Raw genomic sequence first — 144,179 nt, 5'->3', positions numbered from 1 at the left:
AATTTCTAATTCAGATAATAATGAAGTACTAATCATTAATAAACCCAATACTTCATCGAATCAGACTGATTCTGAGTTGAGGACTGTTAAAGATCATCCAACCACACAAATTCTTGGAAACCCTCTCACCGGTGTTCGCACCCGTAGACAACTTGAGGATATATGTAATTATGTATGTTTTACATCCCAAATTGAACCATCTAATGTAAAAGAAGCTCTTGCTGATGAGAACTAGATTGTTGCGATGCAAGATGAACTCAACCAATTCGTAAGAAATGATGTTTGGTATCTCGTACCAAGACCTAAAGATAAACACATCATTGGAACAAAATGGATTTTCAAAAATAAGTCTGATGAGTGTGAAAATATAATTAGAAACAAGGCTAGACTAGTGGTACAAGGTTATACTCAAATTGAAGGGATTGATTTTGATGAAACCTTTGCACCAGTAGCACGCCTTGAATCTATCAGACTATTTATATCCATTGCATGTTTTAAAAAGATAAAGATCTATCAGATGGATGTGAAAAGTGCTTTTCTAAATGGCGATTTACATGAAGAAGTCTATGTTGAATAGCCAATGGGTTTTGAAGATTCCAAAAATACTGACCATGTATATCGGCTTAAAAAGGCACTTTATGGATTAAAACAAGCACCTAGGGCATGGTATGAGAAACTAACGAAATTTCTTTTAAGTCATAATTTTCAAATGGGATCTGTCGATAAAACTCTATTTGTTAAAAAACATAATGATCATATCTTAATGGTACAGATTTATGTTGATGATATCATTTATGGATCAACTTGTACTGACTTGACTACTGAGTTTGCAGATTTGATGAAATCACAGTTCGAAATGAGCATGGTTGGGGAATTGACTTATTTCCTTGGATTGCAAGTAAAGCAACAATCTGAAGGAATATTCATTTCTCAATCTAAGTATGCTTTGAATCTAATCAAGAGATTTGGATTTAAGAATGGCAAGAATTTCGATACTCCTATGAGTACTACCCTGAAACTCTCAAAAGACTCTAATGGTAAAAATGTTGACTCAAAACTTTATCGGAGTATGATTGGTAGTTTGTTATATTTAAGTACGAAGACCCGATATTTCTCTAAGTGTTGGTATTTGCGCAAGATATCAATCGATCCAAAAGAATCTCACTTGATTCCTGTGTCAAGCTGATTATTAGATATGTCGCAAATATTGTAAATCTCGGTGTCTGGTATCCTCATGAGACTAGTGTCCAATTAGTTGGGTACTCTGGATTGGTAATTTAGATGATAGAAAATCAACCAGTGGTGGTTGTTTTTACATTGAAAATTGTCTAGTTTCCTGATTTAGTATGAAACAAAATTCTATATCACTTTCAAAAGCTGAAGCTGAGTATATCGCAGCTGGTAATGCATGTACACGGCTTGTTTGGATGCAACGAATGCTAAGTGATTATGGAATTAAACAGGATTCTATGTTATTACATTGTGATAATTCCAGTGCGATAAATATTTCAAAAAATTCTATTCAGCATTCTCGTACTAAGCACATTGACATTAGATTTCATTATATAAGGGAATTAGTAGAAGAAAAAGTTATATCTCTAGAATATATTCCTACTGAAGATCAACGAGCTGACATTTTCACAAAACCTCTCGATAAAAGCAGGTTCAAAAAGATGAAATTTTATCTTGGCATGTGCATTTTAAATTGATTATTTATGCCTACTTGTATTATAGTGTATATATTTGCTAGATTGAATTCCAATTTTTGTAGAATTTGCAAGAAATTTGAATTTTTGGGGTTTCTTCGACCAGTCGTGAGTATACACGACCAGTCGTCCTACGACCGGTCGTAGATACCCACGACCAGTCGTAGAACACGAGTTTCACTTAAAATTGGGAATTTTTGCTTTCTTCCTCATTTCATCTTTCTTCTCCTTGGAGCCGAGCTTCGACTTGTCGAACCCATCTTTCTTGTTCTTCAAGGTTAGTGTTCCAAATCACTTTTTCTTGAAGATTTGTGTCTAGTTTGCTTCCTTTTCAAGCATTAAGATTTCTATTTTGAATTTCATTGAGATTTAGGGTTTGGATTTTGAAAAATCTGTTTTGTATAAACCCACTTCTTAATCCTTTGCAACTTCTTTATTCCTTGAAATCCTTGTTGCAAATGGCTTCTAGAGGTAGAAAAACTACTTCTTGTAGTCCTTCTTCCTCCAGATCGACCACTATCTCTAAACGTCATCTTCTTGTTCCCAATGATGATCCATCATATGTTAGGGACATTAGATCACGTAATGTTATTGTTGAACATCCTGTTGATGTTAATCATATTGCACCTTTTGACATCCTTCCTATGCTTGAAGCTGTAGGTTGGGTTAACTTATTACATTAGGGTGGGCCTGCATACCGGTCCATTGCCCAATCCATGTTTACATGTATTAGTGCTTTTTCACAGGATGATTTAACTTTTCAAATTTCTACTAGAGAAGGGCCTTTTGACGTTGATCGTCATTTAATTTCAGCCCTTATGGACATTCCTGTGAATGATGAGGGTATTCCTATCCATAACTTAACTGATAAACCCTCAATGTCTGAAAAACGCATGCTCACTAGAGACTTGTGCAACATGGATGTTCAATGGACTCAAAAAGGGAATGCGCTTCCCGCAAGGTATTTGTTACCCAAATACAGAATTCTGCACAGTATCTTTGTGTCTAATCTGTATCCTCGTTCGGGTAATAAATCTGACTTGACTTCGTTTATGGTTCGTGTTATCCATGCTATTTCCAATGGTACTTAGATTTGTTTACCATCCTTAATCTGTCATTTCATTCCTCAGTTTCGACTCCATCCTGGTCATAGTGACATTCTTTTTGCCTATTTTATGACTGTATTGGCTACTCATATGTTAGTCAATATGCTGGTTGATGAGGCACCTATCCATCATCTGATTTTCAATAATACTAATATCAATAAGATGAAGCTGGATCTACTTCCTGAACAAGGTGGTGGTGGTGGTGGTGGTCATGAAGAAGCTAGTGATGACATTAATATAGATGACATTTTTGAGGAAATGGATTCTGACTCAGCAAATGATCTAGATTTTGTACCATCTGATGTTGATGCACGTCTGAGTGCATTAGAGGGTAAAGTTGAGAATATAAATGTAAAGTTGGAAAACATGTCTGTTGCTCATGATTTGCAATTCAAGTACATGCGCAAATATCTTAGGCACTTGAACAAAGGCATGCACCAACTTGATCCCTCTATTCCTGCTCCATCATCTGGTTCTGGTTCTGACTAGTTTTTATAAGACTTCTGGTCTGTAATAACTTTATAACTTAGCACTTGATTGACTTTGAGTTGGATACTATTTATGTTTTATGCTGGATATTTATTCTATGTGATGCTGAGTATCTCTATCACTCTTTTGCTATAATCTCTTATCTCCTCATGTTTACTCTCATATATTCCTTTATTTAGTTCTCCTTTGTCATATTGTGACAAAAAGGGGGAGAATGGTTTGTTCTTAATGTGATTGTGAGAGGAGTAGCATTGATTATGTTACTCAGGGGGAGTCAGAGGGAGTATGTTTGAGCTGGTTGAATGAAACTGGTTGAATGTTGAATGTTGAATATTGAATATTGATTTGCAGGTAAGCCAGTTTATATGACCTGGTTCATAACTCTTTTACCAGTTGTTTTACTTTTTGTTTATCTTGGTTATGTGTTTTGTCACTAATTTGACAAAGGGGGAGATTGTAAGTGCTATAGTTTATATCCCTGTCTGTTGTCAAATTTGTGGTGCCAAAATCACTGTTATGTTATATATAACTTGCATAAGTGAAGCTCTCTCAAGGATCAACATTCATGAACAAGCTAAGCTCACATCAAGCAAAGCTCACAAGTACAAGGGTCAATCTTGAATGCAAGAATTGCTCACAAGACAAGACTCAAGCTGCAAGACTTCAAGAAGAGTATAAGGCAATTTGTAAAGAACTCAAGACTCTTTCAAGGTTGAGCTTCATCAAGAGTTCAACTACATCAAGACTTCAAGGCTCATACTTCAAGGTCACTTGTTCCTAATGTTTCAATGTCCATACTTCATAGTTGAGGTTTGACTGACCATAGGTTGACCTTAGAAGTAGGTCATTCTGGATACATAAGTCGAATGTTATTTTACGTGAGTTTGGTCTGTTCTTCGACTAGTCCTAGGCCTTCTTCGACTAGTCCTAGACTTGCTTCGACCAGTCTAAGAAATTCCTCGATCAGTCGTGAGTTTGTTACAAATTCCGGATAAAATCTGTTAGGCTTCGACTAGTCCAGGAATTTGTTCGACCAGTCGTAGGAACAGTGTCGACTGCATCTTCGACCAGTCGTAAATCTTCGACTCGAAATACAGCGATATGTTATAGGTTCTTCGACCAGTCGAAGGAAACCTACGACCAGTCGAAGGAGACCTTCGACCAGTCGTAGAACGGTTAGAGCTTATCCCGCCGGATCTTTCAAATATCTGTTATTGCTTCGACTAGTCGAAGAGCTCCCTAGACCAGTCGAAGACGCGATCTGCTCACTCATAAATAGTGCACGAATCTCAGAAGAAATCATCGAATTAATTAATCTATTCAAGCCAATCTTCGTCGAACTTCTGAGAGATAATTATGTGCTCCATCTAAGCTAAGTGTGCTTATTTAATATTCTCTTTCCTTAGCTTTATTTTAATTGATTTTGTTTCTGCTATTCCAATCTGATTTGATAAGAGGAATTATTATTCCCTTTCTTTGGAATCAAAATCAATTAAGGCAAGCCCTATTCGGTTTAATTTAAAATCTATTAGAATTAGAACCATTGTAATTGAGTACTGGACATTGAACTTGGACATTCAATCATCTACTCTGACTTGGTTCTACCGGGCTGCTACAACGAAGGAGATAATCAGGTATTTTATATTTAATTGTAAATTCCTTTTTGTTTTGGTTTCTTTCAAGATTTGCCAGAAAAATCTTGTTGTATTGGTTATCTGAGGAGAGCCAGGAAAACTCAGAAGTGGGATTTTTTTAATTGTGTAAGCCCACATACAAAGACACAATTGTAAAGGTTTTGGGTGAACCTGGGAAAACCTATTTTTAGTGAACGCTAATATCCCCTTTGTGAGGATATTAGGAGTGGAGTAGCATTTTGTGTGGCTGTTGTTTAACAGTTGGTGAACACACAGGCGAACCACTATAATCCCTTGTGTTGTGGTTGAATGATTTATTCTTCTGATTTTTAATTATTCTTTTGTGGGATGTATGTATGGTGGTGAATGTTGTAATTATTTAATTCAAGCTTTGTGAGAATGTTGTAATAGTTTAGAATTTATTTTCTGCTATTTCTTTATCAGCTTGATTTTCTATTTCTTTTAAAAGTTGTTCCAGCAAGGTTGCCCTGCCATTTTTATGGTGTATGGCTGTCCCTAGAACAATACATTTGTAATTACAATTTATTTTAATTCAGTTTGTATTTATTTCTGTATTCCTCTTCGGTTTGAGATTTGATATAAAGATCTTTCTAGAAATAAGGTTGTCCTACCATAAACTCTGGTTTTTGGTGTAAGGTTGTCCTTAGAACAACATTTGTATCAACCTCTCAAGATCTGAATTTTGAGGCTGTTTTACTTTCCTGCATTGTAATTTACTTTGGCTATCATATTCTATTTAATTCCGCTGTTATAAGTTTTATTTGGCATTGTCCTATTCACCCCCCCTCTAGGACATATAGCTTGGCCTTTTCAGAAAACCTACCCTACTGCTAGCCTAGGTAGTAGGCTACCTTATCTAAAAAGCTATCGTGGGCCTTAGGTTCCAACACCCCCCCCCCCCCCCCCCCCCATGTGTTATCATTGCATTACTCTTCCCGAGTCAAAAACTCATGATTACATTGATATACCTCCCTCTCTCCCTTCTCTCTCCTTCCCATTCTCTCATTTCTCTCTTCTAGTGCTAGAGACGTCCCAACCTCTCCCTCATTCTAGCAACTCTTCTCCCTATCTCCCCCTCAATCCAACCTTCTAACCTCCATCTCCACCATCTAAACATCTTCCCTTGAAGCCTAGGTGATAGTCTTGGAGCTTTGAAGCTTTCCTTGGAGGTGGGTGCTCCATCAAGATCCTTCTCTCCTCCTTCTTCTTTCCTTCTCTTTCTCACATGAATGGAAGCATGTAGGACCCACCAATCCATGGTGGAGGTCCTACATGACTCATAGGATCAAGGCCATGGGCCTAGATGTATGCATTTCATCTTTCATGGTGGGTCATTCTCCATGGACCCACCATGAGGCATTTCTCTTAGATCTAACCTATCATAGGTCATTTAGACCTTTGCATGCAATAGTAGGGATGGTATCCCTACCTCATCACCTCTTTTCAATTGAACATAGCTTGCATGTATGCTATAAATGTATTGCATAGTGTGGATTGAAGGTGGAAGGTTTATTAGTGGCGGAACCTTCTACCAATTGTCGGATCTCTCTTCCTTTCTCTCCCTTTCTCTCTATTTTCTTTCCATTGTTGCTAGAGATATTGTGGCCCACTAATATGGTCAACAACATCTCAAATCCATCAAGGAGATTGGACGTCCAAGCCCACCATGACATGCATGGCTTGGGTGGCCTCCAAAAATGGTTTTTCTTGAGGCTTTTGGTGTACTAATGGATTTGAAATGTTAATGAACCATCTAGGTGGACGCCACTTGATGGATTAGGGTGTAAAACCCTTTGGATAATTTATATGGACCGAAATATAGACAGCATATGTTATTGTCCAGATTTCAGGCCCATCTTGAACATGATTTTGAGCTAATGTTTGAGACAGTTTATATGCCTCTTTTTCCCAAATTTCTTTGGAGATTTTCTAGAGTGTGGACCCCACTTTGATGTGGAATGAGGCCCACATCATTTCCCCCATGATTGAGGCCCATCGGATGGGCCAAAGTAGGCTAACTGTCCAAAAAAAATTGGACAGTTCTGCAACATTGCGTGTTAAAAATAAGCACTTTCACCTTTATTTTTGGAGTAAGTGGGCCACCCCAGTGGATCCCACTTGTTGTCCATATGTGGGACTAACCTTCCCACCTATTTTTTAGAAGTACGCAGTTTTGAGTCGCCTCTGTTCATCTTGTCCTGTTTTGTTTGGTGAGATGTTCTTGCCTGTTGACTTGTTTGTGTTGCTGTTTCGAACAAGAAACAAATGCATTTGATTTGGGGGAATTATCTTATTAGAACATAACAAAGAAAGAATATTAAAAACAATCATTATATTAATAGTGTTGAATTCATTTACATCCTCTAATATCCCTTGATTCTAAGATAGATCATTTGAAATGCATGAATTGAAATTGATAAAGTTCGAATGTCGAATCTTGAATTCGGTAGCATTTCGACTTGTTCTACGGTCATCTCCTTAGGAGGAATGTTGTGCTGATTTAATCATTATATTTTTTCTCCTTTTGAGCTTGTCCCTTGTGCAAAAAGAGAGTTTGGAGTGACAAAGATCGAACTGGACGATTTTGGCAATACTTTGGCCCTTTTTGTAACTGACCATATAATGACCTAGTTGCGCGACCCGCGCAACAAGTTGTTGGTTACCCGGCCCGCACAACCAATTTGTTGGTTGCACGGCCTGCGTAACCAATAACTGCTTCCCTTGCTCACCATCAGTCTTCCTTCAGAGCTCTGCTCCTCTTTCAAAATTCTTCTCTCCCAAATGAGAGGGGGAATGGGGTATTTATAAGCCTCCACATGTGCGAACCCTCGATCTTTGTGCCATGGGGCCAACTTTGCATCAGATCTGACCATCCATAACAATCTACCTCTAACCTTGGTTGCGTGATCCGTGCAACGGGGAAGTCAACTATGCGGTCAGCCCAACGAAGAAAATCCATTGCGCGGCCCGTTTAATGAATGACGTTGTTTACGCTGTCCACGCAACCAATTATTGGTTGTGCGACTCGCGCAACTACTATACATGATACTTAATTTGCTTCTTTCTTCCTCATTCCTTCAACTCCCTTTTGATCTTCTCATTTTCAATCTTTCTTCATTATTTACATGCCTCAACAGATGCCCCCTTGATCCTTTTCTTTGTTTGTAAAAAAATAAAAGAATTAGGATCAAAAAAATTCTTTTTTCTGAACATGTTGCACAGCCAGTGCAACGGCTGCCCGAGTACTGTACTCGGCCCATTTTTCTATAAATAGTCGACTGTATTTCATTTCTTCACTTTTTATTTTTGCGACGAAACTCTACTTCTCTTTTTCTTCCCCGCGCAATGTCTTCATGTTCATGTAAGAGTTTTTTGCATTGCGCTGCCCGCACAATAAAGGACCAGTTGCGTAACAAGAGTTTTTGTTTTGTTTCAAGAAGAAAATAAAATGGTTTGATTTGGGCGATTTATTCAATGATAACAAAGAATTCGATGAGAGAACAATGATCACAAGATATCTTATTCTGAGTTCATTTACATCCTCGAATTTCCTTGATTCTGAAAATAAAGTACAATCAATGCAACGCAATGAGTGAAGAAGAAGATAGCCCGATGACAATTTTGGCAGCATTTTGACGCTTTTGATGTTCATCACAAAGGCAGATTGGTTGTGCGGACTTGAAGCCCTTGACTCGGTCATATGAAATGTTCTAATCATCCTTCCGTTCATCTTTTCAGTCATACGGACAGATTCTTCTTTCTTCTGGAATTCTCTTTCTGTACTTCACATTTCCTTCATTTTCCTTGAAATGTGGAGTGCAACCCTTGAAATGTGGAGTGCACTTCCTTAAAATGTGGAGCGCAAACCCTTGAAATGTGGAGCGCAAGCCATCCCTTGAAATGTGGAGCGTGCACCATCCCTTAAAATGTGGAGCGCACTTCCCTTGAAATGTGGAGCGCACTTCACTTGAAATGTGCAGCGCGAACCCTCATAATTCTTGAGAATCAGTCCTCGTGATCGAGGGTGTCATAAATTTTGACAACCCTTATGTAAGGCCCGTATCCTAGCCCGTACCGTTCCGTAGTCTTCCGCGGTCCTCCTGGTCGAATTCTGGCAACCCGGGATCTATAATTGACATTTGCGCATAACCCTAAGTTATATCTTGTAGATCTGAGTCAGCTTAATCCGAGACTTGTACCATTGCAACCACGTCGTCGCCACGGTTCCAACGCCGCATCTCACTCACCAAGGCGAAACCCAGGCCAGAAGATATGGGCCCGCGTTTATTTTGGGGAAAACATCGCGCGTTGTAAATCCCAAGAGAATCTCTACGTCATATCCCAGCAATCAATTAATCAATCAATCACCTCATGTCAAGTATAAGAGTAACCCCAAAGTCAACTCTCTCCCTCTCTCTCTCTTACACACCCATACATGTCAAGTTCAACTATCACCTCATATCCATCACTCACACCCATCACCTCTCTTACAACCACCCCTTCTCTCTCTCTTTCTCAGCACATTTTCCAAGCAAGCAAAGGAGTGCACGTCCAAGCACTTCCAAGAGAGAAAAGAGTGAGTTATGTGGCCCACTTCCCATCCTAAGATGCATCATCTTGCCCTTCATTTCTCATCATCTTCCATTAAAGTGAGACACAAGAAGATTGGCGTTCCATCGGACCAAGAAGATCGAACGGTGAGTGTTTCTATAGGCCTAGATTTCATTATTTTGATGATGGGTCAAGTGAGGCCTACCGATTGATGGTATGGATCTCACTTTGGACCCAAGATGTGGCCGATGACCCATCTTAATTCTCATGATCATTTCATGATGGGGCCATTCTCCATGGACCCCATCATGATGTTTACTTTCTAGTTTAAAAGGGGTCATCTAGACCTTCCATTTTGGTGGAGAGGGAATCTCCACCATTAATTTTTGTTTTGATGGGCCCACATGTATTGGGACCCACTTGATGTATGATTGAATGCATGGAAAGGGAGGGCCCATAGTGGCGAAGCCCTCCATCATCACATCTCTCTCTCTCTCTCTCTCTCTCTCTCTCTCTCTCTCTCTCTCTCTCTCTCTCTCCTTCCTTTATTTTGTGGCCCATTTAATGAGTGTATGTGGTGTCCAAACCATCCATCAAATGGACCCCATAGCTGTCCAAATATGGGGACCAACCCACTTTGCTACCCCTCTTGGAGGGTCTGGATGATGGGAAAAGACACATTTCAAGTTGATCTAATCAAGTGGGCCACGTCCATGTGGGACCCACCTTGATGAAACATGTTCAGTCGTCCGTCCAGCGTCCCTGGACACTGGACGATGTCAGTGAAGTGTGAACAGCCGTGGGAGGTCCAGCACATCTGGACGTGCTCTGTGAAAAACAAAAATATCACCTTGTTTCTAAACTTTTTAGGTGGGCAGCTCATACAGGCCCCACCTTGATGCATTGATCTAATCCATGCCATTCATCTCATTCCCCTAGTCATTTTAGGTGTTAAACCAAAAAATGAGACCAATCCAATTATCTGGCGGGCCATTTCATAGAAAACAGTTGTTTTTACTGTTAAAATTCCCTTTGATGTTTCTATATGCCAAAACATATCGAATACTGGGCTTGATGGGTCTATCTTTAGCCATAGAATCCAGTGGATGGAGTGGATTCTCCTGACGCGGGCCCCACTTACGAAACACCGCAAAAAATCCATTTTTAAAAAAAACAACAAGCAGTAGGCGCTGCTGCTGACGTCCAGAGGACATGCAGCAGCGTCCTGTTGCGCTGGGACGTGAAGAACAACAGGGACGTGGGTCCCATGCGTAGGCCCCACCGTGAAGTGTGTTGGACATCAACACCGTGCATTTGGTAGGCCCTTTAGGGCAGTGGGCCCCCTCCAAAAATCAGCCATACGAGGAACTTAGGTGGCCCACATCACAGGAAACAGTGAGCGATTAAACGTCTACCATTGGAACCCTTTCTGGGTCCAGGAGCTTTGGATCATTATGAAATTTGTCTTTCCTCTTCATCCCGGTCTGTGTGACCTTCTCAACAGATTGGGTGGAAAATAAACATTATGGTGGGCCTCACGTAGGACCCACTGATGTTGTGAGTGGGAGGCTGGTGTACCTTACTCCAATTAGTTCAGTGGGTCCCACCCATTTCACCCATGCCGTCCATGAGACCCACCCTGATGCATGTGTTGCATCTAAACTGTCCAACCATTTGGCAAGCTTGTCTTATAGGCTTAAGACTAAAAATAAGTCAAATCTAAGGTTCAAGTAGACCCCACCATTTAAATAGTGGACAATGATGTCCACCATTCAAACTTCTAAGGGCCACCATAGTTTTCAATAAAGCTGATATTTGTTTTCACTTCATCTATTACTATGTTAACTTATGAATAGGTTGGATCTCAAATACATCACGACGAGCCACTCCGTGATGGTCCAGCCATCAATCAAGTGGACCACACCGTGAAAATAATGGGTTTAAACGTCCACCATTAAAACCCTTGGGCTACAGGGTTTGGACCTATATGATATTTGTTTTCCCCTCTTAATCCAGGTCTTTATGACCTTATGATTAGATTAGTTGGGAAATAAACTTTATAGTGGGCCCTATGATTTATTTAACCATGAAAATTATTATCTCGATTGCTATTTGTGGTATGGTCCAAATGATCCTTCAATATGATTCATTTTTGAGAATTTATAAGGCCCATTGTTGAGGCCCACCTTGATGTGTACAAGGCCCATTGTTGAGGCCCACCTTGATATGTATAAGGCCCGTCCGTTGAGGGCCACCTTGATATATATAAGGCCCATGTGATGCGGCCCATTTGATGTATTTGAGGCCCATGGGTCGAGGCCCAATGGGATGTATATAAGGTCCATTGCGATGTGTAATTCCACCATGGTTTATGTAATGATATTTATGGCAGGTCGTGCCTTGGGAGCAATAATGGTTTGACGTCCACATTGTAAGAATAAAGTTGGTTAAATATTCGCATTATAACTCTCACTAGGGCCCATTGATAGGCCCATACTTGCTGTGTCACTACTAAAAAAATGGACAAAGGCTATGGATAAAAGTCGTAGTCATAGACCTATGGCTACGGTTTTAGACCGTAGCATGACTGTAGTCATAGGTTCGGTAACAATAGGTCTTGAACCTATGGCTAGGGATTTAATCCATAGCTATTGATCCCAATAGCTACAGATATAATCCGTAGCAATTATACCTGTAGCGAAACCACAAACAGCTACGGATATTATTTGTAGCTAAAAATCCGTAGCGAAAACCACATGTGTAGGCCATCTAGGCCCATCTTCGTAGTAAGGATAGTTCATCACCTTATAACATGTTTAGTGTAACTCCATGATTCATGCCCATATGCATCATATGTATGCTTAATATGAGTAGTGACTGATCATAGCATATGCCATTAGGCAGACTAATCATGGGACTCACTGATAGGAGTTACCTACATGAGAGTGGGATATGCGCAGGATTGCTGCATGACTGGACAGTGTGACTCAAGCATTTCGCATATGTATGACATGATTATTATAGGCCCTAGCGACATCGTGGATGGCCAGATGGGAAACCAGAAATACTTAGTTCTAGCATTGTGGGCACTTAGGATGTCCTTGGGTGAAAGTTTCAGCACCTCTGAGGCCAGGAGACGCCCCAACGTCTAAACTGAGTGGATACATGAGTGCTCGAGTGCCGAATACCAGTAGGCCGCGTCTCCCACTGTGTCATGGTCAGTTAGGAGGGGGTGTGGCCTTATCCGTCCGAGTGAGGGGGCTGTAAGCTAGGTTGAGTTTGACCAGCTCGCAAATGAGTCTGCTATCGACGAGCCGGGTAGGTATTGGTGGACTACTGGTCAGGTAGATAGTGTGGTCTCTTCCACTCGCTGGGCTGTGCGACTAGGGAGGTGGCAGTCAGTGTCGAGTGTAATATACCCCGATGATTTTTCAAAGAGGAACAATACTAATATGTGGACTTAATATGAGGACTGACATGATATTATGACACCCCGTCACTGTTGCACATGTGGGTGGGGCTGACACCTGGGTGAGCTACCACACTGGGCGAGCTACCAGTGGTTGGTAGGCTACTGTGCTGGCAAGTTACTGAGCAGGATTTGCATACTTATTCATTCATCCATTCACTATCCACTCGGGCTAGTGGTGCGTAACTATTTGTTACGTGTACCTTCGCAATGGTCAAGATTTCGGTTGGGGCGCGCGACTAACCTGAGATCAGGAGTTTACAACATTATGCTTGACTATCCAAATTTAGGTATGGGACTGGTTTGGATAGAATTCCCTTGTGATAGACCCCATAGCCTGCGATACTAGTACTATCATCCCGACTTCAGTCCAACTTGGTCATTTCATTCGTATCGCATGTTGCATGTCATCTACGGCATATGGCATTTTGAATTGCTTCGTTTCTGCACTTATATGGCTTAGACGGACTTGTCAGAATTTATATATTGCATCGCATCCATAGTATATGATATTTGGCTCATTATGATCTGCATTGCATACCCTGATATTATATGACTCATGAACTTACTAGTATATTTCCACTTACTCTGATATTATATGATTCATGATCTTGTTAGTATTTCCGCTTATTCCGATGATGTATGATTTATGGGCTTTATTGTATACTTGACACTTACCTTACACACACTTTCACCACCCTCTAAGCATTCTATAAGCTTATGCACGATAGATGCGTGCAGGTGACGTTAGGTCATAGCAGCGTTAAACTTGGAGCATGCAGTAGACTTCTAGAGCTTTGATTTTGATACATATGTATTTCCCTTTCAACATTGTATTCAAATGTTTATATTAGTGGATATGTGATGATGATGTTGCCTTTGTGATTTGGGTAAACTTGTAGTCATGCTTATTACAAGATAAAAGTACGATGAAAAATCCTCCTTATAGGATCCCAGATCGGAATCTGGTGTATGAATGCTGCGAGCCGAGAATGGGATACTACGGAGGCTGTCGGCACCGGATTCAGTGATCGGGATTCCTGTGAGTCTGATCTCTGGGTTTTAGGCGTGACACCTTACAAGCAAGGTATTGTGGTGATTCCAGTCAGCATCCATCGTCACCATTCCATGTTGAATTGCGAGCCTAGGGATCATCTGGATGGAGAAAGACTAGCCTATACAGAGTCTTGGACATTCAAATAACCAAGATTACTAGAAGGCATTCTACATCCAAAAAAATTGAGACAGAAAATTGGTGACATTCACTCTATGATCTTCCTCACCCTATCCTACGATCCTTATAGCTTATATCCGACCTATTTTTACGAGACGCTCTAGCAGCGTTTCAGCGACCGTCGCCTCATTTGGAGTACTAAAGAGTTCAGAACAAGGGGTCTCTTGACTCCCTATAATTATTACTCTGAATGGGCCACAGTAATTCTTAAGAAGCATGTGGGGAGTTTGTCTAAGATCGACATCTACACCGCGGTCGAAGCAACATCATATCCTTTTTATAAGGAATCCTCTATTTTGAAGGCTTTTCTCAACTATTGGTGCCCTTCCACCAACTCTTTCCACCTTCCCGAAGGCGAAATGAGCATTACACTCTGGGATATTCATAGAATCACCGGTCTACCGATAACCAAAAAATTCTTTGATGAATTTATCCCCACCAACAATGAACTAGCCTTTGTCTCTTTGCCTGACCGCATCGCCTCCATCTCATAAACAACCACTGAACTCTTTAAGGAGATGTCTAAGTTTCTAAATATTCACAAGATTCACCTTATGCAATGGTTAGCCCATTTTAGCAGAGCTCTTCAGTAATCTTCCTTCTTTTCTAATTAACATTTTTATTGAGTCTTGATACATATTCTCGATTTCACTTGCTTCCCCTTTTCTTCCAGGTTTAACGGTAACCACTCGCGAGAGTTGGAACGTCTTCGTAGGAGCATAAAGGATCTCGCTGGGTATTCTGTTTATAGGGAGCTCCAGCGTTTATCGCTTACTGGCTGAGCATAGTGGTTTTTCCCAGCTCTAACTCAATAGATGCCATCTGCTCTTCACTATTTGTAGTAGCCGGTGATATGGCCAAAGGGGTCAAATACTCCCTTGCTCCTCCTACTCTATGCTCAATTTATAGTGGTTTCAGTGAGATCGCCTCTCACATAAAAAGTCCCTCTGTCGGCTCTGCTTCTACCTATATGCCATGGCATTACTTCCTCGGCTAGCTTAGCATCTATTTCCCTTGGACCTTCGAAGTGCCAGAGAAAGCTTATGTTCATCCTTCTCAGATTCCTCTCTAGTTCTTTCAAAAGAGAGCCATGGCGAAGAGGTCCTATGACTGGGTAAAAGATGCCATCTCCTCCGATGCTAAGATTAATTATTTTCGTTTGTCTGCCTCACTACACAACAGACATAGACAAGTCAGACACAGAATCACTCACTACGGGAGAAAGGGCATTCTTTCAATCGATTAGATCATGCAGTCTCCCGTTGAGGGAGGGAACACAATTCTGGAGAGAACCGTACTATCCCAGTCATTTTTCTCATCAATTCGGCATCAATCAGACAGTTCCCGAAGACTGCAGACTTATAACTCGAAGAATGCGGAGTTATGGCACTGGCCCATTTAATTGGGCAATGGTCTGGAAGCAATTGTTAGGCTGAGCTAATTCTTCTTTCATCACCCCGGGCTGCGACCATATTCCTTAGGCTTCATATAACCACATGAGATGGTGGGTTCACTAGTCATATCTGGTAAGGAAAGGTCTGCCAGTAGCTAAGCCCATCTGGCTTCCACCACCAAGACTTAGGGGTCGCACAATTGAAGAGGGAGTAGGCTTCATAGCGGAGACCAGTCATGCTCCTTTCATAGGTCATCATTGCGTCAAAATATCCGTAGATGAACCTATCTATGAGAAGAAGCCTGACAATACCCTTGAGGGGTGGATAGCTTACGGTGTCATTCGTGAATTTGAAAAAGTTCCTCTCCACCATCCAAGAAGAGAGGAAGCCACAGAGGCTGCTTCCCCCATGTCAAAGAATGTTGCCAATCTCCAAGACTAGCCAACCTCTTCTACTCATTTCAACATCAGTCAACCTCTTCTCCTGCCCTCAGGACTGTCCATCCTAGTCCTTCACTAAGGACATGATCTCGAACGCGTGCCTAAGCTTCTCCCCAAGAGGGGATCGTTACTTCTACTTCTCCGGTCTTAGCCAGCGCCAATCCTCAAGCGGAAAGCAACTAGTCTCTTCTTTCTAAAGGGAAACAGGTTGTTATTGAAGAATCCAGCGAAGGAGATTTGGAAAGTGAAGGTTCAGCTTCTTCATCTGGAAATACTGTTTCTGATGAATCTGAGGTGGAAGAAAAGAATCAGGACAATGATTATGAGGAGGGGGAAGTTGATATTAGCGGCGAAGAAGATGTCATTACAGAAGATATTCCTGCTAATGAAGGACATATCCTCCTGACCTCCGAAGCTATTCCTGCAAAGACTTCACCTATAGCGGGGGAAGAAGAAGACACCCTTAGACTACGGGGAATATGGTTATTCACCATGTAAGACAATCTCACTATATATATATATATATTTGCTTTCATTCTTTTCTCCTTTCTTCTCTTACATATTTTATTTCAGGTGATCATGTTATCAATACGGAGGTAGATAGTACTTCCCCCATAGATTTACCTCCCGTCATACCAGCGGCTTCACTGAGATTCTCGATGCCTCCATGGGCAGTGGCACGTGAAATTGCTTTTCCGGTGGAATCAACTGATCTGCCAACTCCCACCACCATTGATTCAAGTACTGAAGCTAGGGCTTCATCTTTTGCTGAGATGGTGGAACCTAATCCCTCTCTTATTAGAGAAACACAACCTCTCACTGTTCCGATACCAGCAGAAGGTATATCCTTTTCTTCATTCACACTTTCCATATTATCTGCACTTACAATTTTACTATAACTTTACATTTCTTATTTCTTAATAGGGAACTTACCTCAAAGCGGCACGATAAGCTCTAGTTCAATTGGGACTTCATCAAATGTGTTATCCCTTGAGAAGATTTCTGCATATAAATTGGCATTGATCAGGAATTCCATATTAGCTATTGTCGAGATGTTCAAAGATCATGATCAATGGTTAGATCTGGATGTTGCATTAGATGTTTTGGACAGTGCTGCACGGATGGCTAAAATCAATGTTTCTTCCGTACATGATGCTCTCTTAAGATTCCATAATTCAATAACTGTTTTATCATTAGCTGAAACTGCGATTGTCTCACCCAAAATTTTGGAGTATAGGAAGCAGCTTGCATACTCTAAGGAGAAGGTTTCTCAGATTACTCCCATTATCTGTCGTCATGACCAAGAACAACTATCTTTGTGAGAGCAATTGAAGACTTTTGCTGATAATAAGATGACTATTCAGAATCGTATTATTCTTTTGAAGCAAGAAATTGCTCAGTTGGAGAAGCAAGGTCTGGAGGAAGATCTGAACATTGAAAGAGTACAGGAAAAGATGCAATGTAGTCTTCATTCTGTGGACACTGAAAGATCTGAATTGGCTAAGAGTGAAGAACTAATTACTTCCTTGGAAGAAAAGCTAGCTAGTATCCCGGATCCTACCAGAATTATTTCAAATGTCAGACTGGAACATGCGGCTGCTCAAGTTAATCTTAAAGAAAATTTACAATAATACTTAGCAGCATTAGGCATTACAAGAAAACTATGAGATGTAAAACTTTGATATTTTCTCGTTTGTCACGACAAGTACTCTTTAGAATTGCAAATTAAACAAGTATTTCATGATATTCTTGATAATGGTGCTCTTGTCTTGTTTATGCGATGTCTGATTAATGTGTTATGCCTCTTCTTTCTTCTTTCTTCTTTTTTTTAAAATATTCTCTTATGACTTGTTAGTAAGGTATTTCCTATATGATTCCTCTCTTAATTGGCGGTGCTAAGTTTTAGTTTAGTTAGATAATCACACATAGTTTATCCTCTTGAGTAGTGGAGCCACGTAGTTTTTTTAGACTCTTGAGTAGTGGAGTCGGGTCTCACGTGATAATCTCTATAACTCTTAGAAGTTCATTGAACTTCTCGCAGCCTGGTGAGTTCACAAACCGCGATCCATCAGAGGGGCCCAATGAAACTACCGGGGCCGTGAACTCAGTTGGATTTATGCACAGGGTTGGCCATAGTAACTCTTTAGAGTTCACAGGGTGCACAAGGTGACCTTTGGGGTACCAAATCTAGGGTTGCCAGTCTATCAATGAGTAGGTTTAAGCCCTTCCTCATGAGTTAATACTGAAATCAAGCCAGAGATCTAGGGGGTGTTACGCATGATTGGCCTATCTATGGATATGGCCAAAGAGCTCGCACTGCAGCCCATGTTTTCTTCACCTGCAAGGTCGAACCCATTCACGGGAGGGTATTTTCATCTGTTCCCTGTGACGCTATCGAAAAGTTATACAGACGGCGTTGGTCTCACATGTGACTAACTGGGCGTTGAGGACTTTTTTGCCTTTTAGGGCTTTTAGTCGCTGGCTCCGTCCGCTGCTCGCATGGGTATGCATATGATGGCCTTCACGGGCTTTTTAGGGCCACTGGCTTCTCACTGCTGGCTGAATGGTGAAAATGATAAGTCTTATGCATAGTTGGCCATTTTTTAGGGGCTTGGCTAGGCTGCCTTAAAAGATAATAATAGATGGCCATTGTTATTGCAAGAATGATAGATATCTCTAATTGAGATTGATACATCACCACTTCTGTTAATATCTTCAGCAATATTCATATGTGTTGTTCACAATATATCAGTTTGGTGACGATACCAGTTTCAACAAAATTTTGTAGAGCTCGCTTGATGATGATAATGATGGTCACTTTCCTTTTGTAACACTTGTTGGTACATAGTCTTATGCGCTTGCAAATTTCTTCTTTATTCATTCATCTGACAGTACATAACCATGGCCTTGTTTATTCTTTCCCCCTTTTAATGTAGAAGCATTATTCTGATAATATTCTGGATTTAAAAAAAATCAATAGTATCTTCAGGGACAATATCTTTTGATGAAGCGAGCATTGACCGGTATACTGATACCGTGTCCATCTTGATCTACGACTCTGTATGCTCCATTGGAGTATACTTCTTTTATTATGTACGGCCCGTCCCATTTGGGCTCGAATTTTCCCCCTATTCTGTAGGTGACCACTATTGGTCTTTTCAACATCAGTACCATATCTCCTTTTTTAAAAGAGCGATACTTGACTCCTTTATCAAAGGCAGCCGAATTCCTTGCCTGATACGATTGCAATCGCTATTGTGCTTCCAGGCATTTCTCATCGAGCAAATCCAGCTCCTTTAGCCTTATTTTTGCATTTTCATTATCTGTAATTGACTGATGTACTGCCACTCTAAGTGATGCTACTTGTATTTCAATCGGGATCACCGCTTCTACACCATAAACCAGTGAATACGGTGTTGCTCTTGTTGTTGTCCGGCGGATAGTTCTATATGCCCACAATGCTTCTTGCAACCTTTCGTCCCACGCTTGTTTCCTGTCACCGTTTTCTTCACTATCTTAACTATCGTTTTATTAAACGCCACTGCTAATCCATTGGCCAGTGGATAGTAAGGTGTTGAAAATGAATGATGAATGCTGAATTTCTAACATAGCTTTTTCACGCTTCTGTTTTTGAAAGGAGTGTCATTATCTGTTACAATTTTCTTCGGAATGCCATGAACGTATATTATTACGTGTCAGTTGAAATTGACCACATCTTTCTCTTTGACACTGCGCAGTGCAATCACTTCTGTCCATTTGGAGAAATAATCTGTCACTGCCAAAATATACCATTTTCCTTTGGACGAAGGCGGATTTATATGACTAATAACGTCAAGTCCCCAAGTAGAGAAAGGCCATGAGGTGACCGACTAATGCAAGTCTTCTGGAGAAATGTGTATAACGTCTCCGTGAATCTGACATTCATGATACCGCTTCACATAATCTATAGCATCTTTAAACATGTTAAGCCAATAATACCCCATTCGATGTATCCGATGAAATAAATTTCAGCCAGCTTTGTGTGCCCCACATTCTCCAGAGTGCGCCTCTCGCAACGTCTGGCCTGCATCTCGTTCATTTAAGCAATGTAATAGCATCCCATTGTAAGATTTTCTATACAGTACTTCACTACCTATGATGAATCTGCTTGATCTTTGCTTGATTTGTTGTCTCTACGCTGAGTCTTCTGGCAAGATATCATATTTAAGATAATCTATGAAAGGCTGACACCAATCACCTATCGTTATCTCCAAACGATATAGGAAGTGCCTTAACAATTTCATCAATGACTTCTGAAGATGGTAAAAATCTCCTTTCTTTTATAGTCACCTAGAGAGGGCTTCGATTTGGGCAAGACAGAGCCACTGCCAGGCTGGCCAAAGTATCTACTTTTGCATTTTCAGACCACGGTATATGCTTGATTTCGACATGACAGAACTGCTCCAATAACTGCTGTGCTTTTCAACAGTATGGCAAGAGCTCTTGATTTCTTATCAAAAATTATGTCATCAATTGATTCATGATCAACTTAGAATCCCTAAAAAAATGCAGCGTCTTTATCTTCATTTCTTGAGTAATTTCCATTCCGATGATGAGAGCTTTATATTCAGCTTCATTGTTTGTACATGTGGTTCCTAATGTGATGGAGTAAGATAACAAGTCACCCTGAGGTGTGATGAAAATAACTCCTGCCCCCGCTCCTGACGATCGAGAAGCACCATCGAAATACATCTGCCATGGGCTTTGCGACTCGGCTAACATAACCTGTTCATTGGGAAAATCATCACTAATAGTCTCGCACTCTGCTACGGGGTATGCTGCAAGGAAGTCCACCACTGCTTACCCCTTTACCGATTTTTCTGGCTCATACATAATAGTATATTCTGAAAGTAACAGCATCCATTTAACCAATCTCCCAGATAACATCAGTCTTGTTATCAAAAACTTTATCAGGTCTGCTCTTGAGATCAAAGTTATGTCATGGGAGAGACAATAATGTCTCAATTTTTACACCACGAATATCAGCGCTAGACATTCTTTCTCAATTGGAGAATAGTTGCATCCCGCGCCTATCAGAGTTCTGCTTAAATAATAAAGAGCAGTCTCTTTCCCAGATTCATTCACCTATGCCAACAAAGCTCCTAAAGAATTCTCGGCTGCAGATGTGTACAAAATAAGTGGCTTCCCGTTTATTAGAGCTATCAATACCAGCAGCTGTTTCAACAATTCCTTTATCGAATCGAATGCATTCTAACAAGCTTAGTCCCATACACACTCTGTGTCTTTCTTCATCAAATGAGAAAATGGCTGACATCTCCCTGCCAGATTTGAAATGAAACGGCGAATGTACGCTAGCTTTCCTTGTAAACTTTTCAATTCTTTTAATGTCTTCGGTGGCAGCATATTTTGAATGGCTTTAACTTTCCCTGGATCGATTCAATGCCCCTGTGCCTGATAACAAAACCAAGGAATTTTCCTTAAGACACCCCAAATGCACATTTAGTTGGATTCATTTTCAACTGTTTCTTTCTAAGTCGACAAAAGACCAATGTCAAGTGTTCACAATGCTCCTGATGATTACTTGACCTAACCATCAAGTCATCAACATAACACTCAACATATTTATGCAACATGTCTTGGAAGATATTCTACATTGCCCTTTGATACATCGCCCCAACATTTTTTAGATCAAATGGCATAACTTTATGACAATAAATCCCCAGGGAAGTTCTAAACGTTGTTGCTTCTTCATCTTCAGGTGTCATTCTAATTTAATTATAACCCACATAGCCATCCATGAAGGACATGATAACATACTGAGTTGTACTGTCAATCAGTAATTCAGTTATCAGGAGAGGAAAATCATCTTTCGGACAGGCTTCATTCAAATCCCTGAAGTCAATGCATACTCTAACTTGTCCGTTTTTCTTTTTCACTGGGACAATGTTCAATATCCACTTGAGATATTTGACCTTCCTGATAAACCTAACTTTTATCAGCTTGTTCAGTTCTTCATCTATCAGGGAAACCAAGTCCGGGTGAAATCGCCTTTGCACCTGTTTAACCGACCTTTTCTCCTTAGAAAATATTCAACCGATGCATTGCTACTGATGGCTCCAACCCCAGCATCTCTGCATATGTCCAAGCGAAGACGTCTCTATTTTCCTTAAAAAATTGAACATATTTCTCGGCCTCTTGGTCAGAAAGACTGGTACTGATGAATGTGTTCCTTGGCTCTTCTTCTATACCTAAGTTTACTTCTCGCAAACTGTCTGTCGTTGGCTACCCCCCATCTTCTATTTGCTTTGGGGCCATTTCATGATACTCGACTGTTTTAGGAACTTCTTTTGATAACTGCTCAGTTGTGACAATGTTCACTGATGATTCAGCCCCTAATCCTTGAAATTTTCCTCATTTTTCTGACTAACCCCAATAGGAATCTGAATTCATTTCCCATGATTTAGACCGATGGGTTTGTCATAATCAAAACCCATGTTTTTCATGATTTTCTTACTTGTCGAGCTATATTTTGTAAGATCTTGCGATGTCAGCTTACAGCAATACACATTGTTCTTGGCCTCTTCCCCTATCTTTGTTTCTACAGGGGCGTAGAATTTTATTAGTTCCGGGTACTTTGCGTTGGCCCTAACCTAAAACCATCCTGGAATAGCCGAAAATGGCTTATTTCTTTCAACATATGGCAATGGTACTGTATAATTAGACTATAAAATTTTCAACTGTTCAAGTGATAACAGAGTTAACGACGGCTGCCCAAGCTGTCTCAGATGTTTTGGCACAAAATAGATTTTTTTTTCTTTATTTCTGTAGCTCTGGATGATTCTACCTTTTCTATTTCTTCTTTTATCACCTTTACTTGAATGTCTTCAGGACTTTATTTTCATCACTCTTTCTTTCTTCTTTAGCGAACCCCTTATAATAACTAGCGTTTGCAAAGAAGGCCTCATCTTCTGTATAGGGCATCGCATCAGCCATTACTTTATACTGTACTCCATCTTTATAGTATTTGAAGCATTGATGCATAATAGACCGTACAATGCCGTATTGATGTATCCATGGCCTTCCTAGGAGAAGATTATATGTCGTCACTGTGTTTATAATGTGACACATGACATCAGTAGTTAGCTCTCCTATCTCCAACGTCACTGTAATTTTACTAAGTGCACGTTGCCCATCTTGATTGAAGCCCTGTATCATCATTCCACTAGGGTGTAGATCGGAACGACAATAACCCAGTTTACTCAACATTGAGAGTGGTAAGAGGTTTACTGCAGACCCATTATCAAGCATTATCCGTTTAACCTTTTTGTCATAGATATGGCCTTCTATCATTAGCGGCCTGTTATGCCCTATATCGTAGATCAAATCATCATCGGAGAAGGAAATGACTGGCAGCTAGTCTTCTTGCTCTTTATATTCTTTGTGTTTCATCTCTGCCAGTAAGGTTTCTCTGACATCATGATTGGACAACGCTTGAACCAAGCTCTGTCGAAATTCCTCTAACAACTTAAGCGCATCGTAGATGCTTAATCGAGTCGGTATGCCCTTCAAATAACTTACCACATCGTAAGTCACTTTTGTTGTCTCGTTCTTCTCTTCTTTCTTGTCATTATCGTTCCGTCTTTCAACAACTTCCTTTCTTATATTTCCTGTTTTCTGCTTCATAGGGCTTGTTATCTTCTTTCCTAATTGTAGCGTAATCACCGCTACCTTTTTTGTCATCTTACGGTCTTCTTTTTCTTTCTTTTCTTCGGTCTTTTCCCGAATTATCAGCATATTCACTGTTACCATTGCATCCCTTTCTTTTTCTTTTCTGATCACTATTTCACCTCTGTCTATCATCCGTTGTATTATACATTTCAACGTATAACAATTTTCTATCGGATGTCCCACCAAGCGATAATAGCGGCAAAAATCTCTCTTGTTCTTGTCACATCTTCAGGGTGCTTGGGTGCTAGTAATTCTATCATACCAGCTTTTAGCAATTGGTTCATCATAGGGACAATGTAACGCCTTGAATTCCAAGGGTCGAGTAAAGCTCTACTCCCAAGATCCAACACATTACTTATGCAACATAAATAATGATGTTTAGATGTTCTCCATGTTAATGTATTAAACATAAGTGAGATTATACTAAAACAGCATATCATACTCCAGATATAATTAAATTTAGCAAGCGGAAGACTGAAACACATATATATCAGAACAGTGAATGTTTTACAACCTCCAAAGTATGATGATGTTACAGGGTTTAATATATACAAGTGTTGTTTCAAAATATACAAAATGTCAAAAAGTAAAGTGTTCGACTAATTCATATATCCCTGCAATCCCGTCGAATTAGCACGAGGTCTACATAGACCCGCCTGATAGCTGAACATAGGAGAACTCCTCTTCCTCGTCTATAAAGTCCATTTTAGCTGCATAGACTTCGTCCTCACCTGCAACTACAACAAACTCTAGTTGGTATTTTAAAACACCGTCCCAGAGTAGGAGTGAGTGATCAACTCAGTGGTACTATAAGGCAAAGGTTAACATGTTATTAATTTAATCAAGCAGTAATGATAAAGCAATACAACAATCACTTCCTAGCTACTCTTGTTAATGTAGGAATAGTGTGCAGTAATGATGCATGCCCTTGCACAAAGCTCCCTCAAAAGCGACTCCAACAACTAAGTTCGCTTATGACAAACTCCCTAAAGGTGCAACTTCCTCGCTAAAGCACATGCAATGCCATGTTGCTGTTAGCGGAGTACTTAATTAGGTTTATTCATACAGCAGATTTGGGAAGCTACGGTACCTCCCTTTACATCATTAACCCAAACAGAGATCCATCTAGGGTCGTCAATCCTAGGTAATCACATATAATAGGCAAGTTGTAGGGCATCACCCCTAATGAAAAGCAGTGGATAGGCAAATTCAAAAACAATTTATACTCACGGTCACCACAGGGAGACTCGTCACCTCAGCGTAAACCGACAGCTCGAATACGGTGTCCCATACCACCATATTCGGCTCACGAGTTTGGGTTGCTCACTGGTCACTATGGGGAGGCTCGTCACCCCAGCGTAGGCCGACAGCTCGACCATGGTGTCCCATACTACCATGCCTGGCTCATGAGTCTTAGAAGATCGTGGTACCATGGTTGAAACGGGCTTTTACATTGGTAAGTGGTACCTTAGATTCAAGCAGTGATGTCCATACATAGTAAACATACAATAGGCCAATCGGTTTGTTTAGCAAGTTCGATTGGTATGAGCACATGTAGGCTTGATCAACATGGAGCGCATACGTACCCCTTGTGACTTAACCCCTACCGACCATCGTCGTGCTACTCGAATTCATCGAACGTATTCAGTGTGGCGAGACTAGTTCAGCCACTTAAACGGGAATTGTTACCGACTGCCGGGACTATGTTGTAGTCCCAATCTTACTCAGATGTATCATATAAATACATGTGATAAACATATCAGCATTTAACAAATAATTCAAGGGAATTCCTTATTTAAGCATTTCATCAAACACATTGAACATGTTACCAAACACTTGCATTTTATCCATAAATTGCGTAGCGAAAAATATAGTTACATGAAGGAAACTATACATATGATTAAGAAAATTGAGAATCCTATCTTAATACCTTTAATAAATACAAATCATCAACATTTTCTCATTCAGACATTTTATCAAACACTTAGGTTACACTTCACCAAATACATAGACTAGGTTAGTTACACCATGTGTTTTAGTAAATCCTTATACAAAGAGGTCAGCATGCATATGATAACAATGAATCCTACATCAGTAGACGTGGCAAACACAAATCATATTTTCGTGTTCATTCAAACATTTCAACAAACACATGAGATGCATATTTTGTTCCACATAGTTCACGCATGTATATTGTATCGAAAACAGCATAACTAAGATAGTATGGCAGCAATCAAGTCAAACATAAATCATTGCTGACATTGAAAGCATTGAAAACCATAACCTAAACATTTATAGTCCGCACCTTTCATCGGATTACTTGATTCAGACTCGGTTCGAATCCTACATTCCTGAAAATGGAATAACAAGTACCTAAATCACGAAATCCATTAGCTAGTTTGACAAATGACTATTCTAAATCTTAACTATGGCGTTAAGGTTAACATTTCTTATCCAAATCATAGTTAGAATGGTTCATATAGTGATGGTGGAAAGGTGAAACAGCACGTGGAGTCGTGAGAAAGAATCCCAGCAATGATCTCCCTATTTCTCTCCTCTCCTTACTCTTCTCTCTTCTCTCTCCTAAGGTTAAATAAATTCGTATGGAATGGAAACGGGGTGGTTTAAGGGCTTAATATAGGCCCAGAACTGGTGTAAATGGCCCTAGGGCCATGGTATACTTAGGTTATAACCAAAAGGCGTCTGTTTCGGGTAGACGAGGTTCATATGGAGGTCCACTACTCACTTACATCGTAGGGTAAGTTCCCTGATGACGGCTCTATGCCAGGATGTGGTTTTAACGCGATTAGATAGGCCGATCGACCGTGAAGGACCTGTATCAGATCAATAGTCATTGTCACTCGATCTGGGCCATAAGTATACCGATATGTGCAGGAAAATTTTCCTGATCCATGGGTGAAGTGTGGTCAGAAATTAACAGTCTGAAATCCTCAATTTCGCCCACAAGCCAATGGCCCAATTTACTTAAGTTTCATTACATTTTCTAAAGTTATTTGCGTTTCTCACACACTTTGCTCAAGGCTCAAGTTGTACGTTTCTGGACACTATTTGGGCTCGATTCCCGCAATGGTTGTCAAGCCCAATAAGACGATCATAACCCTATAGTTTCACGGTCATCAAACTTTCATCATGTGGTCCAAGTCCGATACGGAGTTTCAATGTGCTCCGGAGAGCAACAAGCTTTTGGGATTTCTCCTAAGTTTTCAAGCAGTGTTGAGTTAGCGATTTGGATGGTTTTGGGTCTTGCCATTTGTATAAATAGTGGTTCGAGGTAAATCCACTGATTAATTTAGTTCAGTACTTAATTAATTTTTGCCTAAATTTCTACAGAATACGGTCCTGAGGTGGTACTCTGCCCTCTGTATGGATTTTTTTGAGACGTTAAAGACAACGTCTTCCCTATCGAACGCAAACCCTTCATGAGAATTGAGCGCTCTGGGCCTTTTTCCACTGTATCTATTCCTTAGCTCGTTCAATTCTTCTTTCCGTTCCGACCTTTTATCTCTCGAGTTTCTTGCATCTTGGCTTCTCTTTTCATGATCGACGGTATTTGCGGCCATCCTGCTGGGTCCTCTCCTGGTTATCTCATATTGAAACACTGACATCTTTCGAGTCATCAGCTTTAAAGCATGAGCCTTAGTGGCTAGGTCACGAAAAGTCCTGATATCAGCATTGGTGAGTCCCAACGTGATTCCCGTTTCCAAGGAGTTCAAACACATTTTGACCTGTTCCTTTTCTTCTGGTAGCTGCCTATACGAGGCTCCCAATGTCTTCCATCTATCTATAAACTTCTCTACCTGTTCCCCCTCTCTTTGTCGTAAAGAAGCTAATTCTGTAATACTGACATCACGCTCTGAAGAGAAGAAGTTTGACATGAAAGTGTCCTGCATTTGTTCCCAAGTGCATATCGACCCTGGGGCCAGGCTGGAATACCATCGGAATGCTTTGCTTGTCAGAGATTATCCAAACAATCGCAAACAATACTGCGGTATTGTAGAAAAATTCCCCATACTAGTAATAAAGTGCATTAAATGCTCCTTTGGCGACCCTTCTCCATTAAACTTTTAAAAATCTGGATGTTTGAAGTTGACTGGGAACGAGATGTCTTCTACCTCTCTTGGATACAGCGTTCGGTATCTGAAACGGCTAGTATTCTCATGCTCCCTCTCTACTCTGACAGCTTCCTCGACTACTTATCTCACCTCGTCTTGTGTCATGGTTCTCGCTACTAAGACAGACCCCAGTGATCCTGCCCCCAGTGGTTGAAAGCCTTCAGGTTGGTTTTCTTGCCCATTCATTGTGCCCATCATCATGGGAGCCGCTATCTGGGCTACATCGTGTGCGAGAGTTGTTAAGGCTTCTCTGAGATTTTTCACTCTTCCATTAATGCTCTATGCACTTCCACCATTTCATTCATACGAACCTCCATAGTTGACATATTCTCCTAGTTCATTCTGGCCATATGTACTGTAGCTTCTTCGCTCTTCAATGAAGTTATAGTCAGAGTGGGATGGAAAAATATCGACGTAATAGGACTTATGAAGAGAGAGGAAGATAGAGTTTCATTCGACTTCTCTATGCTCCCGTTGCCATTGATTGATTGGGGTGATACAGACACCGGTGAACTTACTAGTAATTTCTTACCTCTTTGCTCTTTTATCCATCTGACTCTTGGGGCAACCAAAGCCGAGAAGTCCCGTGACGTTAACCACGGAACTATTCACCTAGGATATATTGCGGAAGGGGCGAGTTCAGGATTCCTCCTAGTAGCATTACGTGTTATCGGTCCTTTAACTCTTCGTGAAGGCGGATTCATTCTGAGGCTTCTTGTATTCTGTACTCTCGTCATGCGAGACATCACAACAGTCCAATCTTTGTCACCTTCCAGTGATTGAGGCGAAGCAGATACAACTCCAGCTATTGCTCAGGTTGAGTTTTTTTTGCTTGTAGGAGGCTGAGCCCTGTGTTTTGGAGGTTGGTTTGGCACATACTCCACCATGAATCCAGTCGCAGTGAAATAGAAGTTCAGCAACCTTGCAGAAATTGCCATTGGTCGTAATTTGCAGTTTGGTCCCTTCAAATATAAAATATAAAATTAAATTATAGTTAGTACGTAAAGAATCAAATAATCTATCTTAGAGATGAAGGGGAGGATGTTCCCACTGAGAGTCGCCATTTTGGCATCGAAAGACACCAAACTACAATGAAAGTTCTATAATACTCTTAATGTTAATATCGAATAAGATAAACAAAGTTCCCCAGCAAAGTCGCCATTTTGTTTCGAACAAGAAACAAATGCATTCGATTTGGGGGGAATTATCTTATTAGAACATAACAAAGAATATATAAAAAAATCATTGTATTAATAGTGCTGAATTCATTTACATCCTTTAATATCCCTTGATTCTAAGATAGATCATTTGAAATGTATGAATTGAAATTGATAAAGTTCGAATGTTGAATCTCGAATTCGGCACCATTTTGACTTATGCTTCGGTCATCTCCTTAAGAGGAATATTGTGCTGATTTAATCATTTTATTTTTTCTCTTTTTGCGCTTGTCCCTTGTGCAAAAAGAGAGCTTGGAGCGACGAAGATCGAACTGGATGATTTCGGCAGCACTTTAGTACTTTTTGTAACTAACCATATAATGTCCTAGTTGCGTGACCCACACAACAAGTTGTTGGTTGCGCAGCCTGTGCAACCAATTTGTTGGTTGACGGCCTGCGCAACTAATAACTACTTCCCCTTCTCACCTTCAGTCTTCCTTAAGAGCTCAGCTCCTCTTCCGAAATTCTTCTCTCTCCCAAATGAGAGGGGGAGTGGGGTACTTATAGGCCTCCACATGTGCGAACCCTCGATCTTTGTGCCATGGAGCCCACCTTACATCAGATCTGACCGTCCATAACAATCTACCTCTGATCTTGGTTGCACGATCCGCGCAACGGGAAGTCAACTGCGCAGCCCGTTTAATGAATGAAGTTGTTTGCGTGGTCCGCACAACCAATTACTGGTTGCGTGACCCACGCAAATATTATACATGATACTTAATTTGCTTCTTTCTTCCTCATTCCTTCAACTCCCTTTTGATCTTTTCCTTTTCAATCTTTCTTCATTATTTTCATGCCTCAACAGTTGCCAATGGTCAAGTATGATGTCATCCTAGGTATGGACTATCTTGCCGAGTACCATGTTATCTTGGACTGTACAGCGAAGATAGTCACGTTTCATATTCTTGACTTGCCGATATTCCAGTTCGTTGTCGAGCCCAAAGGAGAGCCGCTGTCGAGCTTGTTAGCTTGTGTTGTTGAGGAGTCAATGGCAGGGTGTTTTGAGCAGCTGTCGATAGTTTGTGAGTTCCCGAATGTGTTTCAGGAGATCCTGGGTTTGCTGCTACATCAGCAGATAGAGTTTTAGATTTATCTAGTGCCCAATGTTTCACCTATTTCGAAGGCCCCTTACCAGATGGCACCAATGGAGTTGTAGGAACTGTAGGATTTGGTCATGTCTTTTGGGATGACCAATGCGCCCACCGTGTTCATGCAGCTGATGAACGAGGTCTTCTGGTCCTACCTCAACCAGTTTGTTGTGGTGTTCATTGATGATATTCTGGTGTATTCGAGGACCCGGGAGGACCATGAGATGCATTTGTAGATTGTACTTAAGACCCTCCGTGCCCACCAGCTGTATGCGAAGCTGGAGAAGTGTGAGTTCTAGCAAGAGGAGGTGAAGTTTCTCGGTCACATGGTGACGAGGGAGGGTGTCGCTATAGACCCCTCGAAGATTGATGTAGTGTGTCAGTGGGGCCAGCCCACGAACGTGTCCGAGGTCCGTAACTTCCTTGGTCTCACGGGTTATTATCGACGATTCAACGAGGGTTTTCCCGTATTGAAGCACCGCTGACCCGGTTGATGCGGAAGGGTGCCGAGTTCGTCTAGAGTCTATGAGGAGGCATTTATGGAGCTGAAGGACCGCTTCACGTCCACTCCTATCCTCACTTTTCCTTATGGGAGTGATGGTTTTGTTGTTTTCACTAATGCCTCCAGAGTTGGTTTAAGTACTATTTTGATGCAGCACAGGAAGCCTATGGCGTATTGCCTTGCGCTAGCTCAAGGTCCATAAGCTGAACTAACCCACTCATGATCTGGAGCTAGCAGCAATTGTCTTCGCACTAAAGGTGTGGAGGCATTATCTCTATGGGGTAAGGTTCGAGCTCTTCTCGGATCATAAGAGCTTGAAGTATCTGTTTTCACAGTCGAAGCTGAATATGCAATAAGGCGATGGATGGAGCTGTTGAAGAATTATGATTTTGACCTCCAGTACCACCCGAGCAAGGCGAACGTGGTGGCGAACGCGCTCAGCCATCAACCACGAGGCATGGTGGCACAGATGATGGTTCGTGAATGGAAGATGCTCGAGGATGTATTGGAGTTTGACTTTGAGTTCGGTCTGCATTCTTCTATTGTTCAGCTTTCAAGCTTATCGATTCAATCCTCTTTGGTGGCTAGGGTGATTGAGGCTTAGCAGCCGGAAGAGTCGTTACAGGGGTACCGAGCAGAGACAGTATCCATGGAGTAGTCAGACTGGCAAATTGGTTCCGATGGTAGACTTCGCTACAGAGGCCGACTGTGTGTTCCAAAGGTGCGAGGGTTGCGTAAAGATCTGATGACCGAGGCACACCGATCAAGACTTACGATCCACCTAGGTTCCACGAAGATGTACAAAGATTTGAGGAGGTAGTACTTATGGTCGGGGATGAAGCATCAGATTGCTAGTTTTGTGGCTGAGTGTGACACTTGCTAGTGTGTCAAGGCCGACCACCAGAGACCCCCTGGTCCTTTACAGCCGTTGATCGTTCTACTATGGAAGTGGGAGCACATGTCGACTGATTTCATCATGGGCTTGCTGAGGACTTAGCGTGGTCACGACGCCATCTTGGTTATCGTCAATCGTCTGACGAAGTCCGCACATTTATTCTGATGCATGCAACCTGGACATTGGATCAGCTTGTAAAGGTATTCATTGAAGAGATAGTGAGACTACATGACATTTCAGTTTCGATCATTTCTGACCAAGACCCCAGATTCACATCTCAGTTTTGAAGGAGCTTTCAGCAGGTGATGGGTCTACCTTGCAGCTCAGCACCACTTATCATCTGCAGATGGATGGACAGACTAAAAGGGTCAACCAGATCCTTAAGGATATGCTCAGAGCTTGCGTGATTGACTTCGCGGGCAGCTAAGATGAGCACTTGCACCTGGCCGAGTTCGCGTGCAATAATAGTTATCAAGCGACCATTGGTATGGCTGCTTTTAAGGCACTATATGACAGACCGTGCAGATCTCCTAGTTGTTGGATCGGAATCGGGCGTATGGGCGCTGGGAGCCGAGAATTGGGTGCTACGGAGGCTGTCGGCACCGGATTTGGCGATCGGGAATTTTGTGAGCCCGTTTTCCGAGTTTGGGGCGTGACAGAAGTTGGTATCAGAGCATAACTTGGGAATACCTAAGGATCACATCACATATCTGCTATGAACTTAGAATGAATAGGTTCCAAGTCGGAATAACTTCGCGATTTTTCGACTTAGACCCTTAACCTTCATGCCTTCGAGAATTCTCAAGGCTGATAGACCCTTGTTCCTTCCTGTAGGACATAATGGCTAGAAGATCGACCCGAGCGAATCCCGCTCCACCACCTGCGGCTCCCGCTCCTCCACCTGCGGCTCCCGCTCTACCACCGGCGACTCCCGTTCCGCCACCAGATATTCCTGATTTCCAGCCCGAGGATGCCACTCCCTTACCTGAGACCGGTGCGGATCCGACTGTATCTGTGAGTGCCCAGCAGATGCTACATGCGATGACCGCTATTCTTCAGGGGCAGATCGGGGCATCGCCTGTTACACCACCGTATTAGAGCAGGAGCGTGCGAGCGCCCTTCTCAAGGACTTCCGACAGCACGATCCTCCGCATTTCCGAGGCGAGCCTGACCCTACTGCAGCAGAGATATGGTGCTCTGAGGTGGAGAAGATATTCCACACCATGAGATGTACGACCGAGCAGCGTGTCCCATTAGCTGTATTCCTTCTCCAGGGTGAGGCTCAGCATTGGTGGGAATCTGTCGCCCGATCGATAACAGCTGATTTTGAGTGGACCTGGGAGGACTTTGTAGACCGGTTTGACCGGAAGTTCTTTCCCGAGCATGTGCTACAGCAGCGCGCATTAGAGTTTGAGACTCTGGTCCAGGGAGACATGACTGTGTCCCAGTATGAGGCTCGTTTCGTCGCACTATCGAGATTCGCGACGTATCTTGTTGATGATGAGGGGCGGAAGGCCCGCCGTTTTGAGAACAGTTTGCGTCCTGCCCTCAGGAGTCGTGTGATCGGACACATGCTTCCGACTTTTGAGCAAATTGTGGAGGGGGCCCTGATCTAAGAGTCAGATTGGGCCAGTTTGCAGAGAGCTCGTGACCTGAGGGGAGATCAGAAGAGGAAGGAGCCCTCCAGTAGCTCCCAGCCGCAGCAGCATCGTTTACAGCAGCGATGCACGACCCGCCCAGCATTCCGAGCCCCAGCAGTACCCCCAGCACCACCATCGGGATCATTTACCGGTACCTGCTTTGGATGCGGTAGGACAGGACATCGCGTGCACGAGTGTCCCCATCCGCAGCAGCCACCGCCGAGGGCACCACATCCACCTCCGCGACAGCCACCACAGCATGAGCAGCCGAGGGCACCGTATCAGCCTCCACGACAGCCCCCACAACAACAGCAACGACCGCAGCACCCGCTTCCGGGACCTCCCCCGCAGCAGCAGAGACCTCAGAGGGGACCTACACCTCCTCAGCAGGCTCAGGGCAGATTTTATGCCGCCCAGCAGGACCCTCAGTCATCAGGAGCAGTCGTCGACGATTCGCATGACTTGGCCCCTACACCGTCTTCCTAGATTGTTCATGAATGAGGTGTCCTGGGAGTTAGAGCTTGAGATTTGTGGGCGTTATCCCTATCCCTTAGAAGTTTGATTATGTTGGTATGTTGTGTTCTGATTATATATATATATAGCGGTGTGGTTTTCCTCTTTTGGTAAGCTCTGTATTGGTTATATTATGATTTAAATTTTGAGGACGAAATTTCTTATTAGGTGGGGAGAGCTATAAGACCCGTATCCTAGTCCGTTCTGTTCCATCGAATCCCGCGATCCTTCCTGTCGAATTTCGGCAACCTGTGACATATAATCGACGTTGCGATTGACCCTAAGTCGTATGTTGTAGATTTGAGTCGGCTTAATTGAGACTTGTACCTTTGCGACCGCACCGTCGTCGCGGTTCCAATGCCACGTCTCTTGTACCGATCCGATACCCTGGCAGGAAGATGTGAGCCGGCGTTTATTTCGACGATACGCTGCGCATTTGCAATCCCAAAAGAATCTCTACAATATGTCAAATCAATCCCATCAATCAATCCCATCCATCTCCTCATGTTAAGTACAAAGCAACCCATGCTTTCTCTCTCCAAAGTCAACCCTTTCTCACCCTCTCTCTTACACACCCATGCTAGTCAAGTACACATCACCTCACCCATCACTCACACCCATCACTCTCTCTCTTTACATCCCATCTCCCTCTCTCTCTCTCTCTCTCTCTCATTTCTCAACTCAATTCTAAGCAACCAAAGAGAGAGCTCACGTCCAAGCTTCTCCATGTGAGAGAGTGCATGTGTGTGGCCCACTTTCCCATCCCAAATCCTCCATCCTAGCCTTTCACTTCTCATCTTCAACCATCAAAGTGAAGCTTAAGGAGACCAGCATCCCAACGGACCGAGAAGATCGACCGGTGGGTGCTTATTAGACTAGATTTTTCATGTTTTATGATGGGCCAAGTGAGGCCTACCGAATCAATGGTATGGATCTCACTTTGGACCATTAGGTGTGGCCGATGGCCCACCTTGATGCTCATGATCATTCCATGATGGGGCCATTCTCCATGGACCCCATCATGATGTTTATCTTCCTTGCATGCATAGGGTCATCTAGACCATCTATTTTGGTGGAGAAAGGATCTCCACCATTGATTTTCAATTTAATGGGCCCACATGCAATGGGACCCACTTGATGTATGATTGATCTCATGGGAGGGCCCATAGTGTCGGGGTCCCTCCATCACATGTGTCCCACTCCTTTTCTTTTTCTCTCTCTCCATCTCTTTTTATTTATTTATCTTTGTGTGTGATGATATGACTGTATGGCCCACTTGGATGGACCCCACCATGAAGCATGTCTTGGATCCGAGTTATTTGTAGGTGAGGCCCACTTTCTATGTGTTGCTCCACACCACCTAGCCATGTGGTGGCCCACCAGGCAGGGCCCACCTTAAGACGTTTTATGCGCCAGAACGTCCAGCGTCCCCTGGACGCTGGACGTGAAACACAAATGTCACCTTTGTTCACAAGGCTTTTTGATGGCCCACTTGTTTAGGCCCCAACTTGATGAATGGATTCAATCCACGCCGTCCACCCTATTTACCAGCTCATTTTAGGCGTTGAGCCGACAAATGAGGTTAATCTGACTCTCAGGCGGGCCATAGTATAGCAAACAGTGTGTCTGCCATTGAAATCCACCCTGACATTTTGATGCACCAAAATATATGCAATAGCGGACTCGTTTGGCTTGTCTTGAGCCATGGGGGCCAATGGACGAGGTGGATTCCCCTGATGCAGGCCCTATCACAGAAAAACCTTAAGAAAACAATTTTTTTTTTTTAAAAAAAAAGAACACACCAACAGCAGCTGACGCTGCTGCTGATGCAAGGACGCCCAGCAACGTCCTGGGCGTTGGGCGCTGGGACGGTCCTAGCCGACCGTGGGTCCCCAAGGGTGGGCCCCACCGTGATGTATATCTGCCATCCAAGCTGTTCATATGGTGGGCCCTTAGGGCAGCAGGCCACCCTCCGAATTTCAGCCACATCCAAGACTCAGGTGGCCCACATTATAGGAAGCAGTGTGAATTGAATTCTACCATTGAAACCCTTTTTGGGTCCACGGAAGTTTTTGGATCAAGCTGAAATTTGTTTTTACTCTTCATCTAGGTCTGAGTGACCTTATGGACAGATTGGATGCCATATAAGCATTATGGTGGGCCCCACATGGGACCCACAGTGATGTATGTGTTTTAGGCACACCATCCACAGCAGTGGACGGTGGATTCCACCTAGATGTGTGTTTTACCACTGTCGTCCAGTAACTGGACGGCCAGTGAGCCCCACCATGATTTATGTGCTTATCCACACCGTCCACACTTGGGCGGTGGGACCCACCGTGATGCATGTGTTGCATCCAAACCGTCAATCCATTTTGCAAGCTCATTTTTTAGCATGAGCTAAAGAATGAATCAGATCCATGGTCCATGATGCATGTCTTACATTCAAGTCATCCAATCATTTTGAAAGCCCATTTTAAGGCTTGAGACTAAAAATAAGATAGATTTGTAGTTCAAATGGACCCCACACCTGGCATATGTTTGGGGCCCATCTTGATTTACTTATGGCCGTCCATTAAGGCTCACCTTGGTATATATCTAGGGCCCATATGATTAGGCCCATTTGGTATGCATAAGGCCCATATGATTAGGCCATTTGGGATGCATAAGGCCCATGTTACAAGGCCCATTGTGATGTTTTCAAAGGCCCATGGGACATGGCCCATTGCAATGTACATAAAGCCCATTGATGCGGCCCACTTGATTTATATAAGGCCCTTATGAGGCGGCCCATTTGACGTACTAAGGCCTATGGGTCGAGGCTCAATAAGACGTATATAGGCCCACTGCAATGAGTGATTCCCTATGGTTTGGGTAATAATATTTTATGGCCGGCCTTGCCTTGGGAGCAATGTTGGTTTGACGTCCACGTTGCAAGGATAATGTTGGTTAAATGTCCGCATTATAACTCTCCCTAGGGCCCATTGATAGGCCCATACTTGTTGATAGTTCATTACTTTATAACATGCTTAGTGCACTTTCATGATTCATGCCCATACGCATCATATGTATGCTTGAGATGAGGAATGTTTGATCATAGCATAAGCCGTTGGGCTGAGACATTTACGGGACTCTTTATGAGACGGAGTGCCCCACATGATCGCGTGGTACGCGCAGGATTGCTGCATGATTGTACGGTGTGACTCATGCATCTCGCATATGTGTGACTTGATCACTGCACGCCCTAGCAACATCAGGGCCGTGGCTCCACAAACACATCGTGAATGGCCGTATCGGATACCGGAAATGCTTGGTTCTAGCACTGTGGGCACTTAGGATGTCCTTGGGTGAAAGTCCCAGAACCTTTTTGGTACCAGGAGATGCTCCAACGTCTAGACCGAGTGGATACACGAGCGCCCGAGTGCCGAATACCAGCAGGCCGCGTCTCCCACTGTTTCGTGGTCGGTTGGAAGGGGGTGTGGCCTTATCCGCCCGAGTGAGGGGGCTATAAGCTAGGCTGAGTTTGACCAGCTCGCAAATGAGTCCGCTATCGACGAGCCGGGTAGATATTGGCAGACTACTGGTCAGGCGGATAGTGTGGTCTCTTCCACTTGCTTGACTGTGCAGCTAGGGAGGAGGCAGTCAGTGTGAGGTGTATTAGACCCCGGTGATATCCAGAGAGGAACTGTATTGATATGATGAGTACTGGCACGCTTGCTTTGCATCTCGCATATGACATTTGGCTACATAGGCCTCGCATCGCATGGCCTTGGTATGGCCGATAACATTCATGCCTTGCATCACATAGCTTTGATATAGCTGATAGCATTCATGGACTTACCGCATATTTCCGCATTACTCTGATATTATACACTTGGCACTCGCCTTACACACACTTTCACCACCCTCTAAGCTTTCTATAAGCTTATGCACGATAGATGCGTGCAGGTGGCGTTAGGTTGCAGCAGCGTTGAGCTTGGAGCGTGCAGCCGAGCTTCTGGAGTTTCTTTTACTTTCATTATATTGTATTTCCCTTTCATACGCATTGTACTTAAAGTTTTTGTTATAGTGGATATGTGGTGTTGTTGTTTTGTGACTTGGTTATGCTTGTGGTTATGCTTCATTACAAAAAAAAAATTCATATTGAAAATCCTCCTTGTAGGATCCCAGGATCGGAATCTGGTGTATCGGCGCTAGGAGCCGAGAATTGGGTGCTACGGAGGCTGTCGGCACCGGATTCGGCGATCGGGAATTTTGTGAGCCCTTTTTCCGAGTTTGGGGCGTGACACTTTAGGTCCCACTGTCCTACCGGTCGAATCCCGGTGACCCGCGACCTGTGGATTGCATTTGCAATCATCCTCAAGTCCGGTCACATAGACCCGACCCGGATCAACTTGAAACCTATGTCATTGCGACCGCATCGGCACCATGGTTGCAACGCCTCATCTCATGCATAATTCCAACATGTACATCTTGACTTATCATCCGAGCTTTTATTGCCCTTTCATCATGTGGTGGGACCCACTTAGCTAGCCTTGCACATTTTTTTTCTAGAATGGGCCCCACCTAGCTCCCTTTTCTAAAAAGCCTACCCTACCCCAAGCCTAGGTAGTAGGCTACCTTATCTAGAAAGCTATCATGGGCCTTGGGTTCTGCCCCCCCATGTGCTATCATTGCATTACTCTTCCCTAGCCAAAAACTCATGATTACATTGATATACCTCCCTCTCTCCCTTCTCTCTCCTTCTCATTCTCTCAGTTCTCTCTTCTAGTGCTAGAGACGTCCCAACCTCTCCCTCATTCCAGTAACTCTTCTCCCTATCTCCCCCTCAATCCAACCTTCTAACCTCCATCTCCACCATCTAAACATCTTCCCTTGAAGCCTAGGTGATAGTCTTGGAGTTTTGAAGCTTTCCTTGGGGTGGATGCTCCATCAAGATCCTTCTCTCCCCCTTCTTCTTTCCTTCTCTTTCTCACATGAATGGAAGCATGTAGGACCCACCAATCCATGGTGGAGGTCTTACATGACTCCTAGGATCAAGGCCATGGGCCTAGATGTATGCATTTCATCTTCCATGGTGGGTCATTCTCCATGGACCTACCATGAGGCATTTCTCATAGATCTAACCCATCATAGGTCATTTAGACCTTTCCATGCAATGGTAGGGATGGTATCCCTACCTCAACACCTCTTTTCAATTGAACATAGCTTGCATGTATGCTATAAATGTATTGCACAGTGTGGATTGAAGGTGGAAGGTTCATTAGTGGCGGAACCTTCCACCAATGGTCGGATCTCTCTTCCTTTCTCTGCCTTTCTCCCTATTTTCTTTTCATTGTTGCTGGAGATATTGTGGCCCATTGATATGGTCAGCAACATCTCAGATCCATTAGGGAGATGGGACGTCCAGGCCCACCTAGCTGGACGTCCACGCCTACCATGACATGCATGGCTTGGGTGGCCTCCAAACATGGTTTTTCTTGAGGCTTTTGGTGTACTAATGGTTCTAAAATGTTAATGACCCATCTAGGTGGACCCCACTTGATGGATCAAGGTAAAAAACCCTTTAGATAATTTATATGGACCGAAATATGGACAGCATATGTTGTTATCCAGATTTCAGGCCCATCTGGAACATGATTTTGAGCTAATGTTTGGGACAGTTTATATGTCTCTTTTTTCCAAATTTCTTTAGAGATTTTTCTAGAGTGTGGACCCCACTTTGATGTGTAATGGGGCCCACATCATTTCCCCCATGATTGAGGTGATTGGGATGGGCCAAAGTAGGCTAACTGTCCAGAAATTTCTAGACAGTTCAGTAACATTGCATGTTAGAAATGAGCACTTTCACCTTAATTTTTGGAATAAGTGGGCCACCCTAGTGGATCCCACTTGATATCCATATATGGGACCAACCTTCCCACCTATTTTCCAGAGGTTTGGACAAGCTTAGGCCCACCCCATGTAGTGCCAAACATGGGGACAACAATATTTTCTACAGCAGCAGATTTTTGGATGTATTGCTGCCCATATTCTTTTAAAATGCTTAACATGTGTTATAAATTTTGGAATTTATTCCTATGGTGGCCCACCCTTGCTGGGACCCACCTAGCTTGAATTTAGGCCAATTAGGCCATTGGAATTTTGGGGCAAGTGGCTGGACCTGCCACCTTGCTGGATGTCCCAGGTGGTTGACGTCCAGCAAGGCCAGCCGTCCCACACTTGTGAGGCCCACCATGATGTAGTACTTCATCCATGTGTCCATCCATCTAGTGGCCCACTTGGACGTGGCCCACCTTAGTGTGGCCCACTTTGAGCTTTGGAGTGGGTTGGGCGTCCAGGCCCATGGACCGCCCACCCCCTATGTGGGACGCCCAATGATGGGTTGCTACTGGACTTCCAGTCCAGCAGTATGGCCCACCTAATTTATGTGTTTTATATATGCTCCCTATGTGGTGGGACCCCTTGTACATAGTGCTGGACCATCTGGACATATGTCCCAACCAGAGTTTATTTTTACTGAGCTCCAGCAGGCCCAGATCGAATGGTTGGTGGACTAAAAATCTAGCAAGGTATCTATAAATATACATTGTTTTATGGCTGGAGTTTAAGGATGTAGGGCCTACCATATTGTGAGGATTTTGTAGGGATAATTCATGCCTTTACTCCCTTAATTTTGGGCTTAATTAATGCATCATTGAGGCCCACTTTGGTTGGGCTATATGGGCACTTATATGTAACCAGATTTTTGGACTCCTTATAGGCCCAAATGGGCTGGAACTTTCTAGATAGGCCTAGTGGATTCTTGGGATGTATTCTCCATGATATTGTCTTGGGCTAGTGGGCTGGAATGTATGAGTGGTTGGGCCCTTGGTTGCCCATCAAATCAACTAAATTCTTGGGTAGGTTGTAAGGCCCAACTTGCTTGTATTGAATATGATTCTTGCCCATGTGTTGGAGTAATGGGCTGCCCACTAGGCCCACCACAATGTATGGACTTGGTAGCCCTTATGTTTGGGCCCTAACCTTCCTTATGGGCCCATAATATTGCATGTGGATTGGGCTATATATTGCTCCTATTGGACACATGAATTGTATGTAGCCTTGGGCCACTTTATTGAGGCCCAACATGTTATATATCTATATGTACATAGCTGCCCATCTCTTTCTTATGGTGATGCTTGGGCCACGAGCCTTGATCTTTGATAGATTATTATTGGGCCACCTTCAGGGGACAATGGTTGTTGAATGCCCACATTGGTGTACCCCTCTAGGCCCTTGTTAGGCCCATTCTTGCCTCTATGGGTGTTTAAAGGTCCACCATAGACCATTGCTAGGCCCATTCTTATTATTTAGGCCCATGCCATTATCTATCTAGTCTCATGGGCTATCCTAAGCTATTGGGCCCTCACTAGAGGTTGTATTCCTTATGAAAATTTATCTAAGTACCTAGACCCTACTTGGTTAGGAGGAAGTACAACATCATCGCATGGCATACTTGTTTATCTTCATGACCCATTCCCACATGCATCATATGTGTGCTTGGTTGAGATTATGATTGGTTATGGTTATACCATTGGGTAGGATATTATGGTATTCCCTGAGGGATGGAGTTGCCCCTCTTGAGCACATTGGATGCTTAGGATTGATGCATGGCTGATTGTGTGATTCATGCATTTGGTATTACATAGTATATGGATATTTGCCCTTGCTTCATCAGGGTCGTAGCCTCCACAGGTATATCGTGGATGGTTGAATTTAGATGCCAGAAATGTTACTTGAGCATTTAGGGCACTTAGGATGTCCTTGGGTGAAAGCCCCTAAACCTTCATAGTACCAAGAGACGCCTCAACGCCGAGACCAAGTGAAAAACATGAGCACCTGAGTGTCTTATACCATTAGGCTGCGACTCCCACTATAGCGTGGTCGGTTGAGATGGGGTGTGGCCTTACCCGCCTGAGTGAGGGGGCAATAGCTAGGCTGAGTTTGACCAGCTCATGAATGGGTCCGCTACCATCAAGCCTTGCTGGTGATTGGCTGTCCACAGGCAGGTAGTGAGGTCTCTTCGCTCATCAGACTGTGTGGCTAGGAGAGCGACAGTCGGCTGGCAGTATATTTGACCCCGGTGGTTTCCCTAGAGTGGAACTGTATAGATATGTGGATTGGATATGAGGACCGGCATGATCGTATTTGCACTTTGCATATGGCATTGGCTATATAGGCCTCTTGTGCATCACCTTGGTATGACACCCAGTACTCATATGTTGCATTGCATAGCCTTGTGATGGCTTACTACATTCATGCTTGGTATAACATAACCTCGATATGGCTGGTGGCATTGATGATATTCATGGTTCATGCCGCATTTCGCATTTTATAATATTGTTTCCCGGCACTGGTATTACACACACTTACACTGCCCTCTAAGCTTTCTATAAGCTTATGCACGGTTGATGCATGCAGGTGATTCTAGGCCTGAGAGCCAAGTTGGAGCGTGCCGCTGATCCTTTTGGAGTTTCCTTTATATAAACCTTATATTTCCCCTTATGCCTTGTATCTTGTAAAAGTTTAAATTCTTAATGGATTTTGTAATGTTGTTCCTATAGTTATTATCTATGGTTACTATGTTATGATCTTAGGTATACTCTTATGGATTGGACTATGTTATAGAAATCCTTTTTGTAGGATCCTAGGATCGGAACCTGGTGAATGGGTGCTAGGAGCTGAGAATGGGGTACTACAGAGGTTGTCGGTGTCGGAATCGGCTATTGGGATTCTTGTGAGTTCCCATCACCGAATCTGGGGCGTGACTCCCAGTTCGTACAAAAGGTTGGTGAAGCTAGGATACCGCCGTTATATCACGAGTCATTATCTAGATTACAAGGCTCATTGCGGTACGTGGCGACTCCTCAATCCAAATTAAGGCATCAACACGATATGGGTCGTCACCCAATGCTAAGTATGAACAATTAATTCAAAGGTGCGGGCTTGTCACTCAAAACGAAATCAATACAAAGGAAATTGGCTTATCACCCAATTTCATTCATGCCCGGTCATTCGAACAATGCTCTAGCATGGAACTATCGCTAGGTAATTTGACGAAGGCCGTTTGAACAACATTCTATCACCTTTATAATGCTCAATGGTCACTATAGGGAGGCTCTTCACCCTAGCATAGGCTGATAGCTCGAGCACGGTGTCCCATACCACCATGCTTGGGTCATGAGTCTTTATAAGATCGTAATGCACTAATGGTTATGAGTAGACTAAATCAATGGTAATAGTGGTATCTCATAATCTATTGAATGTTATACAATCATTAATCACAAAAATGATCGAGCTTGCATTAAACTGATGCGATCGACTATGGAGGATCCCAGGCAAATCGACATTAGGTGTAAAGCATCCCATGTAGCTCCAACTATGTCGATCATTCGTGTTCAACTTCGGTTAGCCGTATAAGCCGGGGATAGCCTCCCTAAAGCGGGCTATCTGCATATTTAAATAATTTGTGAAGCTCGATCCACCACAGCAATACAATTCAATCATATTAACATTTTTAAGCATTCGACATCGAAGAATACTAATATTAAGATTTTCATATTATTTAAGCATTTTATCAAGTGTTTTATCAACCAAATAGCAAACAATACATTTAGTTATTCTAAAATGCTATGTAGAAGCTTGAGGGTAGATTTTCACCTTAGAATTAAAATCCTCGACTTGGATGCGGCCTTAGCGCCTGAAATTTGGAGAAAACGCTCCAAATCCTAATTCATCGTGAATTCTAGTCTAATTAGATTTTAATTAAGGGTTAAGGGTTCTACCTATTTTAGTTCGAGCAAACTCCATCATGATTTAACAAGTCGGGGCCCGAAATTGGCATACAACGAATTCACATGGGGTCATACCTAAATACGGCTTCTGCAATAATATGAACCGCTCCTAATTAATTGTCGGGACCCCAAATCTTAACCTGAACAAACCCTAGAGTTAGGGTTTTAGGGGAAAACACCGATTCCTAAATCAAATAGAAGAATCTATATAAGATACATGGAATTCATTACTAAGAAGCTTGAATGGGAAGGTGGGATGCAAATCTTACCTCTGATCGTGAGTGAAAGTGGATTTGGTGGAAGAAACACTAGCTCTAAGGGTTTTCGTCGAGAGAATTCCGATTAAAGTAACACCAAGAACTCATTTCTCTCTCTCACTCTCATTCTCCTCCTCTATCTCTCTTCCTCTCTTCCTCTCTTTCTCTCATTTGCTAGGGCAAATTCGTATGCGGAGAGGGGGAGTGAAATAAATGGGTATTTATAGTGTCAAATGTGGTGTAAATGGCCTTAATGCCTTTGTTTTCATTATACTAGCCCTATGGGAGGGTGTTTCTAACCTTTGGGGGCCACTATAGGGCATAAGGGTCGATACTCACCCTAGGATAGTTGACCCTAGTGATGATCTACGCATGGACACAATCGACCCACTATTTAGAAACGCCGATCGACGGGTATGATCATAAGTTAGTTCGATGGTCACCAACCATCGATCAGGCCCACAACTATATAGATTTACGTAGGACATTACTCTTAATTATTTCCCTAAATTTGGTAACGATCCAATGACTTGAAAGCAACAACTTGGGCAAAGACCGGACATAGACAATCAACTTAAGTTCTTGATTAATTTCAGGAATATTCGCACGTCTCATGCACTGACCTTTAGATTCCATGTTAAGTGATTCGAGAAACGATCTCGGTTCGATGTCTCACGATGGACGTCAAGCCCGCTGAGATGAACGTCTTTATATAGTCTCAGTTTTAGTAGCCCACTAACGAGCGGTCTATAGCTTGTTTGAAAAATCGGGGCATTTCTGAAATAAATTGGATAGCAAGATTTCTTGTGCATAGAAAATAGAATTTGGATTAGTTAAGTTCATATCGCAGCTTATTAGTAATTAGCGCAAACGATGATTCGGTTCTAATCACCCTAATCAAAAACTCTAATTTAATTATGCTACAAATTACCCAAATTAGTAAAATTTACTAAAAATAAAAAAAATCTAATTAAATCATATGGGGTGATTCCTAGCATAATTAGAAGAAATTCCTTAGAAGACAATGAATACAAAAACTCTAAGATGAAAAAGATATGTGCGGTCCATCGACAATATGAAGTTGCAGAAATTTTCAGTTTCAATAGGTCTATTGCCGGCACTGTTTTTGGTACTTTTATTTACTATATTATTTTTATAATTTTTATGGTAGTTCATCATGAAGTCTACTTTATCCCCACCAAATTTCATTCCATTTATAGTTTTAGAAAAAATTCTAAAAATTCTGGAAGTACCAGATGCTTGAAACTAATGATTTTTAGTACAGTTCAAAATCAACCTAAAATTAACTTCTTTTGATTTTAATTTTATTATTTACTTATTTTTTTATGAACCTAGACTCATCAATATTCAATTTGGATTTTGAATCACCTTAATCGGAGTTATATTGAAGGAGATACATATTTTTGAAGTCAACATATTGAAACTGTCAATTTTGTACATAGTTGTACATTGTTGTACAGGGCTACTCAGTTCAACTGAACCCTACTGTTTAGATTTACTCGGTGCAACTGAACCTAGTTGTCCAGATTTACTCGGTTGCTTGATGTTTACTTGGTGTAACTGAACATTGTTGTCCTAGTTTACTCGATGCAACCGAGTCCCTCTTGGTTCAACTAAACCTTGCTGTCTGCGTTCCCCCAAATTCTCAAATTAATTTGGTCAAGCGGTTTTTGTGGATCCAAGATCACTCTTTTTGGTCCCAAATATGTGTGAGTACACATACAGACATGCACTTCAGTCAGGAAATCAAAAGTAACACCCAAGGATGTCCAACTCCCAAGTTGTCAAAAATCTGAGACGTTACAGTAGTCTACCAACTGACCACTCCATACTCCCTCTGAAAATTTATAATTACTAGTCATAGAAGGGGATTGATTCACCAAGTAATAAGCCGTATTAATGGCCTCAGTTCACAATTCCTTATCCAACATAGCATTACTAATCATGCGTCGGGCCCTCTCAAGAGAGTCTGATTCATCTGCTCAGCTACACCGTTTTGCTCTAGTGTGTGATGCGTTGTATTGTGTCTTACGATTCCTTCATTCTTATAGTATTAATTAAATTCTATTGAAGTAAATTCTCCATCGTTATCTGTTCTTAGAACCTTCACCTTTCACCCTTACTATTTTTCAACCATTGCCTTCCATTACTTGAAGTTAATAAAAACATAGGATTTATTTTTCACAAAACAAACCCACACTTTCCTGGAGTAATCGTCAATGAATGTGATAGACCATAATGGCCCTCCAACGGAAACCATGGGTGTCGGCCCCCATACATTAGAATGCACATAATCAAGAACACCCTTACATACATGTTTACTAGATTTAAAAGATAACTTGGATTGTTTACTATATATACAATGCTCAAATATATCTAAATCAAAACTTTTAAAAACTGCAATTAAACAATGATCAAAGAGTACATTCATGCCCTGCTCGCTCATGTGGCCCAAACGTGTATGCCACATACGTGCCGACATGGAATCTACTACAGCCATTGTAGCTCCATCTGATAAAGTACTCCTGATCAACCTGTAAAGGTTCCCGCTTCTTTGTGCTTTCATAACAACGTGTGCCCCTTTTGAAACTTTAAGGACTCCATTGAAACCGGTGAATCTGCACCAAAGTGTCTCACTTGCACTAAGATATACAAATTATTTCTCATATCTGGAACGTGTCTCACCTCGGTCAAGGTATGCTCCATGCCATCAAACATCTTGATGCGGAACAATCCAACACCCACAACATTATAGGCATTATCATTTCCCATAAATACCTGGCCGCTATCGCACTCTCTATAACTGGTGAACTAACTCTGATGAGGAGTCATGTGATATGATGCCCTCGTATTCAAAATTTACTCGTCCCTACGATCATTATATAAGTGACCGACTATGGATGTAGACAACACATCACCTCCACTCCTACCTTTACTAGATTCGGTAGTGTTGGCTTCTCTAGAAGAAGCCTCTGAATTCTCTTTTTTTACCTTAGGATTTGTATAATCCTTCTTCATGTGCCCAAACATCCCACAGTTCCAACACTTCAACTTTCTTTTGCCATTGCCCTTGCCCTTGGATCTTAATCGAGAAGATTCACTGTATTGCTTAGAATTCTGCCCCCTCGTAACCAATGCATCAGTAAAGGCACCCATGTCACCGCTTTTCTTTCTCATCACCCTTCCTTGAAGGGATGAGATAATGGTATCGACACTAAGGCTCAATCTACCAGTGCATAGAAAGTCTTTGAATGACTCATACGAAGCCGGGAGAGAATTCGACAGGATACATGCCTGATTTTCATCCTTTATCATTTCCTCCACATCCTGCAATTTGCAAATCATTTTGTTAAAGTTGGTAATGAGGGCCTCAACATTACCTCCCTTGCCATTTTCATGTTGAACAACTGAAACTTCAAGTATAAGCGACTTTCAAGAGATTTCTTCGCATACATATCTTTTAACTTTGCCCATAAACTTGGTGCAATTTTCTCTCTCATAACATTGTAGATGACCTCATCCATTAGGCACAACTGGATATAGGTTCTCGCTTTCTTATTAGTTTTGTTCCATTCATCATTAGTCATAGATTCCAGCCACTTTTCAAGGAATGCATCATCCAATCATTGTTAAACTAAAAGGCTGATCATCTTGATCTTCCATAGTTTAAAGTTATTTTTCCCGAAATACTTTTCAACATTAAACTTAGGATTTACTGCCATTGATACTCTACTTTCATATTCAAATTACGTCCCAACGTTTTGCTCTGATACCACTTGTTGGGGGATCGCGGAAGCACATAAAGATGAATCAAGCAAAGTACTCCAATAGCAACAATCAAGCTCAATCACAAAGACTCTGAATTTAACATGGAAAAACACTTTCAGGAAAAAACCACGGCACATAGCAACATTAATCACTTTTAAATCATAAATTACAAGCGATAAAGAGAATACCTAATTCAAACAAGCCTTGAATCTCCCTTACAAGCCCTTAAAACCCTATGTATGAATTAGAAAGCTCTTGATGTATGTCATAATGGGATTACACCCATATTTATAGCCTCTATGAGAATCACAATTGGAATAGGAAAGAAATCCCACATTTACGCAATTCTACGTATTTTTTGTGCAATCGTTCGATGACACCTTTGATGGGACTTCGATGGCATCGAACTAAAGACCAAACGTTCTAGCTACTAAATATGAATTTTCTAGATTTTACCGATGGCAACGAGTAAGCCTTCAATATCATCAAACAGCCTTCGATGGCATCGAGAAAGACACCCAGTGTGTCCAATAACTAACATGAGAAAATTCAGATTTTTATGATGGCATTGAGCAGTACTTCAATGGCATTGAAGTCTGCTCGATGGCATCGAACCTATCATCGACATACCTATTGATTTACAAATTTAAGACATCAATTAACACGTTGCACACTATCTACACAGCGTGGCCCATCCTGTTGTGGGTCCTGCCTCAAGATCAGGGAGAGGGAGAGAGAGAGAGAGAGAGAGAGAGAGAGAGAGAGAGAGAGAGAGAGGGAAATGTGTAGGGGGATGTACTCACAGGTTCGAGGGTGAGGGGTGGTGTGTGAGGTGTGGCAGCATAATAGGGGTGCAATGAGACAGGTTGGATCCGGTCCTCCTCTCTCCTCTTTCTTTTCTCATTTCCATTTTTTTCTCCGTTTTCTCTTCTTTCTTTTTTCTTTTCCTTTTCTTTTCTCTTCTTTCTTTATTTCTTCTTTTACGTCTCTTTTCTTTATTCTCCTTTCCTTTTTCTTTCTCTTCTTTATTTCTTCTCTTCTCTCTCCCTTGCTGGAATTTTTAGTAACTAACCTAGGGTTTTTGGATTTTTTGGTTAGAGAACGAACTATGGTGAGGGGGTAGCTGACCAACCTAAGGGAGGGTGAGTGGGATGTGTTGTTCAACATACATTGGCTAGAAAGGAGGTGAGGGATAGGGTGTCACAAGGATAAAGTGTGTGGTATGCATGAGTATGTGAGGTGGCATGCACTGGGTGAGATGGAATAAGGAGAGAGAGGGAGTGGAAGTGTGAGGTAAAAGAGAGAATAAGTTGGGCTTGGGACTTGGGTTGGGCTCTAAACCCACTTATGGTAGGTGAGTAGAGGCCCGCCCCCACTCCTTTTTAAGGGTTCTTCATAAACATGGGATCTTAGGTTCTTCATGTGACACCGACGCGTTCAAGATGCATGAGGGTGGGGTTTGGCCCTACGTGATCAAGGGTCGCGCTCTCGTTCTCATGGGTATGCAGGGGGGTTGCACTCTCGCTCTCGAGGGTATGCCACATGTGTGAGGTTGGAGACGTGTGCATAAAGGCACGAGCACCTGCGCGCACACATTCAGGGGTTTTGGGGTCAATAGGATGCACACACTCACGCATGGAGGGGAGAAGGAGGATCGAGAGTACACACTTATGTTCCTAGGGGTTTATGAAAGAGTTGGGGGCACATGACACGCACACACACAGAAAGCTGGGACGCCTGCACAAGGTGTGGTCGCACACGTGAAGAAACTAGAGTGCTCGGGAAGGTGTCGGAAACGACTTGAGGTATTGCACGCGGTTCACTCATGATCTAGCTTAGTGGTAACACATGAGTTGGATGGCCATCACAAGTATAATGACACTTACATAGTCTTTATATGAGCCTCCGGCGGGAGTGTACATAGGTCTTTGTGTAGGACCATAATGGTTTGTGGTGAACCAATAGAAAATCATTGTAAAGGGTAATGGTGGACTAATAGAAAATTATTGAGATAGTGAAATCCGGAAAACTCACGTTTGAGTTCGTCATCTGGGAGTGGAGTAAGGATTTAGCCGAACCACTATACGACAAGAAACAGAGGTCCGCGAGCACATTAACAAAGGGAAGACCTAAAAATCGGAATCTCTTGAAGAATGTACCTATTAAGGAGTCAAAACCTGATTTGAGCAACAGTTGAGGTGTTATCAAATTCTTTCAACACCTCAGCTTGGCGTTTAACAACCTCACCTTACCGAACTGAGTTTGCTCCTCTCCACCCACCCCAGAAGGGTACTTCGATAAAACTGCCAAAGACGACCACAATTAAAAATGAATAAAAAGAAAGCAAACTAAGGTACAACAGTTCAGATATACAGACCTGGGAGGGGGGGGGGGGGTGAAGGAGGTCGAAACCTAAGAGCTCAACCTGGATAACCCTGGTGTCTCCCAGTCCCCGACGGCCAGAACCACTTCGCCTTCCAGTTCTTATTCGAGGTCGAGATGCTCATGACTATAACTCTGCTAATTTTCTTCCAGGTAGTAAAGTAATACCATCCATCATGGAAAGGGTTCGACTTCACTTGGTACAAAATGAACAAATTCATTCACCATCAGCTCGGGATGATCAAGCTCGGACCAGAGAATGAATGTCCCCACCAATGCTCTCTACGTGTTGGGGATTAGCTGCTTAGGAGCTAACCCCAAGTACATGAGGACTCGCCTCACTATCCTTTGAAGAGGGAGCCTCAACCCACATTGGAGGGTGACCTGGTAGATGGCCACCTCGCCCTCTGGAGGTATAGTTGGGAGCTTGCCTGGTGAGGGGGCTTAAAGTATCACGGAATCGGGAACGTGATACGTCGACCTGATCCGCACTAGGTCGGACTCCATCATCGAAGACCCTACCGACCCTTTCTCCTCTCTCTTTCTCTCTAACAAGGACCTGCTAACCTCTTTGTCCATTGGAGCAGCCCCCTCCGCGTCCTCCGATTTTTCAGCCGAGGATAGCTTCGTGATTCGCGACTCAAGGGATGCCCGGAAGTCCCTGTTGCTCATAATCATCAACGATGATGGTACATGGATTCAACATTGGGTAAAGGTTGTCTGCCCCACCATCACGACTAGGGGTCCCCTCCCGCAAAGTCGAAGTTTCCGGCATGGCCGTGGGCCCAAATCACGATAAAAAACTAGAAGAAGAAAAAAGAAAGGGGGGAGGGGGTAAGGGAGCAGAAGCGAGGCTCACCAAAGGAAGTGGCTCGCCTGAGAAGATGTCGAAAGGTCGCTTGCTAGGAATCACTTAACATTAAGGAAGAAGGAGCACGCGAGAGCAAAAAGGGCAAATAACCCTGCCGGACATTAGGGCACCCCCTTTTATAGTGGAGCCACCTATACGAGCGTTTATTACTCACAATCAATGCGTAGTCGAAACGGCTCATCGTCTCTCTCGTCTCGACACGTGACATGCTTCCACTTGCTGCATGATCCCACGACCGAGGACAGGCCAAACGTCACTGCTTCACTCGTAAAGCGGCGAAAAGGTGCCCTGACAGCCCACGTGACCTCTAGCTGTGGTACACCACCTCAAGGGTGTTGTGCTATGATTACTGATACGCCCTAATATTCGTTCTCACCGCCTTACTCAACATTAATGACAGGATAACTCAACACCCTGAGTAACACTAATCCGACCTAACCGGGTCCGACCCACTTCTCAAGCCTGTTTCGTAGACTTGGAAGTAGGGGGCTTACTATTATGGGGAAAAAGGGATCGACCCATAAAAGACGGTCAACTTGGAACCTTATATGCTAGACCAAACAAGCGACCATGAGAAGCCTTGTCGAGAGCCCGCTTCCTACTTAGAATCCATGACCAAGGAACATGCCCGAAAAAGCACCACCTCCGATGATTCCAAGATCTCCAGAGTTCGTCAGGAAAATTCCGTCCCTCCACTCAACTGATGAGACAGGTCGGTATAGTCTAGGTCGGTGTGACCCAGGTCGGCGTGACTTAGGTCCCCATGGCCCAGGTCGGCACACCCCAAGTCGGTGCGACCTAGGTCGGTGTGACCTAGGTCAGCATGACCTAGGTCGGCATGGTTTAAAGCGGCATGCCACTTCCAGGTCAGGTCGGCCAAGACCACTTCGACCTCTCATTGCACGTCTCCACTGGTTTTAAATAATTAGATCTTACCCAAGAGAGATCCGTCCGAGGTCTTCTCCAAAGATCTCAGAGAATATTTGCGACACGCTTGGACCCTCGAGATCTTTGCCAAGGATCTCGGAAGATCCTCCTACTAGTCTGGGATCCAAATTCCTCTATAATATGTACCTACTAAATAGAGAGATCTCCTCTACACCACCGCCTCTCTTAAAGATATAAATAAGGTGCATCTAATGGTCAAAGGTATGCACAATCTTTAGCTCTAAACCCTCAATACTTATCTGGACCCAGATCTCTTTCCTAACTTAGGCATTGGAGGGTCTCTAGCCAGGGTCTTTCTTGTCCATTCCTTGTGCAGGTAAGAAGGTCCTGAAGGGGCTAACCGGATTTCTGCATCAACAGAAATGATGGGCGTCAATGATGTCTCAGGCATCCTCTCACTGTGATCATCGCAAAGAATGAAGAGAGATAGGAGGTTAGATTTGTACGGTAGGGGATGCCTTTGTGCTCCCACGACGTGCTGTGGTGGAGACAGGTTCTGAAAATGTGAAAAGGGGGAATGGATTGGCTACTCCCCCTACTTTGTGGGCTCCACCATGATGTATGTGTTTCATCCATGCCATCCATCTATTTTTCCAAATCATTTTATGGTATGAGACAAAAAATGAGGTATATCCCAATCTCAAATGGACCACATTACATGAAACAGGGTTAAATGAGAATCGACCATTAAAAACCTTTTGGGGGCCATAAAAGTTTTGGATCAAGCTGATTTTTGTTTTTTCCCTTCAATTGGGCCTGTATGATCTAATCAACCAATTGGATTTCAAATAAACAGTACAGTGGGCCTTAGGAGGATTTTAATGGTGGATATCTAATCACTATTGTTTTCCTGTGGTGTGGTCCACCTGAGATTTATATCCCTCTCTTTTTTGGGATCAAGCCTAAAATGATATGTAAAAATGGATGAACCGAATGGATGAGACACATACATCATGGTGGGGCCCACATAGCACCAACCACCAGCCACCGGGCTGGTGGCAGGGGGAGTAGCCAATCCGTTTCCGTGAAAAAGGGTGTATATATTCGGACGGTTGAAATGCATACCAATGATGGTCCTACGGACCACCAGACCACCATTTCCATTTCAATCGCCACCAAGGGCATGCACCGTATGCCATCTTTCGCATGATGTGGAGCAGATTTCCCTTCAACAAATTGCTCTTCCGAAGTAAAATTATAATGACCGTGCAGACTATAAATACAGAGTCTGCGACGTAGAAATTACTCTCATAATTTCGCTGGATTTGTGAAACCAAACAGCCCTGATGGTCCACATTCAGCTGAAACTGAAGGATTTGTAATTAATCAATTGGTAAGATTACTGAAGCGTAACCCATCCACGGCAAGGGACCCAACATCACACTTGCCTGACAGGCCAATCGTGGGGCCCACTCGCCACAACTCAAAACACGTGTTCACTGTAGAAAGGTGCAGGGATACGTATCTCACACATATATATATATATATATATATATACACGGCTGATTTTTGGGATATCCCATAATTTAGAGGGGACCCATCAAATGCACGGTATTGATGGTCGACACGCATCACGGTGGGGCCTACACAGTTCAGTCTCACGGGAGCTTATTGTGAGGTCGAGCGCATAGTACCTTTTCCCACGTGTGTGTGTATATATCCTTATCAGATTGCTTCCGCGCTGAACATCGAGTAAGCAAGCCAGTCAGCAGAGGCGCGCTCTCACCGCACGCGCGTACTCCTCCCCTCCTCTCCCTCAACCCAGTTTTCTCTCTCTTCCTGTTAATTCATCTCTCCTGCTCTTCCCTCCTCACAAGCCAGCTCTCTATAAAAAATACAAAACGAATTTAAAAAGCCGAAAGACGGACAAGCCCATTTCACACCCACCGCATTTTGTCTCTCTTCCGTAAGCCCGCATGCGATCTTCTCATAAAAGAAATCCCAATAATTCCAAATAGCAATATATCGCACCAAACAGTACTCTCTATCTATATGGTTGGTACGAGGGAGTGTCATGCTGCTAAACAGCTCAGCTCTCCACCTTATAAAAAAACTCTAGCGCCCTCTCTCTCCCTCTCTTCTCCTCCCTTTCTCTGAAACCCCACCTACCCTTCTCTCCTACAAACCCTTATCGCATATCTCTTTCTCCTTCTTCCACTCCTCTCTCTCGCTTCTACTCCTGCTCTTGGTCCCCGGTCAAACGACTCAGACTCCGCACCTTCGTCCGATCTTCCGCTGCCGTTGTTGAGCGCTTTGAGCGCCGGATCGCCACCATGGGTATCTCAACACATCTCTACCGATTTTCGGAAGATCCGATCTCTTTACTTCTTCTGATTGTTCTTCTTTTCTCTGTGGATTTTAGCTACTCGTAATTCCTTCGAGAGTATCTTGATGCCGTTGTCGAAACCTGGTGGCGGTGAATTCGGGAAGTACTTCAGCTTGCCTGCTCTCAACGATCCAAGAATTGGTATTTTTTCTCGAGATTTTTTTTTTTTTTTGAGATTTTATGAATTCAGAACTTCTGATCTGTTTTTGGATGATTGTGCTATAGATAAACTTCCTTATTCCATTAAGATTCTTCTTGAATCTGCTATCCGTAACTGTGATGAGTTCCAAGTTACGGCAAAAGATGTCGAGAAGATCATCGATTGGGAGAGCACTTCTCCAAAGCAGGTTGAGATTCCGTTCAAGCCGGCCCGTGTTCTTCTGCAGGTGATGATTGAGAATGATTTGCGTACAGATTCTTCAATTGTTTTATTTTTAGTTCTTATTATTATTATTATTTTCGGATTATTGGGAGTGCCTTTATTTTCCATTATCAGGATTTTACTGGTGTTCCCGCTGTGGTCGATCTTGCGTGCATGCGTGACGCGATGAACAAACTTGGGAGCGATTCAAATAAGATTAACCCATTGGTAAGTGTTATTTCCAGCTTACTTTTGGTTCATTCATTTGCACGGTGCAGACTTTGATACGTGCATACAACATGCACTCAAACGCATGTATGTGCACATATATATACATCCCAATCCTGGGAATAAAGGAAAGCCATTAAAATTGTCAACTCTGTTTCAGCTCTCTCTCTACAAGTCTGCAGGGTAAAAATTTAATTTTCTGATTTATCATCCCAAGCGGTATATGGTTTCTTTTTCATTAGAATTGTGAATTTTTGAGAAACTGAATGTTTATTCTTTATGAATGGCATGGTACTCTGGTAATGGAGGAAACATGATTCAGCAAGTTATTATAATGATTTTCAGGATCTGATGTGAGCTTCAAAGGAAGCTTGGAGAGAAGTACAGTATATTGCTGTTGAATTTTAGGAGTCCATGTGACAAACTAAGCAATCTGTTATGCGATTGTTTTATTTTAATAAGATTTCTCATATATAAATTACTTGCATGTGATAAATGTGATGCCAATACTGTACATTCCTTGTATACTTTAGATTGAGTTACTACAAAGATCAAGAGGGTTATATATGAAATGATAGTAATACTGTACATAACAATGTGATATGAAATAATGTGACATTAATATGTGTGCCCCACCATGAGGATCACTTGTGCACAGATCTATCATATCGACTCATTGAGTAACCACATTTTTATTTTGCAAAAACAAGAAAAATAAGTTTTGGGTTTAGGGTCTAGGGTTTCATTAACAAAAGGGTTTGGGTCTAGGGTTTCATTAATAAAAGGGTTTAGGGTCTAGGGTTTCATTAAGAAAAGGGTTTAGGGTCTAGGGTTTCATTAATAAAAGGGTTTAGGGTTTCACCAAACACGAGTAGCCATTATGCTTATCTGAAGGTAAACCTAATGATCATCTTGTAGAAGGAGCTAATTGAAAACCAAATCGCTCTTTTCTTTGATCCAAACCAATGAATCCCTAACACCTAACGAGGGTAACTAAAAATAGACCCTTTTTTCCTTTAATCCAAACCAATAAATCCCTAACACTCGATGAAGGTCGAATACCTTGAAGATGCTCCAACAAACAAGTGGATTCTTCTTTTTCCTCTTATAATAGATTCCTCCCACAAGGAGGAAGCAACACCACTACACTACCTGAAATTGAGCAGTCAATTCTCGGTATGGCCTAGCTAGGCTTGGAAAATCGACACGAAGCAGACTCCATCTGTCCAAACATCTTCCCAGAAACAAATCGTTGAACCGTCTCCTATAGAGAATCCAATCCCCTCCTTGAATTGCATCCCCAAACTGATAATCGACTTCCACAATACTGAAGCCCTATAGAAAGACACCACCCTTCCTCCTTGACACCATACTTGCTTACTAGCACCTTCCTCCACAAGCTGTCATCTTCTACATTAAATTGTCAAAGCCATTTACCTAGAAAGGCTGAATTCATAGCCTCCAACCTCCTTAAACTTGCTCCCCCTCCTCGCAAGGCTTGCACACCTTCTCCCACTTCAGAAGATGAAATTTTTACTTTTCTTCTTCAACCTGTCTATCCTTAATAAGCAAAGTCTAAGAGTATAAACACTGATTTTTCAAGGCACAACCCCAACACCTACTGCCCTCTCCTTGTTGAGGGTAACTGGTTGTTGGTCCCGCTGTGCTTCATGTTTCTAGGTGTTAAGGTCCTTTGTTATACTATTGTAATTGGACAAAAAGTCCCCAACTTTTTGTAAAAACATCCCACGGAACCTCCTAGGTTTGTAAAGACATATACAAAAACAAATCCCCACCTTTGTTAAAAGCCTATCCCATTAGGTTTAGGTTCTTCCTTTCCAATTATAGACTTCTCAGTTTACATAACCTAAAACGAAAAAAACAATATTTAAGAATCGTGAATGGAGAGATAGGTTGTGAAGAAAGAGTGGATGGAAGTTCGATGGTGTAATCATGGGTATTTAACGTTATCAGAATTGCCGACAATCTTTGTTACGTGATTTTCAATGGGTTGGTTGCTAGTAAGTTTTTCTAGAGTTTTTGGAAGGGCTGGTGTGGTTTCGGAAGTGATTATTCCCAAAGATTGGAAAACAATAAAACCAAGGGGATTCACTTTTGTTCGCATGCAATCAGAGTACCAAGTGACGAAAGCAGGTGCTATGTTGAACGACAAAGGTTTTGGGGTAGAAAACTTCAGGTCCAGAGAGCGCGTTTTGGACCTGATGTGAAAAATAGGGAATGGCATAAGAAATCATCAGGATGGAATAGTAAGAGAAGGGAAATACATATTGGTCTGGTGCAGGATCAGTTAGATATTAGAGAGATGGAAGGCCATACAGGGAGAGAACCAATAGCTTCCTCAGGCAAGGATATGAAGAGTTAGATATCACTGGTGGGAGAGACGTATATTGTTCCTAATATTGGATCTGACTATGGAAAATGGAAAAAATGTTAGGGATAAAATGAGGATCTTTTAGTGACGTTTTAGTTGGTGCTCGTGGTGATTCAGAAGGATAGGTTGGCAAGACAACAACAACGGAAACAAAGTCTTCTCCGAGGTGGGTTTGGGGAAGAAGAGATAAAATGGATTTGGAGAGAATGTGTTGGAACTTCACAAGTTGTGCACATCCAAGAAGAGGTGGTTGAGAAATCTTTTACTTCTATTCAAAATTCGCTAGTCGTTGAAACTTCAGAAGAGGGAACTTTATCACAACTTATGATATGATTAAAGGTAGATTGCAAGATAGTAGTTGAAAATTTCATTATGATAACTTTTGGCTCTTCATTAGTATGGGTTTCATTTAAGTCAGAGATAAATATTGACTGTATCTTGCTGATAGGTGCCATTTTTTCTGATGGACTTGTTAAAAGAATTTTACGATGGTATGAATCAACCCCTTTTCGTATGGAGGAAGTTTGGTTTTTGGTATGTGGGATTCCTTTTGAATTATGCTCTCGTGAGGTTTTTATTGCAATTGGTTCATGCCTTGGAGAGATGGTGGCAATTGATGATGCTATGGAGAATGGTTTTGAAATTAGCGTTGCTCGACTGTAAGGAAGAGATAGTGTGTGCAGGATTTAGCTTTGTTGCAAATTGTTGTTGGAGATGCTTATTTAGCTCCCTCGATTCAAAGGGAGGATCAGTGGGGGAGACTCTTTCGATGGGGAGAAATATGGAGGAGAAGGGTGTCAAAAGTGGAGACTAAAGGCGATCACCATGACGGGAAAGATGCAACAACACAACTTTTATTCTGCAGCAAAGTACCAGACTCTAGGATGGACATGTGTCCTCGTAATGGTGGTAGAGATGTGGTTGGTGAATCACGATCAGCTGAGATGGGGACAAAAAATAAATACGTGGTAGTGGGAGCATTTTTTGTTCCATCCTCAGCTCTGAACCATACTTATGATTTAGGGTTGGATGCCGAAGCTTTGATCAAAGCAACATTTGTACCTAGAAGAAGGAAGGTATCGAAGGTTTTGAACTAGCTTTGGGACACATGGAAGGTTAATAACCTAGCATTTTTGACGCGGACATCACGCGCACACGCACACGCACGCCACCCCCCCTACGCACGTCGCAAGGAGGAGGACCCCATCGTCGATCTAGATTGATGGCGATGTCCAGGGAGGGCCTCCTAGCTAGAAGACGGAGTTTTGGTTCGTTGGAGTGGGCCCGGTAGTCAAGTTAAGCCCATCATGGGATCTCATGATCGTGGCCCACTAGTCTAATTAATTTCATATTTTAGGTTTTTCTTATTAATGTTATTTAGAGTATCATGGATGGTTTAAATTTCTTTGATTAGTTTTTATTTTTGTTTACTTCATCGCCAAGTAATAGGTTGCGCATATGGCGCGAGTTTTGAGGTATAGGGTTTTCCTATAAATAGGCACCCCTTGTAGGTTTTTTTCTCATTGAAGTTTAATAAAAATTCTGCGTTTTTCTACTCCTCTGAGTTCTCGAGTTGTGGAAATCCAATTGGGTGTGAAGCCCTCCCTTCATTGAAGGGCTAACTACCGTGGTGCGAAGCCACATCGATCCCGATTCGCCTCCATCTTCTATCATCTCTATTTCTCATCTCCTACCACCATCCGCACTTCAAATCTGTCTTTTATTGCAACAGTTTTCCTCTTTACAACAGAATTTCAGATTCTGGCCCTGTAAGAGGGTTGAAACTTCGGCGGAGCACCACGCATAGACTGCGCATCCGATCGATACGAAACTTGGGGGTTTTGAAGCCCTCTCCTAGCCGACCAGAGCCAATGAGCTGCTTTCCGCGTTCGGTGCCCCCTCGCACGTGCGGCTGGACCCTTGTGCACATGCGACAGGCTTGGCCCGTTGTCCGCGCACGGGGACTATCTCCAGGTTCAGATTTCTGCCTATTTTACTCATCTCATACCTATTCTCCCTAACCCTAACCCTAAATTGCATTACTTTCAATTTATTTGCCCCTTTTTCTTACCTTAGGGTTCTTTCAATTGGAATTGGTGAATCTCTTAGATTAGGGACTGATTGCTGTGCATGTGTGGCTGATTTTTACTCCCCTTTCAATATCGTTTGGTCCATAATTTTACTGATCCGGCCCTAACCTGTGTAGGCCTGGACCCGCACAGATTTCCCTTGCTTGAATGTTTGAACTTTTGTGTGGGATGTGGAATTTTATGTGATTGTTTCTGAATTAGTATAATCTAAAGCCTGAGATCTTGCATATCATATTTAATTTTCATGTCCTGCATCAAATTTGGTATCAAAGCCTAGGGTTCTTATAGGGGAATGCATTACATGTTTAGGGTAGTTTGTTTAAGTCCATGCATCCAATTTCATCATATATAGTTGTTTAGAAGTCCGTAGTTACTGATTATTAGTTGCTGAAATTTCTGTTATAGGGAAGCTAGTAATTCGCATTGCTGTAACTTTCTGTTATTCCCTTATTTTGACGACTATATTGATAGATTTTACTAGCACTGCGTAGTTTCCCTCATATAGAGTCTCATAGGATCATTTGGCCCCATTTAGTTGCATATAGTCGTAGTAGAAAGTCCTTAGGTGGAGTTAGCAGTTGTATGCCCACACGTATGGGTCGTGGTTTTGGTTTGCACCCTACACTAAACATGGAGCAACTACAAGAATCAGTGAACAAGTTAACCCAGCAGGTTGATTCTTTGAGTAAGCGCTTGGAACAACGCATAGATCAACGCCTTGACCAATTTAATGATCGCGTTACCCAACTAGAGGCCTCCCTCAGGGTAAACCCCACCATTGGGGAAGATGTCCAATCTGAGGCAAGTGGTCAGGAGGTTAGACCAAGGAATGGAGGCGCACCTGTGCACCCACCGCGCGAGGGACATCATGACCAATATGACCCAGACGCGCAACTCAAGGGAGTTAGAGTAGATGCCCCTACGTTTGATGGCCACTTGGACCCTAAAGCCTTTTTAGATTGGTTGGCGGATATGGACCACTATTTTGATTTGTATGACATGTTGAATGCTCGACGAGTCCAGTTCGCCAAGATGAAGCTTGTGGGCCAAGCAAAGAGGTTTTGGCGACGGTAGAGCGAAAGAAAGAAAGAGCGAGGGAACTCCCAATAGTTCATTGGGGAGAAATGAAAGAAACACTTAAAGAGAAGTACCTCCCTTTCTCTTATCACTTGCGGTTGATCGAGGAGTGACAGTCTCTTTGACAGGGTTCCATGAGTGTTGCTGACTACATTGAGAAGTTCGAAGAGTACTTGACCCACTGCGAGGTTGATGAGGACCTCGTACTCACCCTTGCTCGTTTTAAAACGGGCTTTCGTCTTGACATTAGGAGAGAATTGCTTGCCAAAGATATATAGACACTATTGAGCAATTGTATTAAGTAGTGTTAGACGTCGAGCAATACCTCAAGGCATCTGTGGGAAGGCAATTTGACTTTCGCGATTCTAGTGCTAAGGCCAACCCCTCTGGGGTTAAACATAACACTGGGTACCAGAATAAACCTTCCAACAGTTTTCAACTTAGGCCCAAGGGTAAAGAAATTGTCGGGTCTAGCTCACGTGGAAGTGGAGCAACTAGGTGTTTTAAGTGTTAGGGATTTGGTCACTTTGCCCACCAGTGCGGCACGAGAGAGGGCACCAAAGTATTCCTTATTGATGGGCAAGTAGAAGTAGTGCCCCCGGAGAGTGACGGTGAGGAGGAAGAATATGAGCCAGTAGAAACCCTAGTGATGATGAAGAGGGGGCGCAAGAGTCTGAAACCCTCGCAGTTGTGCGTTGCGCCTTTGCTCAAGCCAAGAATACTGACGATTGGCGTCGTAACACGATCTTCTATACTTACGCAAAGTTTGGAGAAAAGAGCTGTAAGATGATCGTGGATAGTGGTAGTTGTGCCAATGTGGCATTGACTAGCATTGTGAGCAGTTTGGGCTTAAAGCTGGAAGCCCATCCTCAACCCTATAGTCTCCTTGGTTGATGAAACTTCCATTCCAGTCTCACATCGTTGTCTTGTTCCGATCCAGTTTGGGTCATATAAAGACACTTTGGTGTGATGTTCCCATGGATGTCGACCATATCATTCTGGGTAGACCATGGCTCTATGACAGGGATGTTACCATGTTTGGTCGTTCAAATTTGTGTACATTCTGGTTCGAGGGCAAGAAGGTAAAGCTAAATCCACTGCCACCCAAGAACACTACTGTAAATGAGTCCACCACACGGAGTGGTGTGAACGGCTCAAAAGAATTGAAGGAGTCAAAGTCCAAGTCCAAACCTCTCCATATTCTGAATGCCAAAGACTTTTGAGCGAGAAACGGAGGCGGACTCGATGGTATATGCCCTTGTGGCTAGGGAGAGTGTACCAGAGGCTAGTGTAGAGTTACCCACCGAGGCCATTCAGGTAGTGCATGAGTTTCGTGATGTCTTTCCTGATGATCTACCGAATGAGCTTCCCCCTATAAGGGATATACAGTATGCCATTGATTTAATCCCTGGGGTGACTCTACCAAACCTCTCGCATTACAGAATGAACCCAAAGGAGCACGCTGAGTTGAAGAGGCAGATTGACGAGCTCCTAGAGAAGGGTTTCATTCGAGAGAGCATGAGCCCGTGTGCCGTGCCCGCCCTTCTTACACTTGAGAAGGATGACACATGGAGGATGTTTGTTGATAGTAGGCCATCAACAAAATCACAGTCAAGTATCGGTTTCCCATACCGCATCTTGATATGTTGGATATGATGGCCAATGCTACTATCTTCTCAAAAATTGACCTCAAAAGTGGTTATCACCGAATTCGTGTACGCCCTGGTGATGAGTGGAAAACGGCCTTCAAGACAAAGGATGGGCTATACGAGTGGCTAGTTATGCCTTTTTGGGTTAACTAACGCCCCAAGCACTTTCATGCGTGTGATGACCCAAGTCTTGAGGCCCTTCATGGGGAAGTTCCTTGTTGTATAATTTGATGATATCTTGATTTATAGCATGACCAAGGAGCAACACCTCAACTACTTGAGGCAAGTTTGTGGGATCCTTAGGGTCGAGAAGTTGTACGCCAACCTAAAGAAGTGTGCATTTTTGTCTAGTAGTGTGATCTTCTTAGGTTTTATTGTGTTAGCTGAGGGCGTATTGGCGGATCCCGATAAGGTCAAGGCCATCGTCAATTGGCCTAAACCCCACAATATTCATGAGGTGCGCAGTTTTCACGGCCTAACCACCTTCTATAGGCGGTTCATTCGAGGTTTCAGTTCTATTATGGCTCCCATCATGGATTGCATAAAAAAGGGAGAGTTTCAATGGACAAAGGCAGCCTCGAAGGCCTTAAAGGAGATAAAGGTCAAGATGACTGAAGCTCTAGTCACGCGACTTCTAGATTTTTCAAAAGCTTTTGAAGTCGCATGTGATGCATTAGGAGTCGGCATAGGAGTACTTAGTCAAGAAGGGCACCCTGTCGCCTTTTTTAGTGAGAAACTGAATAAGGCGAAACAAAGATATTCCACCTCTGACAAGGAATTCTATGTGGTAGTGTAATCACTGCGCCATTGGCGTCATTACCTATTGCCACAAGAATTCGTATTATTCTCAGATCATGAGGCCTTGAGATATTTGAACTCTCAGAAGAAATTAAACCCTAGGCATGCCAAGTGGGTTCAATTCCTTCAAGAGTATACTTTTGTGCTTAAGCACAAGGCCGACGTAGAGAATAAGCCTGCTGATGCGTTGAGTCGTCGAGTCGTCGAGTCGCATTACTCAACTCCATGAGCGTCAAAGTTACGGGCCTCGAGCGCATTAAAGAAGATTATTCTGAGTGTCCAGATTTTGGAATTGTGTACGCGTCGTTGTTAGAGAGTTCGTCAGGAGTTAGCAGTGAGTATTTGATTTTGGACGGATATTTGTTTAAGAGTGACCGCTTGTGTATTCCACGCACCTCCCTCCACGATTTTCTTGTTTGGGAGTTACATTCAGGAGGGGTCGCGGGTCATTTTGGTCAAGACAAGACCATTGCCCTAGTTGAGGATAGATTTCATTGGCCAAGCCTCAAGCGAGATGTGGCCAAAATTATAGGCCAATGTCGTACTTGTCAACTGGCAAAGTAAAAGAAACAAAATACAGGAATATACACACCTTTGTCAGTCCAATTCATCCCTTGGCAAGTCATCAGTATGGACTTCGTGCTTGGACTTCCCAAGACTTTAAAAACACAATTCCATATTTGTTGCCATGGACCGTTTTTCTAAAATGGCCCACTTCATTCTTTGTTCTAAGACCTCCGATGCATCTCATGTTGCCAAGCTGTTCTTTAGCGAGGTCGTCAAACTGTTCTTAAGTGAGGTCGCCAAGCCGTTCTTCCCAAGACTATTTGTTGTCGTGGACTGTTTTTCTAAAATGACCCACTTCATTCTTTGTTCTAAGATCTCCGATGCATCTCGTGTTGCTAAGTTGTTCTTTAGTGAGGTCGTCAAACTACATGGGTTACCAAAAACCATAGTGTCTAACCGTGACGTGTGATTCATGAGTTACTTTTAGAAGACATTATGACACATGATGAATACTAGGCTATAGTTTTCTTTTGCCTACTACCCTCAGACCGATGGTCAGACTGAGGTGGTTAATAGGAGCCTAGGGAGTTTGCTCAGATGTTTAGTGAGGGAGCATACCAGGACATGGGATGCCGTACTACCCATAACCGAGTTTGCATTCAATAGTTTTGTCAATAGGTCCACAGGTCTAAGTCCTTTTGAAGTCGTTACTGGTTATGAGCCTAGGAAACCTATTGATCTTGTCCCTATGTCATTGTCCCATAGGCCATCAGAGTTTGCAGAGTCTTTTGCGCGTCACATCCATTCATTGCATCAAGAAATCAGGCGAAAGATCACTACTAGTAATGAACATTATAAATTTTCTTCAGACCAATATAAACGTTTCAAGGAATTCAATGTAGGAGACTCTGTGATGGTCCGCATTAGGCCCGAGCGGTATCCTCAGAGGGCCGTTCGTAAATTACACGCGCGTAGCGCTGGACCCTTCAAATTTATAAAACGAAACGGTCTCAATGCATATGTGGTTGATCTTCCGCCTTCCATGGGAATTAGTTCCACATTTAATGTGGAGGATCTAGTTGTTTTCCATGGGACTCCTGATACTTTGTCTGGCCCTTCGCCCACCCATCCTGATTCCCCAGATCTGTTCCTTGATACATGGCCTCCTCCCGACTTTTCTTCCCAGCCTCTACCTTCCATACTTAACCTTTATACACCCAGAGAGGAAATAGAGGATATTCTGGACCATTAGATAGTTTCAACGTCGGACGACAGTTTTCAGAAGTACCTGGTTAAATGGAAGTCATGCCCCAGTTTCAGACAGCACGTGGCTCACTGAGGAGGAGCTTTAGAGACTTGATCCTGACATCTTGGAGATGTTCAGGAGTTTTGTTTCGCCAGTGACAAAATCTTCGTAGCCGGGGGAGAGTTGATGAGGACATCATGCGAACACACACGCACGCCGCCGCCCCTACACACGTACGTAAGGAAAAGGATCCCATCGTCGATCTGGATTGATGACGACATCCAGGGAGGGCCTCCTAGCTAGTAGACGGAGTTTTGGTTCGTTGGAGTGGGCCCGGTAGTCAAGTAAAGCCCATCATGGGATCTCATAATCGTGGCCCACTAGTATGATTAATCTCATATTTTAGGTTTTGCTTATTAATGTTATTTAGAGTATCATGGACGGTTTAGATTTCCTTGATTAGTTTTTATTTTTGTTTACTTCATCGCCAAGTAATAGGTTGTGCACATGGCGCGAGTTTTGGAGTACAGGGTTTTCCTATAAATAGTCACGCTTTGTAGGTTTTTTAAATCATTGAAGCTTAATAAAAATTCTGCGTTTTTCTACTCTGAGTTTTGGAGTTGTGGAATTTCAATTGGGTGCAAAGCCCTTCCTTCATCGAAGGGCAAACTACCGTAGTGCGAAGCCACATCGATCCCGATTCGCCCCCATCCTTTACCATCTCTATTTCTCATCTTCTACCACCATCTGCGCTTCAAATCTGTCCTTTATTACAATAGTTTTCTTCTTTACAGCAGAATTCCAGATTCTGGCTGTGCAAGAGAGCTGAAACTTTGGCGGAGCACCATGCATAGACTGCGCATCCAATTGATACCAAACTTGGGGGTTTTGAAGCCCTCCCCTGACTGACTAGAGTTAAAGAGGCGCTTTCCGCGTTCGGCGCCCCCTCGCATGTGCGGCCAGACCCCTGCGCACGTGCGACAGGCCTGACCCGTTGTCCGCGCGCGGGGACTATATTCAGGTTCAGATTTCCACCTATTTTACTCCTCATACCTATTTTCCCTAACCCTAACCCTAGATTGCATTACTTTCAATTTATTTGCCCCTTTTTTTTATCTTAGGGTTCTCTGAATTAGAATTGGTGAATCCCTTGGATTAGAGACTGATTGATGTGCATGTACGGATGATTTTTACTCCCCCTTGAGTATCGTTTGGTTCATAATTTTACTGATCCAGCCCTAGCCTGTGTAGGCCTGGACCTGCACAGATTCCCCTTGCTTGAATGTTTGAACTTTCGTGTGGGATGTGGAATTTTATGTGATTGTTTCCGAATTAGTATAATCTAAAGCTTGAGATCTTGCATATCATATTTAATTTTCATGTCCTGCATCACATTTACTAGTTTTAATGCTTTTTTGAAATCCGACGAATTTAATTCCATTTTAAATTCGAATTTGTTCGAAGCATTTCTTTCGGGTGTCAACATGTCCCTTTTATTTTATTAATTCAATGGGAATTAAGATTGCCGAGACATCTGGCATAGTAACTGTTCAGTTTCTTTACATACTCACATCCTTCATGTGTGAGAGATATGGTTCACTCCGTTCGTGTGTTTAAGGCTTTCACATGGAAGCCGTTTCGTAGGTATACATCTGACGACTTTTTGCCTTAACACCATTATCTCCTTGCAGGATCAAAACCTGGGAGCTATTTCTTAGGTCTATGTTTGGCGATTTTCTACCTTCACACCGTTATCTCCTTGTGGGAGCAGAATCGAAAAACTTCGTCATAGGCATGATATTAGTAGAAACTCAGAAGGAAGAAGATTCGAAGTATGTGGTTGAAGTTAATTGAGCTCTTTTGTTGTTACAAGAGGGGAATCTATTGGATGATGCGATTTCAATCGCTCCTCTTTACTCCTCTTCAATACTAGATTAAGTTTTCCGGACATGTCGTCTTCAAGGTACACAGTTTTGGAAAGAACAATTTACTTATATGGGTGATTGCTCTTTAACAATTGATCAATTGAGATGGTCGAAGGATGTGATGGAGGGGGTTGGAGGTCTTATAGGGCTTTCTTTTGGGGAAAATGATGAAGATGCGTATGCGCTTCTACAATTCGTCAAACACAGAGGCTCGTTCCATCAGCAAGATGACCAAGTAGTAAAAAACAAAAAGACCCCTAGAGGATGACGAGAACTACTAAGTTTAAAATGTTCTATTCAGTATGATATGTCAAATAAGGTGGGTGGTTGCAAGAGGGCTTGATGGGGTAGAATGGTTAACTAATGATTGTATTATCTTGGAATATTAGAGGTATAGGATGTTTGGCTAAAAGAGCTCAGATACGTAAACTTTGTAGAAAGAACAAGGTTGAGATTCTTACGATTCAAGAAACAAAATTACAGTTGATTGACATAAGTATTATAACTTCTATATGGGGGGCATCAAATAAAGGATGGGTGTCTCTTGACGCTATTGGCTTTGCTAGTGGTATTCTTTTGGCTTGGAATTTTGTGAAATGGAGAAAGGAAGATGAAAAGGTTGGGAATTTTTCAGTTTCGGTACTGTTACGTGATATTTCTTTAGGATTTCTTAGGTTTTTTTTTTTTTTTTTTTTCCAGTATATGGTCCTTGTTCTATTGGTGAGTGTGAATTTCTATGGAAGGAGCTTTCAGATGTTCATCACTAATGGCATGAGCCGTGGGTGGTCGGAGGTGATTTTAATGTCGTCAAATTTTTGCATGAGAAGTCAAGAGGGAGAAGGATTACTTGCAGTATGTAAGATTTTGCAGATTGGATGGATTCTCAATGTCTGGTGGATCTGGTGGATATGCCTTTGGGGGAGCCAAGTTCACCTGGTCAAATGGTTGACAAAACCCAGTAATGTCCCGGTTAGATAGATTTCTGGTGTCTGTAGATTGGATTGATAAATTCCCTCTTACTAGTCCGAAAGGGTTATTTTTATTTATTTCTGATCATCGTTCTATCTTATTGGATGGATTCTCAATGTCTGGTAGATATGCCTTTGGGGGGGATCGAAGTTCACCTGGTCAAATGGTTGACCAAACCCAGTAATGTCCCGATTAGATAGATTTATGGCGTCTGTAGATTGGATTGATAAATTCCCTCTTGCTAGTCCGAAAGGGTTACCGAAATCTGTTTCTGATCATCGTCCTATCTTATTGGAAGTAGCATCGGAGAATTGGCGACCTAAACCTTTTCGATTTGAAGCAGCCTGGTTATAGATTGAAGGTTTTTCACAACTGGTTGTGGATTGGACTTCTTTCAAGGTAGAAGGATATGCCAGTTTTTGATTAAGCAAAAAACTTGAGTTGTTGAAAGAGAAGATTAATACCCGGAAGAAAGATATTCTTGGAGCTCGCGATTCAAAGTTTAAACTTGTTTTGCAGGAGATTAATGATACTGATACACTTGAGGAGTTTGGTCAATTGACGGCATAAGCGAGTGCAAAGAGAGATGCTTTAAAAATGAATATTTTGAATCGTTAAAGGAAGAAGAAATCAAGTGGAGGCAGCGATCTCGGGCATTATGGATTAAAGAGGGTGAGAACACAAATTTTTTCACCATATGGCTAGTGTAAGAGGTTGGGTTAACAAAATTTGCAGCATAATAGTTAACAGTCAAAGAATTACGGGAAAAGAGGAGGTTTGCTCATCGATCGTTTCCTTCCATAAAACGCTATTATCGAAAGAGCAGTGGAATTGGCCGTGGTTAGATAAGTTGGTGTTCTCTTCTTTCTTGAAGAGGTGGCATGTCTCGAACATCCTTTCTCTAAAGAAGTGTCAGCGGCCATAGGTTCTATATGTGGTGAGAAGGCTCTTGGTCCCAACGGTTTTCCTATTTTGTCTTTCAAAAGTTTTGGCAAACGGTGAAAGGAGATGTTATGGATTTTTTTTTCATGAATTCTAATGTGCGAGGTATCATTTCTAAAAATTTGGGAGCCTCTTTTATCGCTCTTATACCAAAACTTGAAGGTGCGGAAGAAATGAAAGATTTTCCACCCATAAGTTTAATTGGAGGTCTGTACAAAATTTTAGCTAAGGTGCTTGCTATAAGATTTTGTGGGGTGTTATCAAAAGTGATATCGGAATATTACGGAGCTTTTGTGATGGGAAGATAGATTCTCGATAGTGTTCTCTTTGCAAATGAATGCATTCACTCAAGATATCGAGATGGGTGGAGTGGGTTGGTTTGTAAGTTGGACTTACAAAAGGCGTATGTATGATCATGTCGATCGGGATTTTCTTGACTACATGCTTGCTAAGGTTTGGATGCGGGGAAAAATGGAGGGGTTGGATGTGATCGTGTTCAATTTGCGTATTTCTTGGTATTAGTAAATGGTTTGCCCAAGGGATTCTTCAAATCTTCCAGGGGAGTTAGGAAGGGTGATCCTTTGTCTCCTCATCTCTTTATTGTAGTTGGGGAAGCCTTTAGCAAAATAATGCAGCAAGGAGAGGTGGTGGGTTTGATAAGTGGTTTCCAGGTTACAACATTGTTTAACCATTACTCATCTTCAATACGCCGATGACACCCTCGTTTTTTGCGATGCTGATGAAATGATTGTTGATAATCTTCGGAAAATTGTAGTATCTTTTGAAACAACTTCGGGACAACATTAATGAAAAAAAAGAGGGTGAAATGCTGGGTATCAGAATGGAGGAAGAGGAATCAGATAAGTTTGCTTTATTATTTGGGTGCAAAAAAGGTTCTTTTCCATTTACATACCTCAGAATGCCTCTTTGCGTCCGGAAGTCTCCAAAAATGTTATGGGACAAAGTTATTGAGAAAGTGGATAGAAGGTTATCTATTTGGAAGATCCATTATCTATCTTTGTGAGATCGACTCTTATTAAAGAGGCGTGGATATGAAACACATTCATCGAGATGGGCTCCACACTGTAAGGTTAACACCCACTAAGTTGTTATCCGTGTAACAACTAATCTGCTCCCTAACTCTACTCAAGAGATCAAGAGAGTTTCGAGAGTCTTTTGACTCACATCTTCGTTAAAGATGGCCGAGAGACCGCAATGACGCAATCCATCCCAAATTCTCGCTGGAAATCACAACATTCCCAAAAATCTCTTCTGAAAATCTTTCTTTTGGCAAATCCCAACCCAAATCCCTATCATCCATGGTGGAAATATGGTTTCCTTCCAAAATAATCATCTTCGAAGGGAAAAAAAGGTTTTAGGGATTTTCTTACATGATTTGGTGATGTCGACCGCAACCCACCAAATCTAGACAAAAGCGACTCCCTTAGGAAGATCACGAAGGTTAACAACTCCCAATAACTTTTAAACAAGACACCCACTCCCTTCAAAGCCCCTTGCCTTACAGATGACCTCCATGATTGGGAGGCTTACATCTTGAAAGCATCTACCCATTCGTTCCCTCCACAATGCCCATAAGATTGCCATTATGACCAACTTCGAGATAGCTTTCCTTCCTTTGCCGAGCCCCACATCGTGCCAAGCCAAATGAAGATCTCCAATCGAAGCTAGCATCACCCACGACATGTTAAACGCACCAAGGAAGCACCCCCACACCTCATAAGCAAAGGGGCAATGGATAAGGAAGTGATCAATCGATAACGCATTTGCTAAGCACATCAAACAAGCGTTTAGTATCACCATAGACCTTTTCTAGAGGTTATCTATGGTCAAAAATTTCTTTCTCCCCTTTAGCTAGACAAAAGCCGCAATTTTTAGGATCATATGAAAGACATTTGGTTGTATTGGGTGCCCTTCAAAGGAGATTGAAGCAGATCATAGGAGCGAGCGTCCTGATTTATTCTTAAGCCACACCATTGTCTAGCTCCCCCAATACAGGGAGACAATTTTGAAGATGGTACAGGAGCCTCACAAACTTTTGCTTGTAAGGGGCCACTGGTTTTCGGGTTCTGGCATATGTTAACTATGCCTTCTTGGGTAAATGGTTCGACGCTTTGGCCTAGAGGCTAGTAAATGTTGGAGAGAGATCATTACTTGCAAATATGGCACTGAAGTGGGACGATGGTTCTCTAAGCCCTCTTCCCTCTTTAGAGCCTCGACTATCTCCAAGGCCATTTTTGTCCTTAAGCCTCTAATGCTGGAAGGATTCTCTTTTGGTGTTGGAGATGGGAGGTAGATCATGTTCTGGTTGGGTCAGTGGATCTCTAATAGGCCTCTTTAATCTCTCTTCCCCAAACTAGCCAGTTATATCTAATCCATCCTTGTCAATTGCAAATTGTTTTTCTTACGAAGGTTTCGGGGTGTGGTGCCCTCCTCACAGGAGATCTTTGTCTGAGCTCAAGTTGGAATATTTTTTGGACATGTTGAGGCTCCTTGAAAGGATCCAACCTTCTTTGGGCATGGAAGACTCCTTATCTTGGTCGTTGTCTGTTGGAGCACAAAATAATGAAGGGAAGAATGAAAAATGATGAATTGATGATCCTGTTGTGCGATCGCATAACAGAACTGAGTTGCGTGACAACGCAATGAACATTAAGTGTCCAAAAGCCTGGTTTGTGAGATGGATGGTCCGGATATGTAGAATGCCTGTCTCTTCCTATAGCTAATGCCAAAGAGTCTGAAAGAAAGACTAAACTGATTTGACGATGTATGCCCACGTGGCAAGTGAGTTCTTCAACTTTTCATCATCTAACTTCAACCCCAACCGAAATCAACCATTGAGGACCAAAAAACCTTAGCCAACAACTCATGCGTGCGAGTTCCTAGGCTGACCGTATGGACAACCACTCAATCATTTGATTTTCCCGTGCTTCCCCCATCAAAACCCTTTGATTCTCCATCCATAACCCTATCCTAAACCCTATATCCCCAATTTTTTATTTTTATTTTCAAATTTCTAAAAACCTAATTCCAAAATCCCCAATTTCCATGAACCTTAATTTTCCAATTTTCAAAATTTCCCTTTTCTAACCCTAATCATAAAACCTACAAATCTAACCCTTGAGTGTGGAATGTGCTTATGCTAAATTGGAAGTTATATCCTTCCATCGGGCCTAGTTTTAATTGATTTATGTGATTTCTTAGTATGCAGGCATGTGATTTATGTTTTTTTTTTTTTTTTTTCATATTGTTTACTCTTAATTACTTGGTGGGTTAACATCTTTTATTAATTGAATTACTTTATGGACTCTTTCATAATCTCCACATTGCATGCTAGCATTAAATCATGTGTCATGCATCATAACCCAAGTAGTGAAATCTAACCAAGATAGAGGACCACACTTTCCAAGTGAAAGGACAATGACGGAAGGCCAGAGACTAAGCGGGGGTTGGGCCTCAAAGAAGCACAAAAAGCCACTGTGTAGAGAAGCAACCCAAGGAAGACAATGTTTCGACAAGAAATGAGGTATCACGATTGGTCAGAATATCGACATTCGATAATAATAAAGGAAAGACAAGAACAATCATCATCATTAATTTTATTAATTCTGAGTTCCAATTACATCTTCATATTTCCCTTGATAAAAAACAAAGTGTATTTAGGGAATACAGTGAAAGAAAATAAAATAGTTCGAATGATGATTCCGGCAGCACCTCCACTTGCGCAACATCTGTCGCAATGATAGAGTTATGCGGGTTCGAAGACCCCTTGCTCATCACCGATATGTTTAAGATGCAATCATGAAATATCATCTCGCGGGAAATTTCGGATCTTGCGGAAGAGTGTTGCCAAATCCTGAAATACATATGAAGTCTGCCTGTTGCGTCGCCGCGGAATGGGTGTAGTGCAACAGGCCCGGTCCGAAACTTGAAATTCCCTTCTTCTTCTGTTCTCCTCTTGTATTGCACTACGGGATACCTGAAAGATGCTTTAAAGAAATCTCGAAATGTCTCTAGCTTCTCTGCAGCTCCACACTTATGAATGCCCCAAATGAGAGGGGGAGGGGACTCAAGCTGAAGTTTCATCACATCTTCAGGATTACGTTTCTTGACGTACTCCTTTTTCGGGGTGCTTTTGGGCAGGAGAGGCTTCAAGAAAATCCTCTTGTCTTCCTACATAAACGAACACGTATTCAAGTGATTAAATAGTGTTGCGTCCCTGTCATACAATCAAGGTCTGCCCAAAATGATGTGACCTATATCCATAGGCCAAACATCACACCACGAACCAAACTGGACGGGAATGGGACCGCTGAGAAACCGGAATTGAAGACGCATCAACCCATGAGACTTGATAGGGCTAAGGGTGAGGAACGACTAGTATACCTAAGCGGTCCACGGTGCTAGCAAAGACCACATTAATGCAACCACTACTATGAATGCTCACCTTGCAATTTTTGGCACCACGCTTGGCATAAGTGTGAAAAATTGAATTCATGCACCAATCATCATTTTCATCACTTTCTACAATTTGGCTTAAGGTGTGGCTAACAATTGCAAATGGCACAGTTTAACTCCTTCAATTTGATCTCCGACTTGTGATTGGACATCTTCTCTAGTGTCAGGGTTCGCTTGAAGGGAGGCTTCAAGCTGATTGACACGCGTATTGGTCACGGTCAATTGACTTGTAGTGGTCCTATTGTGTGCTTTAATAGCCGTCAGACGGTTGTTGATAGCGTTAAGGGCCTCGACAATTTGTTCTAGATTCAGACTTGGATGTAGGCCAAAACCACTTCCAGAATGAGTGGGCATACACAAGATAACTCTTAGGGGAAAACCTAGATCCTAGGGTAATGTTATGACAAAAACAAAATGAACCTAGAGATCAAATTGGACACACTAGAGATTAATCTGAAAATTCAACAAGCTGTTAACTTGAAATACTACCCTGAAAATTCAGCAGAATGGCAATCCGAGAGTACCAAGCTGAAAATTCAGTAAGAGTGTAATATGAAAATTACAAACTGAAAATTCAGTAAGGTGACAACCTGGGATTATAACGCTGAAAATTCAGCAATGGTACAAGTGGAAAATGCTAGCTGAAAATTCAGCAATTGGACACTCCAAACTAGAAACAAAAATCTGCAATATGATCCTAAGATTCTATATGCAAGTATGCTCTAATAACCCTAGATGTAAGTTCTGTCCTATATGTGACTGTAACCTAAGTGCAACACAAAAATCCTATGCTAAACCTATGGCTTTGATACCAAATTTGATGTAGGACACATGATTTAATGCTATCATGCAACGTGGAGATTATGAAAGAGTCCATAAAATAATTTGATTAACAAAAGATGCTGACCCACCAAGTAATTAAGAGTAAACAATCGGAAATAAAATATGATTTAACCTAAATCACATACCCGCATGCTGAGAAATCATATAAATCAATTAAAACTAGGTCCAATGAAAGGATAAAACTTCCAATTTAGCATAGGCACGTTCCACACTTAAGGAACAAATTTGTAGGTTTTATGATTAGGGTTAGGAAGGGGAAAATATGAAAGTTGAAAAATTAGAGTTTATGGAAATTGGGGATTTTGGAATTGTGGTTTTTAGAAATTGGGAAAAATAGGAAATTGGGGATCTAGGGTTTAGGGTAGGCTTATGGATGAGGAATTAAGAGGTTTTGATGGGAGAAGCAAGGAAAAAACAAAGGATTGAGCGGTTGTCCATATTGTCAGCCTAGGAGCTCACACGTGTGGGTCGTTGGCTTAGGCTTTTTGGGTCCTCAATGGTTGATTTCGGTTGGGGTTGAAGTTGAATGCTGAGAAGTTGAAGAAAAAGATGATTTAGATGGTCTTGGATAGGAAGAGAAGAAGAGAGATGAAGTTTTTTTTTTTTTTTGGGTAAAATTCCTCTTTTGGATAGGAATGAAGAGAGGAGGAAGATGATAGATGAAAGCCTCACATCTTCTTTGAATGGGGAATGGAATCACACCACACCCAACTCCAAATCATATGGAGTATTCTTCAAATCACATGAAGAAGAGAAAACATAAAGCTTTTTTTTTTTTTTCAAAATTATGCCATTAGGGCTTCACACACCTATCTCTCTTTTATAGTCTCAGAAAAGACCTTTTACAAAAAGACGTTCTTAGATAAGATTCTCAACCTAAAGACGCTTAATAAATTAAAAGTTGTTCCTAACTCCATAATCTCAAAACAAATATAAGGTATACAAAAAATAACGAAGCATGTAAGCAATCTAAACAACTAAACTATTTCGTAGCCCATGGGCGTCCACGATCAAAATGTCCGATGATTATCCAATGGTCCGATCATCGTGTCCACCCAATGCAATGGTCTGATATATCCATCAGGTTCTTATATGTAGCCCATGTGCATCTTCTCAGTGTGAGGTCTTCAAAGATGCGTGAACATGCACGTGGGGTCTTTAACATGGTTAGGAATGTAAATTGGGCCAACTGGGCCCCATGTAATGGTTGTCTAGCCATAAGGAGACTGGCTTAGCCTTCCTCCTTTAGTTTGGTGCTCAGATGTCCTAATCGGGTTATGCATAGTTTAGCTGTTGGCTTGCTATTTGCTTGGCATGGAGGTCAGTTAGAAAAGACTTCAGAGTTGTTTGATGTTAGACTGTTTTGGTGACTCTCTGGGCTATTTGGAGAGAAAGGAAAATCCGCTGCTTATGTGGTCTTTATTTTTCTTCTTCTAGGTTAGTGGATTTAATCCTTCATGATGTGGTAGACTGATTGCTTTGTCAATTTTCTAAACGTAGTATTGTATATTCCCTTCTCGATTTGTAAAGGCGTGGCTCGTTATAGTTAGCCTTGGGTTTCTGTACTGTCTCAAGTTGTATAGTTGGTTAGGTTTTAGTTTTAGTTTCTTTTGTTTTTTTCCCCTTTGTCTCAAGTTATATAGTTGTCTTTTGTAGTTTTTGTTTTTCTTTGTTTTCTTCTGTTTAGTGGTTGCCTTTGGTTCCCTATTAATAAAGTTCAAGCTTGAAAAAAAAAAAGGTAGAAGAATGAAAAAATCAAGAAGAAAAGGAAAAAAAAAAAAAAGAGGAAAAAATCTGCTACCTCTTCGTCCTGAAGATTTTTACAGCAAGGAGGGGACCACGCGACTACGTCATCGCTAAAAGAATAGCAATGAGAGATCGAAATGTTGTTCTCCAAAGATAGGCATGCTAGCTTGGAAAAACTGCTTGTAGTGGAGACTTGCTGGCCTAGATATCTTCCTAAAAACGAACCTTATCTCCTTTTTTGATGGAGATGCCCATCCCCTTCAAGAATTTGCGCTTTATTCTAGATCCACCACCCACCTTGTTGGTAGTTTGGCACCAATATTTGTAAGCTATCAGATCTCTAAATGGATCCTTATTCCTCCCCAAACCTCCACAACCATTTACCCAATGGAGCAAGATTCAGCTTCTCCAAATCCTTAATCCTTGCTCCTCCCTCCGCACACGGTTTGCAAATCTTGCTCTAATTTAATAAATGTAATTTCATTTTATCTTGCATACCTTGCCACAAGAAATCATGTCTTATTCGATCCTGCCGTAGACTTTGGAAATTTGTAGAGGGATGTAGTACAACGACAAATTGGATAAGGCTGCTTTAATTAGAGTTATCTGACCCCCAAGGATAGGTGTCGACCCTTCCATTTCGCTAGCTTTTGAACACTCAAATGCATGGAATGCCATATTCGAGCCCTTAAGAAAAGATGAAGTGGCGGGAGAAAATAAATGGGAAGGAAGTGACGGAGAACACAGGAAATTGGACAACGGTTACCAAAGTCGGTAAATCGGGGTTAGGAAGAAAATGGGGAATACCATTATCTGAGTATCCAACCTTGTTCATGGAGAGCTTTTCGAAATGGTGGATGCCGATCAATTTCAAAAGGGTATGTGAAGATGTTGGTATGGTTATGGAGGTCATAATCCCACGAGAGAGCTTCAGACAACAATAAAGGCTTTGCCTTTGTACGTATAAGTTCAGAAGAGGTGGTAAGGAAGGTAGTTCAGAGCTTTGAATGGGGAAAGTTTTGGCAGAAGAAAAAGTGTAGAGGGCGAGATACGGGCCCAAAAGGAAAAACAAAGAAGAAAATTTTGGGGATCTTTCAGGGAAGCCACAACCCAATACAATGGAGAAGGCATTGTATCCAGAGAAAGGGGTATGGGAGGAGGGTCCTAAAGTACGCTATGAACCAATGGGATTAAACGGAAAATCCTTCAAGCAAGCAGTGCTGAATAATCTTGAAACAGAGGAGAAAGATATGGAGGAAAAATCAAACTTGGGAGAGAAGTGGATTTCGAGGGTGGCTACGGAAGAAGGCCTCGAAGTTAGAATTCACAAAAAGGGTGCTCGAGGATTCGTTGAAAACTTTTGAGTTTTGCTTCGTTATTACAGTAGAGGGGATAATGGAAATAGATCACGAATCTGCAAAGTAATAGAAGAGGAAGACATTGTTGCCAAGAGATTGAAAAAAGATGTAATGCTCATCTCCTTGGGAAGCCAAAAACATGCCCAAGAGATCTTTAAAGTCTAGAAGATAACTAAGGGAGTTATTGTCAAAGATATTTAGAGATGGGAGGAATGGTCAATCTTTGGTTGGGAAGAACATTGGTATCAATTTTGGAATATACCACTAGAGTTCTGTGTCAATGATATTTTTAAGGAAATCGGAGCTTGTGTTGGATTCTAATGGAGATCATAGCAGGATGGATAACAATGAAGAACTCAGATTTGCTAGATTGAAAATAACGAAGAAAAGGTACATCCTTCTCCTTAAGAAATCTTTCTGAGTGTGGAGAATGCAAAGATAGAGATCTCGGTACTCCAGGAACTCAATAACCAAATAGAAGAGAAGATTGAACAGGAACGACTGTCGGCAATGACGGTCAGGAGGAAAATTGAAGGAGCAAATTCGCCATGCTCCTGCGAAACATTGAAAGAGGATGAGAAGGGCCGTCAAGCTCCCATTGGTTGCGAAAAAAGTTGCCGTAGGCTCTCGAGAGGAGAGCGTGACATGTGGCGAAGAGTCGCATCCCTTTGCAACATGTGGCAAGAGATTTAATGGCAAGGTTAGTCGACCTTTTTTAAAAAGCAGTTTGAGTAGCAATAAAGAAACTCGAGCGCTCAACGCGTGCAACCCTTGTGAGCATGAAGCACGTGTCCAACTTGATTTAAGTCACGTGAACCCTACCATCTTACTTACTGATTCTCACCAACCTCTTGAAGCTTCAGTTGACAGAAATAGAGGTTCTCCTCAACGACAAAGGAAGGGCAACGACAAAGAAATGTCGATCCAGGTCTTCTAAGTCTGATGTCTATCCCTCCCTTGCCTCCTAACAGAACCTTTCCAGCACACGAACCTGCGACAAGTGGTGATGAGGAAGAAGATCGGAGAGGAGCGCTCATTGTAACGATGGACAGGGAGGAAGACTATGAATCCCAACCATGAATTCTGGAAGAACAACACAATCTTGAAGGTACCCAACTGGTTCCCTTTGTCGATAAAGACGAAGATTCTTCTACAACGGTCCACAACAGGTACAGTTTACATAGTTCACAGATTGAAAGAGTGGAATGGATAAACAGAGGCACGGGCAACCCACAATTTGGTTCGCTTCCAAAGGAAAAGGGCTGGACTATTCGAAAATCATGACTACATTGGCTATTGATTGGCACTCGGTCTTGGTGGAGATGGAGATGAGGGCCTCAGAAACAAGTATGGGCATTACTGAGGGTCTTGAGAAGCGACAACCCTAGAAGGGAGGGATTTCCATGGCTCAGGGTATGAAAAGGATAAAATTGGTGAAAATGGAGATTGCACATCTAGAGGGGGTGTAACTTTAGGAGACATACTAGAGGATTACATTGCCTTATTCCAATTTGTAGAGGAAAGGGGAAGATAGGTAGTTTAGAATGACATCTAAGATACCATTCGAGAAACAGTGACCTCAACAAGCAACAACCAGAATGTTGAAATCGCAGCGGAGAGAAGTAGAGACGAGGGCCACTAGGGAACAGTCGTTTGTAGATGAAGATTATCAGTTAGAACATCAGGGACCTGGGATGTTCATAGAAGCATGGACAAATGAAGGATATGTGCAAGAAATTCAAAGTTCAGATAACAACTTTTTAGGAAACCAATCTACAAGGGATAAATTTGGGGGTCATCAATTCATTATGATGGGGGCATCGGAAAGGATGGGAAGCTCTAGATGCAACGGGGGCAACGGGAGGCATCCTAGTGGCATGGAACTCTGCGATATGGAGCAAAGAAGACAGCTGGAAAGGAAAATATTCTGTTTCAATAGTGCTTAAAGACACTTCATCCAGTTTCAGGTGGATGTTCTCAGCTGTTTATGGGTCATGTAAACCAAAAGTACGAGATGAATTATGGAAAGAGCTAGATCTGGGAAGAAGCAAATGGGGACTACCATGGTGCGTGGGGGGTGATTTCAATGTGGTATGATTTTTGGATGAAAGATCGAATGGAGGACGAATTACTAGTAGTATGAAAAACTTTTCAAATTGGATCCTTAGGAATGAGCTGTTGGATCTTCCTATGGGAGTAGTTGAATTCACATGGTCGAATGTGATGCAGGACATGGAAATTAAATATGATATGCAAGATTTCAGACTTTAGATTATACTAATTTAGAAACATTCACAAAACTTCCACATCCCACATAAAGTCAAGCATTTAACAAGGGGGATCTACAAGGGTCCAAGCCTACACATGCTAGGGCTGGATCAATTAAAATTATAGACCAAACAATGATCAAAGGAGAGTAGATTCATCCACACATGCAAAGGATTATTTCCCCAATCCAAGGAATTCGCATGTTTCAATTCGGGAAGCCCTAGGGTTGTAAAAGGGGAATAGAACTTGGGATTTAGGACAATCTAGGGTTAGGGTTAAGGAAATAAGGTGATAGAGGAGTGAAAGAGAGGAGAGAGAGAGAGAACCTGTAATCAGTCCACACGTGTGTATAGCAGGCTGGCCTGACGCATGTGCGTGGATTGCTGCCCACGTGTGTGGGGCCCACGAACCCAAAAAGGGCCAACTGGGGGTTGGTCGGCCAAGGATGGGCCAGCCATACACCAAGTTTTAGGGCAATCGGATGACTGGTTTGAGCACGGTACTTCGCCGAAGCTTCGGCCTTCCTGCAGGGCTTGATTCTGGAAGTTTGCTGTAGAGAAAGGTTGACTGCAAAATAAAGGTAGATTTGAAGAGTGGATGGCAGTGAGAGATGATGAATATAAAGGGTAGGAGGTGGGGGCGAATCAGGTTGGGTGTGGCTTCGCACCACGGTAGTTAGCCCTTCGAAGAAGGGAGAGATTCACACCCAATTAGATTTTCACAACTTAAAGAATTAGATAAGCAGGAAAACGCAGAATTTTATTAATCATTTTCATTGAAAAAAAAAAACCTACAAGGGGTTGCCTATTTATAAGAAAAACCTATACTCCAAAAGCCGTGCCATGTGCGCACCATATTACTTAGAGACGAAGTAACAAAAATAACAACTAATCAAAGCAATCTACACTGTCTATGATATTCCTAATAACAATAATAAGCAAAACTCAAATTACTAAATCATCTAGAGTAGTGGACCACAATCATGAGATTCAATGGTGGGATTCACATGACGATCGGGTCCACTCCAAGGAACCAAAACATAGTCCTCTAATTAGGAGGCCCTCCCTAGACGTCATCATCGATCCAGATCGATGGTGGGGCCCTCGTGTACATGCGTAGGGGGGCGTGCGTGTGCGCGAGATGTCCCCATCAACTCTCTCCGGCTTCGAAGATTTCGCCACTGGCGAAACAAAACTCTTCAACCACTCCAAAATGTCAGGATCAACTCGTTGAAGCTCCTTAGTAAGCCACAAACTATCTGAAGCTGGGTGTGACTTCCACTTAACCAGGTACTTTTGAAACACGCCGTCCGATGTTGATATTATCTGATGGTCCAGAATATCATCTATCTCTTCTCTTGGTGAGGGAAGAGTAGGTATGGGAGGTAGAGGCTGGGAAGAAGGGTCGGGGAGAGGTCATGGATTAAAGGGTCTAGGGAATCAGGATGGTTAGGTAAAAGGCTGGACAATGTATCAGGGGTCCCCTGAAGAGCAACTAGATCCTCCACATTGAATGCGGAACTAATTCCCATGGAAGGTAGAAAATCTACTACATACGCATTGAGACCGTTTCATTGTGTAATTTTGAATGGTCCAACGCTACGCGCGTGTAATTTACGAACGACTCCCTGAGGGTACTGCTCTGGCCTGATGCGAACCCTCAGAGTCCCCTTCGTTGAATTCCTTGAAACGTTTATGCTGGTCTGCAGAAAGTTTGTAATGTTCATTACTAGTAGTGATCTTTCGCCTGATTTCTTGATACAATGAATGAATGTGATGCGCAAAAGACTTTGCAAACTCTAATGGCTTATGGGACAGTGACATAGGGACAAGATCAATAGGCTTCCTAGGTTTATAACCAGTAACGACTTCAAAAGGACTTAAACCTGTGGACCTATTGACAGAACTATTAAATGCAAACTCAGCTATAGGCAGTACGGTGTCCCAGGTCCTGGTGTGCTCCCTAAGCTCCTATTGACCACCTCAGTCTAACCATCGGTCTGAGGGGGTAGGCAGAAGAAAATTGGAGCCCAGTATTCATCATATGCCATAGTGTCTTTCAAAAATAACTCATAGATCGCACATCACGGTTAGACACTATGGTTTTTGGTAACCCGTGAAGTTTGACGACTTCACTAAAGAATAGCTTGGCAACATGAGATGCATCAGAGGTCTTAGAACAAGGAATGAAGTGGGCCATTTTAGAAAAACGGTCCACGACAACAAATATGGAATCATGTTTCCGATAGTCTTGGGGAACCCAAGCACGAAGTCTATACTGATGTCCTGCCAAGGGATGAATGGAACTGACAAAGGTGTGTATAGTCCCGTATTTTTTTTTCCTGCTTTGCCAGTTGACAAGTACGACATTGCCCTATAATTTTGGCCACGTCTCGCTTGAGACTTGGCCAATAGAACCTATCCTCTACTAGGGCAATGGTCTTGTCTCGACCAAAATGACCCGTGACCCCTCTTGAATGTAACTCCCATACAAGAAAATCGTGGAGGGAGGTGCGCGGTATGCATAAGCGATATCTTCTAAACAAATATCCGTCTAAAATCTAGTACTCACTGCTAGCCCTTGATGGACTCTCTAACAACGACGCGTACACAACTCCAAAATCTGGGCACTCAGAATAATCCTCCTTGACATGCTCAAGGCCCGTGACTTCGACACTCGTGGAATTGAGTAACGCGACTTGATGACTCAACGCGTTAGCAGGCTTATTCTCTACACCGGCCTTATGCTTAAGTACAAAAGTGTACTCTTGAAGGGATTGGACGCACTTGGCGTGCCTAGGGTTTAATTTCTTCTAAGAGTTCAGATATGTCAAGGCCTCGTAATCTGAGAACAAGACGAATTCTTACGGCAATAGATAACGATGTCAGTGGTGCAGTGATTGCACTACCGCATAAAATTCTCTGTCATAGGTGGAATATTTTTGCTTCGCCTTATTCAGTTTCTCACTAAAAAAGGCAACAAGGTGCCCTTCCTGACTAAGTACTCTTCCTATGCCAACTCCTGACGCGTCTCATGCGACTTCAAAAACCTTCGAAAAATCCGGAGGTCGCGTGACTGAAGCTTCGGTCATCCTGACCTTTATCTCCTTGAAGGCTTTCGAGGTTGCCTTCGTTCATTGAAACTCTCCATTTTTAATGCAATTTGTGATGGGAGCTATAATGGAACTGAAGCCTCGAATGAACTGCCTATAAAAGGTGGCCAAGCTATTAAAGCTGCGAACCTCATGAATATTGCGGGGTTCAGGCCAATTGACAATGGCTTTGACCTTCTCGCGATCCGCCGATACACCCTTGGTGGACACAACAAAACATAAGAAAATAACACTACTAGATATAAACGCACACTTCTTTAGCTTGGCGTATAATTTCTCGGCTCTAAGGATCCCACAGACTTGCCTCAAATGGTTGAGGTGTTGTTCCTTGGTCATGCTAGAAATCAAGATATCATCAAAGTAGACGACCAGGAACTTCCCCATGAAGGGTCTCAAAACTTGGGTCATCACACGCATGAAAGTACTTGGGGCATTAGTCAGCCCAAAAGGCATGACTAACCATTTATATAGCCCATCCTTCGTCTTGAAGGCCGTATTCCACTCATCACCAGGGCATACACGGATTTGGTGATTACCACTTTTGAGGTCAATTTTGAGAAGATAGTAGCATTGGCCATCATACCAACATGTCATCAATACACGATATGGGAAACCAATACTTGACTGTGATTTTGTTGATGGCCCTACTATCAACACACTCCTGCATGTGCCATCCTTCTTAGGTGTAAGAAGGGCGGGCACGGCACACGGGCTCATTCTTTCTTGAATGAAACCCTTTTCTAGGAGCTCATCAATCTGTCTCTTCAACTCTGCATGCTCTTTTGGGTTCATTCTGTAATAAGGGAGGTTTGGGAGAGTCACCTTAGGGACTAAATCAATGACATGCTGTATATCCCTCATAGGGGGAAGCTCATCCGGTAGATCTTCAGGAAAGACATCATGGAACTCATCCACCACCAAAATGGCTCAGTGGGTAACTCTACGCTAGCCTCTAGTGCACTCTCCCTAGCCACAAGGGCGTACACTACCGAGTCCGACTCAGTCTCTTGCTCAAAGTCCTTGGCATTTAGAATATGGAGAGGCTTAGACTTGGACTTCGATTCCTTCAATTCTTTTGAGTTGTTCACATCACTTTGTGTGGTGGACTCCTTTCCAATCGTGTTCTTGGGCGAAAGTGGGTTTAGCTTGACTTTCTTGCCCTTAAACCAGAATGTACACACATTCGAACGACCAAATATAGTGACATCCCTGTCATAGAGCTAAGGCCTACTCAGAATAATATGGCCAACATCCATGGGAACAACATCACACCAAAGTGTCTTTATATGATCTAAACTGAACAGGGACAAGACAACGGTGCAGGACTGGAATGGAAGTTTCATTAACCCAAGACACTCTATATGGTTGAGGATGGGCTTCAAGCTTCAAGCCCAAATGGCTCACAATGCTAGTTAATGCCACATTGGCACAACTACCACTATCCACGATCATCTTACAGCGTTTTCACCACATTTTGCGTAAGTATAGAACATCATGTTGAGGCGCCAGTCATCAGTATTCTTGGCTTGAGCAAAGGCGCAACACACAACTGCGAGGGTCGCAAACTCTTGCGCTCCCTCTTCCTCATCACTAGGGGTTTCTGCTGGCTCATATTCTTCGCCTTCGTTGTCAGTTTCTGGGGGCATTACTTGCCCATTAATAAGGAACACCTTGGTGCCCTCTTTCGTGCCACACTGGTGGGCAAAGTGACCAAACCCCTGACATCTAAAACACCTAGTTGCCTCACTTTTGCGCGAACTAGACCCGACAACCTCTTTTCCCTTATCATCCCTGGGCCTAGATTGAGAACCACTGGAAGGCTTGTGTTGATATCCAGTGCTGGGCTTACCCCAGAAGGATTGGCCTTAGTGCTAGAATCACGAAACTCAAACTGCCTTCCTATAGATGCTATGAGGTATTGCTTGACCTCTAACACTACTTGATACATCTGTTCAAGAGTGTCTATGTTCTTGGCGAGCAACTCTCTCCTAATGTCAGAGCGGAGGCCCGTCTTAAATCGAGCAAGAGTGAGGTACAGGGTCCTTATCAACTTCACATCGGGTCAAGTACTCTTCGAACTTCTCAATGTTTTCAGCAACACCCATGGAACCTTGTCGAAGAGACTGCCATTCTTCAACCAACCTCAAGTGATTAGAGAAATGGAGGTATTTTTCCTTTAGAGTTTCTTTCATTTCTCCCTAATGGACTATTGGGAGCTCCCTCGACCTTTCTTTCTTTCGCTCTACAATAGCCCAAAATCTCTTTGCTTGGCCCACAAGCTTCATCTTGGCGAATCGGACTCGACGAGCATCCGGCATGTTATATCATTCAAAATAGTAGTCGATATCCGCCAACCAATTTAGAAAAGCCTTAGGGTCCAAGTGACCATCAAACATAGGGGCCTCTACTCTAACTCCCTTGAGGAGTTGCGCATTTGGGTCATAATGGTCATGATGTCCCTCGCGGTGTGGGTGCACGGGGACGCGCCCATAACCAATTCCTTGGCCACCTCCATTCCTTGGTCTATCCTCCTGATCACCTGCCTGAGATTGGGCATTTTCCCCAATAGTGGGGTTTGCCGAGCGGAGGTCTCTAATTGGGTAACACGTACATGAAGCTGTTTAAAGCGTTGGTCAATATGTTGTTCCAAGCGCTTACCCAAAGACTCAAACTGTCGGGTTATATTGTTCATTGATTCTTGCAATTGCTCCATGTTTAGTGTAAGGTGCAAGCCAAAACCACAACTAGTATGTATGGGCATACAACTATTCACTCAACTCAAAGACCCTCTAACACAACTATATGCACCTAAATGAGACCAAATGATCCTATTGGGCTCTATATGAGGGAAACTACACAATGCTACTAAAATTCTAGCAACCTAATTGCCTAAAGAGTCTGTCAACAGAAAATTCAGCCAAGAAATTTGGGGATTTTCTAACACCAGAAAATTTAGCAGCCCCTAATGTGAATGATGGGTCCTAAACAGCCCTATATGATGCGATTTAATGCAAATTAAACGTGAGTAGACCAAACCCTAAACATGTAATGCAATCCCCTATGAAAAACCTCAGCTCTGATACCAAACTTGATACAGAACATGGAAATTAAATATGATATGCAAGTTTTCAGACTTTAGATCATACTAATTTATAAACATTCACAAAACTTCCACATCTTACATAAAGTCAAGCGTTTAACAAGGGGGATCTACAAGGGTCTAAGCCTACACATGCTAGGGACGGATCAATTAAAATTATAGACCAAACAATGATCAAAGGAGAGTAGATTCATCCACATATGCAAAGGATTATTTCCCCAATCCAAGGAATTCGCATGTTTCAATTCGGGAAGCCCTAAGGTTGTAAAAGGGGAATAGAACTTGGGATTTAGGATAATCTAGGGTTAAGGTTAAGGAAATAAGTTTATAGAGGAGTGAAAGAGAGGAGAGAGAGAACTTGTAATTAGTCCACACGTGTGAACAACAGGCTGGCCTGACACATGTGCGTGGATTGCTGCCCACACGTGTGTGGGGCCCACGAACCCAAAAAGGGCCAACTGGGGGTTGGTTGGCTAGGGATGGGCCATCCACACACAAAGTTTCAGGGCAATCGGATAACTAGTTTGAGTAGGGTGCTCCGTCGAAGCTTCGGCTCTCCTGCAGGGCCTTATTCTGGAAATTTGCTGTAGAGAAGGATTGACTGCAAAATAAAGGTGGATTTGAAGAGTGGATGGCTGTGAAAGATGATGAATATAGAGGGTAGGAGGTGGGGGCGAATCGGGATGGGTGTGGCTTCGCACCACGGTAGTTAGCCATTCGAAGAAGGGAGGGATTCACACCCAATTAGATTTCCACAACTCAAATAATTAGAGAAGGAAAACATAGAATTTTATTAATCATCTTCATTGAAAAAAAAACCTATAAGGGGTTGCTTACTTATAAAATAACCTATACCCCAAAAGCTGCGCCATGTGCGCACCCTATTACTTAGAGACGATGTAACAAAAATAACAACTAATCAAATGATGGGGACATCACGCGCACACGTGCACTCACACCACCCCCTACGCACGTACGTACGAAGGAGGGCCTCACCGTCGATCTGGCTTGATGACGACGTTTAGGGAGGGCCTCCTAGCTAGAAGATGAAGTTTTGATTCAAAAGAGTGGACCCGATAGTCGAGAAAAGCCCATCATGGGATCTTATTATCGTGGCCCACTAGTCGGATTGATTTCATATTTTAGGTTTTGCTTATGTTATTTAGAACATCGTGAACGCTTTAGATTTCTTTGATTGGTTTTTATTTTAGTTTACTTCATCGCCAAGTAATTGTTTGCGCACATGGCGTGAGTTTTGGGGTATAGGGTTTTCCCTATAAATAGGCACCCCTTGTAGTTCTTTTGAGTCAATGAAGATTAATAAAAATTGTTGCGTTTTCCTTCTCCTTTTCGAGTTATGAAAACCTAATTGGGTGCGAAGCCCTCCTTTTTTCGAAGGGCTAACTACCGTGGTACGAAGCCACATCTTTCCCAATTCGCCCCCATCCATCGCCATCTATACTACCCATCTTCTACCATTCCTTCTTCTCATCTCACCCCATCATCAGCACTTCGAATTAATCATCTATTACAACAATTCTCTTCCCCACAGCAGAATTTCAAAATCTGGCCCTACAAGAGGGATGAAACTTCGGCGGAGCACCATGCACAAACCGTACATCAGATTGAGCTGAGATTTGAGGGTTTTGGAGTTCATCCCTGGCCGACCAGGGCCAAGGTGGCCTTTTTCTGAATAGTGGGCCCCCACACATGCGGCCGGGATCACACGCACGTGCGTCTGGGCCATTGTTGTTGTCCACGCGTGCGGTACTTCTCTGGTTCATCTCTCTCCTCTCCTTAACTCTATTTTCGCCCAAAATTCCTAAACCTAACCCTAAATTACTCAAATCTCCAATTTTATGCCCTTTTTCTTACCCTAGGGTTCTCCGAATTGGAATTTCTGAATCCCTTGGATTAGGCACTGATTACTAAGCATGTGTGGATGATTATCTCTTATCTTTGAGTATCGTTTGGTTCATAATTTTTATTGATCCAGTCCTATCATATGTTGGCCTGGACCCGCATAGATTCCCCTTAATTGAATGTTTGGACTTTCATGTGGGATATGGAATTTGTGTAATTGTTTCTGAACTAACTGGATCTTAAGCCTGAAATTTCGCATATAATATTTAATTTTCATGTCCTGCATCATCAAAGCAATCTAAACCGTCCATGATATTCCTAATAACAATAATAAGCAAAACTCAAAGTACTAGATCATCTAGAGTAGTGGCCCAAGATCATGAGATTCAATGGTGGGATCCACATGACGATCGGGTCCACTCCAAGGAACCAAAACACAATACTCTAATTAGGAGGCCCTCCCTGGATGTCGTCATCGATCTAGATCGATGATGGGGCCCTCCTTCTCCTTGCGTACGTGCGTAGGGGGGCGTGCGTGTGCGCGAGATGTCCCCATCAGAATGGGCAAGCTAACCCAATCAAATCTAAACTAAACAAGTTTCTCATTTCACCGGAGTGGGCTGATAAATTCTTGATGATTCATCAACGAGGTCTACTTAAACCAATTTCTGATCATTGCCCGGTATTATTAGAGTTGGACGAGGAGGATTGGGTACCATGGCCTTTTGGATTCAAATTGTCCTGGCTAAAAGTAGAAGGTTTTGCGGATAGGGTGGTTAAATGGTGGTCTTCCTTCTCAATTCATGGCAGAGCAGGTTTTACGTTATTTCAGAAGTTGTTGAAAAAGAAAATTTGTGAGTGGAAAAACGAAAACATCAAGGGCAAGAGGAGGAAATGTCAAAGTTTTTGCAAGAAATTCAAAGATTGGACTTAAAAGAAGAGGCAGACTAATTGTCGGAGGAAGAAAGAGGATGGTGTGAGATCTATCGTGCAAAATATAATGCGAGGCTATGGGAGGAGGAAGAAATCAAATGGAGGCAAAGATTGAGAACGACTTGGTTGAAGAAAGGCAACAAAAACACCAAGTTCTTCCACGCAATACCTAGTGCTAGAGCGGGAACCAATAAGATTAAAGCCTGGTGGATGGGGAAAGGGTAGAGGGCAAGTAAAAAGTTTGTGCTTCAATAGTTAGTTTTTATAAAGGGCTATTGTCAGAAGATGAATGAATGGCGAAGACCAGTGCTAGATAACTTACAGTTCGATTCAATGTTGGCGAAAGTGGCAAAATCTTTGGAACAAGCATTCTCAGAAGAAGAGAGCAAGAAAGCAATGGTAGAGTTAGGAAGTGATAAAGCCCCAGGTCCGGATGGATTCCCGATAGCGTTCTACCAAAATTTTTGGAATCTAGTTAAAAAGGATGTGGTAAGCTTTCTGAATGGACTTTATGAGAATGGTACAATAGCTTCGGAAATAGGGGCTACCTTTATAGCTGTAATTCCCAAAAAGGAAGGAGCTGATATAGCCTTAGAGATTTTTGTCCCATTAGCTTGATAGGTGGTCCATATTAGATTTTGGTTAAAATGCTGGCTCCTATATTTCGTGGTGTTGGAACAAGTTATTTCGGCTTTGCAAGGGGCATTTGTGGATGGAAGACAAATTTTGGACAATTCTTTATTGGCAAACGAATGTCTTGATTCTTGTAATAGAAGAGGGGAGAAAGGTATGCTTGTAAGTTAGATATAAAGAAGGCATATGATCACGTCGACTGGGAATTTTTGGATTATATGTTGGGCAGGTTTGGATGCGGGATTAAATGGCGATATTGGATTAAAAAAAAAAAAAGTGTAATGTTGGCTAAATTCTCTGTGTTGGTCGATGGGTCGCCAAATGGTTTCTTCTCAGCTTCAAGATGGCTTTGTTAAGGTGATCCGCTATCTCCATCTCTTTTTGTGTTAGTAATGGAAGCTTTCAAAAAGTTAATAGAAAGAGGAGCGCAGATTGGCTTGACAGAGGGCTTTGGGGTAGATAATTTCGAATTCCAGATTATGCACCTTCAATATGTGGACGACGCACTTTTTTTTGCAAGTCGGATGATTTAAAAGTGAAGAATCTCTTGTCAATAATTGTTTGTTTTGAGGCGGTCTCGGGTATGAAGGTAAACATTAGTAAAATCGAAATTTTGGGGTTAGGGGTATCGAAAGAAGAGATCGGAATTATGGGGCATTATTTGGATGCAGGGAGGGTGTTCACAACCCCAAGTTCAAGGTCTCGATGTAGTAATAACTCGGCGAGACCGAGGTCGAATCCACAGGGACTAAACTTGTACTTGTTTTGAAATATAATTAAAACTAGAACTAGAATCGGAACTAAACTAAAATTTGGAATAGTTGAGAATAATTGTGAAAGAATTATCAATTAACAGAGGAACTAGAGCACCAAGGATCCACTTGCAGCTGTTAGGATGCTACCTCACTTGATTCAATAAACACAACTGGAATTGATGTCTTATCCTATCCAGTTGGAAATTGAATAATTAAAACAATTTTGAACTTCTCATTGAATTAGTTCCCACATGAAGAACCATTGTGATGATCGAAAGGGTATTCAACCATCCACCATTGCCCATGAGACAATAGTAAATCACGAATTTTACAGATCTCACAAGTTAAAACAAGTAAGAAGATATTCAAAGCTCTCACAACATCTGCTGTAATTGGAGTCACATTAAACCATAGAAAACTGAAAATATTCCTTAAATCAAACTAGAAATCAATGAAGTTTAACATAAACTTGAATCAATGTAAGATAAACATTCAAACAAACTATAAGCTTCACCTCTTACCTCTAGCTAAGAAGTTTAGTTAACCATGGACATGATTAAGACTAAAACTCTTAAACAAAACATTAAAAATAAATTAAGGAAAAAGAAAAACTCTTGAGAGGTTGCTCCACCATTTTGCTTTGCTCCTTGAACCCTAATTTTTCTTTAGAACTCCTTAAAGAACCCATATTTATAAGCTTTCCCGGATCATCTTTGGAAACCGCTTTAAATTTACACACTCTGCGTAATGCCTTCGATGTCATCGAACAACCTTCGATGACATCGAATGTAAAATCCTAAGTTGAATCGAATTCGGAAGTCGCGCCTTTTCGCACTCCGTAATTCTTCAATGCCATCGAACTTCCTTCGATGTCATCGAAGGTGTTCGATTAATCAAAAAAGTGTCCAGAGTGTTCCAGTGAGTTTCTTCAAAAATCTCCAAGAATTTCGATGTCATCGAACAGGTCTCGATGTCATCGAGAAATGCGCCCAATTAGTCCAGCAAGAAAACTTGATTTTTATGTAATTCTTGATGCAATCGATCCGTCTTTGATGTCATCGAACACTTACTTTGATGTCATCGAAAGGTGTTCGATGTCATCAACAGTGAGGTTCAGTTTTTCTGAATTTCTGCACTTTGCACTTTCGACTTCCTCCCTCCTCCACTTGGTTTCTTTGAATCTTCGACTCTTGAAATCGTCAATCTTGGTCTCGTAAGATCCATCCCTTGCCTTGGTGATTCTTGAGCATCAAATCCATGTTTTTAACATTCTTTTCAATTGGTAGACTGAGTGGAGATACCTCGTTTCAACACTTAAGGTCTTGGTATCGATCCCTAGTGGGGGTGGCTAACATGGAGTGTGTGTACTGACATGGGTGTATACTTACAAGTTAACCCAAATTTAAAAAAAAAATAAAAAAATCCATGCTTTTAACATTCTCAAACTAACCTCGCAATACAAACATGTATAAAATATACCCATTAAGCATTATCATGTTCATAAAACCAAGATATAAGCAGGGGGAAATATGCAATATTTGACACTCAATAGAGGGCTCTTTTCTGACCTCTTATCTTGGGCTCCCATTATGCATTGGAAGACCAGCGAAGCATGTGGGACAGGGTGATCGTGCGTTTTGAGAGGAGCCTATCTAAATGGAACACAAGATATCTTTCCATGGGTGGAAGAATTACGCTCACAAAAGCAACAATGTCTAACCTCCTAGTATATTTCATGTTGTTATTCAAATGCCCGAAATCGGTTTTGGCAAAAATGGAAAAGCTAAGGCGCGTATTCTTGTGGAAAGGGGCGGGGGATGGTCATAAATTCGACATAATGAAATGGGAGCAAGGTTTAGAAAGCTAAATCTAGCGCTTTTAGGTAAATGGGTTTGGAGATTTGGGGTATAAACGGGAGCTTCACCCTTAGGGACTTTTCCTCCTTCATCAACTTTGTCTCTTCCACCTTGACATCAATAACCTAGATTCCTCCAAGGACATTTTCCATTTCAGCCTCCCTAACTCCCAAGGCTTCCCTCCACACCTTGATTTTGTCCTTTAAAGTCTTGAGTTTCTGACTTAGCCTAAAGCTTGCGAAGCCTTCAACTTCAAAAGACTCCCACCAACCTCCCACCAACTTTAAGAAGCCCTTCACTTCAAGCCACATGAGTATGAATATGGAGGGCTTTGACAAGTATCCTCTACCTCTAGAAGAATTGGGTAGCGGTTGGAAACCGGTTTGGGCAACCCTTGTAGTCACCAATGGAAAAATTTCCATCCATCCAAGCAGCATTAGAAATCTAACTGGGACATGACGACCCTTTCTTGCCCATTGCTCCAACAAGTAAAATTGACTCCACCCAAGGGAAGGTCCACTATCTCATGTCTTCCAACCCAGCTCGAGAAGTCCTTCATGTTGCGGTTAATGTTCCATTGTTGGACCTCTCATAGGAAAATCTTATAACAACAAAATTGCCCCCCCCCCCCCCCTCCTCCTCGACACCTGCTTTGGCCCGTATGCTCCTGTAAACATCCATTTGATTTCTGACAACGGGCCTTTTAACACCACCATTATTGAGAAATCCCCACTCTACCATTCCTCCTTATACCAAACCGAGGAATCCTAGGCTACCAGAATCCCTAAAGCCTTCAAATCCTTAAAACTAACTGCCCCTCAAACTAGTTCCTGCCTCCTCGGCTCCTAGTTTGGTCCACTGTCGTAAACATCCATCCGAATCCTGACTACAGGTCCTTTAACACCACCATGACCGAGAAAGCTCCATCCATCATTCCTCCTTAGTCCAAACCGAGGAATCCCAGGCTACCAGAATCCTCTTCGTTGAGCCAATAGCATCTAAAGCCATCTAATCTTTAAAACTAATTGCCCACACAGAGTCCAACACTTCTAATCAAAGGTTGAGAGCTTCGGCTCCCAGAGCACAATGAACTTAGCCTTCGATTTGTGACAAGCATCTTTGATCCACCTTCTTTTCCTCTGGTAGCCCGAACCCTTCACATTCCAATGTAGCAACTTCATTGAGGAACCGATCTTCTCCTTCTACCCTTCTTGGCTTTCCTAGTTAGATTGCCAGAGTCATAGTTTATGATAGATGCAAGTCTTCCCAGCATTCTATGACCTTTAGGAGAGCATTATGTCTTCCCTTCAAGTGTCATTGGCTAGATCTTTTGGTTGTCTCGCTCTTGGATAAACTAGAAGAGCACAATACTAGTAACAATATTTTCGGTGTCCAATCCTGCCATCCACGATATGCTTGTGGAGGCTATGGCCCTGATGTCGCTAAGACGTACATAAATCTTATCACACAAATGCGAGATGCATGAATCATACTATCCAGTCATGCAGCAATCCTGCGCGTACCGCGCGCTCATGTGGGCAACTCCTATTAGGGAGTCCCATAATAATCTGCCTAATGGCATGTGCTATGATCAATCACTCCTCATATCAAGCATACATATGATGTGCATGGGCATGGATTGTGAAACTATACTAAGCATGTTATATGATGATAATGTACTCTCCTCATACCAAGGATGGGCCTAGACAGCCTACTCATATAAAGAATGGGCCTAACGATCATGGGGGCCCAACGGTTTGGGTTGGGGGGGGTGGGGTGAGAATGGGCCTAACAATGGGCCCTAGGGAGAGTTACAATGTAGACATTTAACCATCATCGCTCTTACAATGTGGACATCAAACCATCATTGCTCCCAAGGCATGGCCCATCATAAACATTATTACATATATCATGGTGGAATCACTCATCACATTGGTCCTCATATACATCGCTTTGGGCCTCACAGAAGGGCCTCACATACATCGCATTGGGCCTCGCTCATTGGCCTCACATGCATCACATCAGGCCTCATACAAGGGCCTCATATACATCGCATTGGGCCATATCCCATGGGCCTTAATATATTACAATGGGCCACGTCCCATGGGCCTCGAATACATCACAATGGGCCACGTCACATGGGCCTCTCATCTATCACATTGGGCCTCGCTCATGGGCCTCATATACATCACATTGGGCCTCTCATCCATCACATTGGGCCTCACTCATGGGCCTCATATACATCAAATCGGGCTGCATCACATGGGCCGCAAACACATCACAATGGGCCACATTCATGGGCCTCAAATAGATCACAATGGGCCTTATACCTGGGCCTCAAATACCTCACAATGGGCCACAACAATGGGCTTCATATACATCAAGTGGGACCCATCGTCCCAGTTGGACTATCTACACCATTCATCTATTTTTAGAGATCATTTAGAGCGTTACCCAAAAAATGAATCATATCGAAAGATCATTTGGACCATTCCACAAATAGCAGTGGAAATAATGATTTTCATTGTTAAACAATTCACAGGGCCCACTATAACGTTTATTCCCACCCAATCTGTTCATAAGGTCACAAAGACCTGAATTAAGAGGAAAACAAATTTCATATTGATCCAGAACTCCTGTGACCCGAAACGGGTTCAACGGTAGACATTCAATCCTCCACTGATTTTTGCAGTGTGGTCCACCTGATAGATTTGTCTTATTTCACGTCTCAAGCCCAAGACGAGCTCGCAAGGTGGATGGACGGTTAGATATAACACAAGCCTCGTGATCAGGACCACTGATCTTGCTGATAGGGCCCACGCAAGTGGACGTTGTGGATGTAACAGATGGACGGCATGGAATGAACTACATACATCATGCGGGACCCATAAAACTTACTGACGTTAACGTACATCAGCTAACTCGTTACCAGCAAGGTGGGCCCCACCCCACACGTGTAACATGTGTGGATGGGTTCCACCTTCTGGACGAACGGTGTAGATAAAACACTACATCACGGTAGGCCCCACAGAGCTTGCTGACGTCAACAGCAGCTACAACTGATGGGCTAGCCATCAAATGGATGGTTTGGATGTAACACATACCTCAACGGTGGGGTCCACGACCCAGTTGGACGGTGGGGACCCCACACGTGCAGGGTGGGTCCCACCGTCCAGCGAATGGACGGACGGTGTTGGATATAACATATACCTCATGATGGGGCTGCAGAACTTGCTGGCGCTAATCCAACAACTGTTTGCTGCTGGTGGGGTGTACAGATGGACGGTCTGGATTTAACACATATCATGTGGGGTCCATGCAGATGGACGGTGTGGATTAAACCCATAGAACTTGCTAACGTCAATACCACAGCTATATAACTATGTAACGTACACCAGCCAATCCTCTTCCACGGTAGGTGGGTCCCACGTGGGGCCCACCATAATATTTAATTATTTATATATTATTTTTATTTATATTTATTTTTGAATCTGCCAACGTCTAGGCCCTGGATGGACGACTTGGACATGGTACACGTACAACGTGGTGGGTCCCATGGATCAACGGCAGGGTATCCCAAATCGATTACGTATCGGCCGTAACGGCCGATACGTAACGGTAACGGTGGGACCCGTTATGCGATACGGGGTCGAAACGGCCGTTACGGATATTACGACCCTGTCTCCAGCTGGTAATTTACCCAAAAAAAAAAACCTTACCTTTTTTTGCTTTCTTCTCTTCTTCTTCTTCTCTTTCTTCTTCTTCTTCTTCTTCTCGAGCAGCTGCGGCTGCGGCTTCTTCCTGTTCTTCTTCTTCTTCTTCCTCTCTCTCTCTCACTCTCTCTCCTTCCTGTTCTTCTTCTTCTTCCTCTCTCTCTCTCTCAATCTCTTCTTTCCCCCTTTCCCTCTTTTTTTCTTTTCTTTCTTTCCCTCTTTTTTTCTTTTCGTTTCCCTCTCTCTCCATTTTTTTTTTAAATTTCCAGCAGCTGTAGGTACGTGTCACGCAAAGACGAGCGCTGACACTCCTTGAGCTCCGAGTTGTACGAACGGTTCAAAGGAGATCAAACTTATATGGGCTCCACAGTGATGTATTTATCACATCTACACCGTTCATCTATTTTCAGAGATCATTTTAGAGCACCAGCCAAAAAATAAATTATATCCAGAGATCATGTGGACCACGCCAAAAATAGCAGTAGAGATAATGATTTTCACAATTAATTCGTAGGGCGCACGGTAATGTTTATTGGGCCAGCGCACGGTAATGTTTATTGGGCCCGTAATGTATATATTTTACCCATATCGCCCATCCATTTTGCCCCACGTCATTTTAAGTTAGGATTCAAAAAATTAGTAATATCAAAATCTCAGGTGGACCACACCATAGGAAATAACGATTATAGAATGCCCACCATTAAAAATTGCTTAAAGTCCACTGTAATGTTTATTTTCAATCTAACTTATTAATTGGGTCACATTGACATGGATGAAGGGAAAACACACATGTCAGCTTGATCTAAAACGTTTCTAGCCCCCAATAAATTTTTAACGGTGAACGTTTAATTATTGTTGTTTCTTATGGTGCAATCTACCTGAGCTTTGGATGTGCCTCATTTTTGGGCTCATGCCCTAAAATTATTTGGCAAAATGGATGGATGGTGTAGATATAACACATTCATCACGGGTTAGGCCCAAAAAACTTTGACACGTGTGCTGCACTTTACATTCGAGTCCCTCATAATTCAATCTTTAAAAAATTGTACACGAGACATATATTAACTTGAAATTTGACAATTAAATTATGGACTGCAATTGCTAACTCACAATGCCAAAATCAAATTATTTGAATAGTTTTAATTGTTAATTTGTGAACTTTTATTTTTTAAAATAGGACCTTTTGATTTTTTATTTTATTTTTATGATTCACTATCCAATAAATGTCCACCAATTTATAAGTGGGAAAATAACAATAAATGGCATGAATTTGAGGCTGATTTGGAGAATAGATTGGTCCTCCAAGTCAGCCCGAAATTGGCAACGCCATCTACCTAAATTTAATTTCATTTTTTTAAAGAACTATTGAGAGAAATGATATCAAGTTGTTAAGTATATAAATTACATATTTAAAAAATTAAATATATGAATTTTGTAGTCAAATTCAAATTACCTGGTTAAAAAATTAATCAGACAGTCCGATACAACTTCTTACCAAAGAGTGGACCGTTACACCACTATAAACATGTTCCAATTTATAAATGAATGCATATTTGGAATGCTTAGAATATTTCGGATTTAATCCATATTTTTTTGGCAAAAAAAAAATTGCACCGTTACGGGCCGTTACACCCCTGTATCACCGTTACACCCCCGTATCCGTATCGGTTTCGGAGGGCACTGTTACGCCAACCGATACCGATACGGGACACCTTGATCAACGATGTGGGGATAACACGTATTGGGTCCCACAGCTGCTGGACGTCAGTCCAGTAGCCTCCTCTGATGGACGGTACAGATAAATCACATCCTTCAAGGTGGGCCACAAGAGAGAGAGAGAGAGAGAGAGAGAGAGAGAGAGAGAGAGAGAGAGAGACGGTGTGATGGAGTGACCCCGCCACTATGGGCCCCTCTTTGCTTACAACACATACATGAAAATGGGTCCCATCACGAGTGTGCCTTACATCAAAAATCAAGATCTAATGCTATGAACACCCACTAATTTTGCTCCTTCTTGGCTCCTTGGAATGCTAAGCTCCAAAGCTCTCTCTTTGATGGAGGTTGATGAAGTATGGATGACTAGGATGGGAGAATGGGTGGTAGGGAGTGGGCCACACTTGGCTCTCTTTGGGAAGAGCTTGGACGATTGCTCTCTCTTAGTTTGCTTGGGAGTGAAGAGAAAAATGAGAGAGGAGAGAGTGTTGTAAGAGAGATGGGATGGGAGGGATGGATGTTGTAAGAAGAATGACATGGAGGGGATAGGCTTGGTTGAATTTTGGATGGGAGAGGGATGGGTGGAGAGAGAGAGAGAGAGTTGACTTTGGGTAAAGCTTGTGTAAGAGAGGGATGGGTTGCGTACTTGACTTGTGATTGATTGATGTGATGGATGGTAGAGATTCTCTCAGAATTCGCAACGCGCAGCGTTTTTTCGGAATATACGTGGGCCCACAACTCCTGGGCCAGGTATCGCATTGGCGCGCGAGATGTGGCGTTGGAACCGTGGCAACGGCATTGTCGCTAGGGTACAAGTCTCGGGTCGAGTCGACTCGGGTTGACAGGGTACGACTCAAGATCGCGTGCAAATGCTATCTACGTGTCACGGGTCGCCGGAATTCAACCGGAAGGACCGCAGGATCCTAAGGAATGGTACGGAATAGGTTACGGGCCTTACAATCCGTGCTCTTGTTCTCTTAAAAAATTCTATAATAGTTGCAACAAAATTTAATGTAGAGGTCATTTCAAGTCAAGTCTGCTGGACCGTCCATTTTGTGGCCCATCCAAAGTGGGGTCTACATGGTTGCACAGTCTGATAATCCAACAATGTCTGGGGGGCCCTAACTTGATGGGCAGAATGAAAATCATATTCAGAGAATGACCTTGATTGTATGATTAGTGGTCTTCTGTTTGATGGCTAAGAACATAAAAATGGTGAGCAATTATTCAACAGGCAAAAAGTTTGTCTAACAAATGATCAGGATTGTTCAATCATTGGATAAAGTCTATCTTAAGTGGCTCTTTCCAGAGAAACAGCATAGATTGTTTGATTGTGCTTACATGTGTATGGTCGTGATGAGTGCTTGACTTGTTAACTTTTTTAAAAAGTTAATGAAATTCTATTACAGAAGAATAGAATGCCAATGTTTATGGTCGTGATGAGTGCTTGACCTGTTAACTTTTTTTTTTATTTTTAAAAAGGTAATGAAATTTTATTAAAGAAGAAAAGAATGCCCAAAGTGCTACAAGAACACACCCAAGGCAAGGAGCCCAATCAAGAAGGAAAAGCACACTCATTGAAAGTCTTTAAACACAAAGCCCACTCCATAACGTTAAACTTCGCCCTTCTGAAGACCTCTAAAGCTGACCCATTCTGGTCCCGAAAACACTGGTTTGTTCCTTCTCCCCATAGCGCCCACAAACTGGCCAGCAAGGCAAGCCTCCAAACCACCCTTTCTTTCCTACCCCATCCTCGTGCCGTGCAAGAAGTAGGTTCTCGATGGTCCCCTGCATCATCCACGACATCTTAGAAAGACCGAAGATACTCTCCCACACAACTTTAGCAAAGGGGCAACTCCTGTTAATTATGCATGGTTGATTAGAAACAACTAAATGAGAAATAGTATAGTAGAATTCTATGCAATACTGCAATGTTTTCATGGATATTTTAATTTTTTGGATGTTTTAATTTACTTCTTATAGTTTTTCTTCCTTTTTCGGATGCAGAGGTGGCAATCTTGGATTTTGTTCAATTTAATTTTTTTTGATTCATTGAGTCTGACTCACCTGTATGTGTTAGATGCTGAACCTTGTCCTTGTCCACACAACATTTCATGGATGTTCCGATGTTTATTCCTGTGTCCTTTAATCTAAGTTCTGATGCAGGGTCAATCCCAAGCAATTGAATAGCAACTGCAAAAAAACAAAAATAAATAAATAAATAAATAATAAAAACATCTACCAACTGAAATAAGAATCTAGGCAGGAAGTTCAGAAACTTGTTGAAAATTGAGATTTTCCACCAGATGTAAAGGATTAGAACAATCGAATAAATTAATCACTCCAATGAAGAAACCCAAGTGGAATAACTCAACAAAGTATGAGAATTGCACTTTGAAACTGAATCCATCGCAGGCCTAGAACACGAGAGAACAAACTGTGAGTTCATTCATAAAACTGTAGCAAATATATGGCTGAATTGGTTCTGGTTAATAACTATTCCATTTGATTCAACTTCTTAATACCAAATTTAACTCTCTGGATAAGTTCATATAAGTTTTGTTTTAGCCATGGTTTTTTAGAGGAGTGATTTTTTAATGGCTTTTAGAGGGTAGTGTATGTGTATGTGTATATGTGTGTGTGTGTGTGTGTGTGTGTGTGTGTGTGTGGGAAATGGTTCTATGAGGTCGACCTCATGGGAACTTCCCATAAGGTCGAGCTGTGTGGGCCCCAATGTAATGTGCATCGAACATCTACCCCATCAGTCAGATGCACCATTCCATGGTGGGCCACGGGCTTAAAAATCAAATCAATCCATGAATTGTGTTGGCCACACCGCATACAACAGTTGAGAGGGGTTACCCTCCCATTAAAACAGCTTGACCTCATGGGGAGTTCCCATGAGGTCAACCGCATAGAACCATTTCCCCATATATATATATATGGGGAAATGGTTCTATGCGGTCGACCTCATGGGAACTCCCCATGAGGTTGAGCTATGTGGGCCCCAGCGTGATGCATGTCGAACATCAACACCGTGTATTTGATGGGTCCCCTTTAAATCATGGGATATCCCAAAAATCAGCTGTATACGGAACTCAGGTGGGCCATACCATCTAAAATCATGTGAAGACATGCCTAAAACATATAAAAGCACTTGGTGGGTCCCACCTGAAATTTGGATGCATATGAAACTTGGTTTGACCCCTCATCCAAGCGGGACACACATAATGGATGGGCTGGATTTGTGAACCACATCTCGGTGGGCCCAAACAATGATTATGAATGTTTTAATGGAGGGTAACCCCTCTCAACTTTTGTATGTGGTGTGGCCCTCACAAGTCACAGATTGACTTGATTTTTAAGCCCTAGGCCCACTATGGAATGGTGCATCCGACTGATGGGGTAGATGTTCGACATACATCATGGTGGGGCCCACACAGCTCGACCTCATGGGGAGTTCCCATGGGCTCGACCGTATAGAACCTTTCCCATATATATATATTTATAGTAATGATAATTTTATTAAAAGCAAAAGGAAACAAGAGGGCCAGTGTGACCAAACAAGAAAACAGACAATGATGAATCATATGAAAATACAAAATCAAGATAAAGCCTCATCCAGCACCAGTTGACTCCCTATTAACACCATGGAAATTCTTTTTGCCCCAGCAGGCCAGCACCCAACTCACTGTTCTATTCTTAGTAATTTGAAAAACAACTTCGTTTGGTTTGGGCTTGTTACCAAAGTTGTGTTATTCCTCTCCTTTAAAGCGACCAGAAACTGGTGAGCAAAGATAAGTGCCACAAGGCTCCTCTTTCTGCCCTTGGTTAAGCCTGGCAATGGATGGGTCTTGGGCCTAGATTTTGAACTTGTTGGGACCTATTCAAATTATTGATTTTGCCTGGCCCAGGCCCAGCATATTGCCAGCCTACCATTGGTCCCACCCAACCAAGCTTGCAAGTGATCTTGAATCCTTTTCTATCATCACCCAAACTATACCAAATAGGGTTAGGACCAACACCAAATCTTTAAGAGAGAAGATGCAATGGAGGAATATATGGTCCACTGTCTCTTAACCTCCAAGACACAGGATGCAAGTGGTGGGGGTGATCATACTGCTACTTCTCGGATGGTCAATACTGAGAACCTTATTCCTCCCAACCAACCTTTCAAAAGCCACCACCCGAGGGGAGCCCAGGAACATCCATATGAGGGCAACAACTGAATTAGCATGAGGCCCACTCCCATTTGATTCAATAGCATTTTGTAAAATGACTCGACTGAGAAGACACCGCTCTTATCCAGCTCCTCTCGAGGATTCACTTTCACCTTCCATGGGGGATATCATCCGCAATTTGTCCATCATGATGAATGCATCTGTGACCACCATGAGCAAAAATGGAACCAATCTAATCTGATTACCCGGGATGCCGGCCAAGCCAATCTGATCCACCTTCAGGGCATACGAATTTGATATGAGATGCAATGGCGGGGGCTGACTGCAAGGGAGGGTTGGATCGAGGAAAGAATATCAAAGATCAAAAGCTACAACTGGCTCCATGGTGGGTATATATCATGACGAGCTACAGTAAGAGTGCCCCCTGAACTGTATAAACTGTTGAAGAACACTCAAAACCTTAGACAATTTACATATGTGAAAATGACCTCTGCCAGAATTGCTGCATATATGTACCCATTCAAGCAAGTTAAAAGAAAGGGTGACCTGTAGGGGAAGAAGCATAGCATTTAATCATAAACGAATGATATGCAGCTGATCACACTGGATTCATCATTTAATTGAGCAGTCTGCAGGTAACAACTTGAAGAAATGACTTTGGATGGATTTTTGAGTTGCCACTTAGAAAATTCTATTCTTACACAACTGAAAACAGACTTCGTGGTTACTGTTTTGAATTGGAACTCCATTTTGGGGAATGGCTGATTTTTTGATATGTGGCATTAAAAGGTAATAACACAGTATTTTATGTATAGAAAGTGGAAGATGATATTTTGTTCACTATATTTGCCTCTTCTGTCATTCAAAAATTTCTAGGCATATCTTTTTCTATCGGCTTTAATATGATACTATAATGCCATGCATGCAGGTGCCTGTGGATCTTGTTATTGATCACTCAGTTCAGGTTGATGTGGCAAGATCAGAAAATGCAGTGCAGGCAAACATGGAGCATGAGTTCCGTCGCAACCAAGAAAGATTTGGTTTTCTGAAGTGGGGATCCAGTGCATTCCGTAACATGCTTGTTGTTCCTCCAGGGTCTGGGATTGTTCACCAGGTAATAAGAATTGTACAAAGAAAGCTGTATGAGCTTGATGTTCAGACTGGTATTTCATTTATTTTTTTTATGGATGTGTTGGAAAAAATGAGTTTTGGTTGGTTGATTTCCAGGTGAACCTAGAGTATCTTGGCCGTGTCGTGTTTAATACTGGTGGCATACTTTACCCTGACAGTGTTGTTGGCACTGATTCGCACACTACTATGATAGATGGGCTGGGCGTTGCTGGCTGGGGAGTTGGTGGCATAGAAGCAGAAGCTGCAATGCTCGGCCAGGTAAATGGATTTGCATGTCTAGTTCTATTTCTACTACTGAGTGCATCACTTCTCGATATGTACCTTCTTTTTTTTCATTTTATTCAAGTTTACCTAAAAATTCAAAGAGCAATCTGTCTTGGAGTTGCCACAAAATAGGTTGGAACCCTTCTTTCTGAGAAGTAATGATAATTTAACTAAACCAAAAGCATAAAGCTAAGGCAAATGAGTTCCCAATACAAAGAGCTGGTTGTCCTACACCCTCCTTAGCCAATACTTGGCAATGGAATTAGCCTTTCTGAGAACATGAGTAAACAAAATGTTTAGCCCAGTGGGAAATATCTTTGAAAATAAAACCAGCTCCCACTACTCTAAAAACAACTTTTGTTGCCATTCAATGACATCGGATGAATCTCTGTTCACTATGACTTCCCCATTGAACTTGCTATTGAAGACACTAAGTGCATCCCTAAGAGCGGGGCCTCCACCACATGCAACCGCGCTTGGTGGAGTGGAACACATACACCACATGAAACACCCTTTATCTTCCCTAATCCTGCCCTTCCCTCAATAGCAGCAGAACCAAGATTACTAATGCAACTGGAATGCTAGATTGCTTCAAATCCGAAGTCTCAAAAGTTGCAAAAGCTCTTGAACTTTCCAGATTCGATGGAATTTGTAAAATAATTCAACGAAGAGTTCGATTACATTTTTGTTACCTATAAAAATAGAACAATGAAATCTTTCAAAAAAAAAAGAAAAAAGAAAAAAGAAAAAAAGAAAAAGAAAAATGAAGAATGAAGAAATTAGAGGATAGATCTAGCAATACATCCCAATGAAAAGCAACATGCTTTTCTCTCGAAACAAACGGACATTTTTCATCTTATAATAAGCCAAGAGTCACATGCCTAGAAAGTGGTTTTATAGCCTAAGAACAAAGATAACCCTTATGCAAATGAAATTTACTTAAATGCCCCTACTTGAAACACAAATCCGCACTAAACATTAGTCTTGAAGTAAAGGTGTTCTAGATGTAACAAGCCACAGAGCATCACCTTCTCCCTCATGTGTTGTCAAGTGGTCCGCACATGTGATTTTGTGGGGCCCTGAGAGTGGTCAAGTGTGGTCACATGTGGGATGATGGGTCTGCCAATATTAATTTCACCAATCTCCAAAAAGAACTCGTCCTCGAGTTGCAGCATTAGGAGGGTACTTCTCATGTGGTGCCTTTTCATGCAACTTGTATATGCCATTCTTGGTGGGCTATTTCCAAATATGGAGCACGCCTTTGATTCCTTGCCCTCTTGGACATGATTCACCTTCAATAGTTCCCATTTTCCTTACAAACAGTAGCGTCTTCCATTTTGCTCAATGTTCTTGGGTCAAGTGCGCAACATGGTTCTGAATGTTAGTATTGGTGGGCATATTGGGTCCGTGTCCCTGATAGGTATTGGGCCTATATTGGACCATGTTGATCGAAATTTTTTAAGCCAAAAATATGTGGAAAAATATCAGAAAAAGCCAAAAGGGAAAATTGATATATTTATAAGAATCTGTCTTTGTGTGTGCGTGTTTTAAACTTTATTCAACTGTGTATTGGACCATTCTTTGGTAAGAATGCTGTCTAGTGGGATGGCCGGTTGTAAGCTGTGATGCTGAGGCTTTGAGCTATAATTTTAGTGCATTTCACAAATTAATATCATCGTCATCTATGCCTTATCCCAACCAATTGGGATCAGCTTATGTCATAAATTGGTACATATATGATATTATCACCATCTATCAATCATTTGACTATCATGTTCATCAGTTCATGTCGTGATATATAAAGAAAAATCTAGACTATACTACGGAATTAGGCACTAGGCATAGATTATAGGAAAGAGTACTACCATATGTTATTACTAAGGTTTAGAATATTGAAAAGCATATAAATTATACGCTAGCATGTGTCTAGATCTTTAAGCATTCTTACCTTGTCAATAGTAGAAGGATTGTCGAGGGACCTTAGCATCGCCATCATCTTTAGGGTCGTTGTATTGCATTGACTATAACCATGTGACAAAATTGAGGAGGATGGCTGAACAAGTAATTATATCTGTCAGCACCAGATGGAGGTTTTGGTGGTGGTTGCTACCAGTGTTCAAATTATCTCCGATATTATCGAAATATCTCTGATATTATCTTTATCTCTAGCTCAGCGATACCGATAACGCTAGTAACGATACCGATAACGCTGGTAGTATTAGAATTTCCAGGTATCAGCAATGTATCACTAAGTATCACCAATGTATCAATATTGCTAATATAATCGTCAATATTTTCAACTATGTAGACTTGAGGTGTCACTTGTATTGGCAATGCATCAATATCGCCAATGTATCGCCAATATTTTTGACTATGTAAATTCTAGGTAATGCTTGTATCACAAGTGTATTGATGATATTTCAATAATATTGCCACCGTATTGATATCATAAAAAAATTGTTTATTAGAAATAAAAATTCAATTTTTTTTTTTTTTGATGGGCACATGATTGTATGTAGTGTTCAATTTGTCATTGATAATATCTCGATTTTATCGATATCGCAATATGCGAGTTATTGAGACGACAATCTTTCATTTCTTTTCCAATTGTTGATGATTTCTTGGTGAAATATCACGTGTTGTTAATATTTTGCAATATCAATGGATGTTTGGATGGTTAAATATGCCGAAGGGTATGGTTAGACTAATTTCTTGCAACAACACATGCTTTTAAGGCCCCATTAAATGGAAACTTGTTATGTATGTATTCTTTTTGCAAATTTTTTTATTTCTAAATATGCAAATATGTACATTTTAACATCCCCTACAGTTTCATCGAAAATTCCACCGTTTTTTCTATGTTTCCCCGCATATCCGGTTGTTAGTGATATTATCGGCGATATCGATATTGTTTCCGTATCCCTAGCCAGTGAAACTTGTAGCGATATTGATACTTCGAACGCTGGTTGCTACTAATATCCCCGTATTAACTGTATGGATATAGAGTCGGCTAGTTTGGCCATGGAGACTACATCATCTAAGAGGGAGGCACAAGCTCGTCATCATAAGCATGCACCCTCTAACCACCACTACTGCCATCATCACGATAATCTTGATAATCAGGGGCCTCATCATCGCCACCATCGTCTCCATGGCTGGTCATTGTAGTTGGGCTCTTTCCAAGAGGTGGCATGGAGGGATTTGGTGTCATTATGTGGATAAGGATAGGTGCTAGCCACTCTCACCACCACCACCACTACTATGATGATCTCTGCCCAAGGCATTGTCTATTACTGCTACAGTCTTCAAACTTAGTCAGGCTACTGCCAAGGTATTAAATAACAATAACGGTGGCCATTACGGCTACCATAACTACTGTTACAGTATGGGCTATGACAGTTGTTATGGCACCCATAATGGATGTTAAGGCCCCCCTCCCCTCTTGCATCAGCCTTGTAATGCCCATTACGGGCCATTTTTTTCTGTAATGGCCATTTAATGGTTGTAACAGTTGTTAGGTAACTATTTTTGAATACGTAGCTGTCAGTGTTTGAAATATCGGTATCGCGTTACATATCACATCCTTGGGATCTAGATATATATCGGTTATCGCACGTAATATATTCTTTGTATCGGGTAATTTATCGCACTTTTTGGGAAACATTGAGAAAATGGTTGAATTTTTCAATGAAACTTCAGGATTGTTAAAAAAGACCTTATACACACTTTTAAATCATAACATCTTAAAAAACAAGTGTATATAATAGATTTCCTTTGTATAGGTTCTTAAGCCATGCATTGTTTAACTGAACTAATGCAACTATATTCAAATCGAATACATAACATTTAGAGTGTATGTGATGATCATTCCATCAAACACTCCTAAATATTTTGAAATTAGTTATAACCATTTGACACTAATTTAACATAATTTCAACCGGAAAAAAAAGGGATTAGAAATTGAAAATGCTCACCGGATCGAACATGTGGGATATATCGACAGTACCTGTGCATTTCATATTTCATAGGTGGGACACAAGATATATCGTGGGATATATCTGCCGATATCATCGATATTTAAAACATTGCTTGTGCATTTCGTATCACACAGGTGGGATACAAGATATATCGTGGGATATATTGGCCGATATCATCGATATTTAAAACACCCACTACCATTTTGTTATCATTTTCAACAATCGACTTTGGACGATTTTAAAGCTGAGTTGTTTCTTTGAGATCCATTTGCTCCTGTTCCTCACTATCGGCTACCTCCTCGTCTTTCTTCCTTTGTCCACTTCCAATCATGACAAAAGTGGTAATATTTAGCAACGTTGTAATCCAAATTTATTGGACAGTATTGTGTTCCGGTGATATTTTGCTTTCTTACCTTCTTCATATTTCTTAACCTTAGCTTGATGTTGTAGTAAAGGAATAACAACTTCTCCAACTTTAGTGCCTTTATCCTATTTTGTTGCTTTGAATGGATGAGGGAGACAGTTGTCCAATTCCTCACACAACTAGCGAAGGATAATCTCTAGCTTAGAATTTTTGCGGCAACCTCTTGAGATTAGGTGCACTTTCTCCACAATTGGTCCACTAGCTAGATGCCTAGATAACAAATAACTTATATCAGTTTATAAGTTTCCAAAAACATAAGTTGAGGTTCACGTTGATTAAAGCTGCACTATCACTTCTTTTGATATATTACATGGCCCTTTTCAAATGCCCATTGGTGTTGTTGGTATGGTTGGAAAGGCCGAGGCGTGATTTTCTATGGCAAGGTACTGAAGTGAAGAAATAATTCCATCTTCTTAGGTGGGCGAGGTGTGCAAGCCATACCGGGAAGGGGGAGCAAGGATAAGAAGGGAGGATGTAGAGGGAGGTGATTGCAAGTAAATATAGTGTTCATGTAGAAGGTTGGTTGGTGAAGGAATCATCTTCTTATAGGGCTCCTAGGATGTGGAAGGTGGTTGGCAGAGTGGTAGGCAGTTTTAAAGAGGGGGGGTTGGGTTCTCTTGTAGTGATGGAAAGAGGATTATGTTTTGGCATGATTTATGGAATAGTGAGCATACTCTCTAGGAGTTCCCGTTGATTGCCAACCTTGCCCTGAACCGGAACATTTTTGTGGTGTAGTGCTCCTTTTCTAGTGGCATTGTGGTTTAAGCTCCCCCTTGTAGGAAGAATCTTTCGGATGATGAGGCGGCGGAATTCATAAGGCTCTTAATGAGGCTCCTGCGTGCCAAGCGTCTGACTGGTTTTCTGTTTGCTCTTATAGCTTATTGGTTGCAAATCCTTCAGGTGGGACGTGCGCTCATATGTCCTTTGTTTGGTCATATGCCCCCTACCCCCCCCAAAAAAAAAAAAAAAAAGGTGGCAGCTTTTGCTTGGTTAGTGGGTAAGAATAGGGTGCTCATAATTAACAACTTGCAAAAAAGATCACTGGCATCCCAGTGGATGCCTTTTGTTTATGAAGAATGTAGAGTTAGTGAAACATTGCTCTTTCCAAGATAAGATTGAGTTAGATCGAGATGTCTTTGTGATAACGAAGATTATCTTCTTGGGTAAGTTCTATTAAGGTCTCTGACCATATGTTAGGTATGTGAAAGCAGGGCTGTTTGTTTTTTGTGTATCTCTGTACCTTTAACAAAAAGTTCTAAACCCATGCAAGTGGATCTCTAAAGCTATGCATCCTAAGTGCACGTCTCCACCTATGAAGGATAAAATAATGAGTTGAAAAAATGTATTTGAAATTCTAATTATAAACATTGGTTAACCTCGTTAATGGCATTGACTTGTTGAAGAACTTTTTGTTAAAGGCACAGAGATACGCAAAAGATCACCGGCATCCCAGTGGATACCTTTTGTTTATGAAGAATGTAGAGTCAGTGAAACATTGCTCTTTCCAAGATAAGAGTGAGTTAGATCGAGATGTCTTTGTGATAATGAAGATTATCTTCTTTGGTAAGTTCTATTAATGCCTCTGACCATATGTTAGGTATGTGAAAGCAGGGCTGTTTGTTTTTTGCGTATCTCTGTGCCTTTAACAAAAAGTTCTAAACCCATGCAAGTGGATCTCTAAAGCTATGCATCCTAAGTGCACGTCTCCACCTGTGAAGGATAAAATAATGAGTTAAAAAAACGTATTTGAAATTCTAATTATAAACATTGGTTAACCTTGTTGATGGCATTGACTTGTTGATTGATGTTTGGTCCCAACCTCTTAATAACATTTTTCAGTTGGGTATAAATTTCATCATTTTCCTGATATTTAGGTGCATATCAAAATAAAGGGTTTAAAATGTAACCAACAATCATTAGAGAAGATAACATTATAAAATGCCACATAAAGATTCATAAGCAAGGTGTACCGTACTGTTGCTGTGACGGTGCCCACCATTACTGATATGGGTACCGTGCCCACCATTACCGATATGGTCACGGGCCGATACGCCCTTTGTAATAGTCCGAAATTCTCTCTCTCTCTCTCTCTCTCTCTCTCTCTCTCTCTCTCTCTCTTTCTTTTTCCTTTAAGAAAATCCAAAAAAAAAAATCTATTAAATGTAGAAAATTTTAAATATTTCAAATATGCGTTCATTTATAATTTTGAACGGGTTTATGGTGGTGTAACGGTCCACTCTTTGGTGAGAAAGTTGTAACGGGTGGTTTGATGAATTTATGAACCTGACAACCTGGAATTGATTGCAAAACTTATAGATTTAATTTTCTAACTGTCGAATACTAATGATTGATATATTAGAATAGATTTAATATCAAAATATCTCCCATGTGTAAGTGTTTGCTAATTTTTAAAAATTGACTGAAAATAGTCCAAAAAAAGAAGAAGAGAAAATTTGTTGCATAATCTGTAAAATATACATTCATATGTTCTAATTTGAATAATGCATCATATTCAACCATAACAACAGAGATTCAATAAAAAAGTAAGGTATAAATACCTATTTTTGAAGATTTTTTGGAAAATGGCCCACGGAGCTTCGGTTCAATAAAACATTAAAATAACTTGTTTTGATCCTGAAATTCAAGTTAAGAGTGGTCGAAATTTGCAGTATATTAGTTTAGGAAAGAATTTGGAAGAGAAAAATGCCAAAAAAAAAATGAGAAAATCGCAATTTAAAAAGACGAAAAAAAAAAACTAACGGTTTATGACCGTTACGCCCTGACCATTATGGGGCAGTAAATGGGGCGTTATGGCCCCCATAATGGCCGATCCGAGCAAAAAACTTGGGGGGTCACCGTTTCGACCTCCGTATTAGGTAACAGACTCGACTGTTACCACCACATATCGGCTATTACGGCCAATACGTAATCGATTTGGTACACCTTGCTCATAAGTAACTCATAACACTAAGGAAGAACTGCTAACTCAAAAGCTGCCACTTTTTTTTTTTTTTTTTTTTTTTAAAAAAAAAAAAATTCTTAGATGCAACTATTTTTAAATGTTTTATATGTTTGATCAATTGATTTTATCTGTTCCTATCTTTTGTTTTTTACTATTAAACTGTGTTAATCGCATTTGATGGGAGAGATTTAATGGTCAAGAAATGGTGATTCATTTCTTAGACCGGCATGGGAATTGGTTAAGGATGGTGGCCATGTTGAGTGGAAGGATTTGATCAGTTTTGGTGCATGTATAAGGCAGACGTATAAACGTTTGGTGGTGTAGGTCATTCTAAAGTATGTAGGGGTGAGATGCACCATAACTGGTGTTCATTTGAAGCCTCATCTCCTCATAAATAAATCCTATCCCAATAGAGAGAGAGCATTGGACGTCCCCACCCCTTGGGATGTCTAAAGAGAGAAAAAGAAGTGAAGAAGAGGAGAAGAAGAGGGACAATCCTCTCTCTCTCTCTCTCTCTCTCTCTCTCTCTCTCTCTCCCCTTTCATCACACGTCCACTCGTGTGGGGTTGTGGGCCCATCCTTAGGCGGCTTTAGGTACTCATGCCCAGCCCTACTCAGCAAATGATGCGTTTCTCTACTCACCTCTTTTCTAAGATAGATCAAGGAGAATTTTCCCATGTTGGAAGGTTGTCTTCCGATTTCCTGTGGACGAGAATTTCAGGTATAATCTTAGCCATCAATTTACAATTTCTTAGGGATTTGATTGTATCTGCATGGGGATCCTAGGGATATTAAGAATCTGAATATTTATTTATTTATTTATTTATTATTATTATTATTATTGTTTACTTATTTTTAGAGAACTGAAATTTTTATTAAGACACATGTCGAAAAGTGAGAAAAAAAATACAACCTAGAGTAACTAAGGGCAAAAGCCCAAGAATACAAAGAACGACGAAGCCCAAGCCCTCAACACAAGGAAAAAAAAAAAAAAAGGCCCATACCTTGGGCCAAAGAAAGACACCCACTTGGTTCAGGGAAAAAAGAAAAGAAAGAAAAACACCACCCTGGGGTAGGGAGGAAACCTATATAAAGGCAGGAGTAGTAGCTAACAACACAAACTGTGTACGGGGCCCAACATAAGGATACTCGCAAGATTAGCAACAATCTTCTTGCATGATGGAGAGGTGAGGGAGAGAGGCTTAAGCTCTGGACAACAAATTGTTGGCAACTCTAGCTTTTAAATGCAACTTCCAAAGGGAGTCCGAAGGAGTCAAGACAATCTTCATAATATCAGAATCGAGCACTTCAAGTTCAACTTGAACACTTGAAATATTAGCCTTAGAAAGTCTCATCAAGCCATGAGAAATAAAAGACAAAATAGAACTAGTTATGTCCTCCCCTCTAGCCTCTGAAACATTACCCTAGCATGCTTTAATGGAGGGGAAAAATAAAGAATGCCAATCCTAGAATTAGATAGAGCACCACAAAGGTACCAACTCCTAGAATGATAAAAAGAGGAAAGTGCAATATCACTTGTTTGGGTAATATGAGAGATAGTAGGGGGAAGATCCCAATGAGAGGCAATAGTAGTGGGCAAATCACTACTAGCCCTCAAAAATAAAATACCTCTTAATATCCTCAACAATGAGCTTAATCCTTACCAACTTCTTTCTGAGATAAATACAGGAGTTTATTTCTCTTCGAACGTGCCACACAAGTGCAAGAAAAGAAAGCTTAGCTATAATAGCACAACTGGAGCTAGATGGCATAGAATTAATAAGAAAGGTAACAACATAAAAACTATTAATATGAATTGGATTGCCTATATTAAGCTTAATATGCAAACATTTCCAAATCCAACAAATATAATTGCATTTAAAGAACAAATGCTCTTATGATTCAATAACTGTAGAACAAAAAAGAGCAATTAAGACTAGAAGAGATAATACCAAAGTGGGAAAACTATCTTTCGTCATTAACCTCCCACGAGAGGAAAACCAAGCAGAAAATGAATGTTTCGGGATATGACCTCTAAACCAAAGCAGGTCATACCGCCAACAATATCGGGTTTCCATATTATCTCATCATCGTATTGATAAATGTTGATTTCTTTAATTTCATTTATGATCTGAGCAAGATCCCTCGAAGAGGCATGAGGCATATTCCAAATTCCATTTTGAATGAAAGCACTAACTTTGGTGTTGTCCAAATGTCAAGACAGTAGACCACCCTCCTACCAAATTGGGTAGCAAGGTTGCCATTTTCTAACCAGGGATCATACCAAAAGTTGGTAGAATCACCATACCCAATAAGAAACTTAGTATTTGCGAAGGCAAGAGGGTGGACTGAGAGAATACTTCTCTGAGCCCAAGAAGCATTTAAAGGGATTTTCAGGGCCCAGATGGATCTTCTCGAATTGCTTTAAAAGACAAGCCTGACTAGAGAACTCGAGAGAAATAATTCCAAGACCACCATCTTCTTTGGACTAACACATCCTTCCATCCCACAGAGTGGACTTTAGAGCCTCCCCTCAGGAATTGCCTCATGTGCTTTTCAATAAGAACAAGGCAACATTTGGGTAGTAAAAAAGCATTACTCCAAAAAAGGTGCAAGCTAGATATGATGGACTTGATAAGCTTAAGATGCCCATAAAAAGAAAGGAGAGCCATCTTCCAACCTCCCAATCTCTTATTCAATTTCTCAATAATAGGGTGACATTCTCTCAAATGAAGCCTACTAGAAGAAGGGGGAGACCTAAATATTTGATTGGAAGTTCACCCATTCTTATAGAGAGAATAGAAGAGAGAACATCCTTGCAGTTGTAGGAACCAGAAACATTGATTTCACTCTTATCCAAGCTAATATGCAAACCCAAGTGGAGACTCAAATTATAAAGCAACCCTTTAAGATTCATGGCAGTGATAGGGTCAGCATTAGTTCCAATATAAAAAAAGGCACTAGCATTAGAAAAAAATCATTAAATCATATGCCAAAAGGAGATGAGATATAGTCACCTCATCTTCAGAAAAAGGGGATCTAAAAAAACCATTGTTATGGCATTTGATAAATAAAGCTGAAAACATTTCCATAACAATAGAGAAAAAAATGGGATAAAGGGTCCCCTTGACGCAGGTCTCTATTACTCTTAGAAACCCACAAGCTTCTCATTAACAATAGTAGGGAAGGAAGGATAAACAATGCAAGCTTTAATACATTTAATTCATTGATTAGGAAAATTAAGATCTCTGAGAGACTTGAAAATCCCAACTAACACTATCAAAGGCTTCAAATAAATTAACCTTAATGCACATCCTTGCGGACCCAAAATCTAGGTGGATTGTATGGACTAAGTCATGGTTAAGAAGGATATTATTTGAGTTATCCTTCTCGGGATAAAGGCAGATTGAGATTGACTTATGATTTGAGGTGTAATGGATTTCATCTGCCCACAAGGATTCTAGCAATAATCTTATAAAGCTCATTAGTTAAGGATTTGGGTCTAAAGATTATCAATGCTTTCAATTTTATCAGTTTTAGGGATGAGAGCAATGAAGGTATTCTTAACTTGATTTAGAAGAGAAGTAGACAAGAAGAAACTAGAAATCGCTTTGCAGACATTAGCTCCTATGATTGACTAGTACAGGTTATAAAAAATGAGCATTAAAACCGTCAGGCCCAGGAGCCTTATTTAAGATAGCCAGCGTAATAGCTCCTTCAATTTCATCTTGGAAACTGGCCTGTAATAGATGACACTTTGTTCATTAGATATTTTTCAAAGATTAGCCATAGAGCTAAGGTCAACCTCCAAAAAGGAAGGACTAGGAGCAAGAATTTTACAAAAAATGATCAACAAGAGCATCTTTAATTTCAAGTTGTTCAAAACAAAGATAATCATTCGAATCAGAAATTTCTTAAATTCTAGAAGACAATTGCTTAGCCTTAATCATAGTGTAAAAGAACTTAATATTTTTTATCGCTATGATTAAGATTAGAAGAGCGGGCTTTTTGCTTAAGAACAGAAATATCATGAGCTTGGAGATGGGCAACAAAGGCTTTATCAGTCCTCTCACAAACCAAATTGGAGAGAGAGGGATCATGTCAAATAATAGATCGAAAATTTTCAAGAGAATGTTTAGCATTCTGAATTTAGTATTGATAGACGGCCTTGCCCTAAGCCAAAGAGCAGCATATTAACATTGTACAATGAAAAAAAAAAAATCAACACAAAAATAGTAAAAAAGAAAATGATAATATTTGTAAACTAAAAAGTTAATAGAATAGCATATAACCATTTTTTTTTTTTAAACCACAATGTGTTAAGAAAGTGATAAACAAAAAAAAAAGAAAAAGAAAAAAAAAGGTGCAAGAGTAATTGCATTGATCTCATACATGAATGTATGTTCAAATTACTTAAAAAAACTAGATTCACAAAGAAATTTAAAATTTTCAAAAAAATCATATAAATAGGAATGCAATTAGAAGAAGATCTAAAAAGAGTAGTTAGGGAGATTCATGGGCAAATCTTCAATGGGAAGCCGATAACTGCACAAAGAGCCCGCTTTGGTCCGGGTAGGGCGGTGGGTACAATCCCCTTAGGAAGGAGAAGATCGGTGAAGCTGCTATATCTTATGGGACAGAAGGGGGGTTGGGAGCAACGCATACACAACATAAGGGGGAAAACATGTTGATGAAAGAAGGCAAGAATAGGGAAAGGGGGCCAATCGAGAGGCAAACGAAAATAGGTATGGATTCATAAATCCTATTTGGAGGCAATAGTAGGAAAAAAGGAGATCCAAGAAACATCAGAAGTATCCAGAAAACCCTTTGAAACTAGTAGTGCCTCTACGATTTGGGCGTGGAAAGAACAAGAAGGGGAACATCCGTTGGTCAAAGTCAAGCTAGAAGCTTGTAATTCTTAAAGAGGATTAGGTCACAGTTCTCCCATTCTCTCTTGATCATCACAAGGAAAGAAGCATCAATCAACAAAATCCAAACGTGGTTTGAAACTTGTTGCAAGCTCAAGACTGACGAGTGCATTTTAAACCACTTAGAGACTCTAAACTCTAGGTTTTGATTTCTATAGATGCCATTGTCAACTAAGGGATAGCAATGCATGGCCTTGTTCTGGAGGTACACAAATGGGAAGACAAATCCATATTTGGAGAAAATGATGTATGGTACTTGTTGTGGGGCATTCCGCTAGAACTTTGGGTCGAAGAGGTGTTCAAGGCCCTCAGATCTTGCCCGGGTGAGATACTAGAAATCAATTGGGCCACAATCAATGGCGATGAAATCAGTTCGGCAAGGTTATACATTAGAAGATGGAGCACTTGTAATCAATATTTGAAATATCGGTATCATGTTACACATCTCATCCTTGGGATACAAATACATATCGGTTATTGAACGGGGTATATCGTTTGTATCGGGTAATTTATCACACTTTTTGGGAAACATGGGGAAACAATGGGAAAATGGTTGATTTTTTTTTTAAAAAAAAAATGAAACTTCAGTGATTGTTTTTTTAAAAAAAAAAAAAAAAAAAAAAAAGACCTTAATACACACTTTTAAATCATAACATCTCAAAAAAGAAGTGCACATAATAGGTTTCCTTTGTATAGGGTCCTAAGCTATGCGCTGTCTAACTGAATTAATGTAACTATATTCAAAGTAAATGCATAGCGTTTAGAGTGTATATGATTATCATTTCATCAAACACTCCTAAATACTTCGAAATTGGTCTCAATTGACAGTTGGTTGAAGGGAAATTTTGACAAAAAATATTTTAATAATTTTTAATTAAAAATGATTTTTATTTTTTGAAAATTGACAAGGACTTAACAAATCAGTAGATCAACCCTCATACATGCTTGATTTCATGTTTGGAGTGCAACATTGCACAATGCGGGGAAATTTTGAATTTTTCCCAAATTGGACCACCTACACTCAAATTTTGAATTTAAGTGTTTGCGATGAACATTTCATCAAATACTCCTAAATACTTCAAAATTAGTCTCAATTGACAGCTGCTTTAAAGAAAATTTCGGAAAAAAAAACATAGAAAACATGAAGAACCAATGGATATTGAAATCAAAGCTCCAACTGAGAGATCTCAAATCTATGAACGTGGGGTTGCTTGGCAAATGACAATGGAGATTCGTGGCCGGCATCCTCTTCTGGTTCATTCTTTGTAAAATCTTTTTACAACATGATCTGACCTTCATGAAATTCCCCTGAAAGCGCGATCCCTTTTGCATTATGGTTCTATGGGGCACCCCCCAAGGTCTCTTCCTTTATGCGGCCGGTGGGTAGGAAGCAAGTTCTAACGATAGATAACCTTCAGGAATTAGGAAACCATCCCCTAATCCATTGCCCTTTTGCTAAATAACTTTACATATTCTAATGCAGAGGCATTTTCACACTAGGCTCGAGTGGGGTCGCCTGTGGGATGCAAGGGCACACTCGGGGTGGGTGACCCATGCAATTTGGGGCCCATGGGGGAGGTCTCGTGTTCGAGACTCCTTACTAGGGGTGATTAATGTGCATTTCACACCGGGCTCGAGTGGGGTAGCCCGTTGATGCAAGACATGAAATTCAGATATGATGTGCAAGATTTCAGGCTTAAGATCACGTTAGTTCAGAAACAATTACACAAATTCCATATCCCACACAAAAGTCCAAACATTCAACTAAGGGGAATCTATGTGGGTCCAGGCCTACACATGTTAGGGCTGGATCAATAAAAAATTATGAACTAAACAATACTCAAAAGGAAATAGAAATCATCCACACATGCATGACAGTCAATCCCTAATCCAAGGAATTCACCAATTTCAAATCAAGGAACGCTAAGGTTGAAGAAAGGGCATAAAATTGGGGATTTGAGTAATTTAGGGTTAGGTTTAGGGATTTTGGATGAAAGATGAGTGAAAAAGAGGAGAGAGACGAACCAGAGAAGTACCGCACATGTGGACAACAGCAATGGCCCAGACGCACGTGCGTGTGATCATGGCCGCACGTGTGTGGCGCCTACTATTCAGAAAAAGGCCACCTTGGCCTTGGTCGGCCAGGGATGGACTCCAAAACCCCTAAATCTCAGCTCGATTTGATGCACGGTTTGTGCGTGGTTCTCCGCCAAAGTTTTAGCCCTCCTGCAAGGCTAGAGTCTGGAAATTTGCTGTAGATGGAGAAACGCCTGCAAATATTTATGGATTTGCAAATAGAATGCTTGTAGGAGGAGAAATATGGATGGAAGAAGGTGGGGGCGAATCGGGATAGGTGTGGCTTCGCACCACGATAGTTAGCCCTTCGAAGAAGGGAGGATTTCGCACCCAATTAGGTTTTCATAACTCAGAAATGAGCAGGAAGACGCAGCAATTTTTATTAATCTTTATTGAATTAAAAAAAAAATACAAGGGGTGCCTATTTATAAGAAAATCCTATATCCCAAAACTCGTGCCATGTGCGTAACCTATTACTTGGCTATGAAGTAAACTAAAATAAAAACTAATCAAAGAAATCTAAAGCGTTGATAATATTCTAAATAACATAAATAATCAAAATCTAAAATATGAAATCAATCCGACTAGTGGACCCCGATCATGAGATCCCATGATGGGCTTTACTTGATTATCGGGCCCATTCTAATGAACGAAAACTCCGTCTTCTAACTAGGAGACCCTCCCTGGACGTCGTCATCGAGCTAGATCGACGGTGTAGCCCTCCCTCTCCTTGCGTAAGTGCGTAGGGGGCGGCGTCGTGCGCGTGTGCGCGTGATGTCCCCATCACCCGTGGGATGCGGGGACACAGTCAGGGTGGGCGGCCCATGTGATTTGGGGCCCACGAAGGGGGTTCGGCCAAGGTCCTAACCCATGAGATGTGGGGCCTGGGCTATGAGATAAAGAGATTAATTTGCCATACTCTAAAAGTTTGAGCTTTTAGAGCAAGTGGTTAATTGTCCTGCATCATAGTCAGTCTATTCGAAGTGAATTGGACAATGCCACAATCGGTTTTGCAATTGCTTTGGGCCTGACATGGCATTCACTTGGTGAAAGATAGGTTAGTCGTATGGCGATTACTCCTTTTGGCTGGCCTTTGGAACTTATGGGCTGAACGCAACGCCTATTGTTTCGACAACAAGCCTAAATCTTTGGATCAAATTGTGTGGAGGGTAAAAAGGGACATAGTTGAGTGGGCTATCGGGCATCTTCATGTTGATTTGAATGTCATCTGTTCTTTTCTGGAAATGGAATCCCACTCTTTAGATGTTGGGCTCGTTTGGCATCTCTATTCTAATCTAATAAGAGCTTTTCAAATAAGAGCTACTCTAATAAGCTCCTTTTGTTCTGGGTCTTGTTTTAAATAAGCTCATTGGTAAAATCACATTTTCAAAAACCAAAAAGCTTTTATTTGAAATAAGCACGTTTGGTACAATGTTCAAATAGGAGCTTTTTTTAGGAGTAGTTAATATCATTTTAAATATTATAACAACTCCATTATAAGAACAATCGGGACAATTGTTTTGGCGGATCTCACCATAGATCGATCGTGCCCCAAATGGCAAAAGAATGGATGGTTACAATCTCCATGTTTTAAGACATTTAGGCCATCCATTATTTCAGACATTGGATGTGGATTGTCCATGATATGGAGCCCACCTATGTGGATCGTCCATCGTGTGAGCCAAACCTTCAAAGTGGGCCGTCCATCATGCAAGGCATGTCCTGGATGTGGACCATTTATCCTAAGGGATTGACCTTTGACGTGGACCGTACTTGATGTGGGGCCCACCTTGATGTAGGTCATCCATTATGTGGGGCACACCATCAATGTTAATTGTCCTTTATGTGAGGGGCCCCTCAATGTCCACTACCATCATGTGGAATCCACATTTGATGTGTCCATGTGGGCCCCACCTTTGAAGTGGGTTGTCCATCATGTGGGGCCCACTTTTGATGTCCACCATCTATCGCTTGGGTTCACCTTCTATGTGGATCATCCATCATGTCAGGCCACTTTGGATATGGGTCATCCATCATGCGAGACCTTGGATGTGGACGGTCTATTATGTGGGGCCCACTTAATGTGGATTCTCCATCATGAAGGGCCACACTTTGATGTGGGCCATCCATCATGTAATTCTCATTCTGTCCATTATGTGGATCACTCATTATGTGGGGCCCCACCTTCAATATGGGTCGTCCATCATGTGGGCCCACCTTTGATGTCGAGCGCCCATCACGTGGTCCCACCTTTGATGTCCATCATCCATTGTGTGGGTCCCACCTTTGATGTGGACCATCCATCAAGTGGGACCCACTTAATGTGGATGGTCCATCATGCTGGGCCACACTTTGATACATGTCATCCATCATGTGGAGCCTACCTTTGATGTGAACCATGTATTATGTGGCCCACCTTGATGTGGACCATTCATTATGTGGGGGGCACCTTCAATATGGATTGTTCATCATGTAGTCCCACCTTTGATGTCCATCATTCATCGTGTGGGTCCCACCTTTTCTATGGACCGTCCATCATGTGGGGTCCACTTGATGTGGATAGTCCATGCGGGACCACATTTTGATGTGGGCCATCCATCATGTGGGACCCACCTTTGATGTTCACCCTCCATCATGTGGGTCCCACCTTTGCTGTGGACCGTCCATCATGTGGGGCCCAACCTTCAATATGGATCGTTCAACATGTGGCCCACTTTTGATGTCAACCTTCCATCATGTGGTCTCACCTTCATTGTCCACCATTGTTGCAAGACATGGAAAATTAAATATGATATGCAAGATCTCAGGCTTTAGATCATACTAATTCAAAACAATCCATATTAATTCCACATCTTACACAAAAGCTCAAACATTCAAGTAAAGGGGAATCTGCACAGGTCCAGTCCTACACAGGTTAGGGTTGGATCTGTTAAAATTATAAACCAAACAATGCTCAAAGATAAGCAGTAATCATCCACACATGCACAACAATCAGTCCCTAATCCAAGGGATTCATTAATTTCAATTCAAGGAACCCTAGGGTGAGAAAATGGGAAAACAAATTAAGGATAATGCAATCTAGGGTTAGAGTTTATGAAAAACTAGTATGAGAGGATAAAATAAGAAGAAAACTTGAACCGGAAGACAGTTCCTGTGCGCGGACAGCAACAATGGCCCAGACGCACGTGCGTGTGATCACGGCCGCACATGTGTGGGGCCTACTATTCAGAAAAAGGCCACCTTGGCCCTGGTCTGCTATGGATGGACTCCAAAACCCCCAAATTTCAGCTCGATCCGATGCACGGTTTGTGCGTGGTGCTCCGCCGAAGTTTCAGCCCTCCTACATGGGCTAGATTTTGGAAATCTGCTGTAGAAAGAAAAACGGCTCCAACTATTGATGGATTTGCAGATAAAATGCTTGTAGGAGAAGAGAAATATGAATGGAAGAAGGTGGAGGCGAATCGGGATAGACGTGGCTTCGCACCACGGTAGTTAACCCTTCGGAGATGGGAGGGCTTCGCACCCAATTAGGCTTCACAACTGAGAGAGTAGGAAAACGCAGAATTTTATTAATCTTTAATGAATCAAAAGAACTACAAGAGGTGCCTATTTATAGGAAAACCCTATACCCTAAAACTCGCACCATGTGCATAACCTATTACTTGGCGATAAAGTAAACTAAAATAAAAATCAAATAAAAAAATCTAAAGCATTCATGATGTTCTAAATAATAACAATAAGCAAAACCTAAAATATGAAATCAATCCGACTAGTGGGCTACGATCATGAGATCCCATGGTGGGCTTTTCTTGATTGTCGGGCCCACTCTTTTGAATCAAAACTTCGTCTCCTAACTAGGAGGCCCTCCTTGGATGTCATCATCGATCCAGATCGATGGTGGGGCCCTCCTTCTGGCGCATGTGCGTAGGGGGTGGCGTGCGTGCGCGTGTGCACGTGATGTCCCCATCAACCATCCATCATGTGGATTTCACCTTTGATGTGAACCGTCCATTGGGTGGGACCCGCTTGATGTGGATCATCCATCATGTGGGGGCCACCTTTGATGTGACCATGCATGTGGGCCCACCTTGATGTGCACCATTCATCATGTGGAGCCCCACCTTCAATATGGGTTGTTCATCATGTGGGCCCACCTTAGAGAGATTGTAAAGAGAAGAGAAGGGGGCAAGATGGGAATTACTTTAAAAGTTTAAGGAAAAACTTATCCAAAAATTAGTAAAAAATGTCTACTCGCTTAAGTCAAGTAAGCTCTTAAAGAAAAAGTCACCTGCCCATCACTTATTTTTTAAGAGCTTTTTTGCTAGTTTCTAAAAAATAAGTAGTAAAATTAGAGCTTTACCAAACAATTTATTTCTAAAATAAGAGCTTATTTTTTTAGAATAAGCAAATAAGCTCTTATTAGTAGAGATGCCAAATGGCCCCGTATTTTTTGTCTTGACTTCTTTTCAAGTTGTTTCTAATAAAATCATTCATAATGCTTCCAAAAAAAAAAAGTAATTGGGCTGCTATTCATCCCCAAAATACGCTAAAAAAACAAGTCCCCCAAATCGATTTGAGAAAAAAAAAATTTAAAAAATAAAATTGAATGATGAGGCTGCCACCCCCACCCCGCCAAAAAAAAAAAAGAAAAAAGAAAAACAAACAAACACACACAAATTTCCTTTCTACTGGTTTGCATGCCTCTTTCTACCTTCTCCGTTTTCCTCCATCACTCCAACATCCTTCCTAATCATTGCTACTGGCTTTTTAGTCTGGTTTCCTTTGTCAATCTCCTTAGAGCCGTATCTAGCAACGTTTATCCTCAAAACTCTTCCTCCAGCTTGAACTCCGTTAATGGCTTCCACAACTTCTTCCAACTCCTCCCTATTCATCATTCGAACAAAAGCAAAATCTTTTACTTCCATTGTTCCTTTCTTTGTTGGTATTATGACTTCTCTAACCTCCCTATAATCTCCAAAAACATCCTTGGCAGTTGAATGATTCCAATCTACAGGGAGATTATTGACAAAAGCCATTAGATACTCCTATAATTTCCACCTACCTTGGCTCTACCAGGAATCCCCCTTTCGATTTTTCTTACAAGTAACTGTAGTCCACTCTCCCTCTTCCTTAGTTCCCTTGTAGAAGCTAACCTTAGACAGATGTTCTTCATTATCTCTGATTCCTCGACCAGACGTCTGTATTGCTTTCCCTCTATCTGCAATTCTCCTCTCTTCTGATTCCCCCCCCTCAATGTATCAAAGAAATCTCAGAACTCTCACCACTGACGTTAGTCGTAACCCCCACTTTGGTCTGGTAATGTTACGTTTCTTTCCCGTCGGCAGCTTTTTGGCGAGCAATCCATGATGACAAGAATCCTCGATTGGAATTGCTGCTTCCTTAAAGGTCCATTTTCGACGCCCACCATCTTGCCAGCAACTTTGTGATGACAAGAAAGGTTGATATTCGGTAAAAAAGAAAAAAGAAAAAAAGATCCAAATATGCTTGAATTGAACACAAAGCAAGCTTGATGTGATTGATTCAGTTATATTATGTTGAAATGACACAAAGTCAGCAAAATAAAAAATAAAAAATAAAAACATTATTTTTTATTTTCCTTGAAATCGCACCGAAGCTTTGATTCATCTATACTACTTCAAATCCTATGTTTGATCTTGCAAATCTTTGTAGATTTGGTTGGAAATGAGTTTCTAACAACCCCACCATCCAAATGACGAAAGGAGGATAGAAGGGCCAAAAATGCAAAACAATGCATGAATTGGGCCTTACATATGTGTATTGGTTTGGACCAATAAGTGGGCCACGCAACGGTGCCGATATTTGCAGATTCTTTTGTTTCACTAAGTCTGCTTTGACTACATATCATATATTGTATTGAGTCGATATGTAGACAATATGTCAATACGATATGGATATTTCAAACCATAGTGTGTAGTTGATTTCTTTTGTTTGTTGTGCATTTTTTCTGCAGGACTTGTGTCATCCTGCCATTGCCCGCAATATCCTTAATTGTCACAGCAACGGTCTTCATCCCAGTTTCCTCTCGAGGATTTTCATCGTTTGTTGGTTTGAGGATGGTCTCTTTGTTGTCATGCACTGAGATTTTAGGTATTAGTGAATGCACAGTAATGTACATGTCAATCATACATCCATGGAATGCCATGTAGAATGTGACATGCTCTCATTGGAACATCATATGAGACTGACTTGGTGTGATATTCCCCTAATGAATAAGTCACCGAGCATTGATGGGTCACCTGTATGGTCCCACTGCTTATTCTGACTATCCGGTGGGTCTCTCTGCAAACAATGTTTAGGCTCCTGCCATTGTTGTCTATGACCTTGGTGCCCTTTCCTTGACACGTTCCCCATGTACAAAAAAACATTGGTATGTGGTCAATTTTCATCCATCTCCCCCTTGGATTAGCCAAAAATTACCAAGTCATAAGCGTGTGGTAGATCTCTATCTTTGATGCCCTCTCATTTTTCTTCCTTGGCCACTTTATCTGTGTAATTCTTCATCTACCGCCTTCTTGTCTTCGAGAGGCCCGTGACAATAGTTGAGGCTTTTGTTAGTACACTGCTCTGACATGTCTGTTACCTCCACACTTATAGTGAAAAATAAAGAAAATAAAACTTTACAATTCTTCTTCAACATCTTCCTTGTTTCACGAGTTATCTTACTGCAAGTAGTGTGTATATCCTGTGGCTATCCCCATCAGTGATTGTTGGGAATCTTCCACAGCTGGTGTAACAGTGCAAGGGGTAGAGCTAATCATAATGAGATGGAGGGTTGACTCCCTGGTTGAGATACGTACTATTTCCCATCATTTTTTATTATATTCCTATTCTTTCCTTCTGCTTGTATGCTTCTTCTGCACAGTTCAACCAAACAGTCACCAGCTTCATCTTTCAAAAAACAAATTCAAAAAAAAAATAAAAATAAAAAACAATTACCAGCTTCCGTTGGATGTCCAACTACAGTGTGTTTTAATACTGTGCAACTTTCTGCTTGGCAAATGGCCATCAACTCACAATACCATTGTGGATGCTCTTCAACTGTTAGATTATCCTGAGACAGGATGAGGAGTGCTTGAAATGAGAATCATAGTCTAAGGAACCTCTGTTTTGGGTGTGCTTTCATTTCACCGAAGTTGCCGATAATGGGGCAACTACCACTTCACTGTCATCTTTGCAGTGGCAGCATGAGCAGTTCTGTTGAGGCGTTGGCTATTGGTGCTATCTGGTCCCTTTTAGGGTGGTCACGTTCGAGTGGCTTGGGGTTAAAAGGATTCTAACCATCAATCACCTCTGCAACAGGAATATAATACCAACGGATGCATCGTGCATCCAAAAGTCGCAGTCTGTCAATTGGGTATTCGTCCATTGTTCCTTCATTTGTCAAGTATGGAGGAGGATTCTGGTTCTTTTTGGTATAATTTTGACTGCTCCAGCTTCTAGTGATGCTTTCTCTGTTGCAATTTTCGGGGCAGGGGGAAGGGTGTGCTTCTGGGGCAAGAGGAGAATGGTTCTTTGGCATCTCTCCTTTCCAGCCATTTTGTGGTCAATATGGTAAGACAGGAGCAATAGGTCCTTCAATAATCTATCAGAATTTGTGGAATTGGTCTTTCATTGGGTGAAAGGATAGATCATTTTTTGGGCCTTGGGCTTGAGATCAGTTTAAAAGTTGTAAAAGGTGGGAATTCTTGGGTTCCTGGCATATTTTCTCTTAGTGCCATCTTTCGGGGTGTTTCTTGTATTTTCTTTCTCCCTCTTTTGAGTGGTTCTAATAAAATTTTCTGTGCTGCCATCAGGAAAAAGTAAAATTTATGTTCTATAAGATCTATCTAATAATATTCAACCCCGATATGAATAGCATATTAAAATCGAATACACAATATGTTACCTTTATATGGATACCATATTACAATGGGATACATAACATGTTACCTTGGTATGGGTAGAGGTGTTGCTATATGGCCAATTTTACTTATTTTATGTAATGTTAAAAATAAAGTATATAAAAATTTAAATATATTTTAGATTTCTAGTGAGTCATTGGAGATAGTTTGCCGGTGAACTAAATCATTAGTCCAAAGCTCACAATTATGAATTTTTAACATAATAGTGATGATGACGACCCCAAGGAGCTGGGACAAGGATATGATGTCGTGGTGGTGGTGATAATGATGTTGCTATTTAGTTTTTTTAATTTTATTTTTTAAGGTATGATGATGATACTGGTTAATATAATCAAGTACTAATATTACTATCAAACTATAAATTGTCTGAAGCTTTAGAAAGGATACACCTTGGACCTAGTACATAGTAGACTTGTGGGATGATACTCATTTTGAAGTGTCTATCTAACATAGAGCACCAAGATTTAGACTGTCCTTCATTTCGGACATATGCAATCATATCCCTATTCCCCCCGTATCATCATAGCCTCACCCCAGCTATTTGGCTTTTGGCATTATGAATCCTGTTTGCCAAATTTGAAACAGGAATTCTCATGATTGAACGGCAAAACTTTTGTAACTGGCTGCTGAGCTGACATCAACCCTCTTTTAACTGGGCTTATGACCGGCCAGCACATTGCTACCTCACAGATTTTGACTATTTCCCTCTCCTTATCCACATATGGGCATCATGGGTTAAACTTTGTTGCAAATTGCTTCTGTGCAGATGTTTGTTTTTTGAGTGTAGTTAGATGAATTATTATTGGTCTGAGTCATAAATGCTTTTTTCTGGTCTTCTCCTTTGTATTGTTCATTTTTTAGAGTTTCAGCTTCAGAAACATGTGGCATGTACGAACTGTGAATTACAAGGCTTCCAGTTGGCAACATTGCTGCACACTCTTGCTGTCTTGTCAAGTCAGTGTTGTTCTGACATTTATGTTTCTTTTCTTTTCTCCATGCAGCCAATGAGTATGGTTCTGCCTGGAGTCGTTGGGTTCAAATTATTAGGAAAATTGAAGAACGGCATGACAGCTACTGATTTAGTTTTGACAGTGACCCAAATGCTTCGGAAGCATGGTGTTGTTGGGAAATTTGTGGAGTTCTATGGTAAACCATCAGTGAAAGAATTTGTATGTTTTATTGGCATCAGATCTGTATGAAGCCATGAAAATGTGTATTTGGCATCTTTGGTTGCTATACTATGCATCCCTCTCATTAACCAACTTAGGGATATTTTGTTTACAGGGGAAGGCATGAGCGAACTATCATTGGCCGATCGTGCCACTATTGCAAACATGTCTCCTGAATATGGAGCAACCATGGGTTTCTTCCCTGTGGATCATGTCACTCTGCAGTACTTGAAACTGACTGGCAGAAGTGATGACACCGTGAGTCATTATTCAAAAGCAAATTCTGTTTCAAGCAATATAGTTTCTTTTTTTCTTAATTTGATTTTTTTCTCATGTGGAGAGAGGAAGTGATTCATAGCAATGTGTTTTTTTTTTTTTTTTTAAAAAAAAACCAATGATTTTATTTCAACATTTAGGTGTCTATGATAGAGTCTTATCTACGGGCGAATAAGATGTTCGTGGACTATAGTGAGGTATTACTGCACCCCGTATGATGTTCAATAGAAATTCAAGATATTTTCAGTGACTGTGGCTACTGATGTCCTTACTGAAGCTTTTTTGCATGGGTTCAGCCGCAGACAGAAAAGGTGTACTCGTCTTATCTACAATTAAATCTCGAGGATGTCGAACCATGTGTATCTGGGCCCAAGAGGTAGAATTTTCAGTGTACTCCTGAAACAGCAGTACATGCTTGCAGCTAACGAGCATTTTATCTATGCAGCCTCCTTGGTCTTCTGATTTTGCTTATTGAAACCCTGTTGTTGCCAGGCCACATGATCGAGTCCCCTTAAAAGAAATGAAAGAGGACTGGCATTCTTGCTTGGACAGCAAAGTTGGATTCAAGGTAAGCAGAATGTATATGGCTCTCCTTTCTTTCTTTTTTGCGTTTTTTGATAGATGAACTGGAAACTCCAATTGTTGGTAGGCAAGTACTGTTGGTCTACACAGTTCTGATTATGTTCTTTCTCCATATTTCATCATGATTACTAAGCAGTGACTTTTGTGCAATTTTGTGTATACTTATTTCACATCACCTTATCAATCTTCACTAGATCTTTTATTTTCTAGATGTATTAATTTGATACTGTACTGTGGTAGTCCCTGGTGATATCTTTCACTTTCTTGATTAGCATCTAATTATTAAAGTGAATCTTTAACCACCATCTGTAGTTTAGTGCTTCGGTCCATGTTTAAGTGTACTTTTCTGGTCCTTGCTATTCAGGATATATGCCAATATTTGAGTCATCTTTGTTCATGTTGCTTGCATTTTGTTTCTTTCTGTGTATGTCCTATACTTTTAATGTTATTCTTTTTCTTTCAGTTGTAATTGTAGATAGTAGTGCAGATCTCTCTGTTGTCATGATTACTTTCTATGATTACAGCTGTTACTTTCTAATCTTGCCCTATTTCTCATTAGATATTATCTTTCCTTCGGATGGTCTGATGCAATCATGATACATTACCTTACAGAATTTATTGCAACTGGAATCCGTCTCTCCCATTCAATGATTTAAAATCGGGAATAGTATCTCAACCTGTTTCTATTGGTGGTTCAGTACAAACAGGACCAACCAGTGGTCTAACCAGTTAAACCCATAACATGATAAATAAATGAAATTATAGGAACTAATGTCCCTAGTTGGTTGTTAGTGTGTTTAGTTTGCAATGAACTGGTTCCATGCGCATGCATGTGTCATAGCCTGGTCCCCTATTTTGAGTTGTTTTTATGAATTTTTATGCGTGCATGTGTGTGTGTGTGTGTGTGTGTGTGTGAGGGGGTGTTGACTTTATGAAGGTGTATGTGTTTGCAGTCAGCTTTATGAAGGTGCGTGCGTGCTTGCACTTGTGTGTGTGTGTGTGCACGTGTGTGCCAGGACTCAAGTTCCCTATTTAGCTCAGCTCTATGAATTTGTGCGTGTGCATATTTGGGGTTGGATTTATGCACACGTGCATTTGGGGCCAGCTTTATGAATTTGTGTCCACGTCTATGTAGGTGTGGTTGTGGGTGTGTCCGCACATTGGCTTGCATGCATAGCCTGGTCGCCTATTTAGGCTTTGTGGGTGTATGCAATGTTTTAAATATCATTATCGTGTAATGTATCACACTCTTGGGATATGTAATCATATCGGTTATCGCATGGGATATATTGGTTGTATCGCGTAATGTATCGCCGTTGTTGGGAAACATGGGAACATTGGGAAATTGGTCAAATTTTTCAATGAAACTTTAGGGATTGTTGAAAAAGACATCAATACACACTTAGAAATCAAAACATTACAAAAAAAAGAAGAAAAAAAGTACACATAATAGGGGTTTCCTTTGTATGCGGTCCTAGTATATGCGCTTTCCAACTAAACTAATGCAAGTGTATTCAAAGTCTGTTCATATAATTTATTCATGTAAGAAGACATGTATGGAAACACAAGCAATGCATTCAAAAGCAAAAGAAGAATCACTAGATCAGGTTACATTCATATTTAATTTTGTGTTTGGATACAAAGATTGCAACTGATTTGTGAGAAATTGAGAAATTTTGATTTTTCTCAATTTTCCACAACTTGACCCATCTCCCCTAAATCTCAAAATCGAAGTTCTAAATCCATGATTTTTCATGGAAAATATGAAGAATCATACATTTGTAACCATTTGACACTAGTTTAATGTTATTTACAACAAAAACATGGATTGAAAATCGAAAATGCTTACTAGATCGAATAGGTGGGATATATCGGCATTACCTATGCGTTTCGGACTGCACAAGTGGGATACTAGATATATCGTGGGATATATTGGCTGATATCGTCGATATTTAAAATACTGACTACATCTATATGCATGTGTAGCTTGGTTCCTGATTTGGGGTCAGCTTTATGAATTTTGGTTGGCCAAGGTTTAATGGCTGGCTGGCTGCCCACCCAATTACTAACCTCCTCTGCTGGGGCTTGGGACCAGCTATCACATCATGCGTGTGCGTGTTCATAGCCTGGTCCCCTACTTGGTTTGGTTCGTGCTCGTCTTGGGACCGGCTACTACGTCATGTGTGTGCATGCGTTCATAGCTTGATCCGTTATTTGGGTGGGCTTTATGAATTTTCTTGGCAAAATTTTAATGACTGGCTGCTCACCCAACTACCACATCACCACCAGGAGTTTATTCTGTAGACACTATAATAATAATAATAATAATAATAATAATAAAGGAAAATGCACCAGGCACAAAAAAAATTCTTCTCATTGCCTATCAGCTTCAATTCTTCATCACTGATTAGCTACGGTCAATCTGAGTTAAAATAGTTGTTTGTATTGAAAACTGAGCTTTGTAATTTTCTAAACAAATGAGATGTATTGGAAATATTGATGCTATGCTACTGCTCATTGCTGACTTCTATGTGATTGTGCTGTCTCATTTAATTCCCTTTTTGATATTACAGGGATTTGCAGTGCCAAAGGAATCTCAAAGTAAAGTTGTGGACTTCTCATTCCATGGGATGCCAGCACAAATTAAACATGGCGATGTTGTTATAGCAGCAATCACCAGTTGCACAAATACCTCAAATCCTAGTGTGATGCTTGGAGCTGCTCTGGTTGCAAAGAAGGCCTGCGAACTGGGTCTCGAGGTTAGAAAATCTTCCCCTTTATGTTTGAAGATTGAAGCATACTTCTTTTATGACTGGCATATTGCCTTGAGTGATCCAGTTCACCTGATGTGGCTGAAGATTGTTTCTTTTTGATATGCAATTTATGAACCTAAGAATTTGCACAGAAGTGAGTATATCATGGGAGAAGAGTTGGTGAGTTGGCTTCCATTCAGATGTAAGACCTTGCAATCCTCTTGCATGAGAAACGACATTGTTATTGGCCTCTATCAACAAATGTGAGGAAGATAGCTCTAGTACTATTGCTGAATCATGAAACTTCATCAAATCATGAAAACTAACGTCAAATCAAGATATTCCGAGGATGCCTATCAGGTCTCCTGCCTCTATGATTGGACCTGACTAAGACAAAAAAGAAACTTTAAACACTTACAGAACTTTCACTACCACATCATTTTAATCTCGAATCCTAATCAGACCTGAATGCACCAGCGTAGTCTATTCACTTTTTGTTTCTAAATGCTCCGACTGGCAAATTGTCTAAACTTGAATATCCAAATATTTCTATATGACTTGCAAACCTATTTTCATGGTCAGAATAATAGATCTCTGCTGGTACAGGAATCCTCTAGCCCATGCATTCCAATTGCTGAGCTGGAAATGCAGTATGCATTGCATTCATTTTGCCTCCAGATTAAAAATAACAACTGCTGTACCTCAAAGTGTTTGAAACACATTAGTATATTGGCAAAGGTTCATGGGGAAAGGGCATGCTGTTTCCAGCTTATGTTTGATCTTTCATTATTCAGAAATTAATGTGGTCATGGTCTCTTCTATGCTATTATGGACTAATCTGGAACAGGCATCTAGTGTGCTGCCAGATTTACTGAATATAACGCTGTATGTTCTTCTGGCTGCGTGGATAGTGTGAGCGTGAGAGCTGTCCAATAATGTCCAGTAGCAGGGTTCCTATTGAAGCTTTGTTATCTTAGTAGATTGTAACGAAGTTAACAATTTCCGATGATTACAGTAAAAAGTCACAAATCTGAACAATTTGCAGACTTCTATGCAATTTGCCATTTCACTTATGCATCATAACTTATCTTTTATCAGGTGAAGCCATGGATCAAGACAAGTCTTGCCCCAGGTTCTGGAGTTGTTACCAAATATTTGGAGAAGAGGTATTTTATCTAAAGCCCATTGCCTGTAAAACAGTATGACCTGTACGGCTGTACCTATTCTCATAAGAAGAGGAAGAAGAGCTGTAGTTGGGGTTTATTCTTAATTTTTAGTTATTATTATTATTATTGCAGTCCTTACTTGGTCTTTCTTTGCAGTGGCTTGCAGAAGTATCTGAATCATCTGGGCTTTCATATTGTCGGGTATGGATGCACCACATGCATTGGGAATTCAGGAGATCTTGATGAAGCAGTTGCCACAGCAGTTTCTGAAAATGGTCCGTCTACTTATTTTTGTTGACCTCTATTTGAGCTTTTACTTGTAACAATGTCCTTTTGAATATCATCATCATCGTCGTCATCATTGTCTATGTTTCTGACTGACCGTTTGGATATGTAATTCTGAAAATTTGAAACATTTTCAGATATAGTTGCTGCAGCGGTGTTGTCTGGCAATAGGAATTTTGAGGGGCGTGTACATCCTTTGACCAGAGCAAATTACCTAGCTTCCCCTCCACTCGTGGTTGCCTATGCTCTTGCTGGCACGGTATGTAATTTGAAGTGCATCTGTTGGCCTACTTTATCCTGTTCTTAGTTGCAGGATTCTTCTGGCCTACTTTACCCTGTTCTTAGTTGCAGGATTCTTCTATGAAGATGCCACTCAGAGTTCATATCAGAATCCAAACTTGCGCTCCTGCTTCCTGGGCTTTTATTTTTTATTTTTACTTATTTATTTTAGTAAGGATTACTTCATTAGAAAACGTGTACTCCTGCTTCCTGGCTATGTGACTTTATACTTGGTGATCATAATGAACGGAAACATGAACACCCATGAACTTCATACCATCAGTATGTTAGTGATTTTCCACCTTGGACATTTTGATGTTAGTTTACTTATATGCTCTCTGCAGTAGGTTGGACAAAAGCTACACAGGTCTTTTACTTCAAAAGTATGGCTGTATCTATTTGTAGCTGTGACTTATTGACCTATCAAATGCTTATTTGATCTGAGTCTTTATGGGTCCCATTTGGTGAACAGCTCAAAATGTTAAAAAGCTAAAGGTCTAAGAACTTTAGTTTTTGAGTTTGATCTTTGCCAAGCTTTGTTTGCATCTTTCATGTATTAGCTTACATGGCCAGCATCCTCCGCAGGTTGACATTGACTTTAACACAGAGCCAATTGGGACCAAAAAGGATGGAAAGAAGGTATTTTTCAGAGATATTTGGCCTTCAAATGAGGAAATAGCAGAGGTGAGGTATTTTATCCATTATTGCTTGTTTTAGCCATTTAATGTTTGGAAACGTTGGCTGGAAACTTCACATCAATCTTCCATCTCTTTTGTTGCCCAGGTTGTGCAGTCTAGCGTGCTGCCTGACATGTTTAAGGCCACATATGAAGCAATCACAAAAGGAAATCCCATGTGGAACCAGTTATCAGTGCCTTCTGGTACACTCTATGATTGGGACCCGAAGTCGACTTACATACACGAGCCTCCATATTTTAAGAACATGACCATGTCCCCGCCTGGCCCGCATGGAGTGCAGGATGCATACTGCTTGCTCAACTTTGGAGATAGTATTACAACCGATCACATCTCACCTGCTGGGAGCATCCACAAAGACAGTCCTGCAGCGAAATACCTCATGGAACGTGGTGTTGACAGGAAGGACTTTAACTCTTATGGGAGCCGCCGTGGTAATGATGAGGTGATGGCAAGGGGCACTTTTGCCAATATTCGCCTTGTGAACAAGCTATTGGAGGGAGAAGTTGGACCTAAGACAATTCACATCCCTACTGGGGAGAAACTATCCGTATTTGAAGCTGCCATGGTACATTGTTCTTATAAAACAAACAAACAGTAGCTAACATTTAACTGGGGCTGCAACTTAGTTTCGGGCAACTCAAGTTCAGGTCGGGTTGTCAAGGTCCTTGGATCAATTTGAAATCGGGTTGGGTTCATGTTGAGCAAATGCGGGTTGGGTTAGTTCAGTTCAGGAAATATTGCATGTATTTGGGTTGGGTCGGGTTGGGTCAAGTATAGAGGAATTTGGTTGGGTCAGGTTGCAGGTTGCAGGTTGGATCCTCCTGAGGCCATGTTGGGCTCAGGTTGACTGTTGGGCTCAGGTTGACCCTCAACCCAACCCAACCCAACCTTCTCAAGTTGCACCCCTACTTTCTACTTTGAAAAGATGGTAATTTTAGCTAAACGATACCATGCTTTACAAAATGATGAGTGCACTCTGTTGTCTTTTTTTAAAAAAAAAATTTATTTTTGTTGCAAGGAATTTTTATTCCTTCTATAAAAAATTATGCTTCTATGTTTTTCCAACAGAGGTACAGGAGTGAGGGGCATGATACCATTGTCTTGGCTGGGGCTGAGTATGGAAGTGGAAGCTCTCGTGATTGGGCTGCCAAGGGACCGATGCTTTTGGTATGTGTATTGGGAGCTTTCTCCATGTCTGATAGTCTGTTGCATTACGTGCTGCATTACTGATGATGATTACATGTACTGGTTCAACACAGGGAGTGAAAGCAGTGATTGCCAAGAGCTTTGAGAGGATTCACCGCAGTAATCTGGTGGGCATGGGTATCATCCCTCTCTGCTTCAAGCCTGGGGAAGATGCAGAGACTCTTGGCTTGACTGGCCACGAACGTTACAGCATTGATCTCCCGAGCAGTGTGAGTGAGATAAAACCAGGTCAGGACGTCACTGTTGTGACCGACAGTGGCAAGTCATTTACGTGTACGGCCCGCTTTGACACAGAGGTAAAGGAACAATTCTCATTAACCTTGTGTTTGTTTCTAATTGCTTTTGTGTCTTCATTGAAATGTTTCTGTTGCTGCAGGTGGAGCTTATATATTTCGATCACGGTGGAATCCTGCAGTATGTCATTAGGAATTTGATCAATGCCAAGCATTAGATCAAAATGGATTTTGGTAACGGAAAGGTGTAATGTGATATTTATCTTATGTTTTCATTTTACTGTTCCAGATATTTGGGTTACTGGCAGTGTCCTTGGGATGAATAGTCTGTATTTTCGGATCTTGGTCTTGGGCTATTTTTGGAGCTTGCATGCGAAAAAAAATAGTAGTAGTACAAGGGTGAGGGTTGCGGAAAATGGTTGGAAATGGGAAGGTGTTTGGGATTTGAATAACCGGCTGAGAGGGGAGAGTATTTTACAGTATGAGGCTGCAACATGCCAAATACTACTACTATGATTTTCTTCTTCAAGTATATGATTTCAAGATGAGCTTCTAGCACCTTCTGTTGCGCCTCATCTTTCAGGCGTTTGATCACTTTCTGGTCTAGTTAGGTCCTGACCTAGCTATTGCTAGCCCTTTCAGGTGTGAAGTCTGAGGATATTATTATACGAGTGTGGGATGCATTCGGTCATCGCGATTGCCTTCTCTACAAAAGTGACAACCTTGAGACGACGATCATGACATTGAAGAGGAGCTTAGCTACCCCACACGCTTAGAAAAGGGCCCACATCTACTCGCCCCCATGTGTGCCGGCAAGGCATACAGCTGCTAGGTCCAATCCACCCTTTATTTACATTTCCTGGCTCAAGAATCAGGACCGTCCTCTGATCAGGTGGGCCATAGTTTATGTAGCCAATGTCTAGTCGAAGAGAAGTCCGGTGAAATTCTCTAAGCCATCCACCTATTTCCAACATCGTGGCACACCAAATGAGTACATCGATCTAATGTATGAGGAAGAACATTGGAAATTGCACCCATCTCCCGTGCTGGCACATGCGGTGGTGTAGATGGTATCCCCTGTACAAGTGTGTGGGCTTTAGTAAAACCTCTGAAAGAGAAAACTCGCATGGTGGCCTAAACATCAGCGATTGTTTCTTAGGAATTAAAAAGAAAAGCTAACCAATCTAAAAATAAAGTAATTAAAAACGAAAATGTTGGTTAGTGAGGTTGTTCTATGGGTTAAAGACAAGGGCGCCTATCTTGTCATTTAAAGCCGATCTATCTTCGACCATACAAGTATTGCTGTGGCAGGTGGCTATGACTGTTGCTATGATTTGGATATAAGCTTGAGCAGAAAATGCTACGCAATTTGGTGACCGTTTTGATTATTGATAGCCTTATCATTATCTTCTTTTAGGAATAAATGAAATGCATTCTCCCTCGCACCTGCACCCATGGGCACCACAATGGATACTCAGACGGATGACCTTAGTGTCGAAACTCTTGTGAGTCTACCACTTGTAAATGCACTTATTTATGTACTTTGTTTGTCAATCACATGAGTTTACAGTTGGTCGAGCCCTTGATAGCTGAAAACTGAAGACATAAGTGGACACGAGCATCAAAGAGTAAAGAATATATAAATGAGGTGCCTAGATGACCATAACCTTGGAACTTTTAGATGATCTTAACCTTATAGGTAAACCTTGTTGATCATCCCTTAGCTTTAGAATCTTAATTGGAACATGATAAGTAAGGGTAAAAGAGGTATTTACTGTGAAATTGTATGCTCAAAACAACAGTTTTCAAGTGTTCTTCGATATCATTGATAGGTTGTCGATGAACTCGATCCAATTGAAGGTCCACTTGATCAAATCGAAGAATGAGTCCAACAATCATCAGAAATTCCTAGATTTTCTCGATGGGATCGACACACTGTTCAATCCCATCGAAAGAGTTGTTAACTAGTCGTTTTATATCCGTTGCAAATCGGTCTCTTATAAAAGGGTATACGGTTGTTGGGTATTTGGATAAATTTTTTGTATAACAGAAGTATAGATGATTTCATGTTCATATCTCTCATCCAAAGACTCTAAACCAATGACTTTTGAATCATCTTCTTGATATTAATACTCAAATGAGGATTCCAACTTCCACCTTGAAGAAAAATTTGTACTCTACTATTTTCTAAAGAATAGACCTAGACCCAACTGTATCACTATACCTCTTGTCCAAATCATCTAGAAGACCCATCTAGGTGAATCTCCTACGAATTACAATCCTCCATTAGTTGTAGGAGATTCACCCTACCTCTCATCACCTTAGTCACCGTATCGGAGCATCGCATGTATGATGTTTGATCTTGAACCTGAAGCATTGGAAATGCATCGACATCATGATCGAGGGAGCAATTGAGGAGCAGATTTAAGCACGAGGAAGCTTTGAAGAAACAACATAAGATCGTAGCATCAATGGGGCTCAAATCGACAAGTGTCATTAAGTTAATACTCTCTTTTCTTGTGTATGAATGAAGGTAAGAGTTTGTGACCTAAACTCGATAGGTTCTTGTGTAGCACCTAGGCTCTAGTGTAGGGTTGAATACACTAGACACGGGTGTGTATATGTTAGTTTCCGTGTGAGCCTCTGGCAGGTATAAACATAGGTCTTTGGACTAGGACCGACGTTGTTAGTTAGTTGATAGAAAACCAACTTATCGCTTGCGAGAGCCTCCAGCAGGAGTAAATGTAGGGTCCTTGGGTAGGGCGTAAAGATTAGAGGTGAACCTTATTTAAAACCTTCGATAGTGAAATCTGGTACACTCATGGTTGAGTGCATCCGCCATGAATGGGGTAGGAAAACTGAACCACTATACATGTTTATATTTGAGATTGTTATTTGAACACTTGTTTAATTATGCTTATGCGATTGTTTAAATGAATTATGTGAATGCATAATTAGATGAATGCAAAGTGTTAATAATTAGCACACCCCACACACACATGTACATTATTATGTTTATAGACTTGTTACTTCATGGGAATATGATTTGTAGTCTATTTTATTAGACCCTCTATTGGCTTGGAAGCCTTAGAGTTAATTAGCTTACTTAGTTTAATTTGCATATTAATTTAAGTTAGGTAATTGTGTTTTAATTAGCTAAAATTTTGTTTGATCTTAATCACCCCCTCCCATCCTCTACGACATAACCTTCATTCTATAGCTCTGCCAAGCTTCTTCGCATAGCCCATGGGCCCACCACATGAATTTCAATAGGCATGTAAGTGAGTTCCTCCTGAAATGCTTAACCACCCAAAGCGAGATCTGAATGAGCTTAAAAACGATGTCTACCCAAAAGGGGTGTGCCGTCACACGACTATCATATTTTAACCGGTCTAACTACATCTATTGGAAGGCCAGAATTAGGTTGTTTATAAGATCCCTTGAATCTATGGTTTGGGCAATTATTAAAAAAGGATGGACTATGCCCGTAAAAGAAGTCGGGATTAATGGTAGAACTATTAGTGCTCATAAAGATAAATCCAAATGGAGTACCGATGAGAAAGTGTAATATGCCCATGATGCAAAAGCTTCAATGTTATTTACTACATGGTTTCTTCAATGAATTTAAACCCATTTACACATATGAAATGGGTAAGGAAGCGTGTACATATTGGAAGTCTCATATAAGGGAATTAGCACAATAAAAAGATCGAAACTTTATCTCTTAATAACCCAATTCAAAAATATTAAAATGGAAGAATCTGAATAGTTTATGAAGTTTTTTTCAAAGTCTAATAATATTTGTAACTCCATGTGAGGTTTAGGAGAGAGAATTGCGAAATGGCATATGTAGGAAAGACTTATATCCCTTCCGGATAGGTTCACTCCCAAGATAACATTGATAGATGAGTGTAAAAACATAAATGAGATGGAAGTAGAAAAACTCTTAGATTCTCTACAAATATATAAATTACACTTTAAGGCTCCCTTAGAACAAAGAAACTAGTCGTCCTTAAAACATCTCATAAGCATTCATATATGCTTAAGATTGTTAAATCTGAAAATGATACTGATGATGAGGATGAGGATTTCGAAAGAAAAATCAAGAAATTCCCCCAATCAAGTAGAAGGAAGAGTTATGACAAGAAGGACAAGATACTTAGAATCGTAAAGGTAAATTTGTTAAAACAACCTATGCATGTCTAATATTACAACTGTGAGGGTTATGGACATATTTCTACTGTTTTCCTTAACAAAGTAAGTTCTAAAGGCATGGCTATGACAGTAATATGGGATGATACAGAGTAATCCGAATCTGCTTTAGAAGACTCATCCAGTATTAAAGACCTTAGTCACTTACGTGTCTTAACGGCTTACACCACAGTATCTGTCACGCCCCAAACTCGGAAACCGGACTCACAGAATTTCCGATCGCCGAATCCGATGCCAACAGCCTCCGTAGTACCCCATTCTCGTCTCCCAACGCCCATACGCCAGATTCCAATCCTCGGATCCTACAAGGAGGATTTTCAAACATACATTTATCTCATAAGAAGCATAACTACAAGTTTACCCAAATCACAAAGGCAACATCATCATCACATATCCACTAATATAAACAGTTGAATACAGTACTAAAAGGGAAATACATATATCGAAAATCAAGGCTCCAGAAGACATCTGCACGCTCCAAGCTCAACGCTGCTGCAACCTAATGCCACCTGCACGCATCTATCGGGCATAAGCTTATAGAAAGCTTAGAGGATGGTGTAAGTGTATGCGCAAGGTAAGTGTCAAGTATGCAATATCAGAGCAATGCGGAGACATGTAGGTAAGTTCATAAATACGATCAGCCTTATCCAAGTTATGCGATGCAAAAACATAATAAATCAATATCATATACTGAAAAAGCAATGTAAATCAAATATGCATGCGAAGATATAGATGAGACAAATATCAGATACTGAGAATGCAATACAATATGCAATTCTAAAGAGCCACTAATACTATCAGCCGTATCTAGGCCATGCATCAAACATGCACATATTGCGCGATCATGTGGGGGCGACTCCTCACAAGGAGTCCCATAAACATCTCAGCCCAATGACATATGCTTTAATCAATCATCCATCACAACATGCATACGAATGATGGGGTCCACAGAAGGACGGCGGATCTAGTCCAAATATCAAGATAGGCTTTAAACAGTGGATACACCAAACCTGATACTGATATCCTTCCGTCTACAGCAAGGGGTGATATAGACTGCTTTGCCGAAACTCACTAATTTAAAACGCGTCACGACAGTTAAGGAAGGAATCCAACTTATGTCCACCACAACATCGGATGATGCTTTCGATGTGGGATAAAGTTCTGCCTTCACTGTGTGCACAGTAGACTGCCAACACAGTAGCCTGCTAATCACTGGTAGCTCGCCCAGGCTCTTAGGCCCGCCCACATCAGTGTCCGCCCACGTGTGCTCGCCCACGTGTGCAATAGTGACGGAGCATCACAATATCCCATACCAAGGGTAGAGCCAAGTCTAAGTACAATAAGTGGGCTTCCTCACCCTCTCTATTGCGCAATAAATTGGACTTCCCAATGAGGCCCAATATATACACAAGGTGGGCTCCAAGGTGTGGGTAATTCTACAAGGTATGGTATAAGGTACCATCAACAATGAGGGCCCAACAGTTTGGGATAGCCCAATAAGAAAAAATGAAAATGGGCTTGATAATGGGCTATAGGGAGGTTTGCAATGTGGACATTTAAGCACCACTGCACCTAGAGTACGACCCGCCAAAGAATCTAACTTACAATGGGGAAAGGGCCTCATACAATCACAATGGGCCTCATACAATTACCACGGGCCTCATACAATCACAATGGGCCACATACAATCTCAATGGGCCTCATACAATCTTAATGAGCCTAATACAATCATGATGGGCCTTGCACAAGGGTCTCATACATCACAATGGGCCTCATCACATGGGCCTCGCATACGTCACACTGGGCCTCACATATCACAATGGCCCGCATCACATGGGCCTCATATATATCAAGTGGGCCGCATCCATGGGCTTCATATACAACTCATCGAGCCACATCATATGGCCCAATATACATCACATTGGGCCTCATCATATGGGCCCCATATACAACACGTCGCGCCTCATCATATGGGCTAATATACATCACATTGGGCCTCATCCAAGGCTACAAACACATCACAATGGGCCTCATACGCGGGCCGCATTATACCAAGTGGGCCGCATTGCATAGGCCTCATATACGCGCACCAAGTGGGCCCAACCAAAATAGATGGGAAATAAATGCATCAAGGTGGCCCTGCGCATGTCAGATGGGTCCCATCAGATGGACAACATAGATATACAACACAAATTAATGGTGAGCCACCTGACTCGAACAGTGAGGATGAAACACGTACAACATGGTGGGTCCTGCGATTACAGAGCAGGTGGGCCCTACGTTTACACAGCAGGTGGGCCCACCGCTCATGGCCAGATGGTGTAGGTATACAACACATACATCAAAGCTAGCTGCCACACATACATCATGGTGGCCACGCCATGAGATGGATGGTGTGGGTATAAAACATATATTGTGGGTCCCATCCAGATGGACGGACGGCTTAGATAAAACACATATATCAGTGTGGTCCACAGTCCAGATGGACGGACGGCGTGGATGAGATCCATACATCAGGTGGGTCCCACAGAACTTGTTGACGTCAATGTACAACAGTTAAGTGTTGCTCGTCCAGCAGATGGGCAGTGTGATAAAACACATACCTCATGATTAGACCCTTTGATCTACTGATGTGGGACCACCAGCAGATGGACAGTCAGATATAACACATACTTGATGATCAGGCCCACAGAACTTGCAGACGTAATACAGCAACTTATAGCTGATGAACGGTGTGATAAAACACTTGCATCACAGCTGGCAAACCACTGTCCAGGGAGAGAGAGAGAGAGAGAGAGAGAGAGAGAGAGAGACGTGTGATGGAGGGCTCTGCCACTATAAGCCCTCCCTTTTCATGTATTACAAAATGTACATTAAGTGGGTCCTATTACATGTGGGCCCACCAATCAAAATCAATGATGGAGATCCCTTCTCCACCAAAAATACAAGGTCTAGATGACCTTTCACACTAGGAAAATAAGCATCATGATGAGGTCCACGGAGAATGGCCTCATCATGGGATGAACATATGAATGATGATGGGCCATCGGCCACACCTAGGGTCCAAAATGGGATCCATACCATCAATCGGTAGGCCCCACTTGGCCCATCATCAAATACAAAATCTAAACTACAAATCACCCACTGGTTTCACTTCTTCTTGGTTCTATGGCTTCCTTAGCTCCTTGGCTTCGATTTTGATGGAGGATGATGAAGATTTAAGGGTTGGATGGTGAGATTTGGTGGTAGGAAGTGACATTGATCTTAGGTTATTTCTCTTTTCTCTCCTTAGTCTTTTTCTCTCTTGGTTGCTAGGAAAAATGATAGAGAATAAGTGAAAGATGGGAGATGTAAGGAGAGAGGGATGGGTGTATAAGAGGGATGGGATGAGAGGTATGGTGGTGTAAGGAGAGATGGCATGAGGGTTGACTTTTGAGTGAGAGAGGGATGGGTTGTGTGCTTGACTTGCATTTGATTAATTAATGTGATGGATGGTAGAGATTCTCTTGGGATTCGCAATGTGTGGCGTTTTCTTGAAATAAACGTGGACCCACAACTCCTGGCTTGGGTCGCATCGGTGCGCAAGTCGCGACGTTTGAACCGCGGCGACGGCACGGTCGCAAGGGTACAAGTCTCGGGTCAAGTCAACTCAAATATACGGGATGCGACTTAGGATCGTGCGCAAATGCCGACTAAAGGTCGCGGGTCGCCGAAATTCGACAAGGAGGATCGCGAAAGTCTAAGGAACGGTACGGACTAGGATACATGCCTTACAGTATCTCTCCTTAAAGACTTAGGAGACCATAACACCTTCGATAGGTGACCTTAGAAGGTCCATTTGGATTGAATTGAAAATAAGAGGATTTTAGCCTCATATGTGTGGTTATAGTTAACTTTAAGGATTAAGCCTCAATAGTGAACACCACAGGAAAAATCTAAGGATTCTAGCCTCATGTTATGATTTATTGAAAAATTCAATGATTAAAGCCTCATTTGTTTTAATTGTTTAAGCTTTAAAGTTGCTGAATTTTCATATCATATGTTTTTAGCTTAGGATATCACTAGTCAATCCTAATTTGATTGGTATATCTTTTGAATGACCGTAATAAGCATTCTCCATGTTTTAATGTTCATATACACCCTTTAGTCTCATGTTAGTATGTGCCTGGCCATTAACGACCCCGAAACATGGTAGAGAAGAAGATGAGAAGTCATAGTGATTTGGTTCTTCCTCAGCTTCCTCACATCATTCCAATGGGGATAACCATCTTTCATACAAGAGAATTCAGTGACCCAGCTTCTCTTTTATAGAGTGATCGGCGACCAAGTTTTCTCCATTGAAAGACTTATCGCTACGTTTCCAAGCCTCTCCCATGAGCGAGAAAACCCTATCCCATTTTGTTTATTTTAGCATAGGAATGTTGGTACTCTTTTGAGGCTTACATAGAAAACGTATGCACTGCACCTTTGTGGGTCCCACCTAATGCCCATTTAAATGATCCATACTGTGAAAGTTCAATCCTCATATTTTTAGCCCACTTGAAACCTTCCTGGGATCTACCTTGATATTTATATGCCATCCAAACCCTTCATAATGTCATTCCCACTAGGATGAAGTGAAAACACCAAAAACATCGCCTAATATGAAACTTTATAGCTATACTAATATTTCAAATGGTGGTCACTGAATATACATTGTTTCTTCTCATACAGACCACTTCAATTTTGGATACACCTCATTTTTGGTCGCATGTCCTAAAATGACCTCCAAAATCAGATGAATAGTGTGGATTTATCACTAATATCTCGGTGGGACCCACCTAGCGTCCCAGTGCAAGAGCTTCCTTCGAAAGGCATTCGTCGCGTCCATCGGAGAGTAAGAGAATAGGGAGAAGAGGTGCGCCAGAGATGGAAACTCGATCTCTCAAACTCGCGCATAAGAGTGCCTTTATCTAGACCTTCTTCCTGATCCAACGGTTGATAGCAAGGTGCACACATAGTGACATAGGTGCATACGTGTAGGTTATTGGTGAACCTATAGAAAACCCTTTAAGTCTTTAAGGGAGCCACCAATACAGGTATAAACATGATCTACCAACATGTGTGTGTACGTGTAGGTTCTTGTGTAGGACTTCCACCATCACCAGTGTGTACATGTAGGTTTATAGTGAACCTATTGAAAACCACTGAGATGGTGAAATCTTGTACACTCAAATTTGAGTGCATCCGCCAAGAGTGAAGTAGGTACTTAATCGAATTACTCTACATCCTTGTGTTTGTGATTATTATGTGGACACAATTATATCTATGCTTGTAAATGATTTGTTTATGTGTATGTATAAAATAAATTATATGATATGCATTTAGATTAGACCATACACAAGGCACACATAATAGTTAAGAATTTAAAGGGTGTTTAGCTGTACTTATGGCCATGTGTAATCTCCTGGTTTCATGAGTGCTCTAGAGAATTAGTTAAATTCTCATTAGAAGCAATCTCACTTCCACACTCATATGAGTTTTTGGGCTTGGGCTTATTTTTTAATTGTGTGTTCTAATTTGGTTTCAAGTTATTAGGTTTTCTATGGACTTTCTCTTTCACGAGAACCCCCTCAGTTTCTTCGCTTTTATCTTGTCACGCTGCCTCTTCCTTAATACGAAGGTGTACAATGGAGCTTTCATAGATAAGTCTTTGAATTTGTTACGGTTCTTAAAGTCTTTTTTAATAGATGCAATTTTCAATAACCGCCGCCACTTTAAAGAGTTCATTTGGTTTAATCCCGTCTGATGTGATCTCGTAGGCTATCAAATTGAACTCGTTTATTTGCTCAACTATAGACTTATTATTTGTCATTTGGTGTTTAAAATACTGGCTGACAATGTATTTTTTCATCCCTACTTTTGTTTTGTATTTCTTTGAGGGAAACTTAGATTTCAACAGAGGTTGTATAATCACAAAATACATCCTACAGTTGATCTGATAGCGCACTAAGAATAAAGTTCTTATAAAGGTCATCTTCGTCTTATTTTTTACATACAACTGTTAACTTAGTTCATGAAGAGTGGATGGCTTTTTTGTTTAATCACATAGACCAAGTGAAAGAAAATATGAAATCTCACACCTTAATATGAAAGCGCAACTACTTCCAATATACAACACCCATCGCGATTCTTTCTCCAGCGTGCACGGGTTGGGGATGAACTCAACATCCAAACACCATAGTATTTTTGTATGCCTAAAAAAGGTAAAACAAAATGTGTTTTCATCCAAGGATGTTGTTATGTGTTGAAATGCAATGTGTTCAAATAAACCAAGCAAGATCCATAGACCCAGAGTGTGGCTATTTCCATAAGGGTCTTAACTATGAAATGCTCATGCATTTATAACCATTACCAAAGGAAATGGTCTGATTTAATGGGCCACATCAAAGTGTACATGAAAACGGTTAGAAAAGTCCAACCATTCAACATAAATTCAAAATTTGAATTTGAAAAAAAATAAATAATTAATAAAATTAATTATCAAGACCTCGATAAAGGGTCTAGATTAAGGGTTAAAGGTTTTCGGACCAGCTTCCCCACTGGGTCGGGGTTGCATGCATACGGATTTGGGTATAACTTTACACATTCACAAAGGCTATGGGAAGAGATCTTATATAAGCTCATTCTTTTCTTCTAATCATTTCTATATGGGATTATTCTTTTTGTAAAA

At 41.6% G+C, this 144,179-nt stretch overlaps 2 protein-coding genes across 2 annotated transcripts; both read left to right on the top strand.

Moving 5' to 3' along the window:
* The first annotated feature begins 16,603 nt into the window (after window positions 1-16,603).
* Window positions 16,604-17,675, top strand: LOC131226043 (uncharacterized). Its single transcript, XM_058221703.1, has 3 exons — window positions 16,604-16,884; window positions 16,969-17,309; window positions 17,430-17,675. The coding sequence occupies exons 1-3, from the start codon at window positions 16,704-16,706 to the stop codon at window positions 17,673-17,675; spliced, it is 768 nt and encodes a 255-aa protein (XP_058077686.1). The 5' UTR covers window positions 16,604-16,703.
* Window positions 17,676-53,675: 36,000 nt separating this feature from the next.
* Window positions 53,676-133,671, top strand: LOC131237214 (aconitate hydratase 1). The gene is made up of 20 exons (XM_058234892.1): window positions 53,676-54,120; window positions 54,206-54,310; window positions 54,395-54,555; window positions 54,666-54,758; window positions 101,832-102,017; window positions 102,131-102,292; window positions 125,610-125,754; window positions 125,893-126,035; window positions 126,194-126,250; window positions 126,350-126,429; window positions 126,546-126,621; window positions 129,209-129,394; window positions 130,487-130,554; window positions 130,711-130,829; window positions 130,977-131,098; window positions 131,704-131,802; window positions 131,902-132,381; window positions 132,885-132,983; window positions 133,076-133,318; window positions 133,399-133,671. Exons 1-20 carry the CDS (start codon window positions 54,117-54,119, stop codon window positions 133,471-133,473), a joined length of 2,703 nt encoding a protein of 900 aa, XP_058090875.1. The 5' UTR covers window positions 53,676-54,116; the 3' UTR covers window positions 133,474-133,671.
* Window positions 133,672-144,179: the final 10,508 nt, after the last annotated feature.

The sequence above is a fragment of the Magnolia sinica genome, chromosome 2 (assembly GCF_029962835.1).
Source record: "Magnolia sinica isolate HGM2019 chromosome 2, MsV1, whole genome shotgun sequence".
Classification (NCBI taxonomy): Eukaryota; Viridiplantae; Streptophyta; class Magnoliopsida; order Magnoliales; family Magnoliaceae; genus Magnolia; species Magnolia sinica.
The sequence above is the reverse complement of the archived record's forward strand: the minus strand, read 5'-3'. Positions and strand labels throughout refer to the sequence as shown.

Bases quoted from the DNA above. Each gene is read 5' to 3' on its own strand.
- LOC131226043 (XM_058221703.1), top strand. From the start codon at position 16,704: ATGCCTCCATGGGCAGTGGCACGTGAAATTGCTTTTCCGGTGGAATCA. The intron at 16,885-16,968 runs GTATATCCTTTT...ATTTCTTAATAG, and splicing joins TGTTCCGATACCAGCAGAAG to GGAACTTACCTCAAAGCGGC. The intron at 17,310-17,429 runs GTTTCTCAGATT...ATTCTTTTGAAG, and splicing joins TTGCATACTCTAAGGAGAAG to CAAGAAATTGCTCAGTTGGA.
- LOC131237214 (XM_058234892.1), top strand. The intron at 54,556-54,665 runs GTGATGATTGAG...TTCCATTATCAG, and splicing joins CGGCCCGTGTTCTTCTGCAG to GATTTTACTGGTGTTCCCGC. The intron at 126,430-126,545 runs GTAGAATTTTCA...TGTTGTTGCCAG, and splicing joins TGTGTATCTGGGCCCAAGAG to GCCACATGATCGAGTCCCCT.